Source organism: Pygocentrus nattereri, chromosome 7 (genome assembly GCF_015220715.1).
Source record: "Pygocentrus nattereri isolate fPygNat1 chromosome 7, fPygNat1.pri, whole genome shotgun sequence".
Taxonomy (NCBI): domain Eukaryota; kingdom Metazoa; phylum Chordata; class Actinopteri; order Characiformes; family Serrasalmidae; genus Pygocentrus; species Pygocentrus nattereri.
In genome coordinates this window covers 15,596,624-15,740,802 of record NC_051217.1, presented here as the reverse complement: position 1 = coordinate 15,740,802, position 144,179 = coordinate 15,596,624, and the positions used below count along the sequence as shown (strand labels likewise).

General features: G+C 40.2%; 3 protein-coding genes, 1 long non-coding RNA gene and 1 pseudogene across 9 annotated transcripts; 3 read left to right on the top strand and 2 right to left on the bottom strand.

Annotated features, from left to right (window-relative positions):
- Positions 1–12,346: 12,346 nt before the first annotated feature.
- Positions 12,347–13,371, bottom strand: LOC119263679. The gene is made up of 2 exons (XR_005130454.1): positions 12,891–13,371; positions 12,347–12,490 (listed from the first exon to the last, which is right to left on the bottom strand). It is a non-coding gene; the product is annotated as an uncharacterized LOC119263679 (long non-coding RNA).
- Positions 13,372–35,665: 22,294 nt separating this feature from the next.
- On the top strand, positions 35,666–40,027 carry LOC108441767 (annotated as a pseudogene).
- Positions 40,028–43,917: 3,890 nt separating this feature from the next.
- Positions 43,918–55,752, top strand: dhdh.2 (dihydrodiol dehydrogenase, tandem duplicate 2). The gene is made up of 7 exons (XM_017705559.2): positions 43,918–44,067; positions 45,724–45,835; positions 46,366–46,529; positions 47,680–47,932; positions 50,110–50,234; positions 51,756–51,906; positions 55,547–55,752. The coding sequence occupies exons 1-7, from the start codon at positions 43,978–43,980 to the stop codon at positions 55,654–55,656; spliced, it is 1,005 nt and encodes a 334-aa protein (XP_017561048.1). The 5' UTR covers positions 43,918–43,977; the 3' UTR covers positions 55,657–55,752.
- Positions 55,753–57,013: 1,261 nt separating this feature from the next.
- pkma (pyruvate kinase M1/2a) lies at positions 57,014–83,099 on the bottom strand. 3 transcript variants are annotated; one of them, XM_017705685.2, is made up of 11 exons: positions 83,023–83,099; positions 68,492–68,676; positions 68,213–68,304; positions 65,743–65,874; positions 65,283–65,469; positions 64,854–65,124; positions 64,585–64,735; positions 63,268–63,420; positions 60,448–60,614; positions 59,153–59,334; positions 57,014–58,254 (listed from the first exon to the last, which is right to left on the bottom strand). In XM_017705685.2, exons 1-11 carry the CDS (start codon positions 83,061–83,063, stop codon positions 58,148–58,150), a joined length of 1,668 nt encoding a protein of 555 aa, XP_017561174.1. In that variant the 5' UTR covers positions 83,064–83,099; the 3' UTR covers positions 57,014–58,147. The 3 variants fall into 3 exon arrangements, with proteins under 3 accessions (XP_017561174.1, XP_037395954.1, XP_037395955.1); XM_037540057.1 differs by lacking the exon at positions 60,448–60,614 and adding an exon at positions 61,260–61,426 and having other exon boundaries at positions 83,023–83,096; XM_037540058.1 differs by lacking the exons at positions 60,448–60,614; positions 83,023–83,099 and adding exons at positions 61,260–61,426; positions 77,983–78,055.
- Positions 83,100–86,171: 3,072 nt separating this feature from the next.
- Positions 86,172–120,879, top strand: LOC108432182 (protein mono-ADP-ribosyltransferase PARP6). Of its 4 annotated transcripts, none has more exons than XM_017705971.2 (23): positions 86,172–86,491; positions 93,290–93,427; positions 93,860–93,937; positions 96,868–96,962; positions 97,628–97,688; positions 97,805–97,895; positions 99,987–100,053; positions 100,241–100,390; positions 101,040–101,190; positions 103,701–103,832; positions 106,053–106,148; positions 108,182–108,274; positions 108,732–108,857; positions 109,057–109,119; positions 109,538–109,605; positions 109,717–109,765; positions 109,931–110,043; positions 110,725–110,797; positions 113,084–113,153; positions 114,696–114,775; positions 115,977–116,040; positions 116,748–116,832; positions 118,993–120,879. In XM_017705971.2, exons 2-23 carry the CDS (start codon positions 93,425–93,427, stop codon positions 119,093–119,095), a joined length of 1,911 nt encoding a protein of 636 aa, XP_017561460.1. In that variant the 5' UTR covers positions 86,172–86,491; positions 93,290–93,424; the 3' UTR covers positions 119,096–120,879. The 4 variants fall into 4 exon arrangements, with proteins under 4 accessions (XP_017561460.1, XP_017561537.1, XP_017561377.1 ...); XM_017706048.2 differs by having other exon boundaries at positions 86,173–86,491; positions 103,779–103,832; positions 109,054–109,119; XM_017705888.2 differs by having other exon boundaries at positions 86,173–86,491; positions 109,054–109,119.
- Positions 120,880–144,179: the final 23,300 nt, after the last annotated feature.

Here is a 144,179-nt window from a genome sequence, read left to right as displayed (position 1 = left end):
GCTCAGGAACACTTGAGAAAACCACTGTCAGTGAACACAGTTTGTCGCTCCATCTACAAATGCAAGTTAAAACTCTGCCATGCAAAGCGAAAGCCAAATATCAACACCACCCAGAAACGCCGCCGGCTTCTCTGGGCCCGAGCTCATCTGAGATGGACTGACGCAAAGTAGAAAGTGTCCTGTGGTCTGACGAGTCCACATTTCAAACTGTTTTTGGAAATCACGGACGTCGTGTCCTCCGGGCCAAAGAGGAAATGGACTGTCCGGATTGTTATCAGCACAAAGTTCAAAAGTCAGCATAGTATGGAGGTGTGTTAGTGCCCATGGCATGGGTAACTTGCCCATCTGTGAAAGCACCATTATGCTGAAAGGTACATACAGGTTTTGGAGCAACATATGCTGCCATCCAAGCAACGTCTTTTTCAGGGACGTCCCTGCTTATTTCAGCAAGACAATGCCAAGCCACATTCTGCACGTGTTACAACAGTGTGGCTTTGTAGTAAAAGAGAGCGGGTACTAGACTGGCCTGCCTGCAGTCCAGACTTGTCTCCCACTGAAAATGTGTGTCGCATTATGAAGCGCAAAATACAACAATGGAGACCCCGGACTGCAACCCCGGACAGCAACTGAAGTTGTACATCAAGCAAAAATGGGAAAGAATTCCACCTACAAAGCTTAAATAATTAGTGTCCTCAGTTCCCAAATGCTTGAGTGTTATTAAAAGGAAAAGAGATGTAACACAGTGGTAAACACGCCCCTGTCCCAACTTGAGTGAATATTTGCAAAAAACAATAAAGTTTATCTGTTTGAACATTAAATATCTTGTCTTTGTAGTGCATTCAATTGAATATAGGTTGAAAAGGATTTGCAAATCATTGTATTCTGTTTTGATTTATGTTTTACACAACGTCCCAACTTCATTGGAATTGAGGTTGTATAAGAAACTATTCTATTTTTTCGGAAACATTTCCTTCCGGAGATGCTGAGCTAAAGCTTAAAGCAGAGCAAAATAAGTCTTCATTCATATATTTTAGCCTATGCTAGATTTTTGTTAACAGGACAAAATGGCTCTTCTTAACATTTTGGTTGGCAGCTCCTACCTTAAAGAAACAGAGAAGCTGTTTTAATGAAACTATGTAGAACGAAAGTGTGGTGTGCTAGCTATACACTGCTGAGAGCATGAGTGAGAAAAATGTAGGGTTGTAAACTGACACTTGTTTCTTGTTCCAAAACAAGGCAGAAATAATCACAAACACTCTTTTTATTGTTCCCTTGTGGGCTTACACTATTGGCATCTCAGCACTGTTTTATTTTATTCATCTACAGTTACAGCAAGAGGCACAGCTGAGCCAGTTGCAGCCATCAGTATAGCCTACGGTGGCTCTGGGACCTTCCAGCACATGACCTGCATTTTCCCTCTTTATTTAACCGTGAGAAGAAGATTCAGGAACACAAGAACCTTTGATGTTCTAGCCTTAAGAGTTGGAGGGGGAGTGTGTGTTTGTTTAGTAATACATAATGTATCAGAGAGAGAGAGAGAGAGAGGGAGAGAGAGAGAGAGAGAGGGGGAGAGAGAGAGAGAGAGAGAGAGAGAGAGAGAGAGAGAGAGAGAGAGAGCTGTGTGTGCTTTTCTAATCTTGGCCTAACCATTGGGATTATACACAGACAGTTAATAGTCTGAATTTTTATGAATGTTGTGAGTCGACCACACCGATGTTCATTAACAGTGGGTAATTTTATACTTTATTGTTGTTCGGTTATATTTAAAAGAAGTAATCATGTTGGTGTTTTCTCTCCTTTTGTTGCCCAATGTTTTTCTCCCTCTCTCTCTCTCTCTCTCTCTCTCTGTCTCTCTTCTTTTCCATTTCTCCCCTTCCTCTGACTCGCTCTCCTTCCTGTATCTTTCCTGTTTCTCACTGTCCTCTACATCTGTAAGACTTTCTCTCTTTGCTCCTCTCTCGCTATCTGTTTCACTCCTTCTATCTTTCTCTATCACTCTCTCTATCTCTCCATTCCCTTCTCCCTCTTTTGATCTCGCTCCTTTTTTCCTCCCACTATCCTTCTTTCCATTCTTGCCCTCCCCCCAAAAAATTCCCTCTTTGCCCAACTCTCTGCTCCTCTCTCACACTCTTTCCTTCCATTTCTCTCTCCATCTGACTTTCTCCTCCATCTCTCCTTCCATGTCTCTCTCTCTGTCTTTCCATTTCTCTTCTTTTCATGACTTTCACTTGCTCTCTCTTTCTGACTCTCTTTCCCTCCTTCCCTCCATGCCTTTCCTCTTTTTCATTGTCCTCTATTAGACTTTCTTTCTCTCTGCTCCTCTTTCACTAACACTTTCTTTCCCTCTGTCTCTATCAAACTCTTTATCTCTCCATCTTTCTCTCTCTCTTTCTTATTTTATTCTTTCTCACCGTTTCCATTTCTCCCCTTCTCCTGTCTCTTACTTGCTATCTCCATCTGACTCTCCCTCCCTTCATGTCTCTTTACTCTGTTTCACTGTCCTCTATAAGTCTCCAAGACTTTCTCTCTCTGCTCCTCTCTCACGAATTCTTTCTCTCCCTGTCTATCTGTCTCCCTCTATCATTCCATTTCTTTTCCCTCTGTCCATCTCAGTCCTCTTTGCCTCCATCTCTCCTTCCCTGTCTCCCTCTCTCACTAACTCTCTCCCTTTCTCTTTCCTCTTTGCTCTCTTTCCCTCTGTCTCTCTCCTCTCACTCTTTCTCCCCCTCTCTCCCTCCCTCCTTCCATGTCTTTCTCTTCACTCACTGTATTCTATTTCTCTCCCACTCTCTCTCTCTCTCTCTCTCTCTCTCTCTCTCTCTCTCGCTCTCACACACACACACATATACACACATACACACACACAAATTCTTTCTCTCTGGCCCTCCATCTCTCTCCATCTCACTCTCCCCGTCTCTTCTTCCACCTCTCTCTCTCTCTCTCTCTCTCTCTCTCTCTCTCTCTTCATTTACATATCCACAGAACTGTGAAACTGGGCAATTTTTGCTTTGAAGTAAATGAAGTGCTGTAAACATTATTTCACACAAAGGCATAAATGAGAGATTCACTCAAGTCTGAAATATTTATATCTCGCTGTTCATTAAAACCATAAAGAATGTGATACTCAGTTAAACCAAGGAACACACACCCACACACACATACACGCGTACACATGCTGAGCTGAATGAGGCACGACATTTCTAATGTCTAAGTGGATTTATAAGTCTAACTGAGCTCTCTTTGAAAACAATCACTGATTAACTTCTATTATAGTATTTTCCCTTTGCTGTATTGGATATACTCTCTCTCTCTCTCAATCTCTCCTCTTTTCTTTCTTCCTCTCTTTTTCTTAACCATCTCTCACTTAGTCTTTTTCTCTTCCTGTCCTCCCTCAATCCTGTTTTCTCTCTTTCTATTGCCTCTCTCGCTCTCTGATGGCTGTTTTGTGAGACACTGTGACTAACTTGCTGTATCCAATCAGAACACAGAATGCCCAGCGTTGAATTACTTAGACCGCAGTAAGGGATTCGTCCAACGGTTTAAATAATTCCTGCATAAACATACAGCTTACAAATCCCCATGCTGTGGCTCTGTTGGCAAAGGACAGAATTGGTTTCCCTCTGTTAATTTCTCCTCCCTCTCTCTTCCTCTTCTGTGAATTATTTCAGGCCTGCATGTCCAATAAGCTCAAGGCGTGTGTGGAAGAGCCCTCTCATCTTTCTCTCATCTACGTTTTCAAAATATTCACTCCAGATGCAATGCAAAGACAACACCTACTGATATCATCACCAATCACAAATGGTTGTGTGTGTGGGGCAGGGGTATGTGAGGGGGGTGGGGGGGGGGTGGGAGTGGGGTGTGGGGTCACACCGGGAAAATTTACTTGACTGAAATGAATACATCATTCCTACATCAACAAAACATGGTATATCAACACAAATTTGCCAAAAGAAAAGTACACTGAAAGATCAGTTTTATTACTGTAATAGTTTTAATTACTGTGGAAAATATGCACACATTTGCATAAAGTAGCTTGCATCATTTGTTTTTAAATAATAACAATACTAATCATCATCATCATCATCATCTTTAGGTACATAGCACCTCTCATACTTCTAATGCAGCTCAAACTGCTAAACAAGCAGATTATTATTGAAAGTATTTATTTGCACAGTATGTCAGCAACTGTAATATAATTAAGACAAGCAACGGTAAAGTAATATATAAAGATAAGAGACATAAAAAGAATTAAATGAATAGTAATACTAACGTAAAATTTTATGTAAAAACCCTGTGCAACCCTTCATCCACAATTTACTTATCTTCTAATGGCTACTTCCAGCATGATAATGTATCTAATCACAAAGCAAGTTGCCTCAAACTGGTTTCATAAACATGACAATGTGTGCTTCAGTGGCCTTCTCAGTAACCAGATCTGAACCCAATAGAACTTGTGGTAACACTTTCTATGAATGTCATAAGGCATTATAAACATGGTTATAAATATTTATGAAAATGAATTACACTAAATTACACTTTATAGACATGTTTATAATACATTATGGATTGTTAATGTAATGCATTATAAGTAGTGTTAATAACATGTTATACTGTCAGAGCCAAAGAAGTCAGTCCAAGCTTGGAGAGTGTAATTCTGTCCAGCCTAGAATTATTGCTACAATATGGTTTTCTTAATCAGTGTGTAGCAGACATAAACAGGTTCGGACAATCAGAGAAGAGCCACACCACAATGTAGAGTCAGACTTCAGGATTTTATTGCTGGAACTGAGCACAAAACATGGGGCAGAGTTAGCATAACACACGCACGCAGGCAGACAGGCTCACGCTCTCTCTCCCTCTCCAGTCCAGCGGTCACCATGTGACTGTGTCAGTTTTCCTTTTTTTTTTCATCAATTCAACCAAGTCCAACCCCACATCGAGCACAACAGAGAATCGGTATAAGAAATAAACAAAACCAGCCACGGAGATATCACAACCAGAACACACGTAAATATCACACAGTGTACATAAAATGTTAATATTTTGTACTGTAAATAAAATGCATTACAATGTAAACTCAAGCTAATTTAAACTGGCCAGATAGAGACCTTGGATACCGTATAAAATTATATAGAACACTACACAAGAGGGTATATTTATCACATATGGAGACATATATTAAATCACAATGAGCAACAAGTGGCCATTTTTAGAAGTAAATTACTTAAACTGACTAAATCCATCATAATTCTGGATTAAAACTAGTTGTAAACACTTAAACTACTAGTAAAACATACCTGAGCACAAAACATGGGGCAGAGTTAGCATAACACACGCACGCAGGCAGACAGGCTCACGCTCTCTCTCCCTCTCCTGCACAAGGCAAAAAACTCATGAGGCACAAAACTGGGGTTAAAAACACTATTTGCGCTGTGTTCTCATTAAGAACGGCAATTCAGCTTCACTATGAGGTTATAATACATCCTTCATCAGATTTATAGAGCTCTAAGCTCCTAAAGAGGGACTTTTACACGAGAGAGAGTGAATGCACATCTTACCAGTCCAGCGGTCACCATGTGACTGAATAGCCCGAGAAAGCGCACAGCTTTCAGGCGTGGTGTAGCGCTAATTAGTGCCCCATGTACAACAAATAAAGGGGGAACCCCAAAAGAAAACTTTTTTTTACAGAGAACCGAGCTTAAAACACACATATAATTTTGTGTTAAAGCTTTGAGGGAGTTCACATCAAACTATTAAATATTTCTGCAAGTATCTAAAATAATAATAAAAAAAATTGAAAGAGCAAAAATAATACGGTTACATTCTCCCCCCTGAACTTCTCAAAGCTTGGACCATAAGGTATAAGACCCTTAAAGAACTCATCAGTTCCTGGCATATACTACCATGCAACACGCGTTACCCAACTATTAGGGAAAGGGGCAAAATAGAGTTGATCAGGCTCGCAGATGCCCTCTTGCTAAAGGGGTGCCTTATACACCTCCAACAGGTATGCTCTGATGATAATTCATTCTCATGGTCTAAAGGGAAATATTTTACCCATATCACTAAAATGCACTATGACAATAAAGATTTTGCAAAATACTTAGCTGAGCCATGTGTCACTTTCTGTGTCATGTTGTGTATTAGCCTATTCACAGGTTTCACAAGTCTACCAGCTCTTGTTTTGACATGAGTCACTATTTCAGTAACAGGTGATGGTAGGCTATGCATAGATGACACAATAGGCCTTTCTGTGTCCTCCCTAACATCGGGCACTATGCCTTTAGTGGACCCTATTGTTTCAGTGTCGTCTCTGCCCCCATTAGAATGACCAATACTTGACTCTAAGTCCATGCTCTCTGTTTGCTGCCCAGGCTCTCTCTCAGAAGTACACAGGTTCTCCTCTGGACCATTAGGGTCGTCCAGTGCTGCTATCCAGCTGGCAGTCTGTCCTTCTTTGTCGGGTCTGTCATCAAGCGTTAAAGACTGCCTGGAAGACACTTCGGTTGGATCATTGCCTGCCTCTGAATCTCCAAATGATGGTTCTACTTCATCCTCTGTGTCAAAGGGTAGGAAGCTAACTTGTAGCATTAGATTACGGTGAACCACCTTCTCTTGGCCAGTTCTGATGTTTTTTACACGATAGATGTGGCGCTGAGGATCTTTGGAAATCACTGTGTAGGGTACAGACTCCCACTTGTCTGCCAATTTCCGACGTCCTCGTTCACCTTTGTTGGCAAGTAGTACTTGGTCACCTTCTTCAATGTCGTAACCCTTTGTTCTTCTGTTGTAGAGCTCTGTTTGGCGTTGCTGACTTGCGTTAGCATTGGCTTGAGCAAGGGACAATGCTTCCTTGAGATCGTCTCTCATCTTTTTAACATAGCTGTCAAAGTCCGTTATGTCATTGTCTCTCTCTGCATTATGGAACATCACATCTACTGGTAGACGGGGGACCCTACCGAACATTAAGAAAAAGGGTGCATAACCAGTGGATTCGTGAGCTGTACAATTATATGCGAATGTCAGAGTCTGCAGCATTTGGGGCCACTTTTGTTTTTCCCTTGGGGCTAAAGTTCTAATCATATTGCCCAGTGTGCGATTGAACCGCTCAACGTTTCCATTACCCATGGGGTGATAGCTCGTAGTTCTCGACTTCTTGACCCCAGAAATCTGCAGTACCTCTTGTATCAGGTGGCTCTCGAAATTTGCGCCTTGGTCCGAATGGATGCGCTCCGGGAATCCGTATACACAGAAGAATCTGTCCCATAATTGACGAGCTACTTGTTTGGCTGACTGGTCATTGCAGACAAAGGAATGAGACATTTTAGTAAAATGGTCAGTAACCACCAAGACGTCCACACTCTTACCACGGGAGTCTTCTGCACTCCAAAAGTCTATACAGACCAGTTCTAATGGTCGTGAGGTTCTCACACTCTCGAGTGGAGCTCGGCCTTCAGGTTCGGGGGTCTTACTCACGACACAGCGCTTACAGTGCTTGACATATCTCCTTATGTCTTGTTCCATGTCGACCCAAAAGAATCTCTGCCTTGCCAAGTAAAGTGTCCTGCTCTGTCCTTGGTGACCGGCATTATCATGGACACCCTGCAATGCCAGCTCTATCAGTGAAGCAGGAACAACATACTGATGGCGTCTCTTTCCTGACAAAGGGTCTTTGCAGACACGGTACAGTATCCCATCTAACATCTTTAACTTGTCCCACTGCTTGAGGGTTTTTAGAGTCTTGAATGTCTCCTTTGTCCTCTCTCGCCTCGATGGCTTTCTGCCTCGTGTAACATATGAAAGAACTCGAGACAAAATGGGATCATCCTGCTGTTTATCTTGAAGTTCCTTCAGAGACAGAACAGGTAGTGCACTTTGGCCGGGTGGCAGCAGGTCGTGTGCACTCTGGGACAGCCACAAGCCCACTTTCTCTTTAAAGCCTGCATCCCACTCTATGTGACTATCCAGAATAGCAGACACCTCATCACAGGACAATGAGCAATGTGTTAATTCTTGGTGGGATGATGCGGGTTGTACGACTTGGCACTGGGCACTGACATGGAAGGTGAGTTGAACAGCATCCTCTTTGAAGTGTTGTGCTTCTTCAAGCAAAACTGTATATGGTTCCGTCACCAATCTCTGGCTAACACGTGCACGAGTGAAGGGTTGTCTACTCAAGGCATCTGCCACCACATTTTTGCTACCAGGGATATACTGAATGTTGAAATTGTATGGCGCCAGCTTAGAGACCCACCTCTGCTCACATGCATCAAGCTTGGGCTTTGTTAAGATGTAGGTCAACGGATTGTTGTCCGTCCAGACAGTGAAAGTTTGCCCTTTCAGCCAGTGACTGAACTTATCACATACTGACCACTTTAGAGCCAAAAATTCCAAGCGATGAGCAGGGTATTTGCTCTGAGCGCGAGTGAGAGACTTACTAGCGAAAGCTATGGGTCGGGCTTTTGTCTCACCTTCAGAGACCTGCGATAGCACAGCTCCCAAGCCATCAAGTGAGGCATCCGTAGACAGGATGAAGGGTCGGTCGAAGTCAGGGTGGGCGAGCACTACGGATTCCAAGAGTGCTAATTTCAGGTTCTCAAATGCTTTGCAATGCTCTTCTTTCCAGTCTTTGGGGTTTAGTTTTTTGAATGCGGATTGTCCACGTCCATTAACTTTCCTCCCTTTTGGTGCAGCAGTCAAAGCGAACAGGGGTTTAGCTATACTGGAGCAATTTTGTATAAAGCGCTGATAGTACATTACCATGCCAAGGAACGCCTTGATTTTTCTCTGTGATGGAGTGACACCGTCTTCCATCATAAGATCAGCTTCTGTCATAGCGGCGATTGCTCCGACCTTGTCGGGATCAGTTGCTATCCCATTCTCGTCAACAACATGGCCCAGGAATTTCACACTCCGTCGCAACAGGTGACACTTCTTGGGTGCTAACTTTAGGCCATGAACACTTAATCTATTAAAGACCAGCTCAAGTCTGTTCAGGGCTTCGCCTTCGTTGGGTGCGACCACAAGAAGGTCATCCAAGTAGCAGAGTAAAGTGTGGAAATTTTGATCGCCAAACACACCCATCATGAGGCGCATGAAGCTCGCCGGACTGTTGCATAATCCCTGCGGCAATCTGTTGAATTCGAATAGGCCCATGGGAGTTGTGAAAGCAGTGAGCTTCTTATCTTCCTCTGCCATCTCAATGTTATAAAAACCAGAGGTAAGATCCATTGCACTGAATATAGCATTGCCTCCTAAAGCAGCAAGACAGTCGGCCTGGTGCGGTAGAGGGTGGGCATCTTTTGTGGTGCGAGCGTTCAGCCATCTGTAATCCACACATATTCGTAAGTCGCCACTCTTCTTCCACACAAGCACTAGTGGTGAGGCCCACTCACTGGAGGATTTGCGAATTATCTCACGCTCCTCCATTTCTGAGAGCACCTGCCTGAGCTTATGGTAGTGCCCAGGGGGCACACGACGATAAGGGAGTCTGAATGGCCGATCATCGGACAGGTGTATACGGTGAGAGAAGTCTTTGGCTTTGCCGCAATCTAGTGTGTTCTTTGAAAACACCTCTTCGTGTTTACAAACTAGATCTACCAACTGTTCCTTCCAATACGCCGACACTTCACACGAGTCAACATCAAGGTCACCTAACCCAAGCTGGTTCAATCTGTCATGGAGACTGGATTTGGGTAGCACTTTGTCAGCTGTGGGATCATCCACCTTTTGATTTAACACCTTCACATCACTACAGGCTGACTGTCGGGGGTTGATATCAAAATCCTCAATGGCCAGACAGGGAAATACATCAGCCACTCTTGAGTTCCTCCTCAGTATTACTGGCCTATCACATGGGTTCAATATCTTGACTGGAACCCACCTATCTGCACTCATTGAAGCTACAACCCTCCCAACTATGATGTTTTTGTTATGAGCTTGAGATCTTGGTGGCTCTATAAGGATAGCACTCCCCTCAGAAACTGTTGTGGTAGCTGGTAATTTTGCCCACACAAGGTGCTCCTGCTTAGGTAAAAGTGTGATGGCTTGGGTGAGTTTAGCTGTTCCGACCATGCTGGGAATTTCCTTGCCTTTCCATCTGTGCAGGCCAGACAGCATATTCAGAAACTGCTCAATTTCAGACTCTCCTGAACTTTCAGGCTGGCTGAGAACACGCCAGTAGCTAGGAGTTTTCTTGAGTTGACTGAGAATGTACTTGATAACGTTGGTGCCCAGAATCATTTGGTCACGTTGTCCAGGGACGACTAGCGTAGGAACAGTGACTGCATGGCCATACACCTCCATTTCTATTTCATAGATGCACTTTGGCTGAACTTGAGTTCCACCACAGCCTACAAGTGTGATGGCTGAGCATGGTTCACTGGGTTGTAGTACGATCCCTGAACTCTTGAGCTTTTGTTCTGCTTCCTCATTCATTGTACAAGCCATGGACCCGCTGTCTAATAGAGCTCTCAGGGAAATCTGGTCCTTTACTAAAACATCTGTGTAGAACAAGCTATCTGCTTTTTCCAATTTCATTACATTTTGAAACAAGATGGCACTTGTGTTGGGAGAATTTTCACAGTACTTTTCGTACACTGACACATCATCATCGATACTGAGGGTTTGGCCTTTATCACTCACATTGTCCCCTCCCGAATGCGAGTATGCTAGTTTCCCTGGTTGTGTGGCACTGGCTTGGGCTGTAAGGTGGGTGGAGCAACACTGGGACAGTCTCGTCGCTGGTGTCCAACATCGAAGCAGGCTAAACATCGCTTCTCCTTCATACAGTGTGAGCGGGTAGAATGCGATGTGTCACTACACACTCGACAGGCTACACCACGAGCCCAAGGTGACACGTGAGGCACAGCAGGACTGTGGAAGGACTGACTAGTGCGTTCTAGTACCTTTTCCAACATACTGAGGACACGCTCTAATGCATTTGGGCTAGCTGCTACATTTTCAGGGGGGTTGGAGGTGTTATTAGAGACAGATTGAGCTGAACTTACAATGGTATGCTTGTCCTCAGCAGCTTGTTCAGAGCTAACAGCTGCTGCAGCTGATGCAACCTGGACTGTACGAGGTCTTGGCATGCTAAGAGGGTTGCGTGACTGGCTCTCCCTCTGATACTCATCTATGGCCTCCTGAACTTCTTCAATTGACCATTTGATCATGGGTTTACATTTGAAGACGCTGGATAGATCAGGGCTGTTGCAGTTTCGTATAAACATCATAGCGATCTCAGCGTTAATGTTCTCCATCTTACCCCCATTTTGCTGTAGATAGTTGGCGGCCCGCTCTGCAGTGGCATTTAACCGGACCCAGTAGTCGACAGGGCTCTCCTTGTCTTTGGGCCGTGTGGCATAGAAATCGGCAAGTGGCAAAGACGACACAGGGCTATCACTAAAGTAGCGTTTTAACACATCATATATTTTCTCAGAACCCACTACTGTGTTAGGGGCGGAGCTGCTCTTAAGTCCTACCTTCACTATGCTCTTAGCCCTACCCAAAAGGTGACTCAGAATTGTGTTTGACCTTTCTGTGTCAGGGCAGCTACTTTTGTGTAGATACAGCTCCATAACATCTATCCACTCCTGGACAGTGTACTTGTCGCTGTCATCCCCTCTGAACATGGGAGGCTCTTTGATGTCTGACCTAACGACTACACTCATCTTGGAGAGGTCGAGTGAATTGTTGAGGCTTTCAGTCTCCCTATTACAGGGTGGCGCTAATGGGGTGGTAGTAACTGGGCTTTGATTAGCTAATATTCGACTCGCAATGGTCTCACCAATTTGGCTCCCAAGTTCCCCTATCAACTCACGCAACTGTTGGGTCACATCACTGTTATTATCCCTGGGAGTTGAACAGGTTGGCATTGCTGGCACATTACGAGGGGTACCCCGTGAACCTAACGGGCTATCCCGGGTCAACTGTAAACCATGTGGGAGACCTATGGTCTCATCTGACATGTGCAGCGCTCTGCCCCTTCCAACCAGTGGGGAGAACACATTAAACGTATCCTGACCTCTGCCCCTACCGGCCATGGTATGTGTGTCTAGACAAAAACTCATACACACTATTTTGCGAAAAAAAAACAAAAAAAAAATTAATAAAACTGACTTTCAATTTAAGGTGTGATTCATGAAGAAACTGTCCATTGACTGTTACTGTTACATCTGCTGCATGGATCCTCTGACCTTGCGAAGCAATACTCCAGGCGTCACGAACTCACAGCTTGACCCCAGCGCTCGGCTGCGGCTGAACAGGAAGATCCGAGTCACGGCACCAGTTTTATGTAGCAGACATAAACAGGTTCGTACAATCAGAGAAGAGCCACACCACAATGTAGAGTCAGACTTCAGGATTTTATTGCTGGAACTGAGCACAAAACATGGGGCAGAGTTAGCATAACACACGCACGCAGGCAGACAGGCTCACGCTCTCTCTCCCTCTCCAGTCCAGCGGTCACCATGTGACTGTGTCAGTTTTCCTTTTTTTTTTCATCAATTCAACCAAGTCCAACCCCACATCGAGCACAACAGAGAATCGGTATAAGAAATAAACAAAACCAGCCACGGAGATATCACAACCAGAACACACGTAAATATCACACAGTGTACATAAAATGTTAATATTTTGTACTGTAAATAAAATGCATTACAATGTAAACTCAAGCTAATTTAAACTGGCCAGATAGAGACCTTGGATACCGTATAAAATTATATAGAACACTACACAAGAGGGTATATTTATCACATATGGAGACATATATTAAATCACAATGAGCAACAAGTGGCCATTTTTAGAAGTAAATTACTTAAACTGACTAAATCCATCATAATTCTGGATTAAAACTAGTTGTAAACACTTAAACTACTAGTAAAACATACCTGAGCACAAAACATGGGGCAGAGTTAGCATAACACACGCACGCAGGCAGACAGGCTCACGCTCTCTCTCCCTCTCCTGCACAAGGCAAAAAACTCATGAGGCACAAAACTGGGGTTAAAAACACTATTTGCGCTGTGTTCTCATTAAGAACGGCAATTCAGCTTCACTATGAGGTTATAATACATCCTTCATCAGATTTATAGAGCTCTAAGCTCCTAAAGAGGGACTTTTACACGAGAGAGAGTGAATGCACATCTTACCAGTCCAGCGGTCACCATGTGACTGAATAGCCCGAGAAAGCGCACAGCTTTCAGGCGTGGTGTAGCGCTAATTAGTGCCCCATGTACAACAAATAAAGGGGGAACCCCAAAAGAAAACTTTTTTTTACAGAGAACCGAGCTTAAAACACACATATAATTTTGTGTTAAAGCTTTGAGGGAGTTCACATCAAACTATTAAATATTTCTGCAAGTATCTAAAATAATAATAAAAAAAATTGAAAGAGCAAAAATAATACGGTTACAAGTGCTTCTCACTTGTTACATCACAGCAAACCAAGTACCCATCAGCCCCTCCCCTGAGCCCCCTCTGACATCACACTGAGTGTGAAGTTACCATGGAGTGAAGGCCTGGAGAGGTAGAGGCGAGACAGTAGAGTGCGGTCATTGTAATTTGTTTCCTCACTGGTTCTAATGTCAAGAGCTGGAAACCTTCACTCTGTACCACTACACTACAGTAGAGAACAGTAATGCTAATTTCTGCTAGCGTTCCATTGAGTGTTAAGTAAAGGCCAAGCTAACAGTGGTGTACATTAACTTGCCCACATTGGTTAAAACACTGATGGCATCACTAGTTTAAACTCTGACATTTGAAGCCTGTAATGTGCTTCACTGTGTATGTTTTAGTGTTTCAGTAAATCCTTCACTCTTAACACTGGAGGAGGCTTTAGTATAGTATGCTTCACTTTACTTAGAGCAGACAAATACAACTTACGAGCTGTTATAATTTGTTATGAACAGTACTTATAATGCATTATGTTAATAATTCATAATGCATAATAAGCATGGCTATAATGTGTAATGCATTTTTATAAATATTTATAGCCATGTTTATGATTCCTTATGAATGCATTATAAGATGTTATGAAGGTGTTTATAGATGCTTACAAATGTGACATTCATAAAAAGTGTTCAAAAAAACTCAATTGGAACGAGTGATTCACAGCATGGAAGTGCACCTGAAAAATCTCAACTTATTGCATGATGCAATCATGTCAAGATGGGCCAAAATCTCAAAGGAATGTTTCTAACATCTTGCTGTTTTGAGAATAAAGGAAGGCTCTGTCCAGTATTAGTATAATATTCTTAATAAAGGGAGCGTATGACACAAATATCTGAGGAAAAGAATATAGATCAGATAACAGTTGTATCATACACTGCATGTCAGTGTGCAGCCGCTAAATAAATAGCAATATTAAAAATGCTAACATAGGAACATAAGTTAAACTCTTACAGCTGCATTCCACGAACTCAGGGTCTAAAGCTCATACATTTGGCTTGTATATAAAGTGCAAGAGTTCACATTTCAAAAGTCCAGGTGATGTGCTAACCCTCCTGCTGGTTTTCTCTGATGTAACAGGCTAAATGGGATGGCATACACACACACCGCCACTGGCAAGTTTTGCCAAGGAAAGGAAGATAAAAATATCACCATCCAAATCGCACAATTAAACTTGCTTGCAGATGGTTGCAGAAGTGAAACATGTTCCACACTGCCTGCACTCTGTAAGACAGTTTTAGCATATCTACTGATCTAGGCACAGCTAATTCAACTGTCAGAGTATGGAATAAAGAGCAAGTGGAAACAGGGAAACTGATATAATATCTGATTAGAGGGATAGAATATATCCATAAAGATATAAAAGTTGATAAAATGTCCTAATTCCTAGAGTGCTCTGGTTAAGGCACATGTAGTTTTTCACTGCGCACTAGTATTTCACCAGGGATGAAAAATATCACTTTTTTAATTAAACAGTACAATGAGCATTATTCCGATACTAGTGCCAATACTTTTAAAAGTCTTATGAACACATATTTGTGATTTCTACAAAGGAAACTGAAAATTTGTGAAATTAGTGAAACTTAGGCATTAGTGAAATACAGGGGTGTACAAAATAAACTAAACACATATTAAATAATTATACTCATGTATGGAGGTACGTTTCCACTAATGAAGGGGGTAGAGTGAGTGGTCAGTGTGAGTATTTCATGCAGTGTTTTGTATATTTGAAAGTCTATGCATTTGCTTAAGAACATACAAAAATAATAAAGAAATCTCCTTAATATTTTTGCAATGCCCTAAACAACAAGGACAGACTCTAATAAGCTCATGTGTCTCCTCTTCAGTTTTTAGTAGACCTCAAGAAAGTCACATATTGTGCTTATATTTGCCATAATAACTCTTTATCTGCAATGGTTCTAAAAACAGGACATCTCAATATGAACTCATCAACACCATTTCAGATCCACGACTAAGCGCCTTCTCAGTTTTGATGCTGTGAATAATTGTTATCACTTTTATCTGGGCCAGATGTAGCTCACATTTTCTATTCCTCTAATGTTAGTTCTCATAAGGAATTTTCTTTTTAACATGCCTGAAAGCCCTCAATCTTCAGTCTAATGCCCTATAAATTCACATCCACACCTTTTGTTCCCATGACGAAGGGTTTACAGTCCCCACTGCCACCCAGTCCTGCTTCATTCCTACTACAGCTGTGAGGGGGGATCTGGCCTTGCAGCTACAGGCGAAGCTGCCCAGATCTCCAGCCCAAGTTTTCAGAGTTCCCCCACTCCCTCAGTCAGTCTGCCCTCATACTACCATCATGCTGAATGCATGGTCTTGATTAGTGTTGTGTATAAAGTATGTCCTATAAAAAAATTTCCAACATCCTCTAAATGGCTGATGTATTTTGCCAAATTTCTCATTTTTTGATGAAAATTTGGGCACTCCTAATCTTGGGTCACACATACATGAGCTGTGTCATCACCAATCACAAAGCTGATGCGGCCCATCCTGCCCACACAGCTTTAACAAAACTGTGTTTCCCTGCAGTCTCTCTCTGTCAAGCAGCTCCACATAACTGAGCAGTCAAGACAGCTCATCTGTCTGCTTGTCATCTGTCTGTCCATCCATCCATTCAAACATTTCTTTGTTCAAACAACCACTGTAACATTCCCTGGACACTCATCCAGTGTTAAAATGAATAATAACTTCACTTTCTTTAAGGCATTGCCATGTAAAAGCTGGACAATGTTTGTAGTGAATTATGGACACAGTGAGAATAGTTTACAACTGAACCTGCATATGAAAAGCCACAGAGCCTGTCAGACAGAAATATGTCAGCTGTCAAGTTAATAATAATAGTAATAATGATAATAATAATAATAATAATAATAATAATAATAAGAAGAAGAAGAAGAAGAAGAAGAAAAAGAAGAAGAATTTGTTTTTTTATGAAAACTTTGCGATTGTATACATCTGTGTGTCTGCCCTGTGATTGACTGGTGACAAGTCCAGGTTGAAAATTTTAGAATTGTTTCACCTCTTTTAACTTTCCACCCTTTCCTTCTCTCTGTCTCTCTCATCCTTTCTCTCATTGTCTCTTTCCATGTGTTGATGTCCTGTGAGCAGTCAGAAGTGGTTAGATGACTTTTCTATCATATTAAAACCTCTGCTGCAGATATGGCTGTCTCTGTTGCTACTGTCTGTGAGTCTGTTGAGTGGCATCTCCATCATTAAAAGTGCTTGTGAGTGTTTATGAGTGTGTGTGTGTGTGTGTGTGTCTGTGTGTGTGTGTGTGTGTGTGTGTGTGTGTGTGAGAGTGTGTGTATGTGTCCATGTGCAGACATGTTCATCTGAAGAGCAGAAGCAGAGCACCATTATGAGGCCATTATATAACCATTATGGGCATCTGCACAGTGTAACAGTCAAAGGCTTATACCGTATCCTCTAAGTGTTCTCTACACACACATACACACACACACACACACACACACACACACACACACACACACACACACACACACACACACAACATACAGGGCAAACTCACACATATACAATGTCAGGACAGGATCATACATTTGCCCTATATGTGTCATATATGTAAGCATAACGATATATATATATATAGTCATTGAATTCAGGTGTTCCAATCACTTCCATGACCACAGGTGTATAAAACCAAATACCTAGGCATGCAGACTGCTTCTACAAACAGTGAAAGAATGGGTCACTCTCTGAGCTCAGTGAATTCCAGTGGGGCTGTGATAGGTTACCATGTGTGCAATAAGTCCAGTCGTGAAATTTCCTTGCTACTAAATATTCCACAGTCAACTGTCAGCGGTATTATAACAAAGTGGAAGTGATTGGGAATGACAGCAACTCAGCCATGAAGTGGTAGGTCACGTAAAATGACAGAGTGGGGTCAGTGAATGCTGAGGCACATAGTGCACAGAGGTTGCCAAATTTCAGCAGAGTCAATCACTACAGACCTCCAAACTTCATGTGGCCTTCAGATTAGCTCAAGAACAGTGTGTAGAAAGCTTAATGGAATGGGTTTCCATGGCTGAGCAGCTGCATCCAAGCCTTACATCATCAAGCGCAATGCAAAGCATCAAATGCAGTGGCGTAAATGTGAACTATAGAGCAGTGGAGATGTGTTCTCTGGAGTGACGAATCACCCTTTTCTGTCTGGAAATCCAATGGACAAGTCTGGGTTTGGTGGCTGCTAGGAGAATGGTACTTGTCTGTTTGCACTGTGCCAAGTGTAAAATTTGGTGGGGGGCGGAGGTTATGGTGTGGGGTTGTTCTTCAGGAGCTGGGCTCGGCTCCTTAGTTCCAGTGAAAGGAACTCTTAATGCTTCAGCACACCAAGAGATTTTGCATAATTTTATGCTCCCAACTTTGTGGGAACAGTTTGGGGATTCCCCTTCCACAGTCATTCGCAGGCATTGTCAGTGACAGTAATAGACAAACAGGCTGGTTAGTGAACTGCTGTGCTAAGGGCAAGAGGCTGTCATCACCCCAAGAGACCTGAATTCAGTAAAAAGACCCTTCCATATGTTTTTTTACTGCTTGCTTCCTTAATAACAGCCTGGACTAGCATTCATTCAGGCTGTTACTGCCTACACAACAAAAGATACAGGGTTATGTAAATAACTGAAAGAAGCCTGGCTCAGTAGCTCAGGTACAGCTATCATCCAATAGTATTGCTTTCCCACAAAATACTGGCATTATAGATTTTGCCATGAGGCTGAGCTGCTTGTAAACCCACACCGCCAATGTGTCATTAAATTCCATTTACTGGCACGCACGTATGAATTAGCGTATATGTCAGAAATTGGCATCCGTCATAATTATCAGTATCCCCAACGCCCATGCCGATACTGTATTTGAGTGCCTTTATCAGCACCAATACCAATATGATATCAGTGTCTGTACCAGTACAACACTACATTTTACAAAGTTAAAGTCATTAGGTGCTCTAGGTCGGACATGTTTTTCTGTTTCTTATAGTCAGGACATTTTTCTACCTTGAAAAAGAAACATGCTATCCTGTTAGGACCCTACACACACACACACACACACACACACACACACACACACACACACACACACACATACACACACACAGAGAAGTTAAGAAGGTAGAGGAAAAAACCTGCACCCCTCTAAGGCTCTGCCTCTGCCTCACTCTCCAGCCAGATTGCTGCTGACTGCAACATGGAGTGACATGCCCTTCTGTCTCTATCTTTCTCTCTCTCTCTGTGTCTCTGTCTCTCTCTCTCTCTCTCTCTCTGCCTGCAGTACAGACTGTGCATGTGTTTTTGTGTGTGTTCTGTCTGCACAGAGGCCAAACACACATTCTCAAAAAGACATCGCCAGGATGAGAGGCGTTTGCTATGACAGCGAGACAGTATCACCATACGCTACTGGATGGTCTGCTGAAGCAGAACTATTTTTTATTTGTGATTATAGAATTTTTTGACCCCTTTCCTTATAATCATAAGCAGGACCAGGAGGCCAGTTTTGCATCTGTATCATTTTTCTTTATGCTTTGTTATACGTGAAATATATGTTCTAACGGGTGTAATCAGTCTTGTCATCCTTGCACTGAGAAATATGGTAGCACTTCTCATCTTCTAACACAGTCTCATAGGTTGACTAAACCATCTTCAGTGATCAGTTGTAAATAGTTCTGATAAAAAGTGATGCTTCAGCCAAATTTTCCCTCAAATGTAAACAATCAGGTGAGACGTTTGTTGTCTGAAGTTTGTTTCTTTGCCTTTGGAACTATGCCAATGTAGCAACAAGTGATGGCTGTGAACCTGCCTACGTGGTTTCTGATACTGCATGATATGCTGATTATTATAAAAAGGGGACAAAAGCATGGGCAAATTTCAACCTTCTAATGCTGCTACTATTGTTTTAAGTTACATCCTCAATAATAAAATGACCAAAAAGGGGTTCTTTGGAGCGATGCCATAAACGAACCACTTCTGATTCCATGAGGAACCTTTCAAAGGATGAATTTTATAATGTTATAATTTGTAAGTGAAAATAAAGAGCATTTTTAACATTTAAAAAATACATCAAAAGAATGTAAGTCTTCTCTACATGTATGTGCAGGTGAAGAACCATTTAAGAGCCCTTTTATTAAGAATGTGTGCTTTTATTGCTTTTATTAAGCATTTGTTCATGCTTTTATGATGTCAGAAACCAACATAAGCAAGTCTACTCGAAACTACTTAACAACTCAGTTTGATGCAGTTTGAAACGAGTACAGGTATGCAGGAAGCATTGTTGCTGAGGGAGCTTCAGCACTCCAGAGTTCAGAAATGTTGAACTGCAGCAGTTAAAAGTAATAAGAGGAAAATTTTAATTTTAAAATATTTTCAGCAGAATAAAGACCTATCTGTGCCTTTTTTGTAGGATACCTACAGGATATCACCTAGATGTCACTGCTATGCCGGCAGTCACATTTTGAACTCTTGAACAATTTGTCTCTAAAGCTAAAGCCCTGCTTTGACTGGATCTGCTGGGTGGTGTATTTTGTTCTCTAAATAGCTACCAAGTGACGACTATAAGGTAAAAAAAACATTTATAATTTTCAACTTTTTAACACTACATCACTGTTTATATCCCACACATGCCACTAAAAATTCCAGCCCTCCCCAGCCAAAAACAGCCTTGTGTATCTGGACAAACAATAATGATTTAGGCCTGCAGTATTCATGATGCTATTTAGTGACTATGAGTGTCTATGATTTGTTAGCCACATTTGCAGCTCCAGTGCAAAACTAAAGAAACAAACTTTGGTGAATAAACATTTCCTGGCTGATTGAGTAAATCTGTGATGGGCGAAAATTGGAATCTTTTTAAGTGTTCTGCTGACTTACTGCACTAAACGCAGCCGGTAAACAGCTTCCTGCAGGTTTAAGCAGCTGAGCTGGAGATGAGAAAGTTTGTTGAAATCATAAAGTCATGATGTCAGACACAAACAGCCATGGTCCTGTTTAAGTCGGTATGTGTCAGCGGGGTGAGCTTTAGTGGCTAAGTCAGCAGTGCTGTGGAATCCTCCTCCATCCTCAGCTCGGCCTTTCTGCGCACACAGATAGGAGAAACTCACCCAGACATGAGCCAAAGAGCTATTTCACTCCTCTCTCAACTCCCATGGCACAGTATTCATCCCTTGCTTTTTCTCCATCCAGGCATTAGCACATATTGACCAACATTCCATGCACCACAGTTCTATTAGAACTGCGCTTCTGTTAGAGGCCTATACAGGACTCAAGAAAGACACCCACACACACACACACACACACACACGTATACATATATATGTTTTACATACAACTTTACTGAGTTTATATACTAATTTAGGTAGTTGCTTTGGCATTGCTATGAGGGTGCTATTATATTCCAGCTTGTTGTTATGGTGTTGCTTGGCGGTTGTGAAGGAGTTGCTAGGCTGCTGCTCTGATATCCCAGGTGGTTGCTAAGGTGTTGCTAGACCATGCTTTGGTAATTACTAGGCACTTCATTGCACAGCTTTTTTGAGTTATCTCAACTTTGTTTAGTCAAAAAATTCTCCCAACTTACATTGTTAGAACTACAACCCCAGATCCAAAGAAGTTGGGACAGGGGCATGTTTACCACTGTGTTACATCACCTTTCCTTTTAACAACACTCAATAAGCGTTTGGGAACTGAGGACACTAATTGTTGAAGCTTTGTAGGTGGAATTCTTTTCCATTTTTGCTTAATGTACAACTTCAGTTGTTCAACAGTCCGGGGTCTCCGTTGTCGTATTTTGCACATAATCTGCCACACATTTTCAGTGGGAGACAGGTCTGGACTGCAGGCAGGCCAGTCTAGTACCTGCACTCTTTTACTATGAAGCCAAGGTCTGTTGTAAGACCTGCAGACTGTGGCTTGGCATTGTCTTGCTGAAATAAGCAGGAACATCCCTGAAAAAGACGTTGCTTGGATGGCAGCATATGTTGCTCCAAAACTTGTATGTACCTTTCAGCATTAATGGTGCCTTCACAGATGTGCAAGTTACCCATGTCATGGGCACTAACACACCCCCATACCATGCTGACTTTTGAACTTTGTGCTGATAATAATCCGGAGAGTCCTTTTCCTCTTTGGCGCGGAGGACACAACGTCCATGATTTCCAAAAACAATTTGAAATGTGGATTCGTCAGACCACAGGACACTTTTCCATTTTGCGTCAGTCCATCTCAGATGAGCTCGGGCCCAGAGAAGCCAGCGGTGTTTCTGGGTGGTGTTGATATATGGTTTTCGCTTTGCACGGCAGAGTTTTAACTTGCACTTGTAGATGGAGCAGCGAACTGTGCTCACTGACAATGGTTTTCTAATGTGTTCCTGAGCCCATGTGGTAATATCCGTTACAGAATGATGTTGGTTTTTAATGCAGTGCCGCCTGAAGGATCGAAGTTCACGGGCATTCAATGTAGGTTTTCTGCCTGGCCGCTTATATGCAGAGATTTCTCCAGATTCTCTGAATCTTTTGATGATATTATGGACTGTAGATGATGAAATCCCTAAGTTCCTTGCAATTGCACGTTGAGAAACGTTGCTCTTAAACTGTTGGACTATTTGCTCACGCAGTTGTTCACAAAGTGGTGAACCTCACTCCATCCTTGCTTGTGAATGACTGAACCTTTCAGGGATGCTCCCTTTATACCCAATCATGACACTCACCTGTTTCCAATTAACCTTTTCACCTGTGGAATGTTCCAAACAGGTGTTTTTTGAGCATTCCTCAACTTTCCCAGTCTTTTCTTGCCCCTGTCCCAACTTCTTTGGAACGTGTTGCAGGCATCAAATTCAAAATGAGTGAATATTTGCAAAAAAACAATAAAGGTTATCTGTTTGAACAGTAAATGTCTTGTCTTGGTAGTGTATTCAATTGAATATAGGTTGAAAACGATTGGCAAATCATCGTATTCTGTTTTTATTTATGTTTTACACAACATCTCAACTTCATTGGAATTGGGGTTGTATATTCCAATATAGGGCGGCACAATGGTGCTGTCACCTCACAGTATGGGGTTTGTTCTCTGTGTGAGGATGTATATGTTTGCCCTATGATGGACTTGGCAACCTGTCCAGGGTGTTTGGTGCCTTCTGCCCAATGACCGCTGGTTGGGATAGGCTCCAGCACCCCCTCTCCCCACCCACCCCTCCAGCTACCCAGAAGGATAAGTGATGTAGAAAATGTGTGTATATTTGAGTTCAACATTTTATGTAATAATTAATACGACCTCCACTGGACACACAACAGGCATCAAGTTGTAAGAATGGCTCTCCTATTACAGCTTTACAGTGTGCACATGCATGTGCACATACACACACACACACACACACACACACATGTTGAAATGTGGTGTCTATCCACAAAGTGGTACATTCTGGGTCTGAGACTGAATGACTTTTTGCACTACGGCACCGTTTTCTTCTCTTTCCACAACACATTTATCATCTTTCACTCACACACACATACACAGACATACATGTGTACACACACACACACACATACTCACACAAGACACCCCCTCTGCTCCCCTGTCAAACCTGTCGTCGTGATGACCTTGAGGCTGTGGTGAAGGTGTCACATGAAATTCAGTTCCACAGAAAAACAGCATCTCACCTTCCACACGTGCCGAGCCTGAAAGAGCTCCAGACCAGAGCTGATAACACACTCGCTCCTACTTTAGCTCAGTGCAGACACACTGTTCAGCCAGACGAATATGGACTGACAAGATAATCAGCGATTCAGTGCCTGAAATATTCAAAAGATTACACAACCCCAATTCCAATGAAGTTAGGACATTGTGTAAAACATAAATAAAAACAGAATACAATGATTTGCAAATCCTTTTCAACCTATATTTAATTGAATACACTAAAAAGATGAGATATTTAATGTTCAAACAGATAAACTTTATTGTTTTTTGCAAATTCACTCATTTTGAATTTGATGCCTGCAACACGTTCTAAAGAAGTTGGGACAGGGGCATGTTTACCACTGTGTTACATCACCTTTCCTTTTGACAACACTCAATAAGCATTTGGGGACTGAGGACACTAATTGTTGAAGCTTTGTAGGTGGAATTTTTTCCCATTCTTGCTTGATGTACAACTTCAGTTGTTCAACAGTCCGGGGTCTCCATTGTCGTATTTTGCGCTCCATAATGCGCCACACATTTTTAATGGGAGACAGGTCTGGACTGCAGGCAGGCCAGTCTAGTACCAGCACTCTTTCACTACAAAGCCACACTGTTGTAAGACCTGCAGAATGTGGCTTGGCATTGTCTTGCTGAAATAAGCAGGACGTCCCTGAAAAAGACGTTGCTTGGATGGCAGCATATGTTGCTCCAAAACCTGCATGTACCTTTCAGCATTAATGGTGCCGTCACAGATGTGCAAGTTACCCATACCGTGGGCAATAACACACCCCCACACCATCAAAGATGATGTCCATGATTTCCAAAAACAACTCGTCAGACCACAAGACACTTTTTCACTTTGTGTCAGATCATTTCAGATGAGCTCAGACCCAGAGAAGCCGCCAGCGTTTCTGGGTGTTGTTGATATTTGGCTTTTGCTTTGCATGATAGAGTTTTAACTTGCACTTGTAGATGGAGCAACAAACTGTGTTCACTGACAGTGGTTTTCTGAAGTGTTCCTGAGCTCATGTAGTAATATCCGTTACAGAATGATGTCGGTTTTTAATGCAGTGCCACCTGAGGGATCAAAGGTCATGGGCATTCAGTGTTGGTTTTCTGCCTTGCTGCTTACTTGCAGGCATCAAATTCAAAATGAGTGAATATTTGTAAAAAACAAAAAAAGGTTTATCCATTTGAACATTAAATATCTTGTCTTTGGTATGTTTTGAAACTTTAAAAAGGTTTACATAACTTCTTTTCCTGTAAAAACACAAGAAAAAACTTATTTCCCACAAGAACATGCAGTGCCCAGAGAAAGGAAAATTGTTCACCAGAAAAAAACTCACAATAAATACTACAGTTTAGAGCAGTACAATGTAGAAAAGGTTAAAGTATAAATTATAAATGATAATACATTTAAGATTCATCTGAGGCAATTCCCCTATTTTGAACACTTGAATGCATTTTTAAATAATACAGTATATGCGTTGCTGCTCCTGTTACTGAGCATTACCATTGCATATAAGTACTAACATATTACCATGCTGCAAAATAGACCACAAAGTGTTAAATTCCTGTGTGTGTATGTGAGTGACTAGCCACCTTCACACTCACGGTCACGGCAGCATTATACAAAGCCCAGTGACAGGTCACGTAGTGCCACAAACGCTTCAGCTCATCTCTCTGTGACAAAGGAACACAGATAGTGACGGTGCATGCAGTTTTAATAAAGAAGTCCTGGAAAAGGCAGAGAAAGGGATAGAGAGACTTAGAGAGAGTCCCACTGGCCTGCAGTCTGCCCATGTCATCCACTTCCATGTTCATGCCAGTGCACAACTATAATTAGAAAATAGATAGTCCTGATTGTAAAATCTGATTGGCTGATTCATGATCAAAGCTGTTATAACAGGTGGTTACAATCAGGGGCAGGGTCTGAAAACAAGGGGGCAGGACCGGGAAGTAACAAAACAGAAGCACATGGACAGGACTGGGAGATAAACACAAGCACATGGATAGGACTGGGAGGGGACAATCATGACAAAAACACCACATTTAAGTTTGTTCTCTGTAACTTATACTCACTTAGAAAATCAACAAAACACGTAACTTGACCAGGAGTGTTCAAACTTTTGCAAACAACTGTATGACCACATGCCTCAATTTAATTCTGTATTAATTTGGAAGGTAAATATAGCATAAGCTACTACTATTACTGTTGAAGTAGAATTCCACTGAAGTCTTAAAATGTCTGCATCATTCAATCATTGAGATGCAAATGCAAACAATGTCATTCAGGATGTTTTATGTTAGCTGTTTCATTGCAGAGAAACTTGGATTTCTTTGCAGTGGTGATGACATAAACCAGGGGACACAATATCCATAAACCTAATATAGTCATTTTCAGGCATTTTTATGTCACTTGTGGATATTAAGTTTGTACTCAGTATTTCACATTATCACGAAAAATACCACTTTTCTGTTGCTACACCAAAAATCTATACTAAATTGGTAACATCCATAATATTTATACAAACACAGCTAATAGTTCATTAGTACAAATGAAACTTTAGAAGCATTATGTTTTTTCCATTCAAAAAATGGTAAAAAATGAATGTTGTCCAATGAAAAGTGAGAAACAATGGATTCTGGAAATTACGTTTACAGTGAACAAACAAGGGAAATCATTTAGCCACTCAACATTAAATTGGCAGGTTTTCATGTGTAAAAAGCAGGTTTTAGTAACAGAAGCTGCCCATTCATATGAGCTGTTAATAGTTTTTAGATTAAGCTGTGTGTGTCAGGCATTATGCACTCTCCAGTAACACATTTCTACCTTCCCCAAGTCTAATAATCTTAACTAATTCACTGCCACTATTGTTCTCACTGCATGTTTGTTCTGTGGAGTTCCATAAAAGTTTTCTTTCCGCTTGACTCAGGAAATAAGGTTTAGAGATGAATGTGATTGGCCAAGAGGTGTGTCAGTCATAATTTTGCAAATAATCAATTAATTACTTAGCTGCATAAATAGTTATACTCACTGGTATAAAATAGAGTGAGCATCACTACGTGATTAAAAATGAATTGTTATAATTTATTAACAAATATGAATGTGACTCATCTTTTTCCCAGCGCCTCTGCAATTCTCAAGGACAAAGACTCTGTTTGGAAGTTCCAGAAAGCTGCAGCACAGTCTGCTCTGCCTCACAGTCCTCAGACATTCAGCCTCACTGCACTCGGCACACTCTGCCTCATCGCTTTCAGTACAGTCAGCCCCTTACTGATCCTCTCTCAGTACACTCCGCCTCAGTAAACTCAGTCTGGGTCTCAATTTGGGACCTTAATTCAAGCACTATTATTAAACTATTGACAAGGGATGCATAACTCTGGTCCTGGAGGGCTGTGGTCCAGCACAATTTGGTGATTTACCTGCTCAAACACACCTGATTACACTCATCTGTTAGTTGCCAGGTTTATTGGGTTTGTTTGAGTAGGGAAAGAGCAAAGAGTGATGCACATTGGCCCTCCAGGACCAGAGTTGTGAACCCCTGCTACACTATTTACTTCACTAGCTGATCTAGTTTGGACTTTTTGTAAGGTGGTATCATCACATCTCAAACACTAATGTTTTGCACTAAAGGGAAATGACAACTTACCTAACAGTACCTTACATTCATGTCCAGCCTCACACCTCAATAAGCTCCACACAAACGCTCTATCACAGACTGCACCTCAAATTTTGAAATGTTATGGGTCTGCCCTAACTCTTTCCCCTCATGATCATTTACACCTGTGCCTGTTTTATTTAGCCAGTTTGTTTATATATTTGCTGTGTTCAGCTCGTCTGACCTAAAAAGCAAAGAACACCCTTAACTGGGAATTTCTTTTCAATCAGGATAGTGTTCTGATCTCTAGGTTCAGCATATGAAGTCTCATGAACATGGTGGCTCCTACCATCATGCCACTTCCATACTTTTCAATTAGATTATTGCAGTATTTGCTTTAGATCTATTAACATATAGACACAGTAGTTAAATCTGGAATTGGGACACCCCTCTTAATCACTGAGTTTGGCTGTTTCATTCAGTCTCATTGCCACAGGTGTATGAAATCAACTTAACCTGAAATAATGGGTCGTTCTAAAGAGCTCATTAAATTCAAGTGTGATACTGTAATAGGATGCCACTGTTGCAACAAGTCAGTTCATGAAATTTCTGTCCCTCCTAGATATTCCATGATCAGCTGTGAGGGGTATAATTGAAAAGTGGAAGTGTTTAGAAATAACAGCAACTCAGCCATGAAGTGGCAGACCAAGTTATAGAGTTCTAAACATCCTCTGGCATTAACATCAGTACAAAAACTGTATGTCAGGAGCTTCATGGCATGTGTTTCCTTGGCTGAGCAGCTGCATGCCAGCCTTATGTCACCAAACGCAATACCAAGTGTCAGACGGAGTGGTGTAAAGCACTTCTCTATCTGGCAGTCTGATGGATGAGTCTGAGTTTGGTGAATGCAGGTGAACGCTACCTGCCTGATTGCAAGTTGAGAGTTAATGTTATGGGGTTATTTTGATGAAGGAGGGATAAAGCTATAGGGTTGTTTTTCAGGGGTTGGCCTGAGCCCCTCAGTTTTAGTCAAGGGAAATCTTAATGCATCAACACACCAAGACAATTTTGGACAATTGTATGCTTCCAACTTTGTAGGAACAGTTTGGGGAAGGCCTGTTTCTGTTCCAGCAATACTGAGCCCCAGTGCACAAAGCAAGGTCCATAAAGGCATGGTTGAGTGAGTTTGGTGTATAAGAACTTGACTGACCCACGCAGAGTCCTGACCTCAACCCCATCAAACAACTTTGGGATGAACTAGAATGGAGACTGCGAGCCAAAACCTCTCACCCAACATCAGTGTCTGACCTCACAAATGCTTTTCTGGATGAATGGGCAAAAACTGCCACAGACACACTTCAAAATCTTGTAGAAAGGGGGGGATCAACTGTATTGATGTACCAATATTTATATTGACCGTAAAGGTTGCTGCTTTGAGAAGGTAAATATGTCATGCATGGTATAGTTATCACTCATGTCACAAACATTAGAAGACTGGTTTGTGTCACCAGTGTTTATTTTCATGGAGGCATCCAAGATTTTTCTGAACCTGAGCTCCAACTTTAGACTTACATCAAATGCAGCAGTATCTCTGTGCTCATATTCATGAAGTGTCTCAAAATAAAAGTGCTAATCTAGTATCTGCTCTTGTTAGTAAGCTCATCAGAATTAAGTGAAGAATCTGATCCTAAATCAGCACGACTACCTTCAGAAGTTTTATGGGTTTTACAGGGCCTGGCCTTGGATTTGGAAAGCCCTGTTTCCTACTTTTTCAAGTTATCTCTTTCCCCAGTGTTGCCATGCCTGTCCTGGTTATGACTTTAACCTGTCTTTGTCAGTTTCTAGTATGGACAAGCCTATGATGGGTCTGTCTGCCTCTGTCTTGACTCCTGCTTCTGGCTTTGATTGTGATTCTGTGCTTTATGGTTATAAACAGATTACATGCGTGTATCTCTTTTCATGCTACAGAATTCTTCAGTGAGTGTGTCCTTGCAAAAAAGTGCTGCATGCAATTTAACAAAGACAAGAAAACCTTCCACTGTTGAAAAAATTAACATAATCATGTATTCTGTCAGTAAAACACCTGGGACTGCACTCCCAAAAGTTTCCCTGGACCTCCCTGATGGTCAAACCCCTGGAGCACAACAGAAACTCACATGAGAATGATGGTGTTCTTCAGCAGTGTAACTTCTTTTAGTATTTGAAGGGGCAACCTCCTCCTGGGCAAGGCAAAATATAATCTTTTGTGTCAGGACTCCATTAATGACTAATTAAAAAGGGGAATAGGCCAAGTTGCATACAGTTTGGACCAACTGCCAGTAAATGGCTGTCCTTCCAGTTTGACTTGAAGCAGCTCAACTTTTTCTACCTGTGGTAGCTAAAATGTTCTCTTATGATTTAGGACGTGCTTTACCTCATGGGTGGAGTTGCTTATCAACCTGTAGTCTCACACATCAGTCGGACAGTGGCCTCATATACTGTGTCTACATCTGCTCCAGTACCACATGCTGTGCCTGCAGCTGCTCTTCTCTCCAGGCCCAAACCTCAGCATAGCTCACCAGCCCTGAACACTCAGCCCTGCTGCCTGTGGACACTACACCAGTCTTGGGTTCCCCTGACCTGCCAGACCTATAACATTCACAACAATCTATATCTTCTACTGCTATAGCACCCAAGCATCAATTATTTATGCCATTGTGGCATCCTGGAGGATGTTCCAACAACTGTCCTGAAAAAGGGCCCTGTAACAGCCTGACTTATTTCCAGATCCTGGTCCAACTCCTAATTTCTTACTTCACGCTGCTTCATTGTCAGCCATATCTCTTATCCTTGTGTTGGTCACTCTTCCTATTCCAGGTCTACTTACTGTCTCGGTCCTTGGATCAGTTACTGTCTTCTTGCTCCAGGTTCAATGTCTGTCACAAGTTCATCTCCAGACTTGGGTTTCTTGTGCTTTTGCTCACATTGTCAAGCTTGTCCTGTTTTCTGAGTGCAATCACTGGGTGTCCCTGGTGTCTGTCCCTTGGACATCTCTTGTCCCATCCTTTGGATGTCCTCAGTAAACATTATTTGGTGGTCCACTCTCAAGCAGGTGTTGTGCCCATGCCTCTTCTACTTGGTCCTGGTCCCTGGCTTTGTTCCAACCATTGACTCTGTCTCAGATCTGGCTCTGATGACTTCTTTTCTTTCTACAATGTATGGCAGCTTATAAACAGATGCCCACATTTACGTTGGCTCCATCTAATACTATCAGTATTCAGTTGGATTTCTTTTTCTGATTTAAGTGAACCTTTCATTCAGGCCACGTAGTCTCTGTTACCTCCAGAGGTATAGTCTACATTATAAACAGGAATATGCTCTTTAGGAAGCCACTATACATACATATGCATTAATCACTTAAACGTATACAAGAACAGTTAGAAACATTCAGGACCATATTTGCAGTGAAATTGCACCAGAATATACCATTAAGGAGTCATGGATCAGCTTTTTAGTAGCACTGCTTTGTACGAGCATTTAGCCTTGCTAACTGAGATTAGCTCAGCTACTCACTTTTTCAGACTAGATTACACCACTGCTCACCACCCCTCATCTTTTTCTGACCTTAGGCACCAAGGGCTGAGAGAAGATTGATCTTCTTTATTGTTTAGGGAACCAAAAGCTCCCTTGGCTGTTCTGACCACAGGGAAGTCCACTGGGAAGGGGGGATGCAGAGGAAAGGGCATTCCTACTCACTTACCAGTCGAATCAGTTAAACCACTCATCCACACACAGACAGAGGCCTTCCAACCACATCTCATCATCTGCCCTCGTGCCTCTCCCCCCACCTGTGACATCACCCCCACACACAAAATAAAAAACACTGTTGAATTTGGAGTAGCAGACATTCCCATAGCAACCAGGTGCTGCTGCAAGCCTGAGCCTCCAGCTCATTTGCATGCAAATTGCCCAGCTGCTACCTTGTCACTATGACAACAGCACACAGCTCCCAGAATGCATCAGGAGGAGAGACAGAAAAGGAAGAGGAGGGCCAGCAGCCCATGAGCATTTCCCCCCTCACACTCTACAAGGATGTGTTTACCATTATCAGAATAGTACACACAATGTTGTTCTGGATTTAATGGACTGTTTGTAGCTACAGGTGGGCACTTAAGATAAAGTGCAGGGGTCCAGGGACTAGGTGAAGAAAGAACTGCTACACAACTGAGTTCATTAATTTATGTTGTCTGTAGATGGGGAAGCAATGGATAAAGAATAAAAGTAAATATCCATCATAATTTTAATTTATGTTATTAAGGACAGACAACAGGCCATCTGTCTATTGAACAGTTCTTTTTTCGTTTGTTTGCTTGAAACTTCATGTAAGCTTCATGCTTATAAGGAGGTCCTTTCTATTTAGTTTTTTTTTTATTGCAAGTGAAAGAAGTGCCCTAAAATAAAAGTGCAGCGAAATAAAAGTGCAGTTTTACTGTGAATGCACACTGCCACCTAGTGGCAAATGTGTGCAAAATGACACTTCGTGTGGAAAAGTGGGTTGTTGTTTACTTGAAATTATCAAAAAATGATGTGTGTTTCTCTCTCTCTCTCTCTCTCTATATATATATATATATATATATATATGTGTGTGTGTGTGTGTGTGTGTGTGTGTGTGTGTAGTATTTTAGTAGCTGTAACCGTGAAGAAATGTTTCACCAAAATATGGATATGAATACTGGAGTGGTTTTGTGGTTTTGTAGATAATTAATAAACTTATAACAGATTATCAGTAACACATTAACAACATATCAGTGAAGTAGCAGTAGAGAAGCATCTAAATATATTGAAGTAAATATCTTGTAGTTGTTCAGTAGATACATTACTTACATTAAGTAGATGTGTTCTTAATATGTTACTTAAAACCTAATCTTACTCAACCTTACCCAACACCTACGCTAACTCTGGCCCTAATCCTAACCCGAACCTTAACCTCAACCCTAAACCTCATATGTTTTTAACATGTTACTGAAAGTCTGTTAAGTGTTTCATCTGAAAGGACCACTCAAAACAAAATGTTACTAGTTGAACAAATTAAATATTTTTGCTGAACCTTTTCTGTAAAACTACAGTGAACAGAATGAGTGCTGCAGGTTGTGCAATTAAAATTTTTTGTGCAATTTTTAATACATCTGCTTCAATCTAGGTTTTTCATTATTATTCATAAGCAACAAGTTAATCTATGCTTTTCAATTTTAGAGAAATAGCAAGGAGAGCCACAGAAAGTTCTGAAATCAGTTTAACACATTAAACACAGATTAAAAGTGTCACTGTTAGATGTTCTCTGAACTGACTAGCATGTGGCGGTCCACGCGCACTGTAAATACAGCTTTTGGCACAATGTTAATTCAAACTACAAGACACATTGGCTCTTAACTGACCCTCAAATACAAACAGTTAAATACTACTAGTCATAAGATGTTTCAACATGGTGTGTTTGGAGGAAATTGCATGAAGCTGATCTGGCTGGTAGAATCACTGGAAAATCTACCATTATTAAAAATTAAAGGTGTAGAATATAGGAAGATTTTAGCCTGGACCAAAAAAACACTGGAAACTGAATGTTTGCAGAAGGGAAGTGGCTTTTATGGACCAGTGATCCAAAATGTGAAGTATTTACGTTAAACTACTGTGTTGACGAGTTTGGTCATTTTCATTGCCCTTACACTTTCCTTCACTCTTCAGTAATGTTAGTGGGACAAACTGGACAGAAGAATTGCTGCAAAATAACCCACAAAATACCCCAAAATCTCTAACAAATGCAACAAAAAAGTCCAGGGATTTCCTGATGAGCTGTTGATCAAATGCTTTGTATTTGTGAAGCTCTTATTAACATGAAGAGTGATTATCCTCAATAATAAGAGTTCAACATTTAGGTAAAACTTCCTTACTGTAATGTATATTCAGCCTAGAAAATGTCAACTGCTGACAAGTTTGTAAATAATCTATACATTAACAAAATGCATTCAAAGTTTTGAGTTTGTCCTGTAAGAATATTATATTTCACCCATCTATCTCTTATAAGGCCATGTGCAAAAGTATAAATTAAAAGCTTTGTTGATTTGCTCAGTGAAATGAAAATAACATGTCATGTACACAGAACACACTTCTGCACATTTTAATGTATTTACTATCATCTGGCAACGTAACCTTTATAGCAAATGAAACCTGTTGGAAGAAGCATATGTAAACATTTGTGCAAGGTTATGTAAGTTGTCATGGCAAGCTTATGTAGGTGCTACGTAGCCTAATGAACACTGCCCTTCAGTTTTTTTCCCAAATGAAATTAGCAGAAAATGACATATTTAAGTTTGTTTACTTATTTTACTCAGCAAGACATGTCATTAGTCCAGAGTTTTTCAAACCTTTCCCTACAGCTGCACTGTAAGAATCAGCATTTCTGACATTCCTGTAGAAGTGCAGAGACAAATCACAGACCAGTTGGAGCGCTCAATTTTCTGGCTAGGCATTGGGAATATCACAAAGTTTCTGTTTGAGTGCTGCACTGTCCAGGAACTGACAAGAACACTAACTTCTTTTTACAGATTGCAGATTATTAGACATGGCCAGTTAGGACTGCTTCTGTCAGGTCTGTGTGTGTAACTACAGCATTACTGCAGCAGTAAGAAAAAGCATCTGTCCCTAAAAGATTTGCTCTTCTCCTCTGGGTCAAACGAAGCAAAACGTGTCAAGGAACCATCACGACTATTAGGTCATTGTCCTTATTTTCTTCCATCTTACTTGTCACTGAAAATCTGTAACCCAGTAACATATTATAATACAGTAAAATACAGATTCAACTCATCAGCTCATTCCCAAGCACTTCATGAGATGCAAATGGTGGTGTTAGAATAAGGAGAGAACAATAATGTGCAGGAAAGACATACTACAGAGATACTACACACTTAAAATTGAAACATGGGCTAAATACCTTATATTGCCAAAAGTATTCACTCGTCTGCCTTCACACACATATGATCTTGAGTGAGAACCCATGCTTAATCCCTAGGGTTTGATACGATGAACAACCCCAGACCATAATCCCCCTTCCAACAAACTTTACACTTGGCACAATGCAGTCAGACAAGTACCGTTCACCTGGCAACTGCCAAACCCAGACTCATCCATCGGATTGCCAGATGGAGAAGCGTGATTCGTCACTCCAGAGAACATGTTTCCACTGCTCTAGAGTCCAGTTGCTGCGCTTTATACATTACATTTGACGCTTTGCATTGCGCTTGGTGATGTAAGACTTGGATGTAGCTGCTCTGCCTTGTAAACCCATTCCATGAAGCTCTCTACACTGTTCTTGAGCTAATCTGAAGGCCACATGAAGTTTGGAGGTCTGTAGCGATTGACTCTGCAGAAAGTTGGCGACCTCTGCGCACTATGCGCCTCAGCATCCGCTGACCCACTGACAGTTGACTGTGGAATATTTAGTAGCGAGGAAATTTCACGACTTTTCAGTCTCTCTTTGGAAAGCATGGGTTTGTTCCCCTTTTGCTGCAGTAACAGGTCTACTCTTCTTGGAAGGTTTTGCACTTGATGTTGGAACATCAGTCTTAAGAGTGTTTGTGATGTCAGATGTTAATTTCATCCTTAAGGTTCTAGTGGAAGCTCTATCACTCCAGAGAACCCAGTTCTAATGCTTCACAGCCCAATGCTGGAGGGTTTATACCTCTCTACTGGGCTTGGTGATCTTAGACTCAGGTGCAGCTCCTTGAGAGTGGCCCATTATACTGCCAATGCTTCTCTACGGAGACTACATCAGCTCAACTGAACAGTTGTGCATATCTGATAACCTGCTGATAACCTGGAAGATGTTAATGTAGCTGGATTCACTAATTAGTGTTTTGTTTTTTTTTAACATATTTTTACGTAGAATCATGTCGACGAATCATGTCTTTTGACCAGAACTTTTCAAGACGCTTTTGGACAGGTGGTTATTCTTTGAAAAATAAAATCCATTCAAAGCAATGTGTTGGAACAAAAATCTGCTAAGTTTCTTTAAAGCTTTAGAATATGAATTAAAAGTTGTTGTTTTTTAAGATATAGTGTATGAAAAATATTTAATATAAGTGCTAAAGATATGTTTTTTCAGCACATCTATTAATTTAAGAAATTAAAATATAATATATCCATCCATCCATCCATTCTCTAAGCCGCTTCTTCCGTCAGGGTCGCGAGGGGGAAAATAATATAATACTTTAATAATAATTTGTCTCATTGCTTTCCCATCTGTCACTCTGACTTATTTATTAATAAAAATGATGTACTGTCATATCAGGTGACATAATAAAGAGTACATTATCAAGAAGTGTTGCTTTTATTCCACATAAATGTGCTTGTGCTTATTGAGGTCTGTCAGGTATTTGCAATTGCAATTTTGCCTAACCCTAACCCTAACCCTAACCCCCCATCTCACATTCCCCTCACAGGCTCAGTATGATGGTTGTACACACAAGTATGTGATACAGTTACTGAGGTAGTCAAATCTAGTTGATGGTAAAAACTGTGCTTTTTATAAAATAAAAAATGTTCAAATCAGCATAACCATCAGGTGATGGATGAGGCCCTGCATGGCTAATGGTTCAAAGCCATGCTAGCTTTAGTGACTTTCATTCTAAACATCTATTCAGAAAAGCTCCCTCCTTTGTGCCACGAGTTTTAATATGCAAAAGACTGTTATAAACTCAATGAATATGCAAATTAAGTGTTACATCTTTCAGAGACTCCCTGCATAACTTAGCATACTGTTCAGTGGCAAAGAGTTGGCAAGATTTCCGGAAGAAATCTTCCCCAGCTCATCTCACTGTCCACTGGCACAGCACTTTTGGTAAACATTTGTAGGATGCGAGGAGACTTTGTCCAGCCATCTTTTCATAAATTAGCCAAAGAGGAGCCCAGATGGAGAGGCAGCTGTCAATTTCTACTTCAGCACTCAAAGACTTTATCAGTCTTGCTATCTACTAACATGGCTACTCAGTGGGGCATCTGTGGAGTGGGAAAGATCAGCCATGACTTCAGTGTGGCCATGAAGACCCTGCCAGCAGGAGAGCATCAGGTACCTACCTTCTCTACACCTAATCTGCATACATATACCAGTGCACATCAGACTGCATGTGTCTGTTTGTTCCAGATAACAGCGGTGGCAGCAAGAAGCCTGCTGAGACTCATGGCATCCCCAAGGCTTATGGGAGCTACCAGGAGCTGGCTGATGACCCAGATATTGGTGAACTGAGTCTAGATGACAGACAATGACTGTAGCTCAGCTATTGTAAAAAATTAAGTTTGACACATACTGTGCGCACATTGTATGGTGGGGAAGTTCACTCAATATATTGTTAGTTGCCATTACAATAGTAAATTTTGCAATACTTATATTGCATACTTACAAACAAATGAGCCCTTTAACAAGTCATGTTTTTTTACTGCTTGCTGTGCACGTTCACAGGTTCAGAAGTGTTATAAATTGTTATAAAGTGTAATATAAATTATTTTAGTTAAAATAATGCAAGCCGTTCTTTAATTAAGTCATGTTATTGATGTGCCAAGGCATGTTAAATATAAAGTTTCAAGAGTTTTATTGTCATGTGCACAGCAGAACAGGCAGTTGCACTGTACAATGAAATTCTTACTTTGCTGTTCCTCCATTCACCGAATATAATCTTAAGGGAATAATAAAAAAAGAATAACTCTAAAACACAGTAGCAAAAAAGTGAAAGTACAAGTAAAAATGTACAGTATGTGCAAGGTTGAAATAAAATTAAAGTTACAAGTGCGAATGTGCAAATATGTAGGGCAGCTATCAGAGACGGGGATTCTGTTTGAGCCATAAATGTCAAAGCTCAATTCTACAACAATGCTCTTATTTCTCATAGTGCCTCTATAGGATTCTAGAAATGTAACCCACATTAAAAAATGTTTACTTTTTTTGCAAAAGACATGTTTTATTTGAAGCTTGTAACACATATGAGCACATAAAGCTGCCACTGTTTTCCATTTATAACAACAGACTGAAACCTGTTTAAGCTATGGCTAGAATTCAGCCAGTGATATATGTAGCTCTCCCAGAAGGCATAGAATGATGTTTTGTCTCCTAATTGTATTGATTTGATTCATCAGGCCTTTAGTCCAGTTCCTGAAGGCCTAAAAGGTGGACAGCCTGCATGGATATATTTACCACAGAGAAAAGAAATCCTGATTGGATCATTTTCTTTGGGTGTTTCAAGCTTTTAACACACCTGTTAACAACCAAAATTTAAAAATAAAATAAATAGTACAATGCTTGCAGAGTTTAAATACAAAAATGATGCATTAAGACTATATTAAATAAAAATGAGAAATGTTTATTTTTTTATTTCATAGAAATCATTAGATCTTCTCTGAAGGTACGCAAATCGCTGTTGTCGGAAGAAAACCTTGTATCTCCAAAATGGTAACTTTACAGGAGAAGGTAAAAAATATGCTTTAGTTTTAATGAAAGTCAATGTAACATGAATTTTTGTCCAAATCATTTTAGGTCATTTATTTTAGTCCATTCATCATGAAATTTACATATAATGTAAAGGGTAACCTGTATTTTCAAATCATGTCAAAAACTGAAAAACATCAAAAACGGAGATACAAGGTTTTCTTCTGACAACAGCGATATGTTTGATATGCAGATTGTTGCGTTATTGTGCCTCTGAGTCTGTTTCTTTACATGTCCTCCACACCGAGCGCCTAAAGGTGGGTCTGCTGTTCCTGACTGCAGGGAAGAATGTACGGTGTGAGAAACCTTTTACTATGAACCTCAGAGAGGTCAAACAACTCATCACAGCATCCAGAAAGAACAACGTCTTCCTCATGGACCTGCATGGACACCCTCAATTCTTCTGTATGTTTAAAACCTGTAGTTATATCAGCACATATCTGTAGCTAATCAGTGTTGAGATGTATATGAGATTTTTAGTTCATATGAAATAGTCACGCAACTGAATAGAACAGATTAAAGTAGAACAGTAATGGTGTATTAGGGCTGAGTGAACATTGTAAATGAGATACTTGATGCTGTTTAAAACTTAAATAGAAATTTACACATAAACCATTTACAACAAAATTAAAGAGAACCAGACATTAATTGGACGGACAGACGCTGGCCCTAATTAGTGCTAACTGAATGCTATGGGATAGTAAATTGCTGTTTTTCTTTAAAACTGATGGATTACTGTTATCAGCGTTCACAAACAAGCAAACGTGAAGAGAGCATGGTCCAGATGGCCTTTGCTCACTTGTTAGCTATTAGCAGTGATGTTCAGATATATCAACTTTCATTATTAAACTACTAAACCTCAGAGCAAAAAAAAACATACATACAACATTTCTACATACATTTTAACCACCTCTTCTGTGTTTAGAATTATGAGCTGACAATGATTAGATTAGAATTGATTAGATTAACTTTCATAAATAACAAATAACAAATTTCAGGCTACAAGATGATTGCTACAACTAGTGAGGTCATGGTGCCCTTTTTTATTTTTGTTATTGTTTTTGTTTGTTATTTAATCAGGATGCACATGGTTACTCATGGTTACGTGGTGCCATTATCCGAACACTGAATTCCCTATTTGGGTATTCGTCACATTTAATTATGCGAAAACAAATAACATATACTGGCTAGCAATTAAATTACAACACAAGTGAGCACATGTTGTCAACACATTGCCAAGCCTGAGATGTTAATAACTTGATTAAGATGATTGAGATTCTGTCGTTTATACCATAGTTATGTACACATCTTCCACTGAGGAGAATTGATCACGTGTAGTAGACACCATATCCTCATCAGCATCCAACATCATATCAGTCAGCTCTAGTGTTAGCTTATTAGCTTATGTAAAGATACAGCCTCTGCTCCTTATTCGACACAAAAACCTCCTGATTTCAAAATCTCCGCTATTTTTGAATAATAACGTATTCCTTTGTGTACTGCTAACTTTTTGTGCTACTGAATTATGTTAACCTCCCAAAGTCAGTATTATCCCCTCAAAAAGTAAGCCCTTATCTTTTCTTGCCTTACTTTTTTTGCTTTTTAGCTCATTAGCTCATCAGAAGTTGTAGCCTTTCTTTTGGCTGTTTTCAATGATGAAAACATAAAAAATAATGCAACTGAATTCTTTAGCCTCCCAACACCAGTGATATCACCTAAAGCAAGTAAAGCCTTATGTTTATTTCTGCCAGTCTGCTTTTTTTTGCATGTTCTTTCCTTGTGGTTTACTAATATCAATTCAGTATGTCTTATAAATACAGCCTAATTTTTGTGTTTTTTAATATTTATTATGCAATTTGAGGCTAGAGTGTGATCATTTATGTATTTATGTGAACAAACCACTCTCTCTCTCTCTCTCTCTCTCTCTCTCTCTCTCTCTCACACTCTCTCTCTCTCTGTGCTTCAGGCTCTGTGGTCCAGGTGTTTTCCAGTGTACACTGAGGTGGGGGTACACAGAGGATGCTGTTGGAGATGTAAAGCTGGTCAAAGCTTATTTTGGCTCCCCTCAGCTCCACATCCCCTGCTCTGTAGAGAAGGGTCTGGGAGGAGGCGCTCTGCTGGACATCGGAGTGTACTGCCTGCAGTACATACTGATGGTGTTCAAGGGGGAGAGAACAAAGTCTGTCCATGCCACAGGAGTGCTACTCGACTCAGGTAGGGGGATGAGGAATGTCTATAATCATTGCAGTCTGTTTTGAAGCTTGAGATGGTTGGGAGGTCGGAAGGCAAACTTAATAAGGCTTAAACCTAACCTAAAACTTCAATTCTAAAGGACACTGTGGCATGCGCCCGTCCCCCATGTTGGATGCCCGTCCCCCACGTTGACAGCCGTGAGAGCCGGCACACCCAGTGGTGAGGACGGCATGGAGAGAGCCGTGAGTGTGGAGGGGGCAGAGCGCAAAACCAGAACTCCCCCGACGGACACAAGTCACGAGAGTAATGGCGGGAGGAGGAGGACGAGGACGCTGGTGAAGTCCACGACAGGTACCAGAGCAAGGAGCAAGTCCAGAGCTTGGCCGCCTGTGCCCCACCCCTGGTTACACAGCGAGGCCACTTCACTACACCTCACATTTGATCTGGGTGGCCGAGCTGCCAGCTGAGCGTGGTAACGAGGAGGCAGAGCGGCGAACTCTTGTTCTTAATGAGAGCCAGCTGATGCTAACCTGGCTGGCAGCGTGAGCGCCTTTTAAAAAGAGCTGAGAGAGAAACTGAAGAGCTGAAAAGCTTGCATAAGAGACTGAAAAGTCCATCCATCCATTTTCTAAACTGCTTCTCCCTCAGGGTCACGGGGGAGGGGGGAGGGCGGGGGTGCTGGAGCCTATCCCAGCAGTCATCGGGCGGAAGGCAGGATACTGAAAAGTCTATCTAGCTTAAACCACTAGCGAAAAGGGGTCAGTTTAGCATGGCATTGGTTGTGTTTACTTTGTGTATTTATTTCGGTGAATTAAAGAAACATAGCTGCTGCTACCCTAAACCCTGCCTCCAGCGCCCTCCTTGAGCCCGGGGTAGCACATGCGGTGCTACAGACACGTATTAGGTTTATAGTTTTACTGATTTATTCGTAGTAGTTACTGAATAAAAATGCTTTAAGATGAATATCTGAACAATAATGCCTTAAACCTGTAGTATTTGTATTAGCTCCTGCATACTTGAACCAATTTCTAACAACCAGCCCTCTGGCAGAAAGCTTCATAAAGCTTTCACATGTCACGCATAAATGACAGCAGGGCAATATTTTAGTGCATTTGGTTTTGTTTTTAATGTAATCATGTCGTCCTGTAGGGCAGTGAACATAGTGGATAACTGCACAGATAGTTTAATGACTGGTCTAAGGTCACTATATTCATCGGTGAGCAGTTTAAGATGAAGATGTCCTTGAATTGAAAAAATCTTCATAATTAGATCATACAAAAATGATAAACACAAACAAAGTGATTCTTCTTAGGACAGAATCACACAGTGATGGTGATAGGAACCAGACATGTGAAGAATTTGATGCCTCTAAAAGCTACATCATAGAAAGCTCCTACATGAAATTGTTACAGATGCAATGCCTGATGTCTCAAACATTGTTTTATGATAGCTTTGAGATAAAGTTTTGGCCTAAAATGCATTTTAAAACCCATTTGTTAAGGAAAGGTAAATGTGGGGTGTTGTAATGTAAAAATTGTCTACGAAAAAACACATTTGTTCTCTGGTTATTTTGGATAGTTAACAGCTACATTTGTGTGGTAGGCATTGATCCAAAGAGGTTTGCAGTCAGCTTGTCTCAGATGAGCCAAGTGGTCTGGATGAGCTATAAAGCTTCATATCAACATATAAGTAAGATTGTGGTTGATGCAGATCTTAACAGAAAGCCAGTGAAGACTGGGTAAGACTGGAGTTATATACATATACTCAAACCTTCTTTTGCTGATAAGTGAGTGAAGTCTATCTGAGCTGTCTACTGTTATATCAACCAGAAGAAGCTAACAGCAATCTGTTCTGCAGACCTAAAGGAGAGCAGCAGGATGACCCTGGCAGACTGAGCTGCTCACTGAGATCATGGACGAAGCAAGGAGGTGCATTGATCAGGCCAGCCAACTATCACAAAACAGTATACAGTATACAATGGTCTGTTTTCATACAACAGAACCATACAACTGTAACATACTGAAAGGATTGTTTATTCTAATCATGACTATTTCCATAATGCACATTTTAAAAAAATCACACATACATGTACAAAGACATCAATTAAAGGGACTGTCATTGTATTGTGTTTCTTTGCTGTCATACTAACTATAAAAATATAATTTAAAAATATATAACTTCAAAAGTGCTTAAAGCTCTTTATACCCTCTCTGACCTTACAGCCCCGCTCCTCAGACCCAGATTAAACCTAACCTGGACAAAACAAGGTTTTAAGAGTGAAGGGTTAGGACTATTGTTAAACCATGTTCACAAAATTGGCTCTTATGAAAGTCTGGAGAGGTCATGAGCTGTTGATATAATTTTCTGGATTGTAATCCTGAGATAAGTTAATTATCTTGTGATCTCAAGATAACAATATTGTAACAAAACTACACATGCTCATTCAGTGCAATTCCTTAAATATGCTGCCGCTAACGTGCTAAGTGCACACATAGAAAAACTTCAATAAACAACGTTCTGCATGATTGTAATTACGACGTGTGTGCTGATAATATACCATAGTGCATACTGTGCTAGGTTATAAGTAACTGCAGCTCATTAACTCAAGGTCATGAGACACAGTCAGCATTTTTGGAGTGAGTCAACAGTCATATTGTCTACTTACTACCTCTATGCCCTTCAGCCTCTTGGATTAAGACACTTAACCTACAATTGCTGCAGTGTGACTGATCCATGCTTTCTGGATAGTGATGAATGAATGACTTTAATGACCACATGCACTCGTACACACTACGTACAGAAGTGGTGCATTTATAAATGAATGATACAGAAAACAAACAGTAAAAAAGCCAAAACAAACAGTAAACAAGTATACACAGACCAGCCACTTCATTAAGTATACCTTCTCAGTGTTTGAAAACAGTACTGCTTTTTCTTCTGAAATGAAATGAAATATCAGGTTTTGTCCTTTTACATTACATTACGTTACATTTAGCAGACGCTTTTATCCAAAGCGACTTACAAATAATGTGGTACATAGAACAAACCTCATATAACTATAAATATATATAAATATATATCGCTGTGGTCGGACGGAAACCTTGTATTTCCAAAATGGTAACTTTACAGGCGAAGAAAAAAAACACTTTAATTTCTATGTAAGTCAATGGAACCAGACTTTTTTTTCCAAGTAATTTTGGGTCATTTCTTTTAGTCCGTTCATCACAAAATTTACACACAATGTAAAGAGTGACAGACATTTTCAATTTATGTCAAAAACTGAAAAATGTCAAAAATGGAGATCTGATATAGTACAATACAATATACACTCACCAGCCACTTTATTAGGTACAGTTCAGTTGCTTGTTAACACAAATAGCTAATCAGCCAATCACACAGCTGCAACTCAATGCTTTTAGGCATGTAGAGGTGGTCAAGACAACTTGCTGAAGTGCAGACCGAGCATCAGAATGGGGAAGAAAGGTGATTTAAGTGACTTTGAACGTGGCGTGGTTATTGGTGCCAGACGGGCTGGTCTGAGTATTTCAGAAACTGCTGATCTACTGGGATTTTCACACACAACCATCTCTAGGGTTTACAGAGAATGGTCTGAAAAAGAGAAAATATCCAGTGAGAGAAAGTTATGTGGACGAAAATGCCTTGTTGATGTGAGAGGTCAGAGGAGAATGGGCAGACTGGATATCGAGATGATATCGAGATGATAGAAAGGCAACAGTAACTCAAATAACCAACCAAAATCTCTGAGGAATGTTTCCAACACCTTGTTGAAAGTCTGCCACGAAGAATTAAGGCAGTTCTGAAGGCAAAAGGGGGTCCAACCTTTTACCTAATAAAGTGGCCAGGGAGTATAAATAGAATACAATATATATTAGTCTATATTCCACTAATATATAAATAGTTCCTCTAGTCACTTTTGTACGGAGCTCCGCTAGTGACATCCTGTATAAATAAAAATAATGCGTGGCCACAACTTAGTAAGGCGCAGGAATGAGATGATTAAGTCGTGGCCACAACGTAGGAAAGCGTGGGAACAAGATCCTAATGCATGGCCATGACTTAGTAAGCAATGATCTCGTTCCCACGCCTTACTAAGTCGTGGCCACGACTTCATCATCTCATTCCCACACCTTACTAAGTAGTGGCCATGCATTAGGATATCGTTCCCATGCTCTGTACGTTTGTCCTTTCAGTATGTTTTGAAGAATAATTAAGAACTGTGCCAAAATAATGGAAACATCAGTGAAATTTGAGATTTCATAATTAACTGAATATTATTGTGGCTCTGTGAGGCGCGAAGCAGACAGAATTTGGAGTGCATGTCTTGATGTCTCAGAGGAACCTCTGTGCTGTCTGACTCCGAGCCACTCTGAGCAGAAAAAAGCAACATGACCTACAATAACAACTCATGTTTGTCGCCCTCTCGTGGCGCTCCTTCTATCGGGTAATCAGACCATAGAAAGCCAGAGAAGATCTTCCCTTTACTTCAGTGTGCGAAGTCGCCATCATGGCAATCAGGTGGGGGATCTGCAGCGCTGGAAAAATCAGCCATGATTTCACGGTGGCACTGAAGACCCTCCCTCAGGAAGACCACCAGGTATTGCACACACACACACACACCCGGGGTGACCTACACATTCCCTCTTGCTCATTTAGGGCACATGCAGCTCTCTGTGAACTCCATAAATAGTTTGCCTTTAGTTTGCAGAGCAAAGCCAGGTTTATGCAAGAAATATATACAAAAGTGACGTCATTGGACGGCAGGCGAGAACTGTGTTCATGAAGTCTTAGTGTTACTATTGCAGCTGAACATTTTAACCGAAATGCAGTCAGTGATTTCTCGCATTAAGTCCAGTTTCTGCAACTTCAGACGGGTCGTGCTCAGTGAGGGCTTTCAAGCAGGTCAATGCAGATCCAGGTTATCGAGAGGTTTGTCAGGTGTCCTGGATGTGTATGTAGATCAGATCACAGCGTCCGCGTCACCTGAATGTGTCCCACAGTATCTGTGTCACGAGCTTGTCGGCGAAGCTGAAGCAGCTTTTTGGCCTGAGGCGCCAGAATGAAACTGCTGCACCATTTAAGGTGGAACGGGAAAGTTCGAGCAATAAGCTCGCGAAAACGAAGCCAACTTCAGCCTCGGAGCCTGTGGACAGGGGGAGTTTTAGTAGGCTATGTGCCCCACAGCGCTCGCTTTGGCCAGCATTAGCAAATGCAATTTATAAAAGAGCACGAAATTAGTTTAAAAAAATATCGATAGATTAGTCTGCTTTATGCCACACTAGCTAATTTTAGCCTTAGTGGAGCAGTCCGTATAGTTCTTTGTTATGTAGCGTAACCTTTGCCGTAGCCGCGTTTGAATAGTTGAATATAACTTCTTTCCCTTCAGTTTGCCTGATCCGTCACCCATATCCGTGTTAAATATAATGGCAGAGCAGACACATTTTTAAATCCATATGGCTACTAGATCAGGCAAAATAGAACGCGTTATTGTATGTCTACGCCCTCTCGCAATGCATCATGGGTATTGTAGTTTGTGCCGCCCGCTCAGAGCTAATTGCATTGAAATGTTTCGCCTTGAAAACTACAACTCAAAAAAGTTGCGAACCGAAGTCAGGAAATTTTTTACGTGCTGTTAATCTAATCTGGATCGAATGTCCTGTTTTTTGCATCCAAAAAACTCAACGATAGAATCAGATCTTGCAATGTGTTTAATATTGTAGAGAACGCTTCAACCAGCCTGGATATGTGCTGTTTTGATAAGGCGTTAAATGAATGAATGACAGACATGTACATGTACACAGAATTTATGTGGGGTGGGCAATATGACAGTATTTTATTGTATTGTAGTAAATTACATCAATACTGGACAATATGTTTTCTGAGCATATCCTAGATACGGTCAGTACTTAAAGAACACTGACCAGCAGCTTGTTTCATTACAAAGGGCATAATTAGGCCATTGAATAAAAATAATTTAAGACCACTGCTGCTATTTTTGCTTGTTCCAGTTTATCAGAACTCATCAAAATGAAATATTGTGAGTCATACTGCATATTGCAAAATACCAAATGACAGATCAATACTTGCTAGTTAAACTATAAAATGTTTTTGAAGATTTTTTCTAGATTTGTTGCCACAATAGCTCTTATGTTTAGAGTTGTAATAGCTCTGATACAGCTAAGCTTAGCTTTTCTGAAATTTGAAGCTTTTGCTCTGGCAAAAGAAGAGCTGTGAGACTTGCGTTAATCTACAGGTGGTGGCTGTGGCAGCACGGAACCTGCAGCGTGCTGAGGAATTTGCCCAGAAACACAACATCCCCACAGTGTATGGCAGCTATGAGGAACTGGCCCAAGATCCCAACATTGGTATGGAAAATAGCTGGTTAGTTCTTTTCTTAGTGTGAGGCTCTTGACTGTGTGGATCTCTCTGGTACACTGTATGTCCAGAAGAGATTCACCTTCTAATTCAGCTACACATGTTTAACTTGTATAACATTCATAGAAAAGCTTTGCCAATAGATTGGGACTCTATGGAGCATCTAGACATGAAGCCACCATGCACAAATCCAAGCATCAGGCAGAGGGCTACAAAGTCCCCTCAGTACAGGGCTGTGCAGCAGTGAAACTGTGTTCTCTGGCATGATGGAGCTCCTTCCAGTACCTTTGAGATAAGTTGGAGTGGAGTTGAACCAAAACTAATCGTTCAGCATCAGTACCTGACTTCACTGATGTGAGATGTATTGAATATAGGCTACGGATTTCTCGACCTAATGCTTAGTATTTACTTGCTGATATATAGATAGGTAGATAGGCTCTGTTGACCCTTTAAATTACTCTTATGATGATGTTAAAGTTGTTATGCATCAACTAACACCAGTTTTCATCATCATTTGCAGATGTGGTGTATGTGGGCACCATCCATCCTCATCATCTTCCAGTGGGCATCCTCCTTATGAACGCCAAGAAGAATGTTTTGATTGAAAAACCTCTGGCTATGAACCTGAGAGAAGTGCATGAGCTGGTGGCCACAGCAAAGATGAATGATGTGTTCTTGATGGAGGTAAGTAGGTCTATCATAAATGATATTTATTACACAACTGATGCAGCTTATAACCTACTAAACTAATCTACTGCCCGAAACAGATGTTAATATACACTATATTGCCAAAAGTATTTGGTTGTCTGCCTTCACATGCATATGAACTTGAGTGACATCTCATTCTTAAGCCACAGCGTTTTATATGATGTCAGCCAACTTTTTGCAGCTATAACAGCTTCAACTCTTCTGGGAAGGCTTTCCACAAGGGTTAGGAGTGTGTTTATGGGAATTTTTGACCATTCTTCCAGAAGCACATTTGTGAGGTCAGACAAAGTCATTTGGTGCTTTGCATTGCCTTGGTGATGTAACGCTTGGATGCAGCTGCTCGGCCTTGGAAACCCATTCCATGAAGCTCTCAAAGCTGTTCTTGAGCTAATCTGAAGGCCACATGAAGTTTGGAGGTCTGTAGCAATTGACTGCGGAAAGTTGCTGACCTCTGCACACTATGCGCCTCAGCACCCGCTGACCCCACTCTGTCATTTTACGTGGCCTATTACTTTGTGGCTGAGTTGCTGTCGTTCCCAATCACTTCCACTTTGTTATAATACCGCTGACAGTTGACAGTTGTAGTGAGGAAATTTGACGACTGGACTTGTTGCACAGGTGGCGTCCAATCACGGTACCACGCTGGAATTCACTGAGCTCTTGAGAGCGACCCATTCTTTCACTAATGTTTGTAGAAGTGGTCTGCAGGCCTAGGTGATTGGTTTTATACACCTGTGGCAATGGAAGTGATTGTAACATTTGCATTCAATGATTTGGATAGGTGACTGAATAGTTTTGGAAACATAGTGTACCATAGTTTACCACGTTCCAGAAATTGAACAACAGATTTGTGTGATCAGTAGTTACCGGGTAGCCTAGAGCAAAATCAGGAAGCTGTGGGGGAGCTTCAAATACAGCCTGTTATGCCTATGTGGCATGCACCCAAGGGGCAGGCGCATGCCACAGCCTATTTTTATTTTTGTGGGTTCAGATACACAAACGTTCATCAAAATATATTTGACTTCATTAGCACTCTTGACTCAGTAGCACTCTCTATTCTGATTAAACACCTTTTGTTAAAGTGGTGTAAACTTGTCACTTTTCCCATCTCTCTTCTTCCCTCCAGGCTGTGTGGACTAGGTTCTTTCCAGCCTCGTTGGAGATCTCCAGGCTGCTGTCGCAGGAGACCGTGGGAGAGGTGACGATGGTGCGAGCAGATTTTGGCGTACCCCTCCTGAACACCCCTCGTTCAGTGGAGAAGGAGCTGGGAGGGGGAGCGCTGCTGGACATTGGCATCTACTGCCTACAGTTCGTCCTCATGGTGTACGGTGGGGAGAAGCCTGAGTGCATCCAGGCCACTGGAGTCTGTCTGGACACTGGTAGGTGCTAGTAGAGTGGAGCAATAAGCAGTGAATGATTGTGTGTTACAGTACACAGTGTGCTTTATCATTGTTAAGGGGTGTTGTAAAGTAAAACCCCTAGTAAAAATCACTGAAATGCACTGAACAGCCTCTAGCAGCTAATTGCTTTTATGAACCAAAAATAAAACGCATTACAATAAATATACCAGTTGTCCATAAATAATTTTATATATTATTAATAGTAGTCATAATAAACAGTTCTTATACCAAGCACTGCTGTTTGTTTTACCACCTGGTTGTATAATTTGATTATTCTGTGAACGGCACAATTTTAATAACGTATCACATTAGTAAACAATTCAACTGTTGCAGTCTTGTGTTTATATCAAGTGTCTTGTGACACGTACATTAATAATTACAATATGATTACCAACTGGGCTAATTTATACTATTACTTAATATTAACTTATGATAAAACTATATTCTATACACAGACAGCCTGTAACACTGTTCTCTACTTTTGTTATCGCAGTACATCAGTTGAAGGCTGTTCACCACACCAGTGTGAATGAAAACCTTTTGGTCCTCTTATTCAAAGTTGCATGTGATGTGTTTTGACTTTGGGCCCTTGCAGTTTATGTACTAGGCAAACGGCAATGCTAGCATTGCTCTGATTTGCCTGGGTTATTAGGCTGGAGGTCTGTTTTATTAGACTGTTGCTTGACTTGGTTGCAAAGGTTTTGCTGTGTACTATGCAGCATTACCTACTATAATGAGAGTCTAAGGCCTGTTAATGTTTAAACTGTGGAACCATAAAAGATATGATTGAAATTTTAAAAAGCCTTTCCTTTCTGCAGGGCTTGGCTCTGAAATGGTTTTGTTCATTCTGTTCGTACGTGTTACATAAGGAAGCTCATATATTCAGTGCTGCTTCCCCTATTAAATGTTAGTTAAAGAATTGTTATAATACAGAGTGATGTAGCTTCTTGCAGTAAAGAACAGGACAGTTAAATGACTTGTGTTTTATGGTTCAGTGAAAATCTGTCCCAGGTTAACATTTAACATGAATTGGTTAGTCCACAAAGTATTGTGGTATGTACACACACACACATATATATATATATATATATATATATATATATGTATATGTATACACATATGTGTGTGTGTGTGTGTGTGTGTGTGTGTGTGTGAGTACCCTATCTAGATTAAGCGGTCAACAACGATGATGATGGTTAGTCCACAAAGTATTCTAAGCTAAATATAATGGCAAAATGTTCCTATCTGAAAAACTAGAAACATACTCTAAAATTCAAGCTTTGAAAACATATTCAAAAAACTTCATAAGGAAAGATTTGCCTTAGAAGCCCTGTGTTAATATTGTCATTTTGAAATATACTTATTTACATTATATAATTATACACAGTTTCACAATTAATTACATAGGTGTTTACATGATAAATTACTTTTTTTTATTTATGGTCTATACTGACAGATTTGAGTCTGCACTTTTGGTTTTATTCCATCTGTTTCGGTATGAAGAAATGACAACGGTGCAAAAATGAAAGAGTGTTTATTAGTTACACAGAACAAGACTGTACAAAACCTTTCATCACCTTTTTTTTAAAAGAACAGTGAGCTGCTGACACAGCTGATCACACATATCCTGTAATACCTTAAAATATATTGTGATGGCCTGCTGGACTTAAACATACTTATACTTAAATGTTTCTCCATCACTGCTGATAATAACTCATCTCAAAGCCTCTCCTCTGAAGCTTTGGCCCACAGGGACTCCTACATTTCTCTATAGCAGATCATACTGGACACCTTGCTCCTGTTATAGCTGCTGGCCATGAGCACACCCCCACATATCGCTCTGATCCCCTCCATAAGTAAGACAAAATCACATCTTTAACACCAATTGTAGATGCTGGAGGCTCAGATATGTTTTGTCTTTGCCCTTTTTTGGGCTGTTTTGGATGTGCTAATTATAGTAAAGTCTAAATCTTCTCCCCTTGAGGTACTTGCTTGTTATATCAGAATAGCTGTGCTTTTTCACTGAAAAAGTAGTGCATTATGAGTTTATTTAAGACCGGTTGAACAGAAACATCATCAAATCAGACGTTCTAGAACCTGGACACCACAGCTTTAGTCCCGTTTTTGAGATTGTAGTGCCTTTGTGTGCATTGCAGGAGTGGATGAGAGCATGGTGATCACACTGAAGTTCTCACGGGGAAGATTGGCAGTGTGCACATGCACAGTGGCTGTGGAGCTTCCAAACGATGCCATTATCAATGGGACTAAAGGAGCTATCAGGGTAAGTGGTAGGTTTAGACAGATATTGTTTTGTAATGAAGTGTTCTGCTCTTGAGTGTATGTATGATACGGGACATTTATATAGCTCTTCTTTAAGGGGAATTCCAATGAGTTTTAAAATTGCTGCATAATTGAATCAGTGAGATGCACACAAAGTCATTCAGAGTGGTTTGATGTTAAATGCTCCATTCTAGAGAAACTTGAGTCAGAGTTATTCACAGTGGTGGTGATAGCAGCCAGGCCTTTGAAGACTTTAATGTCTCTAAAAACTACATTACAGGAGGTTATTACACGAAATGGTACAGAAAATACTGCCTGATGCCTGAGACATCTTTAACAATAGTGAGATAAGTTGATCGTTGTTGTTTTTTCGAGTATCTGCGTGCCTGAGAGGTACATTCAGGGTGTTGTAAAGCAGAATAGCACCCAAAGAAAAGATTTTTTTATGTTTGTTGTTTTTTCATATTTTTGAATAGTTTACCACACCAGTTATCCTTTGCATCATTTAAAAAATGTATGAGGAGCAGACAAACAGAAATAGTTCAGAATCACTTGGAAACATATCTTACATGAACTTGTGTTACAAGTAAATGATTTGTCCTTCTCTTGAAAGTGAACCATTCTGGAGATTCAAGGTTTTGTTGCGACAGCGACAATGTAAAAACTCAAGAAGTCATTTGTGGATTCACTGGTTGTTTTGGGTAGTAAATAATACTACTCTGAATTCCATTCAATCATTTACTACTGAATGACTTTGTTTACATGTTAACAGTTCAATTAAGCAGACAAAAATCCCTTTAAGCCTGCTTCTATAAACCCACAGCACAGCACTGCTTTCATATATTCCTTGATTCAACACTCCTGATCCAGCTCGAGTGAATATGGAGCCCTTCATGAGGTGGGTTAGGTGGATCGGTTTGGCGGGGTTGGGGCAATGAGTAGTGAAAATGTGCAGTGTTATGGTTTGGCAGGAGCAGGACTAAGAAACAAGTTTATATTTCTCATGTATGTGACCCATATTTTCTTAAGTGGGTCAAATACATGACAAATATGACATCATATATATATATATATATATATATATATTATATATAACATCTTTTATAAACATTTTGTGAAACGCTGGTAAAATGTCTATAAAAAGTCGAGTTAATATTGACAGTCCTGTGTAAGGCTTCCTTTAGTGTAATTGTAAGTGAAGAACATGGAATAATACAGTTCAGTCCAGAATAATAAGCTCTGTCAGATTTCTAGGACATTCTTTTAGCTTAGAGATGTAGCACTCAGAAAGCAAGTGTTCATTAACTTTATTCATTTGAGTGTATTAACTATGTTAATAGTAACTTAAATATTATCTGATGCCATGTAAAATTATCGTGATGGAAAATGATGATGAACACTAAATTGCATTTCATCAATACCGCCCACTCATAGGGCAACATAGTAATTACATTTGCAGGTAAACCAGTACTCGTTTGTGCAGACTGTGCTGTTGGTGTAATCAGTATGTGTTTTTGAACAGGTCCCTGCTCATATGTGGTGTCCCACATCACTGATAGTGAATGGTAAAGAGACGCCGTATCCAGTACCTGAGCCTTATCTACCTCTAAACTTCATCAACAGTACCGGCATGAGATACGAGGCAGAGGAAGTGAGGCAGTGTGTGCTCAAAGGTGAAAAAATAACCACCAAGTGTGACACAGACACTATTATTACATGACATATTAGGCAAGTTAACATAATTATGGTACTGCTGAGGCATGACAGACATGAGGCATAAGGCGTCATCAGCGGGGCAGGATGCTTTTGCATTCTCATAAGCATACAACTATTTGTGTGAATTTCCCTCTGTCCTCTACATTCCTTTCCACTCTAAACCAGACGTTAATGACGTCCTGTCAGACTGGGACTGCTGGAATTAAACCACATAAAACAGTGGTTCTCAGTCCTGCTCGCTTGCCTTGCAGATTTTAGTGTTGTCCGTGCTCTAACCCACCTGACTCAGCTCATCAGGTCATTAATAAGCCCTTCTTCAGTTGTACAGGGTGTTTCAGAGGCCCAAGTCACTAAATCGCTAAACAGAACCAACACCGAGATCCACTGATATAAGTGGTGGCAGTATTGTCGGCATGTAATAAAGCAGCCACTAGATGGCACATGTAAGCTTTTTTTTAAGTTCTAGAAAGTATTTGCGGGGCTGGAAAAAGCTTAAGTGACCACTTCCTTTCTTTTCTTATCCAGTTTAATCCAATTATTCCCAGCTATCTGAGTAAATGAATTTAAGACAGCAACTACAGTACTGATTAAAAGTCAGAGACCACCCTTAATTTATTGAATGACCAGTTATTTATCAGCTTTAGCATCATATTTCAGCATCTTTTTGGCAGACTTTCAGTTTCTCAGTAAATCAAAAGTTTGTAGGAAGATATTTCTACATTTCTAAACTTCAGTCTTAGAAATTAGTTGCATTTTCTGCTTCTCAAGTTCAAAGTAATCCCAAACGCATTCGGTGATGCTGAGGTCTAGATCATTGTTCTGAGGACAACAGCAGCCTCTTTGTTTGACTTGCTAATTTTCTTTTTTGTCTTGCTATTGTTAAACTACAGAGTCAAAAGTTGCATTAGTTAATCGGTGAAACAAGAAAAAGAAATTAAAAAATAATGCTGTTCAAAAGTTAGTTAAACAATAACCCATTTAAATTAAACTCAGACAGCAGAAAATATAATGGAAATATTACATGTAATCTCTATTGGATCATCGTGTTGTAGCATGTCCAAAACATCAAAGTTAAGCCATATGAAAGCAAACAGTTGTGGATAGTTAAGATTATAAGCAGCAAATATGAGCCACTGCATGATCCCATTGGAAACATTTGTGATTGTGTGCGTGGTTACATCTCCTGTAATCATGATATAAATGCAACAGTGCAATCTTATTAGTAATTCAGTAATATATATCAAATATATTAGTTATATCTGTTCCAACATATTTAATGTGCTCCTTTGTGTAGATCTTCGACACAGACGTCATATTTCTCAGGTGCATGCTTATAAGTAAATGTCTCTGGTCATGTGATGTGATGTGATGGTCATGTAAAGCTTCATAAACTCTACAAACAGAACTGAGTTTAAATGGGTTCTGTATTATTTTGTAAGGACTATTCAAATTGAATACATGTGTCTTTCTCCGTTTGCAGTGGGAAACCATGTCACAAAGGCTGCAGGGCTTAAAAAAGATGCTTAAAATATTAGGCACAGCTCCAAAAGTCAGTATGTACATTTACACAGTTGACCTAAGATTAAATAATACTTCTTTGATTTCTCAGATTTTTCTTTCTTTATCCTTTTATATCCTTTATCCGATCTTTCATAGTCGCTCTGCATCTGTAAAACAGCTCGTCACATAACTAATTTTCAACATTTGAGAAAACTATTTTTAAGAGGTTTACCTGTAACTGAGATTGTGGTCACTGGTGTTACCGGGACTCTTATATTACATTTTAACATCGCAGTTTAGATTCCATTAAACTGCTTCCTCGAGTCAAGGCTCCTCAGAGAAGAAGCATCTCAACACCACACTTGCTCACTATATTTCATTCATTTATTAATAATTTTGTTTATCAGGCAGCACATAACTTCTATGTGTCACTGGTATTATGTGCTTTAATGACTGGGTAATTATAAGTTAGTCAAAATAATGCCATAAATGCCTTTTTTATTACTGGTCTTAAATAGTTGCACAAGGTCTCCTGACCAACAATGAGTTTAACCAGAATGTCAGTGGAGTCACAGTCACTGGTCACTGCACCATATTCATGTAACACCAGTGACTGTAACATGTTTGGAATTAAGCTCTAATTTCAGCATATATGATATTAATATGTCCAATAATCCATCCACCCATCCATTTTCTAAGCCGCTTCTCCGTCAGGGTCATGGGGGGATGCTGGTGCCTATCCCAGCAGTCTTTGGGCGGAAGGCAGGATACACCCTGGACAGGTCGCCAGTCCATCGCAGATGTCCAATAATATTTATTATTTAATTTTAGGATGAAAGAAATGGATTTTTTTAATGTATCCATATTTATTCCCACTCCAAATGGAGAATGACCCACATGTTCTTATTCAGTTCCATTTTTAAAAGAAACAACTAACTACTTCTTTCCTCATTACATTTTCATTTACACCTTAAAAGTCATTATGATGCCTCAAATGCCCTGGAATTTTGTTCCTCTTGCTTCCCACTTCCCACACATTTTATTTTAATCAAATTCATATCAATTAAATGATATTGCCCATGATCATGCTAAGTATTGTCCACTCAAAAACCATTTGCTTTGTTAATGAATTGCTTAGCAGACTAGCTAATCATGTACATCATGCACAGCTGAGGATGAGGAGCAGGAATGCAGCATGTTGCTGCAGGATGGAGACTGAGTGATTAATAATGCTGTATAATGCAGTGGTATAGACAATATTATGTTATCTATGTGTGCAAATAGTTGTCCTTATCAGTTGGCCTGTCACAGTTATTGCTTGATCACCTAATAGCAACTATTTGAGCTGATCACAGTGAGTTAAGTTGACCGCAGTTATTTTCCACAGTTGTGCTTTCACAGACAGAAGGTGCATTGTGATCTGTTCAGTTGAGGCATATAAAAGAAAGCAGAAAATGCATTTTTGAAGAGACACATCACTGGTCTTACATAAAACAAGTTAGACCTTCTTTGTACTATAAAACCTTTAGAGGGCAGCAGTGAGTAATGTTTGTTGTCAGGTGTGTCTTTCGCCAATTAAGAGCTAGCAAGTATTGACAGCTAGGATGTAAGATAATCTGTCAGTTTGGCCAGTTTATGCTTGTACTTTAACTGTTGCATATAAGAAATAAAAACAGATCATTTGTTTATCACAAAAATGTGTGTAGCGTTTAATTAATCGTTAGCTGGCTTGGACAGATGTTGCTAAGAAAAACCTAAGAATTAGTGTAGAACCTTTACATCATACGGACCTTCTTTAAAGTTTCTTTGAACTTCCTTCACGCTAACCCGTCATATTTAAGATCACCAAAGAGCCCTTTTGGCCCCTTTTATTACGGACTCTTTATTTGCTTTGACTTTTTTACTGTCATATCTGTGTAGACATGTTTAAATGTGGACACTTCCGCTTTTAATTCTTCTAAGACTTTTAAAAAGCACGTGTTCTTTCATTTAAGTTCAGTTGCCTTGTCCTTTATCCCCTAGTTTGAAATTAAGACCATAATTGTGAAGTCTTTAGGTAAACATTCGGTTCTTTACTATGATGTCGTTTTCCACTAGGACTGAAGGAAAGCTCCAGGATGTCTCATGCTGACTCGGCTCTACTGGCTGACATTATGGATGAAGCCAGGAGGCAGGTCGGGGTGGTGTACAGCCAAGACCATCAGTGATCCTCTTCTTCAGCTGTTTTGTGGTTTGCCACTTGTTAACTTCAGGCCAATAAAACCGAGTTGGATCTGTTCTCTCTGGATTTGACTCCCATGTCATTTGATATTTTGACTGTTATTGCATAACAGCAGTTCAAAGAGGAAGGTATTCTTTAAGAGAATGAAGTCATATCAACGGTTAAATAAGATGGTTATATAAGTCTCGTATTTTCTCAGCTACAGTACATTATGGCTGTAATTCCTTTAGTCTTGTTTTGTGCTTCAAAAAATGCTGCAGCATTTAAGATAGTATTGGACTCTTTTACATGTTGGCCTTATATTATACATTATGGCCTTCTACATGTTGGCTTCTTTAGTACTAAAAGGCCTTTAGGTAGAATATAAAAGGGTGGACATTAATCTACTCAGTCTGACTGAAGGAATCGTTCATTCAAAATTTATGTAGGTTGAATAAAACTATAGCATAACACACACGAACATACCACCACCACCACATCAGTGTCACTGCAGTGCTGAGAATGATCCACCACCCAAATGATGCTTGCTCTGTGGTGGTCCTGACCATTGAAGAACAGGGTGAAAGGGGGATGACAAAGTATGCTGAGAAACAGATGGACTACAGTCTGTAACTGTAGAAGAACAAAGTGCTCCTATATGGTAACTACACTCTGCCCATTTGATCAGCTCTAGATACAAGGAGGTGTACTTGTACTTGTGGCCAGTCAGTGTGAATATATGCTTTCAGGTTTTCAGGAATATTTTCCATCCTTTTGTGTGCTGGAGGTTTTCGTGTATTTTTTCCTGACGCTGAAAAATGAATAACTTTAATAAAAGGTTAGTCTCAGACTTCTGCGCAGTATTTGTGAGAAAAATAACCTACTTTTTACTCAGTTCTGCTTCAAATTTCATACAGAGTTCCTCTTTTTGGGCGTAATATCATTGTTAGGCAGGGTTTCCCCCTGATGAGTCCTAAACGGTACAGTAAACATCACACTGAACACTCTCTATACCAGTTAAGATAGTTTCAAGAAACCCTGTTTGTTTGGTACCAGTGCATGGAATTCTTTGCTGTGCCCACACCGCTCACATTGGAGCAATAGCATATTATTTTAGATCAAAAGTATCCCAAATACTGAAGAATAAAGCCTAACAAACTTCAGTTTGTTAAAGTTCATGAACAAAGTTCATGAATGCTGGATGCACTGAAGTTCCCCTGCAGCTTTATAGGGTAATCAATACTTGCTTTCAATCTAATACTGATGTGAAGATTTTAGAAGTGAAGCACCACATGGGCATGACTTGTAACTCGCTCACTCATGTTTAACAGGCTGAGGAATTTCAATGAGGCAACACAAACAGATGTGATAAGTGCTCTTCTCTTTAATAGACTGATCTGGTCTTGAACAATACAACAAGTTTGATACACTTTCTCAGCATCTTTAAACCCTAGCGTCACAATCAGAGTAGCAGGTGGATATAAGGCTACACACACACACACACACACACACTCGACTTACACTGGAGCTGACAGACAAGCGAAACTGAGCACAAGAGGACAGGAACAGAAGGAGAGAGAGAGAAAAAGGAAGGAGGAATTTGGTGGACCATACATCATTCATCTCTCTCCATTCTTTCAGACATAAGCAGTTCTTTCTTTGACCAACTCTGTGATGGTCATCTCTTTATTGCCATCAAAAACTGACCCAAATGCTAAATAAAACTTCAAAGGGCTTTCAACTACTCTCAAAACACAAATTAGCAGAATAGAGCTAACATGGGCATCCAACATTTATATTCTCTTAGGTTAGGAAAAATATATGTGTTATATACTGTGGCATTGGTTGCCCCCAAATCTTAACATTTCACAACTAAAAAGTCAAGTATAATACAGGATGTAACATTTTCTACAGTAGGAGTGCAAAACACTAGCACAGTGCAGAAAGAGCACACAGTAATAAAAGCACACAGAGACACAGCTAAGGTTACAAATGGGTCCCTCTGTATTCAGTCATGGTGAAGGAAACTGAAGGAGCAAGAGGTGTAAGAGGAGCCACTGTTTGTTCTATGGCCACTGGAGTGTTCTAGGAGGACAATATCGATTGCAGGACAAGGACAGTAGCTCTGTCGTACAGCTCCCTTACCCTGCATACTAAACCAGATATGCAGAAAGACAGCCCAGACTCGAAGCTCTACTGCCTGACTTGCGTAAGGAGTGATGTACATGGCCATTTGTGAGCAAAACATTAATAAAAGACTTAACGTGCCAGAAAAAAAAAAAAAAAAGGACAATGCAACTAAACAAGTACAATTAACCCAAAATGAGAACTTTTGTGTTGAAAGAAACTGTCGCCAAAACTGGCCCTTTTGCAGTAGAAACCTAACTGATGCTGGAGTGTCAGTCTGCTCGACCTGCCTGCATGGGGAAAGAGAAATAGAAGGACATAGGGAAGGATAGGTGGATGGATTAAGGAGTGGAATGGCATGCCCAGGATGTCTAGGGCACTGGAACCACGCGCATGGTGTTGGTGAACCCAGAGCCTGGACGCCAGCCGGTCAGCACGATCACTACGTCACCACTCTTGAAGAAGCCTCGGGCCTTGCCTAAAAAGCAAGAATTTAAGTTAATTAAACAGGAGCACACACTAAACCAGGGGTGCCCAATCCTGGTCTTGGAGATATAGCACGCTGTAGTGCTCCAAGCCTGATCCAACACACCTGAACCAGATAATGAAGGCCTTTAGGGGCATCTGAATATTAGAGCAAGGCATGCTGGAGTTAAATATCCAAAATCTCTAGATCTCCAGGATCAGGATTAAGTAACCCTACAGTAATTAATACAAAAATAGTACTCCTTTAAGAATTTTAAACGGAGTCATTCAGTGCAGATTAGCCTTTTCTTTTACAGAAGAGCAGCGTTTGCCGAGTTAGTCCTGGGTTACCACTATGGTTCACTGTATGGTTTTTCACCTGGAGGATATTTCACAGAGGTGGATTTCTCACTTCACTTGACTTGATACCCGAGATTCATGGTCTCAAATAGTCAACTAACCACATCTCTGATCATTCGTTCTATGTGACAAGCATGACTTTGGATACAAGTTGCTTAGCTAGCTTAGAAATTCTGATGTGAGAGACCTATTAATCTCCCTCACCTAATTTAGCTTAATTACTACTCCAATAAGCATGGACACTATGGCTGTGGTGACTCCTTACCACTACAAATGCTATACTTTCTATAAAGTTTGCACTGTAATTATATAGGCTGCTCAACTGCTCATGTTCCCAGCGATTGGTTGTTCAGAGTAATCAGTTGAATTTTAATAAAGAACTGTTTATTCTTTTTACTCTTTTGTTTAAGAGTAAAGAATTTTAACAAGTTACACGGTTAAATTTGTAAAGTGTAAGCTTGCTCAGGAATCATGAGCTGAATCTGGTGTGTTGGAGCACAGAAAGCCCTAAACTGCAGGGTCTTCTTAGTGCTCCTCTAGTGCCCTCTTACCAACTTCCATGGCAAAGTTGACTCGGAGGTCAACATCCTCTGCCCACACATCATGAGCAGGTTTGTTGTAGAACACAGGGAAAATGCCACGGTACAGGTGGGCCTGGCGGGCTGTCTGTCCATTACGGGTCACCGCAATGATAGGTGCACGGGGGCGGTACCGAGAGAGCAAGTGTGCAGACCTTGGGGGAGACACAAAATCCTACAGTGAATCTGAATGCTCAGGAGCTCCTACCAAGGAGAAATAAAGGTAAAGAGCAATGGCTGAAAAGATGGTTCATTTGTTGCTGGAGTCAGAGCACACTGTACCGTACCATACATACATATAACTACATGTTTAACATGCAGTTTAATTCTTTATATATATATATATATATATATATATATAAAAAAACAGCTGAACTAAGTCAATTCACCCAGACATATACACACAAACATTTCAAAGACAAAGCATTACAGCAAAACAATCACAATGAAAACACAATACAAACTGTTGACACTTGGGGCAGAAACCCTGCTAGACCAACTACCACTATGTTTCACCCTCTTACACAGCCATACATGATTTATACTCAAACACTCGGAGAGAGGGGGAGAGAGGGGGAGAGAGGGATATAACATTATGTAGTAAGCATTAAACCCTTATATAAATGCAATTAGAAAAAGCTGTAATTTTACATTAAAAAGCCCAAACTCTCTACTCTCCACTCACCCATGGTCCACAATTGTGCAGATTTATGTACAAAAACAATCCTTTCACTTTTAAATCCTAATTTTCCAACCTTTATTTATTCATTTTTAACAGGGTAATTGCACTTGCTGTTTTTGATAATGCACCTTTAAGATTAATACATATAAAAGAGCTCTGCTGTGAATGCCTGTGCTGTATAGTGCCCTATTCAAAATGCAGGGCTTGAACACAGTGTGAATGTGCAAAGCTGATCGGCTGTAGGGCTGAAAAGGCAGTTATATGTAAATATGTTGGTTTTTGTGAAATCAAAAAAACTAAATTGAGTTGGATCTTGGGTTGTTTTTGCTGCTTAGTTTTCCATATATGGACTATATCAACTGGAGAATGACTAGTATGTTTTGAAACTAATAATATTTACATGCTATATCAAACTTTATTTGAAAAAAAGTGATGAAAATATGATTTTCCATAACATGCCTCCCCAAGTTTGCTTTTCACCTCAGGCCTTTCACATCCTTCTGTGGACCTGAATGACCATCCAGACCACAAGCCTCACCTATTTGCTTGCCCTGTCCCACCAGTGGGGCTGACTATCTACTCTTACCTTCCCGTCTTGGTGAGAATGATTAGAGCGCTGGCACAGCACTTGAAGGAGGCCTCAACGGCGCCGATTGCCACAGCCTCAGATGGGTCGTGGGTTAGCTTAGAAGCACGCCTCAGCCCCTCAAACAGCTGTCGATGGAACATGGCTGCCTCTGCCTCTCTGGCAATCTAAGTGTATGTGAAGGGAGACAGCACCGCCCAGTGGAGGAGGTAGAATTGGGGAATGGAGGGGTTATACTCAGTCACACTATCAACATCTCACACACTGCATGTGGGTGAAAGAGAGAGCAATAAAGCAAACATTCCATGTTCCAGTCCCACCAGCAAAAAAATTATTAGTAGTAGTTTTATTTATTTTGAACAAATGTGAAGCACCTCATGACTCCTGTTATGCAGGTTCAAAATACTCCTAAGGGAGAGCTATTTGCACAGACGTAGCTTTTGTGTGCGTTATAGAAAGGAGAAACTGACAAAAACCCACACCAGCAGGATCTCATGAATGAATGTATGAACGTTTATACCTCCAAAAAACCTTTCACAGCAGTAAGACATTGTGATATTGTCTCGCAAACGGACAAAAACATCTCCAGGGTTGCTATAAAATAGTGGTGCTTCACATTAATGACACCATGTTAACAAATACCTGTGAAGAGGTATAATTTTAAATCAGTGTTCGATGGACAACTTGCTGCTGGGCTGAAACATGGCATAACATTTTGCTCCCTCTTTCTCTCTCACACTGCCTGCCTGTCCCTACTCTCTTCTCCCTGTCTGGCTGTCCACAGACCTTTCGACCTCTGGCTTGCGTCCTACCTGCCGGAGCCAGTGAGCACTATGAAAGCGGGGGCAAGGATTTTAAAGGAGGCTTCCACAGCCCCGATGGCGATAGCCTCAGCAGGGTCGGTGGAGTGAGGGGTGCATCGACGCAGGTCCTCAAACACCTGCCGGTGAAACATGGCCGCCTCCGCCTCCCGAGCGATCTGATGTCACCATGCAGAGGCAGCACACGAGACAGCAAGGAGAAGAGAGGAGAGAGAGGGAGAGAGAGCGAGACAGACAGACGGGGGGGGAAAGAGGGAGGGAGAGAGGGAGAGAGAGAGAGAGAGAGAGAGAGAGAGAGAGAGAGAGAGAGAGAGAGAGAGAGAGAGAGAGAGAGAGAGAGAGAGAGAGAGAGAGAGAGAGAGAGAAAGAAAGAAAGAAAGAAAGAGAGAGACACAAGGGGGGGAGAGGGAGGGAGAGAGAGGGTATGGGGAGGAAGGGAGGGAAAGGTAGAAAGACAAAGGGGGGAGCGAACGAGTGAGCGAATGGGGGAGAGAGAGCGAGAGAGAAGCAGACAAGTTGGTGCAGATGCAGAGACAGCACGCAGCAGAAAGGAGGGGATGGATGGCAAGACGGACGAGGAATAATGGTGTGGAGCAGAAAGACAGGAAGAATGAAAGGAAGGAATTAGTGCAAGTGTTAGATCATAGAATATAGAGTAATAAGGAAAACAAAAACAACGTACATGTTAAAAATGATCTCTGATCCACTTCACGTAATCAGCCATGCAAGAAGTGATTTGTTCCCCTCCCATAATTTGTGCCAAACACTAGCCATCATATTTTAGGATCACCTCATGTAAAAAGTGTTCATAACAATCAGATTTGTGTTCAAACTTTGTGGCTGAATAGAATGATAACATGCACGTCTTAAAGAAAGAGAGAGCAATAAAAGACCCAGTTAATGCTGTGGTGGTGAGTTTTTAGTATCTCAAAACAGATGACTCTGCACAAAAATTCTACACCACTGAAAATGTACATTTATTACACACTACTAGTAAGCACAGAGTGATCTGTCCTCTAAAGGAATAGCTTACCAAAAAAAAAAATCTAAATTTACACAAATTTTCCTCACTTGTTAGGAAGCTAATGTGCAAAGCTAAAGAAGCAAATTTCATATAAAACATGTTGGCCACTCGGGAAAATTAATTTTGGGTGAACCATTCCTTTAGAAGTAGTGATTTCACCGAAATGATCTTAAAAACACTAATGAATTAGAAGCTAGTGCCCCCCCCACCACAATTCTGTTAGATAAGGGTAAGTGGAGCTAAGGGAAAATAGAATCTAAAGCAAGAGTAAGACTTAGAAAAGTGAAAGTCAGAAATTAATGCAGAATAGAAAAGCTGTCATTGTTTAGGTAACATAGTGAAAAATGAAGACAGTTGCAATTCAGACAAAAGTTAAAAGTTCTAAGTCTGACTATTTTACCAGAGAACACTGGGCAAGGTCAAGGGAGCACTCAGGATGCTTGTGGTAGAAGTCCTGACACTTCCCTTTGGGACTGCATGGGTGATTCAGCAGTCTGAGGGAGTGTGACTCAGGAATAAGGAAACTGAGTAGAATAGGAAAAAAAATGTTCTGGCAAGAATACTTGTTAACAGAAAGTGTGAAAAGTGAAGGAGAGTAAAGGCTCTCAGCTCCTCATAACCCCAGACTGTTTACCAGTTGCTATTAGTCCTTAACCTAGCGTGTACTTCTGATACTGGCCCTACTTCTTAAAAACATACACAAAATGAACCAAAATGAATAACAACATCAACAACAGTAGAGTAAAAACAGCAAATAAGACTTGAAGGAATACCAGCATTTTTCCAACCTAATCTGTGTCTATGTTTTCCATTTAAAAAACACCACTAACCCAAACACGTAAGAGAAGCCAATGGCCAGATTTATCACTGATGCTGCAAACAGAGATTAGTTTGGAAAATACTGAGATGTATATATAAATAAAATAAAATAAAATAAAATAAAATAAAATGTGTGCCAGTAGGGGGCGCTCTCACCATGTGCTGTGTGCGCACTGCCTCTAGAGGGTAGTCACCCTTTGCTGTCTCTCCACTTAGCATGATGCAGTCAGCCCCATCCAAAACTGCATTAGCTACGTCGCTGCCTTCTGCACGTGTGGGCCGCGGCTTCTTAATCATGCTCTCCAACATCTACAAACACAGGACAAGAAGAGTGTTTCACAGATAAGCTCTGCAGAGATATTTACACAGTCATGTCTGAGGTACTTCTCATGCTCTTGATGGATCAAAGAAAACTTCCAACAGACCAGATGAACTGGCTGTGGTGCACATACTGTATATAAAAGAGCAAGCCTAGACATTCTGGTCCCATTTTTATCATTTGATCTTTTACATTTTAAGACAGAGCAACAAAACTATTAGTAGATGTCAGCATTACTTCTAAAGCACTAATTGAGAAAAATATAAAATTATTTTCAGGGCATTAGAAAGGAACAGTTAGAATTTCTACGGCATTTGTATAATACTGTTTTCTTTGTACCATAAACACCAGATTGTCCACAGGCAGCATTCCTAATTGTTTTAAGCATGCCATCGTTCAGTCTCTTAAAAATCTTAATCCAAATATTTTCTGTACCTCTCGGTCTGTTCCAAAATTTATATTTCTTCCTAAAATATTTGAAAAATCTGAAACATTTCAGTCGGGTTTTACAGCTCTCGATAGCACAGAGTCTACTTTGCTAAAAGATACAAATGACTCATTGCTGGCCACTGATGTGAGAAATTGATGTTAGAACTTGGTGCTGCCTTTAACATCGTTGACCACGGCATCATAATTAAATGTCTTAAGCTCATGGCTGGTCTAAGACTGTTTCATGTACACTGGTTCAGATTTACCCAAGTCTAAGCTTTACCTACTTACCTAAGCAATAGGATGTTCACAGTTAATGTTGAAAATTGCTTTTCCTCTATTACTACTACTGGATGTGGGGTAGTAGGTAGTATTAGTCAGAAATACAGGGAGATTCACTTGAATGAGACCCCAAATGCTCTGCAATGACTCTCGCAATCTGAATGAAACAAAGTGCAATGTGCTCCTCACATAAAAGGCCAATTAGCATTAAAAAAATAATAAAAAAAATCAGGTCATAATAATAATAATAATAATAATAATGTTAAACCCAACATTTATATAATTCCAGCCATGTTATACAGCCAGTGTAGCTTTGAACCACGTAAATCCGTCAAGGTTTACCCCCCTCTTTTTACACCATTGTACACAAAGAAACTCTTGTGGCTGACCAGTGAAAGAAAAAAAAAAAAAAAAAAGAAAAGAAAAAAAGAAAGACACCTGACCTGTGTTGCACACGTGACTGGCTTGCCAGCTCTATTGCAGCGTCCAATCATCATCTTCTGAGCGAGGAAGACCTTCTCTGTGGGGATCTCGATACCCAGGTCTCCACGGGCAACCATGATGCCATCACTGGCCTCCAAGATCTCATCAAACCTGCAAGAAACAATATCACAAAATCACCAATACAAAAATAAACAAGTTAAATAACAAAACCCTTGACAAAAAGATGGAAGACCTATATATGGTACAGTGGTGGTGTTGTGCCTCTTACCTACGGACTCCCTCATGATTCTCCAGCTTGCTGATGATTTTGATATTCTTGCCCTTTTCTCCCAGCACCTTCCTGACCTCATGAACGTCATCTGCTTTGCGGATGAATGAAGCAAAGACCATGTCCACTCCCATGTCTACTCCAAACTGCAGATCCTTGATGTCCTTCTCAGACACAGCGGGCAGATCCACAGCTGCTCCAGGCAAATTTACACCCTTCTTGCTGCCCAGAGAACCCCCATTCTCAATCTCACACAGCAGGTAGTCAGAGCCTAGGAGAAACAGGAGAGAAAGTACCATTAAATTTCTTGATGGATTAAAAAGGTGTACATAGGCATTAGTGATTAAGTAGTAATTAGTGATTATGTTGTACTTCACCTTAAATTTACAATTTCTTATCGGTAAGGTAAAACCAAAACTTCCTGCTCACCAATTTCTTGGACTTGGAGAGAGATGAGTCCATCATCAATATAGACCTTGCTGCCCACCTCCACCACTTTAGTAATGTTCTTATAGTCCAGCCACAGGACGTCCTCATCACAGTTCTCCATGTAAGAATCATCCAGGGTCAACTTGATCTTGTTGCCCTTCTTCAGCTCCACCTCAGCAGTGCCACTCTGCCATGAGATAGACATGCATTGAAAGGTTAGACTGTAATATAAAATCAACATACTGTTGTAAATATGATCCTAAGAAATTAAGTAAAATGTTACATAATGGCAGCTTATGATGAAGGACAAAATTAATCAATTAATTAATTAATATGTAAAATTAGGTTAAGTAAAAAAAACAAAAAAACAATAGCAACTGTATAAAATAATATAATCCCCAAAAAATCATTGCAAATTTTCCTATAGCTTCCTGTAAGGGTTTATTTAAAATGTTCTTACCCCCTTGATGAGTCCGGTTCTAATTTCTGGGCCCTTGGTGTCCAGAGCGATGCCAATAGGACGGTAGTGAATGCTGCCCGGCTCAAAGCTCTCACATGCCTCACGGACATTCTTTATGGTCTCACCATGGTACTGTAACACAAAGCTTTTGGTCAATACAGAACCAAGAATCGAATCACTGAAAATAGGTAATCATATTTGACACTTCCCAGCTTTATTACTCATAAGTAAATTATCAATCACTACACAGTTCAACTACTGAAATCTGCTCAAATTTAGACAATATTAAATTACACTGGCCAATAGCAGTTTTTAAAACTGGAATTAGTCAGAAAAGTTTTGTATCAGTGGTCCAACGTTATAGTTTCATAAAAGAAACTGCTCAAAATTCTATATATACACACACACAGGACTGTGACATAACTGTCCAAATGCACTTTACTGCTCATGGTCCATTCAATGCTCATAACATTGTGTCCAGTCTAAATAGCCCAAAGTCTTTGCAGATCAGCCCTGAAAAGTTTGGGTTTGGTCATGAGCACCTGGTTGTGGGTTCAAAGTATCATGCCATATCAGGTCATTTACTGTCAACAAAATGCCAAGCCGATATTATAAACTCAGTCAGCCTAGACAAGCACAATTAGGTCTAGTATCCCCATGTAATTAGCGTTGAAGCCGTTAAATAAGATGTACTGAAAAGATAACATTTAAATGTTATTGAAAACAGATACTGGCTAGTGTTGACTAGATGAAGGTTGGATGCCGTGAACGCAGCCAAGACAATGTGCACTCAATGTAGATAACTGATTAAATCAACACAAACCAAATGAAGTAAAAAATGCTATCCATGTGCATGGAAAAGGCTTTTGTACTGTGAGGTTATTAAGGTCACTGTGGTTATTAAGGTCACTGTGAGGTTATTAAGGTCACTGTGAGGTTATTAAGGTCACTGTCTGGAGGCCTGAGACTTGAATTTAGTCCAATAATGAGTGGCAAGACTTTTTGCCCATTACATCACCTACATAAACTTGACTAAGAGTAATCAAGATGATCTCGCCGACAGAGTCAAGAACATTGGCATAAGATTCTTCTATTTACCAGAAACACAAGCATAGTACAGACAGGGGCGGATACGATGAAATGGTGTCGTTCTGATAGTTTACAAAACAACTACTCTGAGCATATTGTGGGTATAATCAGAACAGATAAACTGACCAACCTGTATATTTCATTAAAAACAGGATCCTTACCGCAATGACTGCCTCTAATAGGCACGCAACAACATCATTTAAAGACTGAGTACGAGTATGTTTTCTATTACATACTAGAATGAAGTAGCTGTTAGTGTAAATGAGTGCACTGTACCTAATTATTAAAATGAAGCTGATATGACACCTCAGGCAGCTATGCTACATTAGTTACCTTGGAAGTTTCATAGTTTTATTCCCATGCTCCTCACCCATCCCTATAGTAGTCTCTATAGCACAGTAACAGCAGGAACCACACTCTACGCTATTCCCATGAACTCACGTTTTGTGTTGTCTTTGACTGGTTGAGGTGTTATATGTCCTCTAAAGCCAGACATACACTACGCAATTTTAGAATAATTGTTCTTTGGTTACACATACTGTTTGAAAACACTTGGTCCATGCTACATGACACAACCCCCTTAAAATAAAGCCGTTTCATTCAAAATAACATGCTGTGCCCTGTACCGAGTACTGAGCAAACATGCTAAGAAACAGCAGCTTTGCTACCCCACTGAAATATACATGGAAGAACAATACAGTATCTACAGCCTATTTTACAAAAACGTAAAAAATACTATAACGTTTATACATTGTCAAACAGTAAAATATTCTATGGATCTTGATTTTTCTAGCCTACATGTCTCCACCTCTAGAGGAAGTTTATATATTATTCAATTTTTTTAAATTAAATATGTCTACTCATTCTATAGGTAATAAATGGAATTAATAATATCATGTACAGGTTCTGCTATTTATTTAAATGTAGAAACTGTGACAACTAAGAACCGACAATCATCTTTGGCAACTCACATTTGACAAATGACAGCCATTTAAGAATTGTTTAACTAAAAGCATTTTTATTGTTAAATGAGTATTGGTCACAATAAGTCTTTTGGGACCTACAATATCCCTTGCTGGCCACACATTTCTCAATAGTATGAAGTTGCTATACCAAAGCAGCAAGTGAACAGATAAGGTAGAATCCACTTAACACTATGGAGGTCACTCGTGGTCACTCTCTCCAACAGTTGAGTTTTTATTTTTTTTGGGTGGAAGAGATAAAGCCTTGGCCAAGCAACAGTAGAGAGCATATTTATAGTGGCAGCAGTCTCTAGATTAGAGTGCTCCATTACACTGTCTATGACCAGTAAGCCTAAACTGCAGGGATCATATAAAGCTTGATTTATGGTATCTGGTTACGTGAGAAGAAAAATCCAAACCTCATGTGAACCGTGGGAGAAGTTCAAGCGAGCGATGTTCATTCCAGACTTGATCATCTCCTTCAGCGTGTCAACCGCTCGGGAGGCTGGCCCTGTGGCAAGAAAACATACATGTATCTGCATGCAAAGAATGTCTATTGTATAATATATATATACACACACACACACACACACACACACACATATATAGATGCTTGGAGCTATGTAGATACTTTCACCACCACCGAAACCCAAAGAAAGCAATAAACCATTCAGCTACCTAGGCCTGTTCGTACTGACCGATGGTGCAGATGATGCCAGTGTTGCGGGCAGTGGTGGGTTCAGAGTCAATGTCCAACAGGCACATGTGCTCCAGGAACGTGTCGGCCATGGCAGCATTGAGCTGCTGGGTCTGAATGAAGGCAGTGCCCATATCCTGAGCTTTTGAGTGGGGCATGGTGAAAGTAGAGTTGGCAGGTAACGTCCTGGGGGGGGGGAGAAGAGAGAGAGAGAGAGAGAGAGAGAGAGAGAGAGAGAGAGAGAGAGAGAGAGAGAGAGAGAGAGAGAGAGAGAGAGAGAGAGAGAGAGAGAGAGAGAGAGAGAGAGATTCATTACTAATGATTAGAATTGTGAAATCTGTGTGACGTCTATTTATTTTAAATTAATAAAGGGATTTTGTGCACTGATCCATATTTCAAAACTGCAGTACTTGTTTTACTTCTTGTGCACTTTCCTGTCCCACATGCTTGTTGGCAGCCACACTTGGAAAATACTAGTTTATTTGAAGGCTACCTACACATATGGATTCACAAAACATGCAAAAGCAGTGAATGCAGATGATATATATTAAAATTGCTTAAAATCTCAGCCTCACTGTTCAACAGTTTAAAAAAAAAAAAAAAAAAAAAAGACCATTTGATACATCACACTCCTGAAAAAAAACTCAAGACCACCTAAAACACTACTGCTCAAAGCATACCACCAAATCTAAACCATTACCACCACACCAGCTCTAATACATGGGCTTCAGTTCCTGCTCTAACTTCAATAAACCCACTCTGTGGTACGCAGGCAGATGTGTAAAGTCTCCCTTTCTGGTGCAATGAGACTGACAGGTAGGGGGAAAAACAGGAAGTTACACACTTCCTCCAAATGTTTAAGACCATTACGTTCTGCACAGACTAAGAACAGACTTGCTCTCACATAGTCCTGTTAGTCTGACCCTGTGCGCATCATTAGCAACCATATGAAGGGTCAAGTTCCTCAGTGTTATTCTCACAATACATTCTATTACAACAGTACCTGGCAATCAGTAATGCAAGAATGCCTTACTTTATCAAGGATGCTTCCTATAAAAATGAAACTGCAGCAGAGCCTCCTGGTTTTACTCCGCTTCGCAGCAGTGGATATAAACAGATGTCTGGTCTTTTGGGGTCAAGCTTAACATGGACATCTGACTAGTCGCTTCGGTGTCCTTCCGTACCACCTGAGAAGCCATCGGACTTGGTCAGCTGTGTCACAACGGTGCCATCAGGACCTTGCGCGTGAAAAAGCTGTGGACCAGCTCGTAGTGAAGTGTGAATGACTAATATTTTCCAAACTCCAGCACTGTCTGACGAATGGAAGAACGAGGACAAAGGCTGCATATAGGAGACACTGGACGAAACTGAGGATCGCTCCTCATTTTCCAGTCCACCTTAAATGGCACAGAAGTTGTTTTCACATGCTATATAAGTGCTGTACCATTCAAGGTGGAATAGGAAATTTGACCAGAAAGCTGCCTAACAGGAAACCAAACTAGAAATTACATCACTTTAAATAGGCCTGGTGTTGGAAAGCAATACTGACAATTTTATCTATTGTTCAGTTTTGCTTTTAGTATTTTGCATAATAAAATATTTCAGATTCATAGTAGTTGTTGAAAATGCTACTTCTTAACAAGTAAAGGTACATCCCTGAATAATAATTCACTATTAACCTACAAAGTTGTTTACCTAAACACCTGAAATAGGAGAAAATTATTATTATTATTATTATTATTATTATTATTATTATTATTATCATCATCATCATCATCATCGTTAACTACTAGGTTTAAGACCCAAGAACAAAGAAAGACAGCATGTGAGACAGAAATGCAGACAATGCTTTTTTGCTCCTATGACACCTGCAGATATCTTTATGGCATCCATCCTACCATAAAATATCATCATGAAGAATTTCTACAACTAAGCATGGACAGCACTGGCTTTAAAGGCACACTACAGTGTCCAGGAACAAAAACGACTACAGTGCAAATATATGTATAATTCCTGTAATGGCTACATTCTGTGCAACAGACTACATCTTATCAAGAGGCCCAGGGTTAGGCAGGTCAGGAATGAGCTGCTGTAGAGAGGCTCAGTACCACAGCTGTTACAGAAGAAACTCTGAAGAGCTGCCAACAAGGCAGTGCATGACCCACCGATGGCTTAGCTTTTAGCCTGTTACATTATACAGTCAGCATGGAAGCCTTCACTGAATGTTTTAAACGTGTGAACTAGGGGTGCAAAATGCATCAGTGCATCCACTGACATCGAGTCACTTGCATATATTTGAGTTTGTGAACTGATTATAAATGTGTTCACCACTGTATAAAACAATGTTACCCTCAATTGTAAAACTCAGAGTTCAAAAAATTCAACTTGAATCACTGGAATTTCAATCCTAATTTGTGCTTAAGGACTTGTCTTACAAGTCACTTATAAAACCGATGCATGACTGGAATCAAGCAAGATTGGAATTTGCAGATTTTCAATTCAAACACCCAATCAACAGATCGGCCAATTGGTTCTTAATTTAGCGATCCGTGCAGCTATTTGGTGACGTTAAAGTGAGGCATTGAATCTGAGCACTTTGTGATTATATAATAATAATAATAATAATAATAATAATAATAATAATAATAATAATAATAAGTGTAAGAAGCTGCTGCTGCTACCTACAAGTAAAAATATGAATAAAATATTTCATGTACCTCTTCTAAAACATCATACACATGCACACTCCAACACACATACTCTTTGTCTGAGCTTGTTTGACCTGGATTCATCTTCTTAAAGGCCTTTCTAAGAGTAAGAGATTAGCCACAGCACGCACCTGCACTGCACGCCCTCAGCCACACACCCCCACACACACACGGTGTACCTGCTGCACGTGAAGCTCAGGTGAAATGCAGCCAATCAGCTTTGTTCTCACAAAGACACGCAAAGTCATGAACTGACCCAGAAACCTCCACAATGAATCAGGCACACAGCTGACCTACAGCGAGGTACCAAGTACATCAGGAGCTACTCGGTCAGACTGAACCAAACAAACAAAAAAACATGCTGAACAAAAGTAAGTGTCGATTCTAACAACAGGTGTGGTTATTTCAGTATATACGAATATCCAGACATTAAGTATTTGTTTATTTCAATGAATATTCAAATAAGACATGTGCAGTTTGGAATAGAGAAAAAACATTATAAACATAACTGAGTTTGTTATAAAGAATGGCAGAAAATGCTTTCACATAAGCAGCTAATACACTTAATACACAGCTAAATGCTTTTCACAGCTAATACGCTTAATCATGTTAAGTAAAATTCCAACATTTAAGCAAATACAAAAACAGTATATGTGGGACTATTTCCAAAAAAAGACAGAGTGAGAATTCTTTACAGTGGTGGTGATAAAAACTAGGGGTGATAATGCGCATGATGCAAATAATGCCGGTGTGAGTTTGTTCTTAACATATATACATATAAATGAAGTTTGACAAAATGGTGGAATTCCCCTTTAATTATCAGTAGATACTATAGCTTTGAAGCCTGTGTGGTGTGCTGTCCCCCTGCTCTGACACTGACTCAATTCATGGATAATTACTGAGCAGAATGAGGCGTCTTAAAGCTGGGGAAAATTCTGGCATGTGTGGGGCTGGACAAACCTAACACACGCTTCTAAACGCTCCTGAACTCAAATCCTCATATGAGTGAAAGGCCAGTCATTTTCTGAGAGGTTTCTGTCATGGTCTGTGGTTACCAACGGCAACCACGATTCCTTCCACTGCGGTTTGGACGGTGATGCGGCGAGAAGGCGGAGTCAGTGAGCCGCTGTACGTGAGGAATCTCACATCAGAGCGAACATGCAGCGCCCCACTAGTCTCTGACTCAGTTAGGGATGTAAATCTACACCCGGCTGTTTTAACCCAGTCAGAGTAAAAATGAGGAAATGCCTATTCTGACAGGAAAATGGACAGTAATAAACACTTGAGTTACTAATCCGGCACACACAAGCACAGAGAGCCCTACAGCTACATATGCCATGCAAGATGAAATGACGGCCTTAAAGTAAATGTAAAGCATACATTACCAGTTTGATGGCATTGAAATTGAGTACTTGTTCAGAAACACCAAAATCAGGTAGCAGTGATTTCTACACCAGTTCTGCTGCTGCAGTTGACACTTGTGTTTGCTCAAAGCTTTTCAGACATTTCACTTAAGCTAATAAAGTAATGGAATGTCCCTTAAATGGGGTGGGGGAAAATGGGGAGGCAGTTTCCAACACTCAGAAGCTCTTCAAGAGACCCAGAATACAAGGGCATGGTGTATTAGTCTGTTGGCCTAACAACAGTACTGATTATGTTCAGGCTGCTTTCATTGGGCAACTGAGGAGTTTCCAAAAGCAAAGCCTTTTGTTAATTCAATGACGCTGGTCAAGGACACAGGCTAGAATTCATTCCAGCCATTATGAGATCCACCAGGATATTGGGATCTGATAAAATTTCATTATGGAACTCAAGTAACTTGGAAGTACACCGTGTGTCTGTTCTCTAACCTTTATAATAATCTCTGGTTATTTGATTCACTGGATAAAGAAGGCTAAAACACTCAAACCTAAAACAAAACTGCTGATTGCAGCATTCTGAGCAGGTAATCAGGGCTGAGAAGGAGATGATTGGCAAAGAAACGGCATATGATTTCATGATTACCAAATTACTTGTGAGACCAAGGTTAATTGCATTCATCAAAAAAAATAAAATATCAGAATTACCTTGCCAAAACATGTAGTGGGCAATATGACAATATATTACCACAAAGGTTTCTGAACACACCGCAGCAGAGGTGGCACAGTAAGAGTACCGATTCGATATTTGTTTAGGACAAAGAGTGTCATTGTTGTGAAGCACCAAAGCACCTTCAGTGCTTATGGCGCCCCCTTGTGAAAGATCTTCAGTCTGCTAAACATGAGTGAGTTCAAAGCCGGGTCCATGAGGTGCTTCGCATCTAACAACTAGTTTTTTTGTCGGGGGTGGATGACTACATTATATAGGTGTATATAATACAGATATAACTGTGCATTTTGCCAGAAACCACATAATAGCTCAAAGCCTTAATGGGAATGTGACTGATCATAATAGCTCTGTTGCCATTAGTTAGCATAAACCACATAATAGCTCAAAGCCTTAATGGGAATGTGACTGATCATAATAGCTCTGTTGCCATTAGTTAGCATTAAAAATCTCAATTATAGCCTCCAATATATGATGTGTATAAAAAAATTATACCTCTAATATTGCATCGCAAATTTATATACATCTTTGCTACATTGCCCACTCCTTAGGTCATGTACTTTATTGATCTCATGAGTGAAATTTGCCATTTTGCTGTGCAGCAGTGCAGCATTGCCAGCAGTGAAGCACCATCTGGGGCCACACACTCCAAGCTGACAATTCTACATTATCAGGCATCAGGTCCAGTTTATCAGCATTTCCATGGTACCCATATCTCTTTGCTCCTCCATACTATGACATCATACAGCTGACACACACACATCTGAATTTTGGACCGCACTGACTTTACAGCATGTCTCAATTTTCTCCTACCATAACACAAATACACAACATTCCCCAATAACCTTATACACAAACCAACAATCAGACGGTCTTTTCAAACCCTGCCCCCCTTTAACCTTGAGTGCTCTCCAGGCCAAGGCCATTCACATGACCTAGATTATATCATAACCGCTACCTACAACCTTAATGACTCAAACATAAACCTCTACACATACCTGCAAATCTTTCTGCCTTTCTGTGACCCATAAAGGTACCTGGCAGCTAGCAGAGACCTCCAAAGCAGCCCCAGTGTGAGCAGTGCCCTTTCCCTGCTGAGGCCTGCTGAAATTAACCTGCCTCCTCCACGCTGCGGGAAGGCCTGAGCGCTAAATCCTCTTCTCTTAAGATAGGATAAACTACGCAAGCCATACACATACAGACTGCTTTTGATGAGCAGGTCTTTCCTAACACTCTTGATCAACGTGAGTCAATGGAGATGTTAACCTGCTTGGCACTGAACACTGCAGCTAAGCAAGACCACCACAACTAGATCACATTACAGGCACTAATATTAGCAACGGGCTTTCAATAACAGTCTAGGCTGCAGAAGGACCACAGATGCAGAGATAAATATATGGTGACTTTGTTGCTGTGCAACACTGGGCATCTGGTGGAACCCACAGGTGGGTGCTGGATGCTCTACTGCATTCAGGAAGGGGCTGAGAAAGTTACTAGTTTTAATAATATTCTGTGGTATTACTCACTGATAATCATAATAATCAAAATTGTGATTGTAACAATCACATAGAATGAACCTAAAATCAAAAAAGACCTTTTTATTAATCTTTAGTTCATACCTCTGGTCATATTAAATAAGATTTATTTTATCATATTTAGAAGACAAAATTATTGTGTTTACATTCAGTACGTTTACAGAAAAAAATACATTAACAGTCATCAGGTCTAAATAAACACACACACACACACACACACTGGACTGGACCACATAAATAAAAAATTCAATTTCTATATTTCAACATAGGCATCAGCATGCACAGTACAGAGCAGCATTTCGAGCTGTGTCTCCAGAATGAGAACTGCCAAACTGATGTGATGAAATTTCTGCCAGCAGTGTTAGTGTTACACTACAGTGATGCGTTTTAACTTCTGGCCTAAGAATAAAATGCTGATTAAAGATTTAACATCAAAAGTCAACAATAACTCATCTAGCACTGCATTACAGTGAGTTAATAAGGTTCAAAAATCCAAATCTGAGGTTGATATATTGCACGCGTCTAAATACACACCAAGTTACAGCCTCTAACACAGAACAACACCCCCCCCCCAAAAAAAAAAATAAATAAATAAAAAAATCAACACAACACCTGTGGTAAAATCATTTCAATATGTATTTAGTGCCTTTGGAGCATTTTCAATGTGTCTCAGCAATACAGTGATGATTTTAGTTGAGCTGACATAACGGAATTTTTATTGTTTCATCCATAAATACAGATCAGCTGAGACGCATGACCTACCGTTGCATCCCTTCTGCAGCTGAAAGCACTAGGCCTGTATGCAGCAAAGGCAACGTCTGCATTAGACTCAATGTCAAAAGGTCAAAGCAGAGGGAGAGAATAGTGCTGCACTGATCTGACTGGGCACTGGCACTGATACTAACCCCATTAAATAGAACTGATATATGATCAGTCATGACCAATTAACACGCAGTACTGCGTTTTAGTCATGAGGGTTAGAGAACTGCAACAGCTCAAATTTTATAAACCTTGTAGAATTATGATTTATGCAAAGTCCTAAAAAGACTATACATGCTAGGATGTGACTGTCTCCACCATGGTTTATTAGCCTCTAGTGTGCTCTTTAAAAGAGCACTGAAATTGAAATTATACTACAAGTTCAGTGCATCCCCAACATAAACCTGACTCCATGTATTACTATCTTATCTCTCATTCTTTCTTTGCTCTCTCCATCACTCAGTCATTGTAGCGACTAACACCTACTCACTGGCACTCCCCACCTTGGGTTGAATTGACCGATTTGAGTCACTACAGAGGCACATGTACTACATTTCCTCCAAGTAACTGACTCACTGGTCCTGCATTTGCTTTAGTGGAAGATTCTTAAATGCTGCGGTCACTGAAAGGGAATTTTCCAACAGCAGTCACATGTGGGCCCAAACTGCCACTCTGAAACATTTAGTTGGAACATCAGTAGTTTTCTTAAACCTGTAGTTTGTTCTTCAAAGCACCAACACCCACAGCTACCGGAAAAGCACACCTCTTTAATAAATCTGAGTGTGTGCTTGTATAGCTGGGTAGAAGTGTGTACTGCTTCCTCCCTCGCACTCCGAGAAGCCAACAGAGCCAATTACATAATAACGTGCTTTCCCTGCCCACAGAGACAAAGACAGCAGTGCTTAACTCTGATCTAATGGCAGGTGTGAAATCCAGGCCTGAGGGCAACAAAATTGACAAGAAAATGCATTTATTTTCTCATTTATTATTTTTATTATTACTACTACTCAGTGTTTTCTGCATGTTAGAAAATGTGTGACCTTCTTTAAGCCTGATAAAACATTTATGGCCTGGTTTGAGATGAGAATGATTAGGGCTGGGCTCAAAAACTTTTCAGCACTGATAGCTTGACTTCGATACCCATTCCTGAGCTATAATTTCATCAATACTTTCTTTTAAATTACAAATCGAAAGTGGGTCTGGCTTAAACACAGAATGTATGAGGTTCTGCAAGTGGATGTATTAACTGACCAACAAATTTCAGACAACTCAAGGAGCACTGAAGTAAAATAGCATGCATACAAACATACAAAACAGCCCATCAGCAGTCTAGATTATGGAAATGGTGCTTTTTGGCTCACTGATAACTGAATTATTGAAATTTGGTTTTGAACAGCATGCATTTTTACAATTACTGAAATCATTCAGTAGGTACCTTAAAAGTACTGAATAAATCTAAGGCCTAATGCTCATGAACAGTCAGTTAAGTCAATGGAAAATGCGTTTCCAATGACCAGGGCTAGGCCACTGCATCTCTACTAAAAGAGACAGCAGACTGCAGTCAAAGACACACTGCAAACCCCAATACTGCACATATAACCCAGAAACAACGAAAGAGGCCATATATAATTGACATTACAGGTTTACATAACCAAGGGCATCCCGATAGTACAAATAATCAATTGAGACGACTGATTAAACTGCTTAATAGTTTTGCTAAGCTGTGCAGACTACAACCGGGTCCTTTTAACAGCAGGATGCTGATGTTAGGTGAACTAGTGCGCAGGGCTAGGTGAGTGGCGCAGATGCAGTGCGGCGGATATGCTTGAAGTCACGTTCACTCTGCGCCACTTTTCCCCCCAGCGGAGAGCAGGAGAAATAGTCAGACATATACAAGCAGGCCAGTGGAAAGCAGCCAAACGACAGGAATGTAATGTTTAGAGAGTTGACCACACCTTTCGTAGCCGGCAGTGGCTTAGTTTTCTGTATAGTGCGGCACTCAATTAAAAACTGGGCAAAACCACGCGGTCTCCTCCACACTGCGGAAGAGGCCATCGCACTGGAGAGGCAGGTTGGCTAATGTTAGCACGCGGGCCGGGAAATGGTCATCTGGATGCAGCCATCTGGTCTCTGCTCTCCAAACAGCCAGCAAGGTTGGAGATCTTGGTACAAAATACTAACAACCCGTCCATTTCCTTAATGGACCACCCCGCGGGCAGACACCACTAACATCAGAAGTGAAAGGCATAAGCCAGGGGTCAAACACACCCATGTCTTTTAAGAGCTCGCGTTTTTAACCTACTTATCAAAACAAGATCAGTCTTATTACACAGAAAGATGCCTAAGACGTGAATTTCTAAGTTTAAATGCAGATAATGATGGTCAGGAGAATCTTTCCCGCTTACCTCCACCAAGCGACCGTGCTGAAGTGAAAGATGCGCTGCTGCCGCGCATGCGCTTGAAGGTGATCCAACAAACTCACCGGTACTACTTTCAGACGGTGTTCTTGCGCAAAGGAAATGTAGCACCACGTGTTTATGATTAAAATACACGCGAAATATATATACATCGAATGTCCAGAATATAATATAACTCTTTAATAAATCGGTTTAAACTTGATTTATCCTATAAAAAAGAACGCACCGGCTTTGCTTTTCCGCGCAAGTGGAGTAATACCTGTGCTAGAAACAAATGAAGTAGTGCGGTCCTTTAGTTGGCCAACCAGCAAACGGGTTCGGAGTGATGCTCTGCACCAGGACTAAGGATGAGGATGAGTTGCTCTTTTCATAAAAGACTTTATAAAACAACTTTAAATAACTACATGACACAGCAACACTGCGTCGTGATGTTCCTGAATTAAGGCACGCACAAATAGCTGTGAGGGTCCCTGGTCAAAATATTAGAAAAACAGTGACGTGGGCAAATTTTAGGCCATATATATGTATATCCTTTCCAGTGTGTTAAACTCAGCTATACATAGAAATGATGCATTATGCACTAAAAATAGCAGCGAAAATGTCATATTTGAGTATGTTCCCTGATGAGGACGTGTAATTAAAAACACATATGTGATGAAACGTTTGACTTCTGCATTCTGTCCAACAGGATGCTGAATACGTGCACGTCAGTGAAAGTGTCAGGCAGCCAGAAACAAGGAGTCGTTTTAAAAAGAACTGTAGAAATACTATAGAGATTTATACAGGAGTTCTATAGGAACCTGATAGTAAACTAGTATAGAAATTTATAGTTTATCACAGGATATTCCACAAGCAGGAAAATTCCTACAGGAAGTGAGGCTGTTATCATAAAAGTATAACAGTGCATCACCAGTTATTTTATTTTCCTGACTTTGAACATTCAGTCACTGGTGAATCTGCGATTTCACTATGGCCGTTGTGAACGTGTACACTAACTCAGTGTAACGGAATCGGACTGAACGTGCTTGTGCGTAAACCCCTATAGGCGAGAGACGCACCAACAGGCACGTACGCGCAGACGTGCGTAAAGCTCTCCATTGTATATCCATTATCATTCCAGCCAGTCATCTCTTCCACTTCGTCTAACATTAAAATACCTAGAGGTGGAGAGGACTTAGTCAGGCATTTGTGGCATGCGTTACTCCACCATTTCCTCCCTTCCACCCCGACTACATCCATGCCTTCCCATAAACATGCTATAAGTTCGCCCCCTGTCCAGATAGCTCGCCAGTGGTGGGCTAGCTTATGCAAACAGCCTGTTGTTTGTGGGTCTACAGTATAAGTTGTTATGTAAGATTCATTAATCTTATTAATCAATTAATCAGAAAATTCATTAATATACTTGTTCAGTTTTATGTTTCTCAGCATGAGCTGTTACTCATGCAGGATGGCTGCCTGCTCTGTTTTTCTCTTTTTCCTCTTCCCTCTTGCTTCTAGTCATTTTCGCTCCAAAAGCGTCCTCTAGTGTTAGATTGCAGCACTGTGGTTGCGAATGAGCAGCCATTTTACTTATGCTCTACAACACATCATATGACATGATCACCCTGCAAAGCAAGTGTTCTTGTCTGTTTGGCCTACTTAACATCAGTCACATTCTGACAGATAATAAGGAGTTTCTACAAGAATGTAGTCTGCGCCTCTGCATATCATATGGAAAGTCTAAAATCTAAGGAAGAATTTAAGGACACCATCCTCTGTCAAGAAGCCTCAAACTGCAATGTTAAAGGAGAATTCTATACTTTTTAAATTGCCCGATAAGATATGATGTCCACAAAGTGATTCAGAGTGGTTTGAAGTGAAATGCTCCAGTCTAGAGAAACTTGTATGTATGTATGTCTGTAGTGGTGTTAATAGGAAACAGCCGTCTGATGAGTTTAATACTTCTAAAACCTCAAGAAAGATATTATATGATATAGTTACACACATGCCGCCTGATGTCTGAGACGTTGTCTTACAACTGTTTTGAGATTTGGCCTAAAATGCATGTTTAACGCACGGCCATGATAGAGAGGTACATATAAGGCACTGTGGGGCACAATAGTACCCAAAGAAATGGTATGCTTTTTCATTTTTTCCACTATTGTGATATTCTCAGCATTACATATAAAATGGCCAAAGACATGTGCGGGTTCACTGGTTGTTTTGGATAATAAATAAAATGGCTATGTTTGCCCTGTAGACATCATGCCTTCTGGTTTCTGTCACCACCACTGTAAAGAGTCAGTAAGTTTCTCCACAATGAGCCATTTCACATTAAACCATTCTTGGTGAGTTTACTGAAATCTCATTGACTGAATTGAAATTTTTGAAAAATCTGTGAATTCACTGTTATCCTTATACAACAGGCATGTACACTTTGTCGGTAGGCCCAGCTGACCTGATCAAGATGGCAAGAGGAAAAGGCCTAACTGGCTTAAAAGGCAGATAAAAGAGGGTTCATTATTGGGCCATGGATGGCAGGAGCTTCAGTCACTAAGCCTGCTGAACCAGATTGTGTTTCAGTAGAAACAGTGTCTAAGGTTTTGCACATGCATTTAGATCAATCAGGGCTTAACATTTGGTTAAAAGAGCACATTCAGTGACCATAATGCCCGTGCCTGAGTGAGATACACTATATGGACAAACGTATTGGGACACATTACACCTACTGGAACTTTTATGACATCCCGTTCTAAATCTATAGGCATTACGATGGAGTTGATACCCCCTTTGCAGTTATAATAGCTCTCTTCTGAGAAGCTTTCTACAAGATTTTGGAGCATGTCTGTGGAATTTTTTGTCCATTCATGCAGAAGAACATTTGTGAGGTCAGACACTGATGTTAGGCGAGAGGGCCTGGCTCGCAATCTCTGTTCTAGTTCATCTTAAAGGTGTTTGAGGTTGAAGTCAAGACTCTGTGCCATGCCTTTCCCAGCCATGCCTTTGTAGACCTTGCCTTGTGCACTGGGCCTCAGTCATGCTGGAATAGAAACGGGCCTTCCCCAAACTGTTTCCCCAAAGTTGGAAGCATACAATTGTCCAAAATGTCTTGGACTGCTGAAGCATTAAGATTTCCCTCCATTGGAGCTAAGGGGTCTAGGGCAACCCCTGAAAAACAACCCCATAGCATTATCCTTCCTCCACCAAACTTTACAGTTGGCACAATGCAATCAGGCAGGTAATGTTGTCCTGGCATTCGCCAAACCTAGACTTGTCCATCAGACTGCCAGGCAGAGAAGTGTGATTCATCACTCCACAGAACACGTTTTCACTGCTCTAGAGTCCAGTGGTCGTTTGCTTTACACCACTCCATCTGACTCTTGGCATTGTGCTCAGTGATGGAAGGCTTGCATGCAGCTGTTCAGCCATGGAAACCCATGCGATGAAGCTCTGGTGCAGTTTTTTGTGCTGATGTTGATGCCAGAGAAGGGTTGGAACTCTGTAGTTATTGTGGTAGCAGAGCGTTGGAGACTTTTATGCACTACATGCCTCAGCAAGCCCGCTCTATAATTTTATGTTTTATATTTACACTTGCTGGCGCTAGCTGAGTTGTTGTGGTTTCTAAATGCTTCCACTTTTCAGTATTACCACTCACAGTTGATCATGCAATACCTAGGATGGAAGAAATTTCATGAACTGACTTGTTGCAATGGTGGCATCCTATTAAAGTACCAGACAGACTGAAAGGTTGGGTGCTTGATTTTATACACCAGTAGGAAACACCCAAATTCAATGATTAAGTGGTGTGTCCAAATACTTTTGTCCATAGAGTGTAGGTAAGGCAAAAACAGAATTCCTTAGGTGTCTGAGAATGTCAAGGCAGGACATGATCAAATGAATGCACGTTCGAGAGTTCAGTGATGCTCAAACCACAGGCACTAGAAATGTGGAAAAAAGTGATATAGCCAGATTTTCCCATATTCTTCACAAGTGGAACAGTGAATGTGTGGTGTATACCAAGAGGAGGGCCTGAATGCTTAACCTCTACAGTGAAGGGGTCAGGTGGCTTTGTTATGCATTGGGTTGATGTTTTGCATGCATGGTTTGGGTTTGCTCATCCCCTTACAGAGAAGGGTGACTGCAAATCAATAGTTATTCTGAATGATCACCTTTTACTGTGATGTAACATTTCTATCCCGATTGAGCGGTCTCTTCCACGATGACAATGCCCCCATACACAGGTGTGTGAACGGTTTGATGAGGATATAAGTGATGTAAATCATGTACTATGGAATTCACAGTTACCAGATCCCAACCTAATTAAACATATTTGGGACATTTTTTGATATCGGGTATATACTATATGCACAATATGTATATTCATTCCGAGGCAGCAAATAACCTTCTACAACATATATTCTACCTACAATCTGTAATTTCCATATTAATTTAAGCAAGTAATTAGATTAGAGTTCAATGTCAATGTTGAAATATGTAGCACATATCCTGAAACACACCAAATGCACCTTGAATTCATAAAAAAGCTACAGCACCTTCAGTGCCTCAGTGTGGGCCTACATCCATTGCACATGCAACATCGCCCCCTCCTGGTTACAAAGGTTACATACTAATAATTCAACTCTCAACTAATGGAGGTTATTCAAATTGTTCAGTGTGAATCATCAATTACAACTGCTGACTCATATAGTTTAACTTGACGTTTATACATTTTAGACATAAAGTCCAAACTAACTGAGAAATATACCTCAATATTTCTGGCTGTTCAGCTTTCAGGCCACCGGCTTAGTTATAATCAGATAAAGAAATGCCACACACAGCCTGCTGCTTGTACAATGGATATCATATATCCATTGACTCAAGTATTGGTACATGTTAGTGCATTTTTTTATTGCTAAGATGACTGCACAAAGAATAAATTATGGTGTTGTTTTGAGGTGTTGTTTGTCATATTATAATACTTTCATGTGCAGACTTTATCTCTTGTTTATTTGTTTATATTCTTAGGTAAAGGTGTATGGTCTTACTCACCCGGCCTGTACGACACTGGTGCTACTGCTCCCACTACCCATGTTGGCTTGTCCTTAGCTTTGGTCAACTCAATGTTTGCTTCCCACCTACTACAGGCCCTCTCTCTCTCTTTCTCTCTCTCTCTCTCTCTCTCTCTCTCTCTCTCTCTCGCTCTCTCTCTCTTTCACTCTCTCTCTCTCTTAAGGTGAGGGACAACCTACAATCCAATCAGCCTATTTCATCAGAGCAAACCCCTGCCTGTCACTCTGCATTATAATCCAGCAGCCAATCCCACTACAAATCCTTTGGGTATGGAAACTCCACATTGGCTGCTGGATTCAACTGATATGTGTGTGATTCGTCTCGTTTGAGTAACCCAGTGAATAAAATATAATTTTCCAGTCCAGTTAAAGTAATTCTGCAGTGTATTATACCTTGGCTGCCTGAATTTTGAACTGATCTCAAAGTGCTTATTTTAGCTCATGTACTGTACTGTGTACTGTGTACATTCTGAGAAAAGGACAAAGAAGAAGAAAACTTGTAAATTAAACATATAAGCTGCTTTTGTTCTCAGTACAATGGACTGACCACCCCAGAGTTCAGACCTCAACATCACTGAATGTGTGGGAGTACTTGGATGGTGAGAAGCAGAAAATACCACCAACTTCTTAGACTGAACCTTGGGAGGTGTGGAAAAACATCCCTGCAGATTTGTTTGAAAAACTGAAAGCAAGACCCCTAAACATAATGGAAACTGTTATAAAGGCAACTACAAACTGAAAATATTGCTGATGCTGAAAAATATATAACTTATACTTAATGGCTGTTGAAATTGAATAGATAGATAGATAGATAGATGGATAGATAGATAGATAGATAGATAGATAGATAGATAGATAGATAGATAGACAGATAGACAGATAGATAGATAGATAGATAGATAGATAGATAGATAGATAGATAGATAGATAGATAGATAGATAGATTTTATGAAAAATATTCAATTGTAAGAAAGAACTAGAAGTCCCTTGTGCAATGTAGAACAGTCCTTTTCTGCTGTTACCATGTATAATTGACTAAGGTGGCCTTTTTAGGCAGAGTATGAGGCAGCATGCGCTGAGTGATGTCACATCACACTTATGAGTCATCTGTGGCAGGAGCTGTGTTAGCCTAGAGGCTAATCTCTCTCTCTCTCTCTCTCTCTCTCTCTCTCTCTCTTTCTCTCTCTCTCTCTCGCTTCTATCACTCTGTCCCTGCCACCGAGGTCACCTCCTACCTGCTCAGGGGCAGAACAGGCACTAACCAGGGTAAACTCTGATTAGACATGAGAGCAGAGTTAATTATAAGAAACAGTATAACTTTCAACATGTTATTTGCCATAATGAGCAGTCTCCTTTCCTCCTTTTCTGAATAAAACAGATCAGAATTCCAATGAACTTCCAAAAGATCTGCGAAATTACATCTTTAAGAGAAGATTGCATCTTCTAGAGAAAATTACAGACTCTGAATTGTTCACAGTGATGGTGATAGGACCCAGATGTCGGAAGACTTCAAAGCCTCTAAACCTCCCACACAGAAATTTATTACATGAAATAGTTATATATATATATATAGTTAAATATATTGCCCAATTCCCCAAATTTTGTGTTATAATTGTGAGAAGGTTTTGGCCGGGGAGGTGTATTGAATTGTAAGACATAACTTTCTTTCTGATTTACCACTATTTTATGTTTACTATGTTTATTTTGTCATCATTACATATTAAATCTCAGATGGCCTGAGTATGTTCACTGGTTTTGGAAAGTAAATAAAATGGCTGTATTCGCATTGCAGATATTGTGACTGATGGTTCCTATCACCTCCACTGGAAGTATCCTTTAAATAGCAACAGCCTTGCTAAAAAAAGCCTTAGTCTTCCTCATTCTGACCAAAGCACATGCTTGAGGGTAAGATGTTATACCCTTTTAAATATGTTATGAGCCCACATCAAGACACACTAAAGTAGAGACGCACAATAGAATAATGCATTTGCTCATCACAGTGACAGGGTTTGAAAAAAAAAAAAGCACCGTGATTTTTCTGCAATTTCCTTTTTCATCTTTTCCTTACTTGAATTTTATTTTTGAATATTATGGCTATGCAGAGTTATCACATGTGCACACTCAGATGCACATCATAATGTTCAGTGAAGGAAAGAAATGTATGTTAAGAAAATGCTGTTAAAAAAGTTTAAAATAATGGAACCATAAAGCATCTTAAAAAGAGAGTCTTAAGTGCTTTACTGTTGGGTGGAGATGAAACACCATGCAGATACTGTTTAAAGTTTTGTTGAAAAATAAAGAGGTCATTTAATGTTCACTGCACTTTTATGAATGTGGAACTTCTGTGATCAGAAAATGCCACTTTTCCTTTCCTTGGCGGATACCTTGAAAACAACAATTAAGAGATCAATCATTACAAATGCTTTAGTAAATAAATAAAATAAATAAAAGTTCTTCCAAACGATGACAGGGAATTTTTCCCTTGTTATTTTTCCTTTTTGTTCATTATCTATTGGTCAGACCAACATTGTTATTGCCACATGCAAAACATTGATAGAATTGTTTTTAGGAAAATGAAAATAAAAATGGGTCACATTTACATCCTAATAATGAAAATTGCTCACCATGTGGCCATGAGGAACAGGGATGCAGCCTCACCTCCTGCTCTAAAGTCCAGGGCTGTGGCTAAAACCTATGGACTAAAAACCTTTGTTTCTTTAGTGACAAGAATAAAAATGATTTGAATTTAAACATTAAATCTAAATAAGAAAAGGATTACTTTCACAAGTTGAAGGGGTTAGGGTTTGCTACAGCCACCTCCCAACAGAAAGTAGCCAATAAATTATGATTTTATATATATTTTGCCCATAATACATTGGGTTAAATAGATACATCATTTTTGTAAATATCCAACGCAGAATGGGCCATATATGTTAAACATAAAGGACAAGCAATGCAAGTTAGGGGCGGAGCTGCTAAATTTCTGTTTATGGATATAAAACTTGGCAGAAAACATGAAAACATGAATCAGGAACTCCAGGCGAACATTTCTTCTCCTCTAGGGCAGTGAGGCAACCCAGTCAGCTGTGGGTCACGTGACTCCGGCTGCTGCCTCCCACTGCGCATGCGCGGCTCGCTCTGTGTTGTCAGGCAAAAAATAAAGACGGCGCTGAGAGCAGCGAGATCTGCAATAAACACACACGCGCACACACACAGCCGAGCCAGAGAGAGTAACGGAAAGAGGATACGACATCAAAATGAGGACAGCGTCCTGTGTAGTGCCCTTGATTTATTTCTAATTTCTATTTTTTTTATGTGAATCGTGTCTGAAGGCACCAGCATCATCACCATCATCACTGTGAACCAGGAGAGGGGGAAGCCATCGCTGAAGGAAGGAAAGTGTCACGAACGAGGGATCGCAGCTCCTTCTCCCTCCATCTTTCGGGAAGGTAAGAGAAAGGGATGAGGAGAGGGGGTGGTGGAGGGGTGGATGCTAGCATCTCTGTTTTTAGATCGAGTTTTAAGAAGAGTAAGGTCAAGTCAGGGTCTGTATCGGTATGTGATAAACCTAAGGGACTGTGTGTGTGTGTGTGTGTGTGTGTGTGTATGTGTTTAGGATAGTTGGGGGGGGGGGGGGGGGGGGGGTCATGGGGATGGTTCTCCATTTGGGGGGGTAGGGGATGGGGTAGCAGTGCCAGATGGGGAAGGACGAGGGGGGGGGATGAAATGATGGAGAGGATGTGAATGATTTGGCAGGGGGTTGACACCAGGTTATGAAACCTGTGCTGTTTGCATTGTGTGGAATCTTTCCATAATGCACTGTATGTCCAAAAGGATTGCCACAGCCCTTATAATTCAGCTACTTTGTGGTGCATCGATGGACAACACCGGCATTCACTTGCATACAGCTTGTATTATCTCTTTAGAAAAGCATTGTCGGAAAAACTGGACGCTCTGTAGCAGCTGCACATGGGCCTAAGCTCACCATGGCCAATGCCAAGGATATGCTGGAGGACTGTGGAGCAGTGGAACTGAGTTCTGAGAACCTATAACTGGGATGAGTTGGAGTGACTAACCAACATCAGTAGCAGACCTCACTAATACTCTTGTGGCTGAACGCAATCATATTCTCATGGCAGTGTTCCAACGTCTAATGTAAAGTCTTCCCATAAGACTGCAGCAAATGTGGGGCAAACTCTATTAGTACTCTTTATTTCAGAAGAGACCTTATAATTTGCACATATAGTGTGTGTTGTGAGACAAGAATGCTGGAGATCAGAACAGGATCACCACTCATCCCTAGACCTGTAAACAAACATAACCTGATGAATTTAATATGAGGCCTGGTGATGTCACATGAAGAGAGCTGAGCAGTTAAGGTTGAAACAAGATGGCACTAATGTGGAGAGAGACCCGGGATAGGAAAGAGTGATACAGAGAGAGAGAGAGAGAGAGGAAGGGAGAAGGGAGGGCTGATAGAGAGAGCATCTACCTTTTAAAACTATTATAATTGATTGATGCTGAATTCAACACAGGTAAACATACCTATGCATACATGAGTGACCTGTGGTTAAGGCAAGAGATCAGCAAAGAACCCTTAGAGATCCAAGTGGATCTAGTCCCAGTTTCTACAGTTTTGTAAACATTATATCAGTGTACTCACACTCTCAGAAACACTGCATTGGTAAATTTTAGTCCCTCAAGGTACAAACAATAGAAATGTACCCTCAAAGACACAACATGGTCCTTAAGGTCCATTTATGTATCTTAAGGTACATTGCATTCACTTTCTCAGGGGAATGATACATTTTTTTGAGAATATGCATTAAAGACATCAGCTGTTGCTGTCACATCTCACAATGTATTTCACTGTTCTGTGTTCAACACTTCCTTTTTCTCTGGGTATCAACAGTGACTTTTTGTTTCTAACAGTATCTGAGCTCAGGAGAAAGATACTTTCTCTAGATAGACAAAGCACTTCATGTAAGTCGCTCTGGATAAGAGCATCTGCTAAATGCTGTAAATATAAATGTAATTTCCATTCAGTTTAAATTTATATGGCCCTTGTTCCTTTAAAACTTTGACATTGCATACACAGCAGTACATTCAGAGACTTTGGCTTTGTCCCACTGTGCCACCATGTTTACTATCACTATATAAAAGAAGCACTTTACTGTCTTTGTTGTTGGATGCACTGGGATAGTTGAGGGGGTTCATGCTATGTTTTCTGAAGGTGGAAAAATGCATGGCACACTGCACTTTTTTTTGTTTGAGATTCATGCTGCATTTTTTGTCATAACTGATAGTCAGCTCTGCTAACTTGGCTGTTGTTTTGACATGTATAGTCAGAAAGATCTGGCACTTTTCCCTTTAGAAAGTGATCTACTGTTAAGTAGCAAGTGTGATTCTCCCATAACCCTCACATAGGGTTACACAGTTGATCCCTAGTTTACATGCTTTTATTTTAGTCAAGATGCTGAATGAGGTTGTTGGCTACATCGTGTATTGAAAACAGAATAGGAAACCTACAGTAACTCTTGTGGCATGTGGAGGTCAGACTGAAAAATTGTGGTTTAATTTTGTCCTGCTGTATTCCAACCATAACATTATTCTGGTTCTGGTTCAGTGATGGATGAATTCTTATTTAAAAACCAAGCACATTCACGCAAACATTCAACAGGTGAAAGTTTTGTTTTATTATATTTCACTGTATTGTCCAGATGCTTAGAAGCATGACATTAATGGTAAATTACGACAAAATTTCTTGCTTTCCTGAATATTACAGAGAGCACAATACCACTTTTGCTTTTCTGATACTGATACCGTTCAAATCCTCATATTGATGGTAAAGAGTATTGGCTTTACTGGTACCAATCCAATACTTTTTCTTTAAAAAATTAAGCTTTATAAAGAGATTGAAGCACTTCACCTAAAAATGATCCAGCATTTTCTGATTTTACCCGATATCAATACCCATTGATCCTGACATGCCATCTCTATTATTACTATACTGTATAATGCTATTATTGGTGCCATAACATAGTGCTGTGTTGGTTACAAAACTTGCATACTCAGTTCTCTAACCATCTATAAAATAACTGCAGTGATCAGATATGGTCCTAACACTGTTAACCTCTGAAAGACCATATATGTGGTCCACAGTTCAATTCCTTACTTTTATAACAATATGAATTACATATAAATTTCATAATAGTTCATTAATTATTGTTATTAATTTAAAAACAGCAAAAAAACCCTATTAAACCTGCAGTTTAAGGGATTACAACCCCAATTCCAATGAAGTTGGGATGTTGTGTAAAAAATAAATAAAAACAGAATACGATGATTTGCAAATCCTATTCAACCTATATTCAATTGAATGCAGTACAAAGACAAGATATTTAGTGTTCAAACGGATAAACTTTATTGTTTTTTGCAAATATTCACTCATTTGGAATTTGATTAGTCTAGTACCCGCTCTCTATTACTACGAAGCCACGCTGTTGTAACACGTGCAGAATGTGGCTTGGCATTGTCTTGCTGAAATAAACAGGACATCCCTGAAAAAGACGTTGCTTATTTGGCAGCATATGTTGCTCCAAAACCTGTATGTACCTTTCAGCATAATGGTGCTTTCACAGATGTGCAAGTTACCCATGCCATGGGCACTAACACACCCCCACACCATCAGAGATGCTGGCTTTTGAACTTTGTGCTGATAACAACTTTTGCGCTTGTGAACGACTGAGCCTTTCAGGGATGCTCCCTTTATACCCAATCATGACACTCACCTGTTTCCAATTAACCTGTTCACCTGTGGAATGTTCCAAACAGGTGTTTTTTGAGCATTCCTCAACTTTCCCAGTCTTTTGTTGCCCCTGTCCCAACTTCTTTGGAACGTGTTGCAGGCATCAAATTCAAAATGAGTGAATATTTGCAAAAAACTATAAAGTTTATCCGTTTGAACATTAAACATCTTGTCTTGGTAGTGTATTCAATTGAATATAGGTTGAAAAGGATTTGCAAATCATCGTATTCTGTCTTTATTTATGTTTTACACAACATCCCAACTTCATTGGAATTGAGGTTGTAAATGCATACATCTTTTATAATAATCATTGAGCAAACTGTTGTCAGCTGCTGACCCCAAGGGGTGACTAAGCAGGCTATTTTATGGTATAGGCCAATATTTTTATTTTATAATATTTTAAATCAGCAGGTTGCTTCAAGAAATTTAGCATTATTCATAAGCCTTTTTAAAAAAATGAATTGGATAATATTGTGTTATAACATTATAGATTGAATAAAACTCAGGACACGCACACACTCCCCCACACACTTCACCATGATTCATGAAACAGTGACACAAACCAGCAATGTCTGTTGCTAGGATACATCTCTACAAGGTGGAGAGTCAGTGATTAAGAGGACGGAGAAAGAAAGCGATTATAAAGTGGTGTGATTAGGCAGAGGAGAGACAAAACGCTCTTGGTACCGAAATACTGATTTAAAATGAAAATGGAGGGTCCAGTTAGTTTTATTATCAGTTTAAATCACAGACGTAAATTGAGTTCAACTCATTTTTCTTCCTTGTCATGAACATCGGATTCCTCAGCCAGCACACTTAAAAATACAGGTGCAAAAATGAGTTCACAACAAAGCCAAAGAAGACCCTTTTGGTTTCCTAAAGACCAAGAATGGATGGTTATTTAAAGAACCATTTTTGTAAATTATATGTTCAAGGATGAAGAACCTTTAGAGTCTAAAGAATCTCCATGTAGTGTAAAGTACTACACCTATTTTCTCTAGAAATGTACACGCAAGCTAAGAATCATTTTGGGGCTGAGCAAGATGTAAGGTGCAATTTGATGCCATTTGTTTTGCTTTACTTTACATGTTGGCTTGGCTACATTGTAAATGAGGGTTTCCCCTTAATGTACTGTGAGTTTAAATAAAGCTTGATTGATTGATGGATTGATAGTTCAGTTTAAATCTACAGGGCCACACATTGGCCCATGTTCCATAAAGTTGTATAAAAAGCTCAGATGTAACCAACTTTATTGACATACGAATGACTCTGCTTCCTATTCATGAAAATTTTGTATGACGTAAAAGCAGAGAGTAGAGATTTAAGCAGAGATTTGAGTGCAAATAATAAACCAGCTTCAGTGCATGAAATTTAAGCGCAAATCCCTAATTTACATATAATTTACATGCATGTGTTTTTTATTGTTTTAATTTTGTCGGCAGTGTCAATAGTACAACCCCAATTCCAATGAAGTTGGGACGTTGTGTAAAACATAAATAAAAACAGAATACGATGATTTGCAAATCATTTTCAACCTATATTTAATTGAATGCACTATAAAGACAAGATATTTAATGTTCAAACGGATAAACTTTATTGTTTTTTGCAAATATTCACTCATTTTGAATTTGATGCCTGCAACACGTTCCAAAGAAGTTGGGACAGGGGCGTGTTTACCACTGTGTTACATCTCTTTTCCTTTTAATAACACTCAATAAGCGTTTGGGAACTGAGGACACTAATTGTTGAAGCTTTGAAAGTGGAATTTTTTCCCATTCTTGCTTGATGTACAACTTCAGTTGCACAACAGTCCGGGGTCTCTGTTGTCATGTTTTGTGCTTCATAATGCGCCGTTTGAACATTAAATATCTTGTCTTTGTAGTGTATTCAATTGAATATAGTTTGAAAAGGATTTGCAAATCATCTTATTCTGTTTTTATTTATGTTTTACACAACATCCCAACTTCATTGGAATTGGGGTTGTATAAAACAAAAGCACACTGTAATATGTCTTTAAATGGAACATGAAATAGTTGCAGTTTTTGTTTTTACCAATATGCTGGTAAAATAAATGCATCCACTTTGGTAGGGGATTGCCATTTGCACAAATTACTAGTATTATTGTTAGTATTATAGTATTATAGTTAGTATTTTAGATGATATTGATCATTTTTGGTTTGTTAACCACAAATCAGTTTTTTTGGGTTGCTAAACTATTATGCTCATATTTATACGCACTCCAGCCAGACATTGATGTATCTCTATGACTGAACAAAGATGAAATTGATGAAAATCAAAACTGTTAGAGAATTCTGCGTCTGCTCATTTGAAGGTCAGTTTTGAGTGTATACAATTTTGATAAATGAGGGCCATTATTCCTATCAAACTTATAGTCTTGCTGGCAGTACATTCAGAGGCTTAGGCTTAGGCTTTGTCCTAAAGTAGTACTGAGTTTTCTGTCACTATAAAAGCCACGTCTTGCTATCTTTACTGTTGCACTGTGAACGACTGCATTTTTTTGAAGGTGGAAAAACATGAGGTGCACTGCATGGTCTTTTTTGCCGTTTTTTGCATTAGTATTACAGTAATAGCATTAGTCGTGTTGTAACTGTCTATCAGCTGTGCTAGGTGGTGTTTGGATGTGTACCAGCAGATATCTCTGGCACTTCAATGTTCTGCTGGTAAAAAAACAATCTAAACTAACAAAAGCTTCTTTGTGTTTATGTGGTGTAAATTTTGACATGTGGAATCAGGAGATCAATAAAAAAAGAAGTCTGCTGCTTTTTGATCAGATTGTTCGACACAGATGTTTATGAGGTAGTAAAATTGACCACTTGGCCATTTTGAGTTTTGCAAAAAAAGACACACATGGGGTACATAAAACCATCACAATAGACAGTAGAAACCATAAAAATGTGTTTATATGTGTTTTTTGGTCTGCAAAAAACAAATATAGTGTGAACCTTGCAGTGAGTGTGCACACATTCATAACAGAACTCAGATCGCTACGGAAAACGTATTGATTTAACAATAAAATGCGACTGAAGTGTAAATGACAACACTATTCATGTGTGTACTTGCTAAGAGGTTAGTTTATTAGATCATATTCTCTACATAGCATGTAAAGGTAACAATGTCATTGAGATATCATGTTCATGTCGTAATAATGGAGAAGTGCAAAAGCAGCGTGTTAAAGGGTTAGTGAAGTATTTCTGTGAGTGTACAATTTTAGATACTTTGTCTTATTTTAAAGAATAGTGTCTGGGCTGATAGAGAGGAAACAATAGCACCAATCAAGACACATCAAATGACACGAACCACGAAAATGCTTAGAGCAATATAAGACAGTATGAAAAACAGCGCAATTTGAGGTAATGAGCTAATTTAAGAAAAAAACGATGTGCGTAGTTTTGGGTTTTTTCTGTTTCTTTGTCTGCAGGCACACCGAGAGAAGCAGAAGGCACAGAGTTCCAGGCTCCACCTGAGCATTGTGTTCTTTGGCTTTGGGTTTTGACGTGAAATGGATGGAAACACTCTAACCCTCTCAGAGCTGCCTCTGTGAAAGACTGATCCAATGGTAAGACTACATCTTCAATTAGGAAGTCAGTACACTGAGAACTTTCTTTTCACTGAGTCTTCTTTTGGCATGAAATGAGCTGCGGTGGTGTGTTCTAGGTGATAGCTGCTTTGTTGTTAAATATATAAATGTGCTGTCTTTTGCCTTTGAAAGTCAAGACAAACTCTTCAGGGAACTGCTTTAAAGTGATAATGTGACTGTTGTCTGGAAGAAAACACTGTAGCTGACAGTTCTTGAAACAGGAAATAGACGATGTAGCTCCACCCCAGTTAATACGGCACATAGCTCTCTCGGTGTCGGTCGAGCGACTCTCAGCTCACATTGAAATTCATACTCAACAATGGGCTGTTTAGTAGGGTTATATTGTTAGTGCTGGTTAAGATGTGTGGGCATTAGAGACTTGTCTTTAAAATGGCTGGTTGTTTTCCTAAGGACATCAAAGGCCAGTGCTGGACGGACGAGGAATCGGATGGGGAGAATGAGCCGGAGCAGTTCATGTATGGAATTCAGGTAAAAACTTATTAAAAAACTGCTGAAAAAGCAAATTAGGTCATATTTACTTTTAAACATGATTAGGTTTTCATGCTGTAGTCCTGTAGTATGATACTAATATTAGAATTTTTAAGGTATAAGACTAAGCATCAACAATACAATACATCAGCAATACAGTAGTTGAACTCAATTAAGTTTGGATATTGTCCTTCCACTTTAATTTAATATTCAAAAATCTATAATTAATGAGAGTAAAAAAAAATCATTTTTCCCAATGTACAAATATTTGTATGGTGACCTTTTTTTTTTTTTTTTACATTTTTGAGTATGGAAAGGGTCAGCAGTAATATACTGCTCAAAAAATTAAAGGGAACACTTAAACAACACAATATAACTCCGAGTAAATCAAACTTCTGTGAAATCAAACTGTCCACTTAGGAAGCAACACGGATTGACAATCAATTTCACAGCTGTTGTGCAAATGGAACAGACAACAGGTGGAAATCATTGGCGATTAGCAAGACACACTCAATAAAGGAGTGGTTCTGCAGGTGGGGACCACAGACCACTTCTCAGTACCTTTCTGCTTTCTGGCTGATGTTTTGGTCACTTTTGAATGTTGGTGGTGCTTTCACACTCGTGGTAGCATGAGACAGACTGTACAACCCACACAAGTGGCTCAGGTAGTGCAGCTCATCCAGGACGGCACATCAATGCGAGCTGTGGCAAGAAGGTTTGCTGTGTCTGTCAGCGTAGTGTCCAGAGGCTGGAGGCGCTACCAGGAGACAGGTCAGTACACCAGGAGACATGGAGGAGGCCGTAGGAGGGCAACAACCCAGCAGCAGGACCGCTACCTCCGCCTTTGTGCAAGGAGGAACAGGAGGAGCACTGCCAGAGCCCTGCAAAATGACCTCCAGCAGGCCACAAATGTGCATGTGTCTGCACAAACGGTTAGAAACCGACTCCATGAGGATGGTATGAGGGCCCGATGTCCACAGATGGGGGTTGTGCTCACAGCCCAACATTGTGCAGGACGCTTGGCATTTGCCAGAGAACACCAGGATTGGCAAATTCGCCACTGGCGCCCTGTGCTCTTCACAGATGAAAGCAGGTTCACACTGAGCACACGTGACAGATGTGACAGAGTCTGGAGACACCGTGGAGAGCGATCTGCTGCCTGCAACATCCTTCAGCATGACCATTTTGGCAGTGGGTCAGTAATGGTGTGGGGTGGCATTTCTTTGGAGGGCCGCACAGCCCTCCATGTGCTCGCCAGAGGTAGCCTGACTGCCATTAGGTACCGAGATGAGATCCTCAGCCCCCTTGTGAGACCATATGCTGGTGCGGTTGGCCCTGGGTTCCTCCTAATGCAGGACAATGCTAGACCTCATGTGGCTGGAGTGTGTCAGCAGTTCCTGCAAGATGAAGGCATTGAATCTATGGACTGGCCCGCCCGTTCCCCAGACCTGAATCCGATTGAGCACATCTGGGACATCATGTCTCGCTCCATCCACCAACGCCACGTCGCACCACAGACCGTCCAGGAGTTGGCGGATGCTTTAGTCCAGGTCTGGGAGGAGATCCCTCAGGAGATCATCTGCCACCTCATCAGGAGCATGCCCAGGCGTTGTAGGGAAGTCATACAGGCACGTGGAGGCCACACACAATACTGAGCTTCATTTTGACTTGTTTTAAGGACATTACATCAAAGTTGGATCAGCCTGTCGTGTATTTTTCCACTTTAATTTTGTGTGTGACTCCAAATCCAGGCCTCCATTGGTTAATAAATTTGATTTCCATTGATGATTTTTGTGTGATTTTGTTGTCAGCACATTCAACTTTGTACAGAACAAAGTATTCAATGGGAATATTTCATTCATTCAGATCCAGGATGTGTTATTTGAGTGTTCCCTTTATTTTTTGAGCAGTGTATATGCACTATAGTGTAATCTGTCCAGTGGGACATCTGAGCTACTAACATGTAAATATTGTCAGTGTCTTTATTCATAAACAGCATAAAACAAGCTTTGTTCATGTGTGATTGTCCTAGCTTTATTTATCTTAGAGATTTATACATTTTTCTATGTTTTGAATGTTAGCCCGTCCTCTGTCCTGATGCTGGATATACAGGTCCATGTTCAAATATAAACAGTAATATGATTAGGTGCCCCTTCGATTTCCCTGTAGTGGCACTCATGTGATTTGAAATCCCATGATAACATGCAGGATAATAACCACTAATCTCTGAGTCAGATTTCCATAAAAGAGTTTCTCCCTTTGGCTCAGAATGTGGACAGATATCTAGTTTGGGCTTAAAATCAGTCACTTAAAAATCTGACAATAAAGATTACAGACAGTTTGACAGAGGATTACAGACATATTTGCATATATGCTGCACTGTATTTGCATGGCTTGGAAGGTAAATACCCAAATGTTTCTGAGAAGCAACACTCACAGTCTCTTAGTAGTGGTTTACATCTATGGTGCATATGGGTTTGTGTTAGGTTTTCACTATTTCACACAACTTTCTCTGTCAGCTCTCATACCTTTCTAATGCAGCTCAAGGGGCTTTTACAAATGCATATAAGAAAAATCAGAAAATAGAGAAAATAAAGGCACTGCATACTGAAGGAAAAATACAATTAAACAAAAATAATAATACTTTCTTAACATGTCAAATAATGCAGCAAGTATAAAAATAGAGGAGCTTAAGAACATCGAAGTTAAAATAATGAAAATAATTTGAAAATCGACTTATATAAAAACACGTCTGCAATGTAACAAACATTTTCAGTGTAAGGCCAAAGTACTTGACTTGAACATGACTAAACATGATGACTAATCAGTTCTCCAGAACAGTGTTGGTGCTTCAGTACAGGGTGACCACTGTAAATTAACGAGTCTGAAGGTGGGTGCTTTAACAGCTCCGTGTTCTCCTCCTCCTGCAGGGCAGCTGTGCGGCTGATCTGTATCGACATCCTCAGCTTGATGCTGACATTGAGGCTGTGAAAGACATTTACACAGAGAGTGCTGTGTCTATCAGGTACTGTGAAGCTGTTTTTGTGTTCTTCCCTGAACATTGCTTCATTAAAATGTTTTGCAGTAGCTTGTCTGCGTTACCTGTCATAGTTTGGAGACACCCAGCTAAATGCTTTTAGTACTAATGAGTCGTACTCCTTTGCCAGTTTGCAACAGTTTGACATTTAAAAAACTGAGCAGGCATATTTGGGAGGAAAAAATATTGTATATAGTGCTGTATGGGAAGATGTTTGGATTAATGTAAAACTGGTCGTTGAAAATATACACACATATTTTCGCAAATATCTGTATTATGTAGGGATTATTTTTGTTATTTAATTCTCAAAAAAACAAAGAAAATCAAATGCTACTCTGAGAATTCCAAAAGAAGGAAAAGTGCAGTACAGCAATATGTCTTGAGCATCTGAAGAAAAAAAAAAAAAAGCAAGTTGTATAGGTAATAAGCATTTATATGTTAAGAAATACACTACAGTAAATTTTAAATGAATTGTGTTCCTCTGTGATTTTAGCTGTACTTTGATTCTAACCATATTCTTCTATTCAAGATATCAATTACTTTAAAAATAAACAAAAAAAAACTAAAAGGCTTTATTAAAAGTTTTTTTCCTGTATTTATGTTTGGCAAAGTCAGTTACAACTTCATATTTCTTTTATACCCAATTTGAACAGAGAGTACGGGACAATAGATGACGTGGATATTGACCTTCATATCAACATCAGTTTCTTGGATGTGCGTACTCTTTCTTTTCTATCCCCTGTATACACTCGCAGAATGGCCTGTCGACATACGCATCAGTTCTTTTGCTGTAGAAGTAATTATTGTGCCACATTTTGTGTTGTTTGTAGGAGGAAGTGGCCACAGCATGGAAGGTCATTCGAACGGAGCCCATTATCCTCCGACTCCGCTTCTCCCTTTCACAGTACCTGGATGGACCAGGTAATCAATCAGGAGTGTGTGTGCGTCTGCCTGTGTGTCTGCCTGTGTGTCTGCCTGTGTGTCTGCCTGTGTGTCTGCCTGTGTGTGAGAGAGAGAATAACAAGAGTGAGCCATTTTATTAGTCCTATTTTTGTAAAGCTACATGTTTCATTTCTTAACCTGAAATGTTTTATTTCTTTGTTTACTGAGTTTAAGGTTAGGATTAGTTTTAATGTTAATTTCTGATTCTGGGATCTAAAAAAGGAAATATATATGGGCTTTTTTTCTTGTTATTGGTATTGAGATGCTTTAAGTTATCTTTGAAATCATAACTGTAATGATGATTTAACCATGATTTTATCATGTGCCCTTTAATTTCTGTAAATGGACTATGTGTCTGAACGTGTATATTTGCTCTGTGAAAATTTGTCCAGTGGGCAGTGCGGAGCAGTAAGATGTGGCTATCAACCTGTGATTGCGCATTTTGTCATTATTTCAATTGACAGGTGAACCATACTGTACTTAAGTAGCTGGAATGTATGGGTGGAGTTAGAAATAGTGCAGACCATTGATTGGTCAAATGCAATCATCACAAAATCGCCACTGCAATCCAACGACCACGCTTCGAAAAAAAAGCTTTAGTTTTGAGTCTTTGACTTATTAAAACTAAATGACAAGTAAAGAGTAAACCAGAACTGGAAGCTTCACCATTGTTGCTGCTGTTGTTTGTGTTTACCATTAACACTAGATCTGCACCAAAAAATCATGTGACTACATAAGCACCGCCTTCTTTTTCACGGTTCCATTGTGTGGTGGGAAGCGAATACAGGTACTTGACCATGGTACGAATAGTTGTCGGTTTGGATATGTGACTGTATTGTACTGCCTGATAGAAAAAGAAAATTGGGCTAGGTTTGGTTTTCTTACAGGAAACAGTATAGGCAGTTACACTGAATAGAATTTTTGGACATGATTGCCAGTTGGCCATTCCATTGGCTATGTTTACATGCAAAGATTTTTGCCAATCCGTTTGAATAAATTCCGATAACAGATTCAGACTGAGATGTTTTTATGCTCACTCTATTCAAAAGTCTGATGGAGAATCTTCGACATGCATGCTACAAGTAACCCGATGTGAAATGATGCGCATGCGTGGAGTAGCGCTTAGAGTAACCGTTACCATGACAGCGAGCATCACGTGAGGTCCAGTCAGGTCCACTGTGTTTCCAGTTGGCGCGCTTGTTTTTAATGGCTTTAAACTGATGTCAAACTCAGAAAAACGTCTTTCACATATACTTGTAAAGGAAGCGGCGAGAGGAAGACGTGTTCTGAGACACATAAGCTGGACGTCCGTCCCACCATTTAGAGGTTTACCCACCTCGTTCAATCGGATAGAAATTGTATTCTGAATGGCCTCAATCGGATTAGTCTACTCTGATTGAGGTGTTTACATGGACGCATTTTATTCTGATTGAGCTGTTAGGCGGATTATTAACCGATTATCAGGCTGCATGTAAACGTGGCTGTTGAAAATCAAGAATGTGTAGGATTTGAGGCAGCCACAAGAACATTAGTGAGGTCAGTTACTGATGTTAGACCGTTAGTTCTAGATCACAAATGCCACTTTAACTCATCTCAAAGGTACTGGATGGAGCTCCATCACTCAGTTCCTCACAGAGAATGCAGTTCTACTGCTTGATAGCTTAATGCTGGGAAGGGTTTATACTCCTGTAGCTGGTGCTTGGCATGGTGACCTCAGACTGATGTTTGGCTGCTCCAGGGTACCCCCTTCTATTAGCAATGTTTTTCTATGAAGATTATGCAAGATTATGTTGTGCTTTGAATGCCTGTGTCAATATGGCCACCTTAAAATATTTAAGTTACTAATTAGTAATTGTTATTAAATATGGGGTATCTGAATACTTTGACATTTGGTGTATATATCACGTTCTGACATTATATAAATCCATTATCCAACCTCTGTGTCTGTGTGTGTGTGTGTGTGTGTGTGTGTGTGTGTGTGTGTGTCCTTGAGTTCTTCTCTTGTTGTAGACTCGTCGTTAGTATTAGTAGATTACTAGAATTTGTTTTAATCATGACTGTCTGTGACAGAACCATCAGTGGAAGTGTTTCAGCCTTCTAATAAAGATGGGTTCAGCCTCGGACTTCAGCTGAAGAAGTGAGTCTTTCTGGTTCCTGTGATTTATTTTTGGTGCTTTGACAGTACAAAGGCAGCATAAATAGCAGTTTTCTGTTTTGTGGTTCTTAAAATTGCAGTATCAGCTTCCCCTCTGCCTTTTTTTTGAAAGCTCTTGCTGAAATAGTGAGATGCTTTTCGGCTGCTCTAACTGCGTCTTTTCCACCAGGATCCTGAGCACATTCACCTCCCAGCAGTGGAAGCATCTGAGTAATGAGTTCCTTAAAGCCCAGCAGGAGAAGAGGCACAGCTGGTTTAAGGCTGGAGGGACCATTAAGAAGTTCCGTGCAGGCCTCAGCATCTTCTCTCCCATCCCCAAGTACCACAGTCATTTTTGCTTTCTTATTGCGTTTAGCCACAAGCCTGCTGTTGTATCGAATTTCAATTTATCAGGCTGCAGTTACAACACTAAGTAATTACAGTAGCATTTAATATAACTAATAAAACCTGGGAGGTTTGTTCCATATAGTTGTAAACCTTTTTAAAGTGAACCTGCACATGTCCTCTGAGTTTTTATGTAATGTTGATAGTGGTAAACTAGTGGTTAATTCAAAAGTGCCTTCTTTGAGAACTATTTTGCAGCCCTTTTAAATGTTTCTCTCCACCATGAGTGAATTTAAAAATATTCTAAGCCAGACATCAGGCAGCATATTATAACCATTTTATGTAAGAGCTTTTTGTAATATAGGTTTTAGGGGCATTTAATGCTCCAGAGGTCTGGTTCCTATCACCACCACTTGGAACAATTCTGACTCTGTAAGCTGCTCTTGAACGATTTTGCACTCTGAATGACTTTGTTAAATGTCTTATATGAAAAAGTTGTGGAGATTCTTTGAAAAATCTCTTGACTTGCCCTCTTAATTGTAATGAACAAATCTCCACGTGCCCTTTTACAACCTCTTTAATCTGTGCAAATAGTTCATGTGTTTGAACATGTTTATTCACCCTGACCTTGGTCATGTCCCCAGTTCCCCCAGTTTTCCACTGATCCAGGACACGGTGCTGAAGGGCAAGCTGAGCGTGCCCGAGCTGAGGGTCAGCAGGCTCATGAACCGCTCCATCTCCTGTACCATGAAGAACCCCAAGGGGGAGCTGTTCAGCTATCCCCCAAACAGCCAGGTCAGACACAAAGCCTTTCTTTCTGCACTCGCCCCTTACACACAGCTCTGTCCTGCCTGCTTCTCCAGTCCTCTTAGCTCCTCTGACCAATGGGAGACCCTGCTCTTAATTACAGATCAATTCTGTCATCATTCCTCCCAGAAACACTTGTAAGATGTTGAGTACTGAAAGACTGCATGATGTTTAAACTTAAAATGTGGCTCCAAACCAGGCCATATCCACCCTAAATGTATTTTTTTTTCTTTTCGGCATATCAGTAGTCTTTCGTATGATGTAAAGACATAAAGAACGCTTTATGAAAGCTTCATTAGTTTATCAGGTACACCTACCATACTCAGTATGGCAGTGGTGAACTATGACTGTTAGAGCTAGGCCTTCAATTTGGGATATAAACGTTAAACCTTGGTCAGAAACAAGGAAAAAACAGCTGTGTCATATTTACTGCCAGTGACACATCTAGCTTTTCCATAAGGCATAGTGACATTTTTCTCTCATAAAATTGGTCCCATCCATTGGATTCAAAAGCTGATTGGTTGAGTTCCTAAGGATGGTGGTGGTTAATCTGACATGTTAGATGTTCTGTCCAACTTCCAAAGGCCAAACCAAAAGTCCTGATTGGACAATTTTCTGTTTTATATTTTAGGAGTTTACCCAATTTGTTTCCAACCAAAACTTAACAATTGAAATAAGAGTATTACTACAATACAATACTGAAGATTCCCTCTGCAGCACTGTGCAAAAGTCTAGCAACCCTGCAAACTGTTTAAATATTTATCTTAGCAGTAAAGTATGCCTTTAAGTAAAAAATATATAAATTGGAATAAACACAAATACTTGTAGTTAGAGTAAAAAACAAGAATTTCTTGTTTTCCCAAAAGTTATTGATATCTTGGTTAGAAGAACACCGTCTCAATTCCTAACTTCTTTGTGCTCTCCAGCCATTTCATGATTTTTTCAAGTCCATCAGCAACACACCTGATTTAACTGAATGAAGGATTGATTGGCCAGTAAATATGGTAACTGGAATGACTAGGCTTCTTGAAGGAGACAGTCTAATTGTCTAACCGGATATTTGGATAATTATTCAGAGTTACTAGGTGAATACAAACACTTAAATTTCACTATAATGTCACATCTTTAGGCAGGAATGTAATTTGGGGAAAAAACTCAAAGTACCAGTCAGTTATATGGGGTACAGGGAGGTATAAAGACATAAAAAGTATATTTCTGGCTGTCATCCATCTGTAAACTGAATCTGGACTGTAAAAGAAAGCAATGATTTCATTTTTATAATTTACTTCTCTATATTAACATGTGATATTACAGTGAATTTAATGTTTTTGTAGTTACCACCTTGTTACTCCAAATAATTATCAAATTATGAGATATTTTACGGTGTCCTTTTTCTGTGTAGCAAGGATCTTCATTTCAGTGGAATTCAGTTAAACTATCTTGGCACTTACCCTCCTTTTTACACAATATAGTTACACAGCACTTTGAAGGGTTTGTACCTGCACGTTTAGTCAGTTTGAGCGTTTGCCAACGGTACCTCTCAGATACTCAGTGTAGCATTTCTGTGTAATTTAGTTAAATTATCTTGGAATTTACCATCCCATTAGCCAAACTTATCTCATTTTCTGAAATGGCCTGAGATTATCATTAAGGTAGTGCCCTCAAGTCACCGGGGTGGTGACATTTTCATCACCTTTAGTTAGGGAACATAATTGTACCATAATCCACTTAAATTATATTTTTGTTGTATAGTCTCCACACACCCTGTCTCATCTCCAGGCTTTTTATTTTATTGTTCTGTTTTAAAACTTTAGGTTATGAAAAGATAGAAATATGCACTTTTCACCTGGAAAAACGTATTTAAGGTTCACAGTTGGACCTTATGGACAAGTTCTTACCTTTAAGGTTACATTAACATTATTTGTACTTTGGGAGATTAAATGTACCTGTGCAGTGTAATTGTCCTTTGATACAGTTTAGATGTACTCTGTAGGTGTGAAAATATTGTCCCATGACCCAGCACAACACACAACAATGAAACTACCATGTCAGTGACACTGCTGTTCTGAGAATGATCCACCCAAATAATATACTCAGCTGTGGTCCAGTTGTGGTCCTTTTGCACTGATTGACAAGGTGATACATTAGTCAACACATGAGCTACAGCCATAAATCTACAAAATGCACCTGTATGATAAACTAGCCAATGAGTATAGATGCGAGACAGGTGTACCTAATTAACTCAGCGTGGTGTTTTGCGTGGGTGTCCCTTCTACAGAGCGTAATAGGCTTGAAGGTTATGTGTATTCCCAACATTGCGGAACTGCAGATTTCCAGTCAAACCTGAATAAATGAGAAATGTTCATGAGCACTTTCATTCTTCAATTTAAAGTCCCCCTTCAGCCTCTCCCAGCCTCTCTTTCCCCCTCGTCTCCCTCTGCCTGTCGTGGCTGGCTGGCGCCCTTTCCCATAATGCTTTGTCTCCATTGACCCATCAGACTGTGGCAGTCCCGGCGGGCAGGGCCCCTGCGCAGATTACCACGCGGCAGCTGATTGAATTGTTTTTCTCATCCCAGGCGGGCGGACACTGCAAGAACATCCCCACTCTGGAGTATGGTTTCTTAGTGCAGGTACAGACGGCTCTGGCCCACGCCAGATTCATCTCTATTCAAGCTTTAATACAACAACGCTTTCCTTTCATGGTGTTGTTATTAATCATCGCTTTCGCCAGACAGCAGGAAATTCATTGCACAGTAGAATAACCTCATCTTCAAGCATGGCTTCTTAGTGTTCTAGCAATGGGACTGATTTCATTCATGCTGTTAATGTAAGAACTGTTAATTCATCAGTAAATATGCATGCCTCATGCAGCATTAATAATATATCATAACCCTGCAAAATCATTAGTGATGTGGCATTACAGTAGCTATCTCACATTTAATTTACTCATCTGTGTCTGTGATGTAATGTTTTGTCAGAATTTGGGTAAAGTATATGAGCTTAAGATGTGATAAAAAACTTTAAACTTTGATAAAGAAAGACAGCATGAGAAATGCTAATAAAAGCAGATGCTAATAAACGCAGAAAGCTCTGATTAGTAAATAATTTTTGAACAGTATTAGTTTGAAAACAGTAGAAAAATATGGTATTCGATGTTTTAACATATGATCTTTGTTTTCTTTTTTTGTTTGTAAATAAAATTTGATGTAATTCCAAAAGAAGTTGGGACTATAGCATATTTAGTGTCACATCACCTTCCCTCTTATCAGTACTTAATAATTGTTTGAGGACTGATCCAGTTTTAAAATACATTTTCATTGCCCTTTCTATGTTAGACTTGTCTTCTGATACACAACTTTACAGAGCCATTGTTGTCTTATTTTGTGCTTCATATTTTCAGCGGCAGAAAGGTCTGGTGCCAGTCAAGCATCCACACTCTCTAATTATGCAACCTTGTTGTTGTAACATGTTCAAAATGTGGCTTGGCGTTGTCATGTTGAAATTTGCCTGGGCGTCCCTGAAAAAGATGTTGTCTAGAAGGCAACATATGTTGCTCCATTATAATGTACATATCTTTCAGTATTGAAAGTTTCAGTATTCAGTATTCCAATCTGCACCTCAATACAGTGACAAACCCTAGCTTTTGAGCTTTAAGCTGGTAACAGTCTGGATAGTCCTCTTTTTTTGAGGCTGGTGAACACTACATGCATTTTTTCCATTAACACTGAAATCATCAGACCACAATACATGTTTCCACTGTGCATCAGTTCATTTCAGAAGTAGGTGGCTTTTATGGCTATTGTTCACAAAAGGTTTATATCATAAATTGCATTTGTAGATGCAGTGACGTACAGTGTTTATTGACAATGGTTTGTCAAAGTATTCTTATCCCCATGTGGTGATAACCTGGTATGCTTCGGCGATGGGTTTGTCTGAACAGTTGAAGGTCACTGTTTTTTCAACCTTTTCCTTTATGCACAGAGATTTCTATGGATTCGCTGAATCTTTTGATGATGTAATGGGTGAAAGGGTGAAATACCTAAATTCCTTGTAATTACTTGTTGAAGAATGTTGTTCTTTATCATTGCTTATAAGCAACTAAGCCTTTCCTGAATGCTCCTTATTTAAGATGTTTTGGGACAGTATTTCAATAAGTCTTAAATTGCCCCGTCCCAACTTTTTTGGAATGTTTTGCAGGTATTTACAAAATCAGTCAAGTTGATATAGTAAAATGTGAAATATCTTGTCGTTGTGGTATTTTTGTTTCAATACAAATCAAAGTAGATTTACAAATCACTGCTTTCTGTTTTCATTTGTGTCTGTTTTTAGGTTTGTAGACTAGTAATGAGCACAAAAGAATAGGATAAAGGTACAGCTTTAGTAAGTTTGCTAGCCACAGATTACCAAAATGATTAGTCAATACATCCACATTTAATTCCTTGACAGAAGCAAAGCAAACTTCAGTCCACATTGCTCCCAAGTGTTACATGGTAATGGCTGTGCCCCTCCAGAAAAAGGTCAACTTTCCTGTAAATATTTCAAGACATGTTTAACAGTAATTGAGTTGGTCCTGATGAGAGAATAATGCTACCATAATTTTATCTACCCCAAACAGAATGGCGTACAACAGAGGTTTGTGAAGTAATAAGGATTAGAAATCACACAGAATCCTTCACTGAATTTCTGAACTATTTAAATCTGTAAAAATCTGATTGTCCCTCATGACGTTGTGGACATTTTTTTAAGCTCTCGTGTCCTCCAGTTGTGCAGCTGTGAGCACTACAGCATGTTCTGTTCAGTCACTGTTCCCTTAAACCAATTCCTTTTTCCTCATTCCTCTTTCCTCTCAGATAATGAAATATTCGGAGCAGCGCATCCCCACGCTGAATGAGTACTGTGTGGTGTGTGATGAACAGCATGTCTTTCAGAATGGATCCATGCTCAAGGTGTTACAGACATAGCACACTGAAACTTCCTGTGGCTCGTACCCATTCACTATATAGTCACTGTTGTAACAAAATCTAATTTCTCCAAAATAATATCTCAACCTGTGAGGGAAATTCTACTTTTTTCCCAAAATTTTCATGTAATTCATTCATTGAGAAGTGTACAGTTGTTCAGAGTGTTCTGATGTAAAATTGGTTCATTGCAAAGAAACTTACTGACTCTTTGCAGTGGTGGTTATAGGAACCAGGGGTTGCAATGTTTATAGTGCATTTCGTTTATTTTCCACAACAACTGCTGAAACTACACCTGTAATCTTAGTTTTATATCTAATGTTAAAATGGTAAAATAGTGGTACATCTGAAAGAAAGAAAAATGGGGGGGGGGGGGTACTATTTTGACTTATAGCACCTTGCATGTACCTCTCTTCCATGGATTTCAAAAATTTTAACTTTTAGAAGTTTTAAAACTGTCATAAAACAATGTCTCAGGCCTCAGACAGCAAAGTCATAACATTTCATGTAATAACTGTCTGTGAGGGGGTTCCTGTCACTACCACTGTGAACAATTCTGACTTGATAAGTTTCTCTACAATGGCACATTTCACAACAAACCACTCAGAATTACTTTATTTATATCTTAACTGTTTAATTATAAAGATATAAAAAGATGGAATTCTCCTTTAACGTTAATGTAAATTGGTCTGAAGATTTTGAAGTAATTGTGGGCTGTTTATATTTTTTTTCATTCATCATGAAACACAGCTAGCATTTCCAAATGGTTTAGCCGCTTAATATTCCATGTTTATTTCATACAAAGGATGATTATTAAGTAAATACAGGGACTTCAATGCAAAATACTGGAGCTATTCTTAGGTTATAGAAGTATGTAATAAAACCTTAGGCCTGCCAGTGGGCCCATTGCTTGTTAAGGGGTTAAAGTGAAATAATGAAAGAAATGGACATATGAAGTCTTGATATGACAGTCACATATTACTTTATTGTATTAGGTCATTTAATAAAACTTTTGACCCATTTTTCACACTCACCCTCCCCCCACTCTAAAAAAAACCCTGTGGATTTGGAGAACCATTAAACCCCTAGTATGGATGCATAAATCATCATTTTTATAACCAATTCTGGTTCAGATTTCTCTAGAGCCAGTTTTTAAATTCTGAAATGAAAAATTAGTTACTTATTTAAATAACGTGAATTAAATAAAATGCTACAGCAAAAGTAAGAGGAAACTGGCTATTTAGTGCAGGAAGTCATGCATAATTATGCTAGGATATTTTAGTATGGGTATAGCAGCTCTATATAAATACAGTGCGAGTGCATTTACATGCTTCAAGTTATATGCCTCATAAAATTGTAACACAGATCATCCAAAATAAAAATAAACTAGCTTGTCGCTAATTGCATGTTTGAAGCTAAATCCTAGAGATTTTGAGTGCATCACTCGTGTACTTTGTAATAAAAGAACTGTCTGCGCATAAAAGCAAAATTTTATAATATTACGCAACTTGCAAAGCTGTTACAACATGCTACTTAATTTTCTTTTCTTGTTAAAACATTGCAGTTTATCCTGGAAATGTGATGATATTATAAATATGGGCCTGTTTACATCTTACAATAACATGCGTTTTTGATGATTGGGTCACTTAGTCCACAATCAGAGGTGGTCAGAGATGGATGTTGACAGAATTTAAAACAAGTAAAGTACGTCTTTTTTATCGTATGCAATTTTTCTTGCACACTGGGCCAATGAAAGTGTCCAAGCCGAGCTTGTTGACTCATAACGGGAAAAAAGTCAAATAGAAACAATGCGTGTGTTGATGTGCTTTTGACTCGAGAAAAGTGCATTCGGAACTTGCCAGATCAAACTTGTGCAAAGTGTAACTGGATTTTGGCCAGAGTGAATCCAGATGTGATCTTGAGATGAAGCACAAGTTAATGAACGGTGTAAACAGGCTCTATAAGATTGTAACACAGCTTTTCTCCTCTAATAATGCTGGTATTTTAAATGTCTGTTCCAGCCTGCGGTCTGCACCAGAGAGTTGTGTGTGTTCTCTTTCTACACTCTGGGAGTGATGTCGGGGGCAGCAGAAGAAGTCGCTACTGGAGCTGAGGTACACACACACACTCCAGCGTTCTCACATTTAAGTTCTTCAAGGACACTTGGATCTGCTGTAGTTATACAGTGGAGTTAAATGTAAATGACCAGACGGGTTACATACAGAATGAGAAATGCCAGAAAATGTTTGACTACTGTTTGGCTCGAAGCAAGTAAATTATTTATATTTCACTCAAGCCCCCTTTCCTAAAATGGAGATTCCAGTTTGATGGTGCAACATGCAGATTGAGCAAACAGAAAAAACAGTAAACATGCAAATTGCGTTTTGTACGTTCACCATGTTGTGTGCTGTTTGAAGGTCTCTGTTATTGCAGCACCAAAAACAGCTACAGCCTTTTGTGATAAGGATTTTAGAGGCTTATTTAAATTAGTACAGTTCATTGTTGTGAGTAAACTGAATTGTATTGAGTTTCTTTGTGCGCTGTGTGCTGTTTTTTAATGTTGTGGTGAAGGTGGTGGATCTGCTGGTTGCTATGTGCAGAGCTGCTCTGGAGTCTCCTCGTAAAAGCATCATCTTTGAGCCCTATCCCTCTGTAGTCGACCCTAATGACCCCAAAACGCTCGCCTTCAATCCCAAGGTGACGGACCATCCTTTATGTTTTACAGATCGCATGTATTTTTTGCTGTATATTTAAGCGAGAAATGTGACCATCATTTAGATGAGGAAGCTTAGCATTTGTTCACTTCGTTATTAATCACTCATTCTTCTCTTATTTTCTCTTGACCACCTCCTGGTTGCATGCTGTGTGTCTCTCTATGGATGGGTGGTCACAGAAGAAGAATTATGAGAGACTGCAGAAGGCACTGGACAGTGTAATGTCCATACGAGAGATGACCCAGGTATGGCAGCCAGCTACAACACCCATCAAGGCCCAGAACCTTTCAGTTTTGTCTGATATGAATTTAGGAAAATTACTCAGGTTCTTTTGGGTTAAATGAATGCTTAGCAGTTAGAGTTAGTACAGTCAAGCCATTTTTAATCCAGCCAAAATGAATCTGTCTTTGGTGTAACTGCTCTATGGGTGAAGCTGTCTTTGGTGTGACTGTAGGGGAAAAAAGAGTCTTTCTTTGGTGTAACTGCTGCGAACGAGTCTGTCATTGCTATAATTGTACTATAAGCATGCCTGTTTTTGGTGTAACTGCATTATGAATAAGTCTGTCTTTGGTGTAACTATAGTATGGGTGAGTCTGTCTTTGGTTCAGCTGTTGAAAAGGTGAGTCTGTATTTGGTGTAGCTATACTATGAATGTGTTTACAGGGATCATATCTGGAGATAAAGAAGCAGATGGATAAACTGGACCCTCTAGCTCATCCCCTGCTGCAGTGGTAAGTGATTAAACACTGGTAAAACCATCTTCACTACTTATGCATTTAATTTTCCATAGTTCAGGGTGCCTTAAGCATGCACTTACTCTCGTGTCCTTTCGCTGTCTGCAGGATAATATCCAGTAACAGGTCTCATATCGTCAAACTACCGCTAAGTAGGGTAATGTATCCTTGTTCTGCTGGTACTGGAGAAAGTGATTGATGTGTTAATATTTTGTATGAATGTCTTTCTAATTTTTGTTTGTTTGTGTACTTATCCATATGTCTTAATTTCTGACTCTCATTTGTTTCTCCATCCTTCCACCTGTGTAATATATCTGAGCAGCAGCTGAAGTTTATGCACACATCCCATCAGTTCCTGCTCCTGAGCAGCCCGCCTGCTAAAGAAGCTCGATTCCGGACAGCCAAGAAGCTCTACGGCAGCACCTTCGCGTTCCAGTGAGCCTCTCTTTCTGCAGTACACCACCATCATATTCCACAGTACAAACTCAGCACTCCAAGATATAAAACTACTGCAACTTTGAAAATATGTTTTGCTTGATGTACCCCAACCAGTAAACGTGGACATAAAAGTCTTTAAAACAAGCATTCACTCATGTTTCGCTTTCTGATAAACAGTGAGTAATCACACTCACTAAATCTAAATGTAGAGCTTGCAGACTCTGAATAAGTGTGTATATTTATAAAGAGTAAATTTAGTGTACATTTACTAAATGTGAACTTAAAAATAAGTGCTACATTTTGCTACGCTTAGGCTCTCAAGGGATGTATGGTCTTTATTTAATAGTGCAACTTTGGTGTTTTTAGACTGCAATGTGCTGCAACCTCATTATGACCCTGCTTTTCTATTTTAAAAGATCTCCTGATACAGTAATGCTAACTCTCTCAAAACATCCCAAAACAGCCAACAAAGACTTATATAAATAGCCTGCTCTTTTTTAGATGCAGAATATTTAGAATACAATTTCTAGTTATTGATCTATAAAACACATTGATGTTGAATGTGACTGGTTTCTTTGCTTTCGTACATGAGCAGGGGCAGCATTTATGGAATAAGACCCCTCACTCATGTGCACATTCCTCTCTCTCTATCTCTCTCTCTCTCTCTGACCACTCTAGTGGTTCCCATATAGAGAACTGGCACTCTGTTCTGAGAAATGGACTAGTCAATGCCTCTTATACCAAACTGCAGGTATGTAAATTACATCAGTCAGCTGATCTAAGACGCATTTCCCCATTGGACAGCGCTTGTCCCACCCTGGGTGCAAGTTGACTGTCCAGCTGATCCATTTTGACAGTAACGAATGCCAGGTCCCCTTGTGCCGTTGGGCTGAAAGGAGATGAAACTTTCTGGTAACAACATTTCATGTGCTGACAGCAGCTGGTCCTATACACCTTGCTGTCCCAAACTGCAGTGGGTGTTGGGTCAGCTGGGGTCAGGGGTTACCATTAGGTTTCACAGAAGGTTTAAAGGGAATCACGGAGTGTTTAGGTGGATCTCAGGACACCCGTTGCTCTTGCTTAGCTGACTATTCTCTCTGTGGAGTCCCTACGGATGTGGTAAGAAGTGGGCCAGCTGTACTGTATGCACTGCTCCATCAGACCAGTTTCTCAAGTTCTAAGCTAGACCGGTTTGTTATTTATGTATTTAGAGAGAAATAATACTTACACAGTTGTCCTTGGAAGCAACATTGAATACAATCCTGGAACTTATCTTCCTGCTTGTACGTTACACATCCTTCATTCCATATTCTTACTTTTATCTTCTTCTCTTTGAAGTTGTCACCTTCAATGCAAAAATAACCCCTTAAATCTAGTCAGTATATCCAATATTTCTCAATGTCATGGTGTTTAAATATTAAAATATTACTTTATTGTTGACATTTTGAGTAATTTAATTTTCTCCTTCTTTTGGCAGATAACATTTTTCTTTGTTTAAGGCACTGTTTCTTAAAACAGGCAAAAGTATCTGCATTAAGTTGTAAAACAAGCAGAATAATCTGACAAAAGAATGGCATTTTCATTAGATAAAATTGCTCAAAGCAAGTAAAAATGTCTATTTTTACAACATGTCTATTTATACAACTTTATTAATGTTATAATTTTCTTACAACAATCTCATAATGAAGAATATTAGATAAATTGACTAGATCTACAGTGCTTTCACTTGCCAGTATATGATCTTTTGCAGTGTTGAGCCCTTGTTTAGCTTAGCGCTAATGGACAGCAGCATCAGTTTTCATTCTAGGTCTTTACACGAAACCTAGTATTCGCAAGATTCTGCTTGTCATTATCTTAATTGTCACTATCATCATCCTCATCTTTTTTCTGCTGACTTTTTCTACACACTCACACTTTGTCTTTCTGCTCTTGTTCCTTCTGCCTTTTTGCTGTTCTTGCATGTCAAATTTCACTTCATAGCCAGTTACACAACTTGTTGCTGTGGTTTCTTGACTTGATAAAAAGAAGGTTTGTGATGAAATTCCTTGTCTGATGTAGCCAACTTGCCTTGGATACCACTTCTTGCTCGATGCTCTCTTCTTTGTCTGTTTCTTTCTGGCTTTCTTTGTTTGGCACACACGTACAGTGAGGGAAAACGAGTATACACACACTTTTTGCTCTATAATATACTTCCAGTGCATATATCCACTTCAAATGTGTACACATGATCTATTTTGACTTTGTTCATCTGCTAAAAAAAGAGGCATGGAAATTTGCGAAGAATTTAGGCAAGCCAGAACTCTTTTGGAACAATGTGCTCTGGTCAGACGACACAAAAACAGTACACTTTGGCAATAATTCAGCTTGTTGGCCAGAAGGGTTACACATATGATCCCAAGAAGCACCATAACCACAGTGAAGTATGGAGATGAGAGTGTTATCATAAGGGGCTGCTCCTCTGCAAATGGCACCTTGTCATTAGACGTCTTGGCAGAAAACATGAATGGCCAGGTGTACTGCAACATATTACAGAAGAATTTAATCGGACAAAAAAAATCTAGTGAGATGGATGTTTCAACAAGACAGCGATCCCACACATACAGCCAAAATAACTTAATGCTGGTTTCTGAAAGAGATAGTACTTGCATAGCCTTGCCAATCTCCTGACTTGAATCATTGAAGATATATAGAAGATTTTGAGCATGCCAGTCCATCAGAGGGACCCTCGTAGCCTTGGAGAATTGAAGACAGTTTGCCAAGAGGCATGGGCCAACTTGAACCACATGACTGCTTTTTACTGTAGATACTTCAAAGCTGCAATTGCCACCAACAACTTTACAACAAAATCTGAATATTTTGTTTAAAGTACATCATTATATATGTAAATTAGATGTTTATTTGCACTGGAGGTCTGTTAAATATCAAAAGCTTAAACACTGAATACTTGTTTCCCCCCAATGTATAGCCTATATATGTGTTGATCTGGCAGCATATGTAGTATTGCTGTCCCAGTGACTCTGACTCTCTTTAACCCAAGCTGCATGGGGCAGCCTACGGAAAGGGCATCTATCTCAGCCCAATCTCCAGCATATCCTTCGGATACTCAGGTAGGATCGCCAGATGACATCATGCCCCTCTGCACATCTCTTGCGCTCACCCATCATGTGCCTGTCGAACCTGTGCTGTTGCAGTGGTGCTCATGGATGTGTCGCACTGGGTGAAAGCTGAACGCAGCCATACTAAACTTTACCTTAACCTCATCACATTCCTTCCCATTAGCTGGTCATTGTTGGTGGTGGTTGCTGGTTGTTGTGTGATGGTCTATTCATTCTTTGGATGATAATAAACCGTGAGACATGCTGCAAACTGTGAGCTGAAAGTCATAAGTTACTCCTCATAGTGACATCACAACTCAAAGCTATTTACTCAAGGACTTGCACTCAACAACTTACCTGCCATCCTTCATCATGAATGCATTCTTTCATAGCAGCTGCTGCTAGTTTGGACATACTTTACAGAGCAATGGTAAAAATCCATTGAAGCCTAAAGAAAAGACTGTAGTGCTCTTCACAGTTCTTTGTCAAAATATTTATGTTTTAAATGCATTATTAATTTCAAATAATATTTATTTTGTATGCATGGGAAAGCCCACACTGTGTGTATATAGTCAAGCTAGTGTTAGCATGGTGGCAAATTCATTGTTATTTCTAACCTGCTTAGTATCAATGAGCAATAACAATATAGTATATTTCAGTAATGTAGCAATAATGGATGTTTCATATTATGTTGCATGTTAAATGTCACATATCAGTCCCATAGTCACTTCTGGATAATTCTTAATAGAATTTTGTGATATGAACATTTTGTGACCAATGCAAATTTTAAAATCTAATTTTAAAACCTCAGTTTAAAAACTGCCATTTTTAAAATGTCAGTGTTTATAATAAGCATAGCTCATCATCATATTGCTTTAAAAATACTATTATTTTCCCATAATCTTTCTATAAAGTTGGCAACAGTTGCTATAAAAGAATCCCGTAGTGGGTGGAGCATGGCCAGTTGTGTGATAGTCGCGGTCATAATGTGTTAGTAGATGCATCTTTAACTAAAAAATCTGAAAATAATTGACATTTTAAATGGAGCTGTTTGTAGTGTTTTGTGTTTGAACAGTAGCAAGGCAATGTGTTGTTACATAATCTTTAACCTATTGTTATTTATTGTTAATGAGCTATTTTTTATTAATATATTAACTTTTTATTGATGGATATCATCAACCAGAGTGCTTCCTTATCATAAAATGGGTGGTTAATGTTCTTCAAAGAATGTTCCAATAATTAATGTTGGGTGTTTGAAACATCTTCCTTGACAAACTGTTATGACTAAAGCCATATTATTTTAATCAGTGTCATATATTTTAGAAAAATAATATTTCACAAGCTGGATCTTTGGTTCTGTATGTGTGATCCACTTATCATGTTGTGAAATCCCTACTCCATCATGTGATGCATGAACTTAAGTAACATGTAATGTTTTACCAGATATTAGTAATATTGTTTAGAGAGCCTTGATCTAATCTCAGCTGTGTGTGTGTGTGTGTGCGGGTGTGTGTGTGTGTGTGTGTGTGTGTGCATGCGTGTGTGCGTGTGTAGGGATGGGTAAAGGACAACATCGAATGCCGACTAAAGATGAACTAGTGCAGCGCTATAACCGCATGAACACAATTCCGCAGGTAAGAGGTTTACATGTCATAGCTCTGTGTGTCAGCCCACACTTCATTTCCTCAAGTTTTATAGTACTGAATAATTCAAGATAAGGTAGTAATTATAATTGACCAGTATAAACACGTAATGAGCAACACTGATTTCAAAGAGCTTAAAATTTCGATAATTTTCATAGATTTTTTTATGCTATGTTATGCTCACAGTAAATATTTGTTTCAACTTTATACTTTTTGTTATATGTCTGTAATAAAAATGACTGTCAGCTTATTTTTGGCCCATGCTATGAGATAATCAGACCAATTTTGATGCCAACTTGACTGTGCCTACAATTGCACAAGGTGTCTCGACTTCAGGCTTGTCTTAAATCATTGTCTTGCCAGATTGTCTTGTGGGCTGGGGTGTGCCTAACCCAATCTTTACCCCTCCGTCTGCTCTCAGTCCAGTAAGGGATGCTCCAATTTCAAATTGGATGCTCTCTACCTCTCTTTAAATTGGGAGGAAACACTGATTGTCTCATATGAAATGCACACGTGTAAGACCATTAGCCAATGAGAGTCAAGCTGATTTACTGCAAAATGCAGAGTCTGTGCCTCTGTGTTACTTGCTGTGTTTGTTTTGATGTCACGTTTGTTCACGCGAAATTCCAGGTTGATTGGAACTCCAGTCTGTAAACTTCAGAATTCCGGAGAGGCCATGAGATAATTAAACTTTTCCTTATTGTTATTTTGAAATGAGATAATTACCTTGTTATCTCAATATAACAATACAGAAAATTATAACAACAGCTCATGGCCTTCCGTAGTGAACAGAACTTAAAATTGTGTGATATTTTGTTAAGCTGTGAAGACTGAAAGATGACTAAGTGCAAAATGTCTGTAAAATATTGGCTTGGATTGTATTAATCTTGTAATGTGGATTATAGTTTGGATTTTATTAATCCTGTAAGAAATGAGCAGTATCTATAAGCCATGCCATATGAGCATGAGACCTGTATGTTTTCAGAAGTAAACTGTTCAATTTCGTATAAGACACTTTTGGCAATACTGATAAATCTGCAGGACATCGATATTGACTAGTATCGATATTGGGCAGCCAAATATATTGGTCCAGCCCTAATTTTTAGCAGCTAGCTACTGAATAGTAAGTGTTAAGACTGAATAGTAAGCTTGTAGTTTATGGGATTAAAGTCTCTCTTTTCTCTTCTCACAGAGCCGGCCCATACAGTCTCGCTTTCTGCAGAGTCGGAATCTGAACTGCATTGCACTCTGTGAAGGTGAGCAGCTGGATTGGTGCCCATTATAGCTCTTCAGGAGCAGTCTGCATCTGAGAAACTCTGTGTGACATTTATGAGACAATTCAGGGCAGGTTCTGCTTTAAAAGTGCCCTGTAGTGCACCAGTTGTGCTTATGTGACAGAATCAGAAGTGCAGTCTGGGTTTATGTGAATTTCATCAGGATTACCTGACCTAAAGCAGTGTTGATAGCTTGGAGTCTTCAGGGTACTTGATATATGTTACTATAGATTAGTGCAGGAGATGAGTTATTCCCTCTGGACTGAAGGTTCTGCAGGTGTAAGAAAAAGGCCTTATAACCACATAGCTTGTGAAACCTCCCTGCTGAAAAAGGCCATAGAAAAGTGATTCTGTTGGTTCCTGATTGTTTTGTAACGTGTTTTGGCTTTTTGAATGGGTTTTTTTATGGGTTGATATCACAATGTTAAGGATCCGAATGGTTTAACAGATAACCAGTGCCTGATTCTGAAGGCATTTGATGGCTTTCTAATTAGAAAGCAAAACCATTAGGTTTTAGTCCCGATGGTTTCTAACTGTCTCTTTACAGCAGAGTTTTAAAAGAATAACTACTTGTGAAGCACAAAGTGAATTAAATGTGCATACAAACATTGCAGTACAGAGTATGAAATTTAATGTACAGAGTGTAAAGTTTTGCATGTTTGTCATTATGGCTGTGATCTTTGCCACAGTGATCACATCAAAGGACCTCCAGAAACATGGAAACATCTGGGTGTGTCCTGTATCTGACCATGTGTGCACACGCTTCTTCTTTGTGTGAGTATCTGTGTGTGTATCTGGCTGTGTGCTTACAAAAGTTTAGAAATGCTGAAGTGTGTGTTTGTATAAGAGTGTTCATATCCCAGAGGGCATTTGAGCAGTTACCAGGTGGCATAGGGAAAGTTACAGTGAAATGTGATTTACAGAATAAAAAATAGTACTTGATATTATGAATATATGACCAGGAAACAAAACACAAACCAAAATGAAAGGATAAATAAATATGGAAGTTCATTTTATACTGATTTATATTGTATCACAGTAATGATGCATTATACATGACATGCACCTCATCTACAGTTTGGCTGAGCGGTTTAGTAATATTTATTATTATTGTGATGAATTACATCAAAATACAACACCATATGCTTTTGTGAACATATTAGTATGATATTGTCAATACTTTAGAAAACACTGACCAACTGCATGTTTCAGTATTAAAAAAAGCGTAGATAGTTCAGTATAACTTGATGTAGTGCAGTACAGAGTGTGAAATTAGATAAAAATCATTGTATTCATAATATTAGGTAATATTTTTAAAAGTGGCACATGGCAAAAAAGTGTTGTTGCACAGTTTCAGTTTATTTGTTAATTTTGCCATATTATAAACAAATAAAACGTAATGTAAAATGTGTCATAACTTTTTCAGAGCCCACATTTTTTCAACATTTTACATTGTAAATTGGTAAGTCTGACAGTATTTTTCACTCACAGCAAAAATAATTGTCTCTTGGTGAAAAACAAGTAGTTGTAGAATAGCTAACCATTTAAAGTCATCTTAAAAATGGTCTACTTCTGCCATGTAATGGAAGTCTGGACCCGTTGGGGTTAATAGCAATATAATTTAGGATTGTGCTGGATAATGGGGTACTGTAAACCAAACTGAGTTTTTGAGTAGGGGTACATAAAACACACAAGCAACAAACTACTGGCTAAGAGGTTGTACAGCATGTCCAGTGCATCTAATATCAAGGAGCCTCATTTGTGAAAAACTGTGTGAATGCACAAGCAAATGGCAAGTAATTTGTAAAATGGGCCTTCACAGAAGCTTTCAACCACATTCACAAACACTGTGTGAACACCAGGTTTGCTAGTGAATGTGTGTAGCCAGTTCTACAGCTGCATGCTATAGAAAGGTGTTCTGAATAATAGGCTACAATAAAAAGAAAACACCTCTGCTTTCATTTCTGTCAACTGCTGACATAACTTAGATTTTTCCAATTATTATTTGTTAATTAGTTATTTGACACTTGACCAGAGTGCTGTCATTTTCCACAAAGAAAAAAGACATTGGATGTCTTTCAGAGATTGACACTCTTTCAGAACACTTCGAGAGACTTTGATGAATAAGGAAGTTTGCGTAAAAGGGGTTTGATGAAAAATTTACACAGAAAGGCGTCCTTTTTTATGCATAAGGCCCAATGGTTTGAACATCTCGCTCTCTCACTCTCTCTCACTCTCCCTTGCTCTCTCATGCTCTCTCACTCTCCCTCGCTCTCTCTCTCTCTCTCTCTTTCTCTCACTCGCTCGCTCCCTCACTTGCATGCTATCTCTCTCTCTCTCTCTCTCTCCCTCTCTCCCTCGCTCTCTCACTCTCTCTCACTCTCCCTCGCTCTCTCATGCTCTCTCACTCTCCCTCGCTCCCTCACTCTCTCTCTCTTGCTCCCTTGCTCCCCCTTGCTCTCTGTCTCTCTCTCTGTCTCTCTCTCGCTCTTTCTCACTCTCTCACCCTCTCTACCTCATGCGTGCTCTCTCTCTCTCTCTCCCCCTTGCTCACCCGCTCGCTCACTCTCTCTCTCTCGCCCTCGCTCTCTCTCACTCTCTCTCACTCGCTCCCTTGCTCGCCCTTCCTCTCTCTCTCTCTCTCTCTCTCTCGCTCTTTCTCACTCTTGCTCTCTCCCTCATGCACACTCTCTCTCTCTCCCCCTTGCTCGCCCGCTTACTCGCGCTCTCTCTCTCTCTCTCCCCCTCGCTCTCTCTCACTCTCTCCCTCACTTGCTCTCTCTCGCTCTCCCTTGCTGTCTCTCGCTCACTCTCGCTCCCTTGCTCTCTTTCTCTTCCTTGTTCTCTTTCTCTCGCTCGCTCTCTCTCGCTCTCTCTGTCTCTTTCTCTCTCTCTCTCGCTCTCTCTAATACTCGCTCTCCCTCTGTATTTCAGTTATGAAGATGGTCAGGTGGGAGATGCTAACATTAACACCCAGGAGCCCAAGGTGCAGAAGGAGATCATGCGTGTGATTGGCACCCAGATATACTCTAGCTGAGAGGGGTTTCCTGGGGCCGTCTGCAGGGGCTGTAGAAGAGCATCCTAACCCTCGCTGCAGAAACAGCCACACATCTCAGCTTCAGCTTGACTCAAAAAGGGGGACGGGCAGAAGAGCTGAGTGTCTCTCCCTTCTCTTTCTTCCCAGTGCTCCTCTTTTCCCTTTGTTCTTTTTCCCCTCTCCTGTCGCGTTCATGCGGAGGCTTGGACAGGTGTCCCCACCCCCCGCTGCGTGGTTTTGGCCTATTTGGGGTGGCTGGGCCTTTCTGGGGAATTTCCTCCTCCTCCTGCTCCTCCTCCTCCTCCTCATCCTCTTCATCCCCAGTGGGAAGTAAGATAAAAGAGTAACGACAGAGCAGACATCACTCTGAACTCTTTCCACTACAGAAGAGTCTGACTTAAACTGCGCCCACAGATACTGCGGCGCCTGCTAATGAGTGCGGGAAACTTCACATGACTCCACCCACACTGCTTCAGGCTCCACCCCCACAGGCCTTCAATCCCTTTTAAGTCCATCAATCAAACTGTTCTGAACTTGCCTCAGTATGAGGTTGAATTGTTTTTGTCCTTTTACCCATGTGGACTCTTCATAGCTCCCACATACTTGGCGCCACTGAACATTTATCATTCCGAATATCCATAAGAAAAAAAAAGAACAAAACAAAAAAACAAAGTAATCTAAAAATGTTTATTACATTTTTTTCCCTCTCTGGATAGTAAGTGATGAATCCCTCATTCACTCTTTATTGTGTTTGTAAGAACATTATCCTCTTGATCTGTTTACTTTCATATTCTTTGAGTAATGACACGTATTAATATCCAAGATGCAGTTATCTCTGGAGTTGCTTTTGTTCAGGGACTCCTCCCGGTAAAATCAATTTCCTTTTCTTTCGTCTCCGTTGCGCGTCACGACAGAAACATGCACATACACGCGCATAGACTCAGTAGAAAGATGTTTACTGCAATTTATCAGACTGAGCATGGATGCCTGTGCTGAAAAATGAGAGAACAAAACCCTATTATTGTTCATATTTGTACTTATTCCTCCTAATCACTGGATTTTCTAAACACATTATGTTCTGGGTGTGGGGGGGCTCGGCTCAGAGGGGGATGCTCTAAGACAAAGCAAAATGCTCTGCACTCTTTTATCTCTATCTAGTTTGACATTCCTTAATGGCTGTGATTATTACCACACGGCCTACCTCTTATTGTACAACTGGACAGCCTCTTCTCCTACAAATGTTCTGTGAAGAGACCAGGGTAACACCCTCTCTTTCAAAACGCATTTTGTTGCATTTCTTCGGCTTGCCCTGATAGTTGAAAACATCCTGCAGCCTGCCTGAGTGTACGTATGAGTTTGTATATTCAACCAGTGGAGTTCATATCAGATGTTGCACTTCTGGAAAAGAAAAAAAAAAGATATGCAGTCATGGCTGGTCTCCTGCAAATGCACCTTCACTTTGATATGCCCTTAGCTCAGTGTACTGTCAGACATGATGTAAATTAATGAAGGACTTAATGAATGTTGGAACAAATCTGGAGGCTTTTTCTTTGAAGAAATAAACAGATTGTGTATAGAATGTGAGTACTGAAGGCATAACAAGCAGCAGTTTTGGATGAGTATCATCCCTGTAGTTTTCTCTCGTGGTGTCTTCTTGGTTGTGCTTTTACCAGGCTGGCCCCGTACAGTTCCTGCTCTTCTTGTATGTCAGTGTTCTGTGTAAAACTGATGTTATGAAAGCAGTGACCGAAAGAAAGAATAAAGAGAGATTTTGCACAATTTTAGATACGTGCTTTAATTCTTTTTCCCTGTATTTAGTCATATCACTCTTATTTGGGAATGGTGAGATACATTTCCTCCTGTTTACCTATAGGGGGCTCTCATACCATACAATACACACCACACTTGCAGAAACATTGGTTCTCAGAATATTGTTTGTTCAGCAAGAGGGTCTGTGAAGTGGGTAGGGGGTTCAGAATATGCATACTAATAACACACAGAGGATAATACATGCTGTGACATGAGTGCAGTTAGATTTAATGCCACCCCAAAATTTTGTAGGTTACTCCATGTCAACCTACCTAAAGCTTCCTCAGTCACAGCCATGGAAAAAAAAATCAAGCAATAACAGAGTAACATGCAGCTATGAAAAACTGCACACCAATTAGTTGTCTACTTAAGACAGGATACTGGTTGGGTGCCTCAGAAATGTAGGATTACTGTGAAAAATGGCATAAAACAAAACCCAAAAAAGAGATGCATGCTTAAAGATTGAGTGTCAAAATTGGAATGGAATATTTCACAGTGTGACAAAAATGAACCCCTTAATGGACATTTATTTACATGAAACTGGTTGATTTAAGGTATTATATTATTGTGTCTTGTAGTATCACCCAGTTACTACCCAATATTTCAGCTCAGTTCAGACATCCTGTAATAATCAGCATTTAAGATGCAGTAGATCTTAATGGGACTTAATGGGAAACTTGAAACATTAAGTACTAAAACTTGATTTTTTCATGAAAATCCATGACATGATCAGACAGGCTGTGAATGAGTTGGTGTGATCTCAGGGAGAATGATTTCCACTGTTCTATTAAAAGCATTCTGAGATACTTCTCAAATAAAAAATATATATAATAATAAAAAAAAAAAAAAAAAAAAAAATATATATATATATATATATATATATATATATATATATATATATATATATATATATATATATATATAGTGTGTGTGTGTGTGTGTGTGAGTGTGTGTAATAAAAATTGTGTATTTAAATTGATTTGTCTTCAAAGAAAATTAGCATTTTTTTGTGTTATGCCATCTCTGCAGTTTTGTTTTAAATGTAAAATGAATATTGCACTTTCTTCCTTACCTCTGTATTGAAAATGTATCATGTTGAGCTAACATTTGTAAATTGGTAAACTTTCAAAAGTAAGAATTCTTTTATCATCATCATCATCATTAACTGCTTAATCCAGATAGGGTCACGGTAGCAGTTGGGAGAGCAGAGAATCCCAGATGACCCTGTCCACCGCAACTTCCTCCAGCTCATTCCCAGGGACCCCAAGCCGCTCCCAGGCCAACTTGGAGATGTAATCCCTCCAGTGGGTCCTAGGATGACCCCGGGGTCTTATCCCGATATGCCGTGCCTGGTACAGCCCCACTGGGAGGAGTCCAGCGGGCATCCGAATCAGATGCCCAAACCACCTCTGCTGGCTCCTCTCAATGCGGAGGAGTGTAGCCCGCCACCCTGCAAAGAAAGCTCATTTCCACTGCTTGTATTCGCGATCTCATTCGTTCGGTCATTACCCACAGCTCATGACCATAGGTGAGGGTCGGGATGTAGACCGACCGGTAAACAGAGAGCTTTGCCTAATGGCTCAGCTCTCTCTTCACCACTACAGTCCGGTACAGTGACCGCATTACTGCTGCCGCGTGTCCCAGCCTGCGGCCGATCTCACGATCCCTGAGATAAACTCCTCCACCTGGGGCAAGTCCTTTCCCCTTACCTGGAGTGTGCATGCCATCCTTTTCCAGGCTAAGACCATGGACTCAGATTTGGAGGTGCTGATTCGCATACCAACCACTTCACACTCAGCTGCAAACCATTCCAGTGAGTGCTGGAGACAACCATGTGATTCAGCCAAAAGAACAACATCGTCTGCAAATAGCAGAGACGCCACCCTACGGCCTCTACACATAATGCCCTCCTGACCTTGGCTACGCCTTGACACCTTGTCCACGAATATCATGAACAGGAGTGGAGACAGGGCACAACCCTGCCGGAGCCCAACGCTAACACTGAAAAGGTCTGACTTAATGCTGAGTATATGAATACAGCTCTCACTCTTGGAGTACAGAGATCGACTGGTCCAGAGTAGTAGCCCCGGTACCCCATACTCCTAGAGGACCTCCCACAAGATATCTCGGGGAACCAGGTTGTAAGCCTTCTCCAAATCCACAAAACGCACGTAGACTGGGTTGGCAAACTCCCATGCCCCCTCAACAATCCGCGAGAGGGTGAAAAGCTGGTCTATTGTTTCACGGCCTGGACATAATCCGCATTGTTCCTCCTCAATCTGAGGTTCAACTGTCGGTCAGAGTCTCCTTTCCAACACCTTGGCATAGACTTCCCCAGGGAGGCTGAACAGTGTGATACCCCGATAGTTGGCAAACACCCTCTGGTCCCCTTTTTTAAAAATGGGGACCACCACCCGGTCTGCCAGTCTAAGGGTACTGTTCCTGAGGTCCATGCAATATTGCAGAGGCACATCAGCCAAGACAGCCCCACAATATCCCGAGCCTTAAGCATCTCCGGATGAATCTCATCCACCCCCGCTGTCTTGCCACTGAAGAGCTTGCCAACTACCTTAGTGACCTCCACCAGGGAAATGGAGCTTGACCCGCCAGAGGCCTCCGGCCCTGACTCCTGTGAGGGAGGCATGTCTCCCGGATTAAGTTCTTCAAAGTGCTCCTTCCAGCGACCCACAATATCTTCATTTGAAGTCAGGGTTTCTCCACCCTTGCGGAATACAGCTTGGGCGCAGCCACCCCAACCACTTCTGAGTCGCTGGACAGTTGTCAAGAACCTCCTTGAAGCCGACCAAAAGTCTTTTTCAATGGTCCGCCAAACTCCTCCTTCAGTTTTCCTTGCCATCTGATCCAACTCGCCACCAGATGGTGATCAGTTGACAGCTTAGCACCTCTCTTTATCCGAGTGTCCAGAACATATGGTCCCAAGTCAGATGAAACGACAACAAGGTTGATCATTGACCTCTGACCCAAGGAGCTCTGGTACCATGTACACTTATGAACATCCTTGTATTCGAACTTGGTGCTCGTTATGGACAATCCATGCCTGGCACAGAAGTCCAATAACAATTCAACATTCGGGTTTAGATTGGGCAGGCCAGGATTTTCCCAATCACGCCTCTCCAGGTCTCCCAGTCATTGCCAACATGAGCATTGAAGTCCCTCAGTAAGACTATGGAATCTGTAGGCGGGATCTTTTCCAGAACCCCGCCCACTCGCTCCAAGAAGGTCGAATACTCTGACCTGTTGTTTGATGCATAAGCACACACAACAGAGTTTTCCTCTCTGCTATTTTAATTCGCATTGAGGTGACCACATGGTCCCCCCACGTCATCTCTTTGGGCTGAGCCCAGCCAGGTTACGTGGGGAATTCTTTTAAGATTTTAAAAAATTTCTTACCTATTTTTTTCTCCACTTTTTGTCCCTGCCAATCAGTACCCAGTGTTGAACACTCTCTTGTCGCACATCTGGGACCAATTTAGTTGACTTGTTTCCTCCATAGCACATATTTTCAGTGTGACAGTCAATGCAACATCAGACAGCTAACTGCCTGATTCTTTACATATATGACCCAATCTGACAGAGAGGCCACCTGTAACTCATTTTTGTTTTTTTTATTTATCATTTTAGCTCCAGTCAGCGCCATAATTATTGGCACCCTTGGTAAAGATGGTCTCTGTGTTACCTCATATTCATACTCTAGTGAAATGGGAAATCTTCAATGATTACTTTCCTAAACATTCACGTTTACTCACTCTCATTTATATAAAATATAAAGCTAACTGCTTTATATAAATATAAAAATGTATACAAATATTCTTTATGTAAATATAAAAAAAATTTAAATGAGAAAATATGAAATATAAATGAGATAATGCTTCAGTTGCGTTTTGTTCTTTCTAGAATATCAAAGGGTGATAACTGTAGCATGTGAATTTTGAGAAAAAAGGGTTTTGATTTCTCATGTTTTCAGTGTGAGATCAAACTAATTACCATTTTCATGACCATAACCTATTTTTACCAAATGTGCCAGTAATTATGTAGCTGATGGTACATAGTACTCCTTAAGCTTTATCATTGTAAACCATAACATGCCTTGTGTTTGTATCCAAACCTCATGATGTCATCTGGGTTACACATGCACTTTTTTCTGGTTTTCTTACAATATCTACAGACATAGCTTATTTGGCTGTGAAAATGCAGTGTTTGGGCATATGTGTTAAATATCCATTCATTTACAGAGCACTGTATCTGAGTGCTTTAGTTGTTATCTCTCCTATGAGTAAGAATGATGAAGATATCAGTTTGAGAACAGATGCGTATCATGGAGTCTGAACCCTTCACAAATATTCCGTAACACTAGACCTGCTCACTAGAGAAACAGTCTCCACTCTGACATTGCTCTTGTCTTCCACATTCTTGCTTGTTTTACTCAGTGGGGCTTTAGTATCCCAGTTTGGAAAGCTTGTGCGTGGGGGGTTGGGGGGGGGGGGATCACACAGCTGTCACACTCTCCTCCATGATCTCGCCCACACAGCTGTCTCTCTGGCACATGCTGGAGGACCAGCAGGCCCTCAGCACAAATACTGCCTTAGAGATGCCTCCTGTTTCCCTAATGGAGAGTCATACTCACAAAGTATTTGCATTCAAGTGCTTTGTAGTAAAAAAAGATTTTTGCTAGATGGTTGTTGGATAGTTAGCTGGCCTGATCTTTGTTTGCTGTCCGAACATTTTCCCACAGATGTGAGAAGATGTCTGCGGCCCAGCAGTGACTACTAAAATGAGTTGAATTTAGAGAAAAAAAGACTTATTCCCAATCTCTGACCACAACAGTTCTTCAGGAAACAGTTTAGTGCGTCATGAAATCTCGAATTCCATCTCGACTGGATTTCATCTGATTATAAATACACAAATACTCAAATGTGACTGAAGAAGCTGGAATTCTGAAAAGAAATTGCACAAATTTATCAGTTAACTTATTATGATGTAAACATAGTAATTTAGAATGGTTTCGTGTGAAATGCTCCATTCTAGAAAATGTACTGAGTCAGTGAATAGCTGTTCCAAATGTCATGAATGATAGGGAAACAGGCATTTACAACATTTGAAAAATCCTAAATGGTGGGAACCACAAGCCTCATTTTGAGAAGAATTACACTGTTTTGGCCTAAAATTTAAGCTAATATATTTTTAAATTACTATATTTAAACAGGGGGGTCCTCATAGGGCACAGTAAGTCCTAAAGCAAACAGATTTTTTTTTCCAGATTCCAAATTATTTTACCATTACTGACATTCGACATTGACACTGCAACATCTGGTTCCTATCAACACCACTGTAAAGAGGTGGTAAGTTTCTCTACAGTGAACCATTTCACTTCAGACAACTCTGAATGACTGTTTACATCTCTGTGATTAAATTATGATGAAATTCTGGACAAAATAGCTGGAGATTCTCTTTAAGTTTATAAATAGCTTGAAATTATCCTTTTACTTTGACCCAAAATGAAAACATGATTAGTGAATGCTATTACTATCGTTTAGGGTACAGGTGTCAAGCTCCAGCCCTCACTGGCCAAAACGCTGCAGACTGTAGCGCACTGCTGCATTAAACACACCTGAATTAGCTCATCAGCTAATTAGCAAGGCATACATGAACTGAATTAGCGGGCATTAAATGGGGTAAATGCAAATATCTGCTGCGCTTTGCGTCAGGATGCACCCATGCATTTTACACCTCCAGTAAGCTGGAAACTTACTGAATTCGTCAAAAATTACCAGCTGTAATTATGAATTATGAGGAAGGAATGTTTGTGTGTACCTCAAATTTACAATAATTCCAACATCACAGACAACAATAGCCCTGTACGGCTTCCAACACTGCACCTCTAACACTCAACTCTCCATTAGGAGGAGCTGTTGTGCTGTAAAATATATGTCCTTAACAATGTAGTTTCTCTCTCTCTCTCTCTCTCTCTCTCTCTCTCTCTCTCTCTCTCTCTCTCTCTCTCTTGTCCACACACACTGTGGGTGCTTGTTTTGTTAGATAAAAATGGGCTGACATCAGGGCGCAGGGTCAGAGCAGGTGCCTGCCCTCTCTGCGGTTATGCTCCACTCCTTCTCTCTCGCTCTCTCTCTCTCTTCCCCTTTCTCTTACCTATGCAATCAGGTCCAGCGCTTTGATTCGGCCACAAAAGGAGCAATTAGGTGGGGTTGTTTAATCACGCGAGTGGCCAACGGAGAGATGCCTCTTAGCTTGCATGGGGCCGGACAGCTCTGACAGAGAAGGTCAGCTTTATAACAGACCACCCAGGGGTCTCTCTCTGTCTCTCTTTTTCTCATTATTTTTCTTTCTTTATTTCTCTTTCTTTCATGTCCACTATTTCTCTCTCTCTCTCCCCCTCTCCCTCTCTCCCTCTCCATGTTTCTTTTTCCTATTTTTCTCACTTCTTTTTCTCTCCTCTCTGTCTCTCTGTCTCACTCTCCCCTTTCAAGATCAAGTGCTGTTGCTGATCTAACTGCTTTATGTGGTTTTATGATTGATAAACTGATTTTGTAACGTTTGAACCATTTGAAGATACAACTATAATATCCTCTCCACATTTCCTTTATTTTTTTTTACTTTTTTTACTACATGTAGTCTTTATCAGTCATAGTCACACAGCTGTCATGGAGTTTATGGGCTAACTTCATAAATTAAGAATCATTAGATGGATGTTGTAATGCTGTCCAATCAAAAATGTAGTTTTATCCATAGTAATCCATATAAACTACCAAATTAGAATCAGATTATGATTGTTTTCAAAGGTATCCCACTCTTATTGTAAGTACATATTTGTAAAAACTAATATAATTTGGATTACATTAAGTCCTTTATTACCCAACATACATAGATCTCAGCTTTACAGAAAAAGCTGGGTCCAAGCCCCCATGAGCAAGCCGGTGGTGACAGTGGCAAGGGAAAAACTCCATAAGAACGGGAGGAAGAAACTTTCAGATGAACCAAGACTCAAAAGGGGAACCCATCCTCTTCTGGTTGACACTTGATAGCAAATAATAACCGCTGAGAATGAGATTTGATCATTAATATAACATATGGAAAAAGGGGAAAAGCAGGAATAAGAATGTCTATGACAAACAGACAGGCCGACAGACAGACAATACCCAATACCCAGTGCCGGGGGGCTTTATATTGTGACCTTAGCTGTTCGGCTCCCCTTAAATTAGTCACTCTTCTGTGTAGTTTATACAAGCTGTGCACAGCTGAACACCTGTTTCAACAATAGGTGAACCTTAAAATACCTGAATTCGCTAATTAGAAGTGCTGTCTTTTTTCTGACACATAGTGTAGATAGACAGACAGAAAAATGTACTTTATTGATCTGTCTTTCTAGGGTGACTGAAGAGGTCAGTCCTCTCAAATTGCAACCTTCACAACCATCTGAGGGCTGAACGAAACCAATGGGTAAAAAGAAAAAACTCATAAAATTACTCAAAATTGAGCTATAATGTCCTTGACGTTTTCCTTAAAGGTTAACATCTAAAAAATGTAAGAATCAAACACCCTCCTGCACACTCATTCTCCCTCTCTTTGTCTCAGTCGCCTCTCATTGGAATGATTGAATATGTCTTTAATTCTTCACCTCAGACAGTGAAGGAGAGACATTATGAAGGAGAGACATTATGAGAGGACATGCCAAACTCGTGAGCCACAACTGGTGACTACAGAGGGAGAGCATACAGAGCATTGCACACATATGCACAGTTAACAGCTGGGTGGTTTATGTCTTGTGACACTGTGATGCTCTGTGTCCTTTTGCTGTTTTGCTGTGTACCCAATGCATCTTGATTACACAGAAAGTTTGGGGAAAACAGACTTATCAGAAAATAAGATCCAAATATAAAACCAATCCAATGCCTTATGAAAGAAGAGCTCAAAGTAGGGAGAGATGGATCTCCTCAACATTGTCTGAGATACTGCAAGTCGGTCTTTAGCTCAAAGGGCCATATTGAAAATCTGAACAAATCTGTGGAACAGTGAACATCCTTCTTCGTATCTGCCACTTTTCTGATGCCGCTGCTGTCTATCCAACTTTCTCTGTTTTTTTGTCATAATGGTACTTTATGTGGTATTCATTTATCACGGCCACACCATCTCTGTGAACGAGACAGATATTGGATGTAAAGATATTTGAGCTCCCACCATCTCGAAATCCATTGCATTTGCTGTTCACTTCTCACTTTTGAGTGAACTATGTGTAGGGTGGGGGGTGGCAGGATCGTGACTTGGCTCTCAGATCTTATGTTTCGCAGATGGGTTTTAGAGCCATATTCCTGTTTGCAGCAGAATTTTGCCACACCAAAAGTTCAACAAGTGGGCTCCAGATGTCATGGAATCATGTCTGCCCCATGAAACCAGTGGTCACCTTGCCTTCCTTTGAAAGTTTCAGAATAATGTTTAATTTTCACTGTTACATTTTCAATTAAATTGATGCTTTAGCCAAAAAAATAAAAAGAATATAACCATCGCCTATCAACCCATCTCTTACAGTCATGTCACAGCAGTCTCTAAAGTGAGATACTGTGTTTTAGAAAAGGAGATCCCCTCTCTCATGATGTTAATTGAAGATGGAAGTAAATTTTGAAAGACTGCAAGTGTTTTGGGGTAGTTGGAGCAAGCTCCTTTAACAAAAACGTTTGTTGACCATTACGTCACTGATGCCATCCAGCACCACAGATGTATTCAGTAGCCTTTAGATCAGTGGCTAGCGGTCAGAATTTGTTGAGCACTGTAGGGATTTTCAAGGGTTGTGTGATGTATTTATGTTTTGCTTGCTAGGTATTGAAGTAATTGAATACTGATGGATGAAAACACTGATGATGCTGAGAGGAACAAAGCTACACTACAGAATACTACATACCATATGTTACAACCCAATAGGTCTAGGGGTCATTCATAAAAAAAAAAATAAAAATAGGCCAAACGCCAACCCAAACACCAGGAACCAAATGTTCCTTTTATCATTCAGATTTAAATTGCTATTCCTTAAAGGCAACATAACAGGAAAGCAGAACAGATGCAATATAGTAAGATAAAAGGAGATAAATGTCTTCAGGGCAACTAATGCCCAAAACCAGCTAGAAACAAAATCAACTAACTTGCCTAGGACAACCAAAAAAAAAAGACACAAACAACTACCCTGTCTCCCTGAACCAAACCAGGAGAAAATGTGAATAAACAAAACCGGGCGCTCACCTCCTACTTTAGAGGAGTTACATGATTCATTACAAGGAACATCAGAGCTGATTAAGACAAGCTAAACCAAAGTGCTGGGTTTGATCTGATCGATGGGACAGAAGATGGCACAGATGCAACAGCCCTTTTGTAGCTTGAGCGCCCCCTGCTGCAGCCAATCAGAACTCTAAGTGCAGGTCCTAGTAAGAGAAAGAACACGAAAAAAACAAAGACAAAAGGGGAAAGCAGCAAAAACAGGTGTATGCACCCCAAGGGTCATAACACATAACAAGTAACATATTACATAATAGTTTTAGGACAGAGGTTTACGCTTCTTTAAACAGGTAACGTACGAGGTTTGCTAACATCTATGTGCTAGAGGACACATTTAGCTTCAACCCTCAGCTACATGTTCATCAAAGTGTTTTTCTAGGTATTAAGAGCAGGTTTTAAATAAATAATTATTTTACAGCTTTGTTTTCCAAACTATTGCTAAAAGCACGTTTTGAAACACTTTTGGCCAAAAGGTGCTTTAAAGATGCTGATGAGCATTGACTTTACAACAAGGGGATAAAATGTGTGACCTATGGCATTGATCCCAAGCTAGCCCTGATACTAATACAGAAACATTTGAATGTGTGATATTGTTTTCCTAGCCTTAGGCTTTGAGGAGTCATTGCAAAGTGACAAAGAAAATGACTAAAAAGTTCTAAAAGCATGTTGAAAATCTAATTGTCTCCAAACTTTTGATAGGAAGCAGAACGGTTTCTAAATATATGGGGACCCTGACCAACATTTCACTTGCCTCCCTAGTCATATTATTTTGCATGTCAGAATGAAATATAGTTAATTCTTTTCTAACAATGTCATAATGTCCATATAAATAACAGCACTAGCCAGCACTGCACTGACCTATAGTGACCTCTTCAGTACATATAATTCCTCAACTGGGTAAGGGCACTGTTTTTTTCTCTCTCTCTCTCTCTCTCTCTCTCTCTCTCTCTCTCTCTCTCTCCTTTCATCACATTAATTTCTGGTTTTCACTCCTCTCCTTCTTCTTTCACATTTTGACTATATTAATTAGATTTTTTTCTCTCTCTTTCAGTCTTTTCTGTCGGCTGAGATTGAGTTGCTGAAATGATCTGCCTCTCACTGGAAGCGGAGGAGGGAGAAGAGGGTTGATGATGTTTTTCTCCTTCTTTCTCTTTCTTTTCTTTTAATTCGTTTTGCATTAAATCTCCTGTCTTCAGAGACAACCCTAATTCCTTATTATTTCCACTTCACAGCACCGATGACATCCGCACATCAGCAAACTTCACACCCGCCAGGCGCATTCTCCACTCGTCTCTCATCCATCCTTCCACTCCTCCTCCTCCTCTTTCTGTTCTCACCCATCCGCTCCTTTCCTCTAACCTCCATACTGCTCATAACTGATGGGTGGAATGATACTCAAGTTTTGATGCTTGAGATCCTGGTGCTTCCTTTTGAAAAATGATTCTTAAAATGTTTGCTTCCAAGTGCCCACGTCATACATTTTTATTTAATTTTTTTTGTTTATGTACCCATTAATTGTGCATAATTATCAAGATTTTCTAGATTGTTATCCTGCAATAAAGAGTTAATTTTTAATTTTGTTATCTCAAGATAATAAAGTTGTCAACTTGAAATAATGAGTTAATTATCTTGTTATCTCGAGATAACAAAGTTGTTATTTTGAAATAACTAGTTGAGATAATAAGTTAATTATCTTGTTATCTCAAGATAACACTCCAGAAAAATAGCAACAGCTTATGGCTTCTCTGGACTTCTGTATGACATGAAAACTTTATGAAAAAGTTTATGTATATCACTGCTGTAGGAACAAAATGGTAACTTTACTGGAGAAAGAAAACACATAGTTTACTTTTAATGTAAGTCAATGTAACCAGACTTCTTTGTAAGACCCATTCATCATATATTCAAGTAAGGAAGTGAAAATCAGTGGTATCATGTGTTCCTACTGCTCATCCCTCCATTCTTGTTCTCTCAGAGCTGCAGTGATGGCTGTGACTTTTCTCCCACCTGTTTAGGGAGTGAATGCAGAAGCCGTTGGGGGCTGATGGAGGAAAAGAGCAGCAGTGTGCTGTTCACTATGTTCACTAAGCGAGCGTGTATTCACTCTAACACATGCTCCATTCCATCTGTCAGCCAACCAGGCAGCTGTCAATCCACTTCTACTGGGAGAACGTTCAAGGACAACGACATGCTGAAGACTCGCCCTGCCAAAACACCAGCAACCCCCCCAACACAGCCCTTACTCACACACAGAGAGAGAGAGAGAGAGAGAGAGAGAGAGAGAGAGATAGAGAGAGAGATTAAGTGCTAGTGAGAGAGAAGTGAGTGAGTGAAAATAAAGGGAGAGCTAGGAGAGAAGAGAGAAAGAGTGAAAGGGGCTCAAGGGAGGCTGAGGAGTAAGAAGAGAGCTAGTGAGAGAGAAGAGAGAAGGAGAGAAGAAGAAAGAGAAAGGAAGAGAGAGAAGAAAAATTGAGTGCTAGTGTGAAAAGAGTGAGCGAAAAGAAGAGAACTAGTGAGAGAGAAAAGGAGAAGTGTAAAGAGAGGGAGAGAGAGACCTCGTGAAATAGGAAAGAAAGAAGAAAAAGCTAGTGGAAGAAAAGAGAAGAATAACAGATAGAGAGGATAGTGCCATTCTACAGATGAGGGTTCATATCTGTTGAATGTTTACATATTAGAGCTGTATAATAATAAGATGAAGGAGACGGTTTTGTCAATAATACATCAACAATACTTAATCAGCAGCTTCTAATGTAAATAAAAACCTGCTAAATGCAGTTTATACAGTCATATTCAAATATTTTGTTACTTCTGGTCAAATTAATTTTTGTTGATTTTCTAAGCAGAGGGCACATTTCTGTACATGTACAATTACTGTGTATTTGCTGAATATATTTATTGATTTTTCCAATATGTAAAACTCAGCAAATAGATGCACTATTACAGCTGCACTATATAAGCCTTTTTATTGAAAGAAATAGCATTACTAAGTCAATAATAAAAAAAACATGACAAATTATGGTGTTCACGTACTCCTGCATGTTGCCTGTAGAGACTGACATAGTAGAATTTAATTTAATTCAATCAAAAAAGGTCACATGTATCAGGTCAGATTTGGTGGGAGGTTTTCAATCCACATTTTAGGTCTTTATGTATTTGTCAAATGTATGGGCTGAAAAAGAATGTCTGACTTGACGTTTAGGTCTCAAATGTACTGATGAAGATATGATGACCATAGCAGATAATTATCAGAAGACACGTCCTTCAGATTTATCCATTCAGGGAAGGAGGCCAAAAGATAACCCACTTTACAAACTGTTCTGCATGCTGCATGTGATTCCACATATCCACCAGAGAGGTCTCCAAATTCCCAAAACTTACCTTGTGCAGCTGTACGTTTGCAACCTAGTGCAACATTTGTATTTACCTAATGATAAAAGGAAGCTTTTACGTGTTTTTGTTGTTTAAAGATTAAGACATGTGACTGAGCTGTTTCTACTGGTCTTCTTTAATGCCGCAGGGAAACAGAGCTGCTAAATCCATGGCAGCGTGCTGAATTTCCCCAGAGCTGAGGTTGGTCCATGTGTGAGGGAGCTGAGGCTGGCTCCCAGTGCCTACTTCCCGCAGCACTTGCAATTTCAATTACCCTCCTGTAATCTGACGGCTCCTTCAGAACTCGCTCTCCAACCCTCTGTCTGTATGCGTATGTGTGTGGTTTTGTCTGTTTTGTAATCTGCATGTGTTTCGTGAGATAGCGTCAATTTGCACCTTTGTTTGCCCTTGTTTCTTTGTCTCTTGTTTTCCTGGTGATAGCATGCTGTTTGTTGGATTATCTCTCCTGATCTGCGAGTGCAGGTGCGCTCGCTGTTTCTGTGTCATCACCGCCTGCAACAATCATACAACACAAACCAGGAAATAATTAGGCCTCGACATTTTTTCATCCTTCATTTATTCAGAGTGTTTGTCAGAAATGTTTACAACATCATTTACACACAAAGCCTTATCCAAAATACATACATAAATAAATAAAATGCACACCTCATACATTGAATATGAGAAGTCAGCTCAACTCAAAATGATACAGTAACTAATTATATGACGTTTCTTGAGTTGACTCAACTTGAGGATACAAGAGTTCACACAACTCAAACTTCTTAGTTGAATCAAAAGTTCACTTGATTTTTTAATTCCACATCTCAGTTTGGTAAATGAAATGAACTTGTTTTTTATACTCAACTTCCCCACTAGCCAGGACTCTTTCTATTACACAATCCTGACAGACATTTTGCCTCTTGAGTACTCACTTACGGATGATTATGGCATCGCTGGGGCTCAAACTAACAACCTCCTGTTGGAATGACAGCTTAGTCCACTGCACCACCCAGGAACACATGAAGCAACTCAAATTTTGTGTCTAGAAATGTTTAATTTACTGGAGAAAATATTTGTTGTTTTAATGTTAAAGGATGACATCATCTCATATGGTGCAACTGTCTAATAATTCATCCCAAGGTGAATTATAATTCACCATATTATTATATTAATTATAATAATTATAATCAGGAGGTTATGAGTTTGAAACCCAGCAATACCATAGCTGTCCATATCCAGAAGCCCAAGAGGAAGATATGCCAGATGGGACTGTGTGATAGAAGGAGCACCAGCTAGTGGGAAAACTGAGTGTGAAAAATGAAAAGGATGTGTCCAGAATGAAGAACAGACCTATAGATTGTTCTACAATAGCTGAGAAAGCTGTACAAAATTGGTAATGAAGTTTTGAAAAGTGGTGATCAAAACTCAAGCAGAATGCTAATAATTCCAGTGTATTATTTATCATTTAACAGCTTCTTTATGCTTGCAAAAAGATGCTTCCACTCAAAAGTTTGGAATCATTGTTTCCAGTTATATAAAAAACGAGGTTTAATATAAATAATTAAAGTGTATTATTTACCAATCAGTCATGTACATCACTGTAAAGCAATTTTGCTGTAGAGAAATGCTGTACTGTAGTGTTTCTCTCTCTCTCTCTCTCTCTCGCTCTCTCTCAGACAGAGACAGAGTGACATTCACACTCTGTTCTCCTGCCTGTAGGCCTGACATTTCTGCCGAGCTTTGATGACAGTCTTTGAACAGAGATATGACTCTGTGTGTGTGTGTGTGTGTGTGTGTGTGTGTATAGGGATGAGATGCTTCTCTTTTTTCGAATGTTTCCTCATCTCTCATCATACAGAGCTTTCAAAAACTGCCTCCATGGCTCTTCTCTTGCCTCTCTAGTGTCCTGCCTCATTGTCGCTGAACTCCACCCCCACCAGAGCAGCAGAGTTTGAGTGATTGAGTTAACTCTAATGACTGAACACTATAAATGCAGTCTGTATCTCGGTAGATGTCCATTCAAAATGACTTTTTCTTTCTAAAGAAATATGTTTTTTTTCTTCAGTGTTTCTGTTGGGTGAATATATGCCAAATACATTTTCCAGGGCCTAGCAAGTCATGTCATAGATTTTCACTGAGCAATTTAGGCAAAAATGTTTAACGTTAACATTTAACATTAACATTAATCTGATATTTAAAAAAAAAAAGAATAAAATAATAAATAAAAACTGCACCAAATATCCCGTGACCTTGAGGGAGAAGCAGCTTAGAAAATGTGTGTGTGTGTGTGTGTGTGTGTGTGTGTGTGTGTGTGTGTGTGTGCACACCAAATATATTTGTGGGTGATCTGAGCTGCAATCCTAAGAGTACTATTTGTGTGTACTATAAGTGAACAGTCAGGCCCTAAATAGGCTGGTTTCTCTTTGTTATGCTTATGATTTTTCTAATAATCAGATGTTTTCAGTTTCCATATGAGCATCAAAAACAGTATATTTTTTATTCTTCTCATTTTGCTTTTACGTTGAATGATGACAGCTGGGATAGGCTCCAGCATCCCCTGCGACCCTGAGGGAGAAGCGGCTTAGAAGTGTGTGTGTGTGTGTGTGTGTAGAAATTGTGTGTGTGTGATTTTGCATTACAGAAGAAGTAGTGATTAAAATCTTGCCCAAAAAAATCTTCATATCTTACTAAATAACTAACATTGTAAACACAATGGCATATTTACTGTTAATAAGACTAACTTTATTTATTTTCAACACAAAAAGATAAATTAGTTTCCAGTTTTGCTAAAAATGGATCTTCTTTTGCAGGTCATGTTTTCTTCTTCTTCTTCTTCTTCTTATTATTATTATTATTTGTAGTAGTAGTAGTAGTATTTGCATTATTAGCATTATTGGCATAAAGTTTGTTTCTTTGTTGTGTTTTGTTTCATTTTGTTTTGTTTTGTTTTTTTGTTTTACTATGCATTATTTTGGAGTACAGGGGGCCTCCAAGTATCTGTCTCTGCCAATCATCATTGTTAATGTGTTGATTCTCTGGGGTTGGAGCACAATCAGTCATCTGAAATTTATGTTGTTGTCGTTTATTAAAAGGTTCAGTGCTGGAAGAATGTCTCCATAAAGACGATTTTGGGTGTATAAGGCATATATGTTTGGGTGTAAATCCCATCTAAATAAATAGTGTCAGTTACTTATGTAACAGAAATTGCATCATGATTGTCATTATTTAGCCTATCCATACTCCACTGCTTATTTCATAGCAGCTGTTGCCAGGTTAGCTTTACTTTCAGTCTAATGAGAAGCCTACTGAGAACTCTACTACACTACTGAGCTGGACTATTTTGTTGAAGCTATTTAAAAGACGGGTTGGTATTGACAGAGAATTTACCATTATGTTAACACTAGCTTGATTGCAAACATTTCACATGCGATCTTTCCTATCAGGGCAACCTTTCACATGCATACAGAACAAATATCGTTGGAATGTATGGTCATTACTTAAATGTGAGTACTTGACAAAATCTGAGATACAGTTTCTCTTTAGCATGAATGGATTTTTGCCATTGTTTTCAGTTAGTTTTGTTTTCAGTTCAGTTTGCCATTGTTTTCAGGTCAACTATGTGCCAATATTTTAACCCCTATGTGGTTTTCGGGTCTGTTGGACCACTGTCAATGTTAACCGAAAGAATTATGTGAATTATTATTATTTCAACCTCAGATTCCTTGGTCTTTGCTCATTCTCTGTGGATAACATATAAAATAACACATTTTCAGTGACTTCACACTGTTCACCCCCTACACATTTATATCACACTTGTGGCATTGGGGTTAACCTGAAGGGTGTAAAAGTGTGGAGGTGCTGCGTCCTTCACTCTGTTCTCTTCCTACTTGGCCTGCTCTCAAAGTGTGTGGTTGTGTGTGTGTGTTTGTGTCTGTGCGTGTAAATGTGTGTGTGTGTGTGTGTGTGTGTGTGTGAGGGTGGACAACATGGACAGGCTGCTGACTGGCTACAGCTGCTAAAGGAGAACCCTACACTCGCCACTTGTGATATATTAAACATCTAGTATTTTTACATGAATTGCTATGGCTGTATTAATTTAAAAACGACAATAATGTGGTGTATCCACCAGAGCACTGAGAAACAAAAAACATGAACACCACACAAGGATTAAGGAATACTAAGAAAACAGGCCCACCTGAAAAAATGGACAAGCAGATGAGCTCTGCATTTACAGGTTAACATCAATGCTGGGAGAGTTGATTTTAATCTCAATACCCCAGATACCACCCCCATCACCCCCTTACCACCTTGTCAATAAATGCTTCTGTCTCAGTGCCACAGCTGCTGTGAGGTGTATGGAAAAGTGCACACTGGACACCTTACGCTCTCTCTCTCTCTCTCTCTCTCTCTCTCTCTGTCTCTCTCTCTCTCTCTCTCTCTCTCTCTCTCTCTGCTTTTCTCTCTCTCACTTTCTCTCACCTCACACATTCTCTCCTGTTTGATTCCTGAGCTGTTTTGTAGTTCTGAATCGCAGGAAAACGCTGTTGCTTGCAGAAACACAGAGTAAAAGGTGAAAAGTGAAACGTTTGAAGGTGAAGGTGATGGTTTGTTTGCCTGTGTTTGCCATGACAGGTTTTTGTTGCATAGTTTTTGCTTTTGTTGGAAATGTCAGCTGAGTCACTTCTCACGTACTAGAGTTAGTGTCTGTTCATAATGAACCTTATACAAGTCTGCTTAATAAACTATTGCACTTTCACACAGCACAACACTGAGCTCTTTCCCTTTTTAGCTTTCTTTGACCTTCAAAACATGCCTCCTTTTATTGATGCATTACTTCTGTGTGGAATTGCACATAGAAATGTTTCTCAAACAGCTTTTTATTCATGTCATTTTCTATGCATTTTAACATGACCCATATAAAGATCACATACAAAATGATCTCACCTCTACAAACAGGTGGCTGTAAAATAGATAGAAGAATAAATAAATAAATAAAAGGCACTGAAGTACATTTTTAACTTCTACATTTCTATTGCTTTATACTTCTGTTCATTCTTCTTGTCATTTTATCTCTTTTCACCTTTTTCCTGTTTTGTCATTCTCTCTAGTCACCCATCATCTCTCTGTGCTCCCTTCTCTTCTTAATGTTTTCATTCCTGTGTACTCTACCGTTTTCTCTCTCTCTCTCTCTCTCTCTCTTTCTCTCTCTTTGTCTCTCACTGGATCAATCCCCAGCAGGGGCTGCAGTGCTCCTCCTAATTGAAAGCCGATCTGAGACCTGAGGCAGAGCTGAGAAACAGCAGCTCTGGGCCTTTAAAAGAGCCACTGACACAACATACTAAAACCACTGGCTTGGAAGAAGGAGAGCAGAGGTGTGAACCAAACCCACAGGACCTAGACTAAGACAAGAAATATGAACAAGAACAAGACTGAGAGTAGAAATGTGAAGTCCCATTGTCTTTTTAACTCCGACGCTCCACCAGTTGAGTATTATTTGTCTCATCATACATTTGTAAAGCATTTATAAACACGTAAACACTATATATTCTAGATGTATTCAGTCACCCATCCAAATCATTGAATTCAGGTGTTCCAGTTACTTCCATGGCCACAGGTGTATAAAACCAAGCACCTAGACCTGCAGACTGCTTCTGCAAACAGTGAAAGAATGGGTCGCTCTCAGGAGCTCAGTGAATTCCACCTGTGCAACAAGTCCAGTTGTGAAATTTCCTCAATGCTAAATATTCCACAGTCAACTTTCAGCAGTGTTATAACAAAGTGGAAGCGATTGACAGCAACACGTAAAATGACAGAGTGGGGTCAACGCATGCTGAGGAGCATAGTGTGCAGAGGTTGCAGACTTTCTGCAGAGTCAATCACTGCAGACCCCCAAACTTCATGTGGCTTTCAGATTAGCTCAAGAACAGCATAGAGAGCTTCATGGAATGGGTTTCTGTGGCCAAGCAGCTACACCCAAGCCAATCCCAAAAATGGAAATTAGCAATAACTCACTTTCTGTCTTTGGCCTGTGATCCCACATCCCTGCAGTCATTGTATTATTCCTTTCATCTTTCTTTCTATTCTCTATTTCTTTCCCCTTTCCCCCTCTTTCGGCCTCTTCACTCCTCTTCCTTGTTCTGCTGTTACTCTGTTTCAGTTTTTCATTCGTACCTTCTATCACAGAGTGATTGAGTGAGAAAGGAACTGGGACAGAAGGACCGAGAAAACCGGGAGAGAGAGAGAGACAGAGAGAAAGAGAGAGGTTAATTGGATTGTAATTATACCAGAGGTGATTAATTGATAGCATCTGTAAATTTGGATGTTTCTATTGTAAATGTGACAGATGAGTGCACAGGCAGTAGAGGACAGATGGACTTTGGGTGGATCTTTTACACTGATTTGAGATCCGTTTGACTTCTCTTCTGGTAATTAAGACTAGGTGGTCCCTCTACACTGATCTAAGACCAGTTTGCCTCCTCCAAAATTATTAATACTGGGACTTAGATAGAGTTAGCTGTAGATCCATGCAAACACCACTGAGCTGTTCAGCTAGTTCAGCTATTCATACTTCCATGACTTCTAAAGACACTTTGAAGCAGCAGGTCTCATTCTGGATCTGGTAATAACTAAAGGTTTAAATGCAAAAGTGTCCTTCATCGTTGATGTTTTAATGTTGTTTTACTGAACAAACAGCTGTTGGTAGGCATTAACACTGCACTACCCTACAACCTAGCAGAGAACGACACAAGTAACACTAAGCCAAAACAAACAAAAAAAACTTATTAACAATAAATAAGTTATAATAAATAAACAATATAATATTAATAAGTAAATAAGTTGCTCTTTGTGCTTCCCAGGAGCTTCCTTGAATGGCCTCTCTGCATATCCATGATTCCCATGCCCTTATTGCAGAGCAAGCCAGTAGCTGGATGCAAAAGTATTCTTTTAAGTCAGTATAAAATTAAAAGAAAAAAGTGCCTGAAAATAATTTAAAAACAGTTACACTGACTCGCATTCAGTTGAGAAGTTTGAAAACATTTATAATAGCGCATCGATTACACCTCTGATCTGATATTTGATCTAAGTGCTAGATTAAAGGAAACTCTTGACATTTTTGCACCAGTCAAATAAAAACTAAAAGGCAGGAACACTGTGCTATTGTCAAAGGGCAGATCTCCAACTACAATAATGCTATGAAAATATCCAGACAGTCTTACCTCTCTAGTTTAATTAATAAGCACATAGATAATACCAAAGTCCTTTTTTCCACTATAGAAAAACCAATTAACCCTAACTTTTCTGTTAATGTGTCTCATAGTGAGTTATGTGCTAAACTTTGGCAATCCACTTTCAAAATAAAATTATCTTGATAAGACAGAACATAGCAATGACAATGTATACATATAACTGACATATCAGTTTTCTGAAACATATCCTCTCTGCTGTCTCCTTCTGGGCAAATTAACTGAGTGATGATCAATCACACTGTTTATATGTGGCACAGTAATCAATTGTGTCATGCCCACATTCATGCATTAATATTTAACACTGGAAATTGCACTGGGTGGAAGATGTAACAGTTGATAAAAATGTTACTTTTTTAGGATGCAGAACTATATATTAAATATACTAATAGGCTGCTATGAGACTTAGAACTCTGCATACACTCTCCCTCCTTACAGATCAAACTGCTTGTGTTTTAGTGATGGGCCCCCAAAGCAACCGACGGTTTTTGAGGGAAACAATTTGGATCACTGTAATGAAAATACAGTGTTAACCAAAACAGTGCATGACTAATGCAGGTTTTGAAAGTATAATAATTATTAAATAAAAAATACAATGGCAACACCCTTCCTGGATTGGGGCCTTGTCATGGCAGAAGGGCTTGTGTGGTCTAGGGATCTTCAGAGCTAAGTCGTCAGGAGCAATATGCTTCTGGTAGGGTCTCCCAGGGTGAACAGGTCTGGAGTGAAGGCCCAGACTAACACGATCCAAAAACCCACCATGAAAAACGGGCACAGAATACTACGTACACTGCCTGGGATGGGGTCACTGGGACCTACCCCTGGAGCCAGACCTGAGGTAGTGTCCCCCGGCGAGCACCTGGTGGCCAGACAGCCCACGTAACCTGGCCGGGCTCAGCCCAAAGAAGCAACGTGGGGGTACCATGTGGGCCCACCACCCGCAAGGTCCAGCATGGGGGAGCGGTGCAGTGCTGCACAGGCAGTGAGAGATTGCCGGGGGGGCCTTGCATCGCAACCTCACTGGGGGGGGCGGCAGATCTTGTGCGGAAGGTTGAGAGGTACCAACTAGATATAGTTGGGCTCACCTCCACCCACAGTGTCAGCTCTGGAACCAAACTCCTTGATAGGGGTTGGTCTCTCTCCTACTCATGGGTTGCACAGGGGGAGAGGTGCCAGGCAGGAGTGGGGATACTCATGAGTCCCCGGCTGGTGGTGTGCAGTTGGCGTTTGTCCTGGTAGACGAGATGGTCACCTCAATGCAAATTAAAATTGCAGAGAGGAAAACTCTGACTGTTGTGTGTGCCTATGCACCAAGTTTAAACACAAGGATGTTCATAAGTATACATGGTACCTGACTTGGGAGCATATGTTCTGGACACTCGGGTAAAGAGAGGTGCTGAGCTGTCAACTGATCACCATCTGGTGGTGAGTTGGATCAGATGGCAAGGAAAAATGATGGTCAGACCCGGTAGGCCCAAGCGAATAGGGGGGGTGTGCTGGGAATGACTGTCAGAGGGCCCTGTTCAGAATGATTTCAACTCCCACCTCTGGGAGAGTTTTTCTCATGTCCTGGGGGAGGTAGGGGACATGGAGTCTGAATGGACCCTCTTCAAAACCTCCATTGTGGAAGCTGCCAGGCGTAGCTGTGGCCAAAAGCTTGTGGGTGCCTGTCAGAGTGGTAACCCAAGAACCCATGGTGGACACCAGTGGTGAGGGAGGCCATCAAGTTGAAGAAAGAGGCCTTTAGGGACTGGATGGCTCAAGGGACTCCTGACTCAGACATAGGCGAAAAAGGTGGCAGCCGCAACGGTGGCAGAAGCAAAATCCAGGGCATGGGAAGAGTTTGGCAAAGCCATGGAAAAAGACTTTCAGTTGGCTTCAAGTCTGTTTTAAAGCTCACGTGTGATCATTATACCAAGGGGCGAGTTTTTTCTGCTGTGCTATTTTACTTTTTAATGGAGCCACACTATCTAGGGGAGATTGAAAAGTATCCTCTAGGAATTTGGTCATAATTTCTAACTCCGTAGGATTAGATGGGCAGCTGACAGAACCTGATAAATGAGGAAGGTTTCTAATAAAGCTGCCAGCTGTGGATGAAGTTATAGTCCGCTTAACATTATAACATGGTGATGAATGCACATTACCACTAAACTGGATTTCGTAAGAGAGATCCATAGTTGTGTGCCAACTATGGGGGTATCACACTGCTCAGCCTCCCTGGGAAATTCGATGCCAAGGTGCTGGAAAGGAGACTCTGACCGATAGTTGAACCTCAGATTGAGGAGGAACAATACGGATTCCATCCTGGCTGTGGAACAATGCACCAGCTTTTCACCCTCTCGCAGATTATTGAGGGGGCATGGGAGTTTGCCAACCCAGTCTACATGCGTTTTGTGGATTTGGAGAAGGCTTACGACCAGGTAATCTTATGGCAGATATCTTGTGGCAGGTCCTCCAGGAGTATGGGGTACTGGGGCTACTACTCTGGGTCATTTGATCTCTGTACTCCCAGAGTGAGAGCTGTGTTCATATACTCAGCGTTAAGTCGGACCCTTTCAGTGTTAGTGTTGGGCTCGGGCAGGGTTGTACCCTGTCTCCACTCCTGTTCGTAATATTCATGGACAGGGTGTCAAGGCATAGCCAGGGTCAGGAGGGCATTATATGTGGAGGCTGTAGGGTGGTGTCTCTGCTATTTGCAGACAATGTTGTTTTGGCTGAATCACATGGATGCCTCCAGCGCTCACTGGAGTGGTTTGCAGAGTGTGAAGCAGTTGGTATGCAGATCAGCACCTCCAAATCTGAGTCCATGGTCTTAGCATGGAAAAGGATGGCATGCCCACTCCAGGTAAGGGGAAAGGACTTGCCTAAGGTGGAGGAGTTTAAGTGTCTCTGGGTCTTGTTCACAAGTGATGGGAAGAGGGATCATGAGATTGGCCGCAGGCTGGGATAGGCGGCAGCAGTAATGTGGTAGTTCGGAGTATAGCTGCTACTCCTCCACATTGAGAGAAGCCAGCTGAGGTGGCTTGGGCATCTGATTCGGATGCCCCCTGGACGCCTCCCCGTGGGGGTGTACCAGGCATGAACTACCAGGATAAGACCCCGTGGTCGTCTTAGTACCTGCTGGAGGGATTACATCTCCAAGTTGGCCTGGGAGCGGCCTGGGGTCCCTGGGAATGAGCTGGAGGAAGTTGTAGGGGACAGGGTCATCTGGGATTCTCTGCTCTCCCAACTGCTTGCTACTGTGACCCTATCTGGATTAAGCGGTTAATGACGACGATGATGATGATGAATTTCAACTACAAAACTAGCACACATGGGTCTTTACTATGGTCAGGGAAAAATTGTTTTTTTTAAATATCTGC

Coding starts and splice junctions, on each gene's coding strand:
- dhdh.2 (XM_017705559.2), top strand. CDS start 43,978: ATGGCAATCAGGTGGGGGATCTGCAGCGCTGGAAAAATCAGCCATGAT. Junction 45,836..46,365: donor GGCCCAAGATCCCAACATTG/GTATGGAAAATA, acceptor CATCATTTGCAG/ATGTGGTGTATGTGGGCACC. Junction 47,933..50,109: donor TGGAGTCTGTCTGGACACTG/GTAGGTGCTAGT, acceptor TGTGCATTGCAG/GAGTGGATGAGAGCATGGTG.
- pkma (XM_017705685.2), bottom strand. CDS start 83,063: ATGGGTAGTGGGAGCAGTAGCACCAGTGTCGTACAGGCCGG. Junction 68,305..68,491: donor TGGCATCATCTGCACCATCG/GTCAGTACGAAC, acceptor TTCTTGCCACAG/GGCCAGCCTCCCGAGCGGTT. Junction 59,335..60,447: donor ATTCTCACCAAGACGGGAAG/GTAAGAGTAGAT, acceptor GTCTCCCCCAAG/GTCTGCACACTTGCTCTCTC.
- LOC108432182 (XM_037540072.1), top strand. CDS start 93,839: ATGGCTGGTTGTTTTCCTAAGGACATCAAAGGCCAGTGCTGGACGGAC. Junction 97,896..99,986: donor ACAGTACCTGGATGGACCAG/GTAATCAATCAG, acceptor TGTCTGTGACAG/AACCATCAGTGGAAGTGTTT. Junction 100,054..100,240: donor CTCGGACTTCAGCTGAAGAA/GTGAGTCTTTCT, acceptor CTTTTCCACCAG/GATCCTGAGCACATTCACCT.